Consider the following 121,896-nt stretch of genomic DNA (forward strand, 5'->3'; position numbering starts at 1 on the left):
GACCAGGGCACTTCGTATCGAAGAGTTGTCGTAGATACTTTGGAAAGGGCTCAGTTGATTGAAAATTGGAATGGCTTGTGTCCTTTTTAATAGTTGAAAGTGATTGGAAGGCAATAAACACCCCTTCCACCCCCACTATTTCCCCAAACACATCCAATCAAAATTTTGAGATAGCCATTTCGTTCAGCGTAGTTGATTTCCAGATAGAAAATATGATTTTGAGGAGGAGACTCCTCGATACCCCTCAGGACAAGAGTTTTAAGTTATGCCCTGGGGGCATATAAAAACGATGTTAGCACAATGTATTATTTATAGAAATCGAAGGCACTTCGTATCAAAGAAGTTGTTGTAGAAACTTCAAAAAGGGCTCATTCAAATGGAAATTGGAGTTGCTTGTGCCCTTTTCAATAGAAGAAATTGATTGGAAGGCAACTAACACCCCTTTCACGCCCACCTTTCCCGAAACACATTCAATCAAAATTTTTAGATAGCCATTTTGTTCAGCGTAGTTGATTTCAAGATAGAAATTACGATTTGGAGGAGGACACTCCCCACAGCCATCAGGCCAAGGGTTGTAAGTTATGCCCTGGGGGCATATAAGGTTTTTATAGTACGCGTTGTCGTAGAACCTTCAAAAAAGGCCCATTCGATTGGAAATTCCATGGGCTAGTGCCCTTTTTGATAGTCGAAAGTGATTGGAGGGCAAATAACACACCTCTCACGCCCACTTTTTCCCCTAACACATCCAATCAAAATTTTGAGATAGCCATTTTGTTCAGCGTAGTTTTAAGTTCTGCAAATTAGGTCTTTGAGGATGACAACCCCCCCCCCCCCCAAGAGCCCTCAGGGCATATAAGGTTTATATAGAACGCGTTGTCGTAGAAACTTCAAAAAGGGCTCATTCAATTGGAAATTGAAATGGCTAGTGCCCTTTTTAACAGTCGAAAGCGATTAGAAGGGAACTAACACCCCTTCCACGTCCACCATCTCCCCGAATACATCCAACCAAAATTTTGAGATAGCCAATTTGTTCCACGCAGTTTAAAGCTGAGGAAATTACACCTTTGAGCAGGACACTCCCCCCGCAGTCTCCAGGACAAAGGTTATAAATTATGCCCTGGGGGCACGTAAGGTATTTATGGAAATCATTGTCTTAGAAACTTGAAAAAGGGCTCATTTGATTGAAAATTGAAAGGTCTTGCGCCTTTTTAAAAAGTCGAAAGTGATTTGAGGGCATATAACCCCCCACTCTCCCACACCATTTCCTCAAACACATCCAATCAAAATGTTTATATAACCATTTTATTCAACGTAGTTGAAAGTTTTGAAAATTAGTGCTTTAAGGATGACAACCCCCCCTAGCCCTCAGGGCAAGGGTTGTAAGTTGTGCCCTATGGGCATATAAGGTTTTTATAGAAAGCGATGATGTAGAAACTTCAAAAAGGGTTCATTCAATTGGAAATTGAAAGAACTAGTGTCCTTTTTATAGTCAAAAGTGATTGAAGGGCAACTAACTCCCCTCTTACGCCCACCGTTTTCCAAACAAATCCAATCAAAATTTTGAGATATCCATTTTGTTCAAAGTACTTGAAAGTTCTAGAAATTAGGTCTCCTAGGATGATAACCAACTCAGGGCCCTCAGTGCAAGGGTTGTAAGTTTTGCCCTGGGGACTTATAAGATGTACATAGAAAGTTGTTGTAGAAATTTTAAAAAGGGCTCATTTGATTTGAAATTGCCCTTTTTAATAGTCGAAAGTGAGTGGAGAGTAATTAACCCCCTTCTAACGCCTACCATTTCCCCAAGAACATTCAATTAAAGTTTATAGATAGCCATTTTGTTCAACGTAGTTGAAAGTTCTGGAAATTATGTAGTTAAGGATGACAAACCCCCAGAGCCTCCAGGGCAAAGGTTGTAAGTTATGCCCTGGGGGTATATAAGGTTTTTATAGACAGAGTTGTCGTAAAAACTTCAAAAGAGGCTCATTGAATTGGAAATTGAGAGGGCTAGTCCCCTTTTTAATAGTCGCAAGTGATTGGAGGGTAACTAACCCCCCTATCACGCCCACCATTCCCCAAACACATCCAATCAAAATTTTCAGTTAACCATTTTGTTCAATGTAGTAGAATGTTCTGGAAATTAGGTCTTTAAGGATTACAATCCCCTCCCAAGGGTTGTAAGTTATGCCAAGGGGGCATATAACGTATTTATTGAATGCGTTCTCGCAGAAACTTCAAAAGGGCTCATAACTTCAAGAGAGCGACTAACCCCCCTTCTCACGCCCACCTTTTCCCCAAACACATCTAATCCCAATTTTTAGATAGCCATTTTATTGAACGTAGTTGAAAGTTTTGAAAATTAGTGCTTTAAGGATGACAACCCCCCTAGCCCTCAGGGCAAGGGTTGTAAGTTGTGCCCTATGGGCATATAAGGTTTTTATAGAAAGCGATGATGTAGAAAATTCAAAAAGGGTTCATTCAATTGGAAATTGAAAGAGCTAGTGTCCTTTTCATAGTCAAAAGTGATTGAAGGGCAACTAACTCCCCTCTTACGCCCACCGTTTTCCAAACAAATCAAATCAAAATTTTGAGATATCTATTTTGTTCAAAGTACTTGAAAGTTCTGGAAATTAGGTCTCCTAGGATGATAACCAACTCAGGGCCCTCAGTGCAAGGGTTGTAAGTTTTGCCCTGGGGACTTATAAGATGTACATAGAAAGTTGTTGTAGAAATTTTAAAAAGGGTTCATTTGATTTGATATTGCCCTTTTTAATAGTCGAAAGTGAGTGGAGAGTAATTAACCCCCTTCTAACGCCCACCATTTCCCCAAAAACATTCAATAAAAGTTTAGAGATAGCCATTTTGTTCAACGTAGTTGAAAGTTCTTGAAATTATGTATTTGAGGATAACAAACCTCCAAAAGCCCCTAGGACAGGGGTTGTAAGTTATGCCCTGGGGGCATATAAGGTTTTTATCGATAGCTTTGTCATAGGAACTTCAAAAGGAGCTCATTCAATTGGAAGTTAAGAGGGCTGGTCCCCTTTTTAATAGCCGAAAGTGATTGGAGGGTAACTAACCCCCCTATCACGCCCACCATTCCCCCAAACACATCCAATCAAAATTTTCAGATAACCATTTTGTTCAATATAGTAGAATGTTCTGGAAATTAGGTTTTTAAGGATTACAATCCCCTCCCAAGGGTTGTAAGTTATGCCAAGGGGGCATATAAGGTATTTATTGAATTCGTTCTCGTAGGAACTTCAAAAGGGCTCATAACTTCAAGAGAGCGACTAACCCCCCTCTCACGCCCACCTTTTCCCCAAACACATCTAATCCCAATTTTTAGATAGCCATTTTATTGAACGTAGTTGAAAGTTTTGAAAATTAGTGCTTTAAGGATGACAACCCCCCTAGCCCTCAGGGCAAGGGTTGTAAGTTGTGCCCTATGGGCATATAAGGTTTTTATAGAAAGCGATGATGTAGAAACTTCAAAAAGGATTCATTCAATTGGAAATTGAAAGAGCTAGTGTCCTTTTTATAGTCAAAAGTGATTGAAGGGCAACTAACTCCCCTCTTACGTCCACCGTTTTCCAAACAAATCCAATCAAAATTTTGAGATATCCATTTTGTTCAAAGTACTTGAAAGTTCTGGAAATTAGGTCTCCTAGGATGATAACCAACTCAGGGCCCTCAGTGCTAGGGTTGTAAGTTTTGCCCTGGGGACTTATAAGATTTACATAGAAAGTTGTTGTAGAAATTTTAAAAAGGGCTTATTTGATTTGAAATTGCCCTTTTTAATTGTCGAAAGTGAGTGGAGAGTAATTAACCCCCTTCTAACGCCTACCATTTCCCCAAGAACATTCAATTAAAGTTTATAGATAGCCATTTTGTTCAACGTAGTTGAAAGTTCTGGAAATTATGTAGTTAAGGATGACAAACCCCCCAGAGCCTCCAGGGCAAAGGTTGTAAGTTATGCCCTGGGATTATATAAGGTTTCTATAGATAGAGTTGTCGTAAAAACTTCAAAAGAGGCTCATTGAATTGGAAATTGAGAGGGCTAGTCCCCTTTTTAATAGTCGCAAGTGATTGGAGGGTAACTAACCCCCCCCCCCCCCTATCACGCCCACCATTCCCCCAAACACATCCAATCAAAATTTTCAGTTAACCATTTTGTTCAATATAGTAGAATGTTCTGGAAATTAGGTTTTTAAGGATTACAATCCCCTCCCAAGGGTTGTAAGTTATGCCAAGGGGGCATATAAGGTATTTATTGAATGTGTTCTCGTAGAAACTTCAAAAGGGCTCATAACTTCAAGAGAGCGACTAACCCCCCTCTCACGCCCACCTTTTCCCCAAACACATCTAATCCCAATTTTTAGATAGCCATTTTATTGAACGTAGTTGAAAGTTTTGAAAATTAGTGCTTTAAGGATGACAACCCCCCCCCCTAGCCCTCAGGGCAAGGGGTGTAAGTTGTGCCCTCTGGGTATATAAGGTTTTTATAGAAAGCGATGATGTAGAAACTTCAAAAAGGGTTCATTCAATTGGAAATTGAAAGAGCTAGTGTCCTTTTCATAGTCAAAAGTGATTGAAGGGCAACTAACTCCCCTCTTACGCCCACCGTTTTCCAAACAAATCCAATCAAAATTTTGAGATATCCATTTTGCTCAAAGTACTTGAAAGTTCTGGAAATTAGGTCTCCTAGGATGATAACCAACTCAGGGCCCTCAGTGCTAGGGTTGTAAGTTTTGCCCTGGGGACTTATAAGATTTACATAGAAAGTTGTTGTAGAAATTTTAAAAAGGGCTCATTTGATTTGAAATTGCCCTTTTTAATAGTCGAAAGTGAGTGGAGAGTAATTAACCCCCTTCTAACGCCTACCATTTCCCCAAAAACATTCAATTAAAGTTCATAGATAGCCATATTTTGTTCAACGTAGTTGAAAGTTCTGGAAATTATGTAGTTAAGGATGACAAACCCCCAGAGCCTCCAGGGCAAAGGTTGTAAGTTATGCCCTGGGGGTATATAAGGTTTTTATAGACAGAGTTGTCGTAAAAACTTCAAAAGAGGCTCATTGAATTGGAAATTGAGAGGGCTAGTCCCCTTTTTAATAGTCGCAAGTGATTGGAGGGTAACTAACCCCCCTATCACGCCCACCATTCCCCCAAACACATCCAATCAAAATTTTCAGTTAACCATTTTGTTCAATATAGTAGAATGTTCTGGAAATTAGGTTTTTAAGGATTACAATCCCCTCCCAAGGGTTGTAAGTTATGCCAACTGGGCATATAAGGTATTTATTGAATGCGTTCTCGTAGAAACTTCAAAAGGGCTCATAACTTCAAGAGAGCGACTAACGCCCCTTTCACGCCCACCATTTCCCCAACCACATCCAATCACAATTTTCAGATAGCCATTTTGTTTAACGTAGTTGAAAGTTCTGGAAATTAGGTCTTAGAGGATGACAACCACCCTTACAGCCCTTAGGGTAAGGTTTGTAATTTATGCCCTGGGGGGCATATAAGGTGTTTTTAGAAAGCGTTGTCGTAGAAATTCAAAAAGGGCTCATTCGATTAGAAATCGAAAGGCCTAGTGCTCTTTTTAATAGTCGTAAGTGATTGAAAGGCTTGACATTTTTATAATAAAGATCGATGTGGGTATAATGTATTATAGTTTTTTTTTGTTTAGACCAGGGCAGTTTGTACCGAAGAAGTTGTCGTAGGAACTTCGAAAAGGGCTCATTCGATTAAAAAAAGAAAGGGCTGATGCCCTTTTTAATAGTCGAAAGTGATTGGAGGGCAACTAGTCCCCCTCCCACGCCCATCCTCCCTTTTTCCCATTACATTTAAAAACTAAATGTTGCCTTAAGATTAAATAAAAACGCACTGTGTTAATGCTAATTCCCAATAAGGCATCTCAGCAGTATCCCAAGAACGACTGAGAGCATTATGCTCAAACTTTTGGGGCTACATCTGCTCTTAAAATTTAACCAAATTTAAATAGCGTAAGTGTATCCAAGCTATCAAAGAAAGTAAACAGATTTTTTTCTGAATGATATCAAGTTTTCCATTTCAGGCCATCTAGAGGAGGTATAAAACTAAATTAAACACTACTATTTGTGTCCAGATTTTTAAAAGGGTGTATGTTGTTAAAAATTGCTGAAAATTTTTCTCAAGCATACAAATAGCAGGCCAAACTATAAAGTCATAAAAAAAGAAAAGATTTAAAGTATTGTTTCCTTTTTCCCTGAAAAGACTATGTCAATATAAAACGAAAAGAAATTAACTAGAAAACTTTTTCCACAAGATAAGTTTTTCAAAGAAAAGTAAAGAACTCCATTAAACAAAAAATGAGCAAAACTAAAATCAAATAATCTACCAATCGCGAAACTGCCACAAATCAGCATCGATAAATAAATGAAACCCAAAACGAACAGAAATTACAATAAATAACCGAGTTAAATTCAAAACGAGCAGAAATTAACATAAGTTGGGCTCAAAACCCCTATGCCTTCCCAAGGCCAGAACATAATTTGCACTTTACTGAAAAAACTGCAAATGTATGTGCATTGTCATTTTAATATACAAACACGGATATTTAGTAATCAAAATGTTAATATTATTTGATTTATTAAAGTTATAAAAGTAAAAACATTTATACTTTTTTCATTAAAGTGCAAATTGTGTTCTGACCTATGGAAGGCATAAGGGTTTGGAGCCCAACTTGTGTTAATTTCTGCTCGTTTTGAGTTTGACTCGGTTATTTATTGTAATTTCTGTTTGTTTTAGGTTTCATTTATTCATCGATGCTGGTTAGTGGTAGTTTCACTCTTGGTAAATTATTTGATTTTATTTTTGTTCATTTTTGTTTATTTGAGTTCTTTACTTTTCTTTGAAAAATTTACTTTGTGTAAAAAGTTTTTTTTAATTAATCCAAGTAAATGGTGTTCGAATTTTCACCGGTGCGTTGTCCAGTTGGGTTGGTTTCAAGGATACGATCCCCGTGGAAAACGTACCATCCCCTCTTGGATCTCTCTTCAAACAGGTGCTAAACCATGTCAGCGATCAGACCTATCTCTGCTTTACTAATTTTAAGAATTAAATTCATCACCCGATGAGGAGTGGAAAATAATACCCTAAATCCAAACAAAATTATTCATGAATTTTGTCTGTGTTTTCACAGACAATATCCAGCAATGTCAAAACAACACTTGCCAGGTACATTTACAATAATCCCACGCATTTTCACCCTCCCTTTGCCCAAACCCTCTTGGCGATTTCATAATCGGCAGTGGTGCATTGACAATTGCGAAATGAATCGGAAAACTCTGCTATGAGCGGTAATGTTTCCTCACTTAGCTTCGAGGCGGAGCTGTAGTACTTGTACGGGTATATGCCCTTACACGTTAATAAATCATACAGTTTTTCATCTGGAAAGTGCTGTTAGAAAGGGGGAAACTATTAAAATCGTCGCTTTTTTGTACTTGAATGAATTGACCTAGAGATTTGGGGAAGAAACTCAAGGAACCTAGGAAACGGATTCTATTCAAGTACACTTTACCATTATCAATTACTTACCATTTAAATTGTAAGACTAGCAACTTTTCAGATGATTTTAGTATGATTTTATAAGAAAAAGAACCATCTACCCATTTGCGCCAACGCAAATGGAACTTCATATTTCTGTAATCGTGCCAACGCTGGTAATATGAATTTCAAATCGTAGTTGGAATCGTGCATGTAAACCGAAAAAGTATTGCTGTCTAACATTTAAATTACGCGATTTATGCGCATCCCCCCGAAATTTACTCCCTCTTGATGATTTTTTTTGCCACAAATGGTCATGGTCTCGGGCTTTCGCATCCCCCTCATTAATTTTTTTCTTACAAAACCAACAAATGTCTAGATTTTTAATAGCCATCTCGTCATCTGGTGATAGATTCACTGGATAGTGTTAATGATGCATCTGTGAAATTTCCTTATTTGCTGTTTTAATAAGAGGAACCATATCTGTTCCAACACAATCCTCCCCTCCCAACGTATCAAAAATATCTACCAATTGCACCGTATTACTTGAATCTCTTCGTGCATGCGCAAAAGCGATCGCAATGGATTCATGTTTTTTCAAACTATTCAAATTTGACGGATCGGACACATCCGTGAGCGTATCTTCAGTGTCCAATGACACCTTGTTGCTCAGCAATAGCGTGTTCTGAAAGCTTTTGAACCGTAAGGTGGCATTGTCCCCTGAGACTGTTTCAACAGAAATGTACCGATGACGCTTGCAGTGTATCAAATGACTATTCAATTTTAGCTCACTATGGAAACTTTACAGACACAATGGGCAGTAACGACGTGAACTTTCCTTCCTACCCTCACTTAAAGCCCTGCTAATATGTGGAATTGGAAAGAAATGTCCAATTGAATCAGGATCTTTGTCAGGCTCGTAGAGAAGCCATACCCAGTGCTTCACTGAAATAGCGCTCACTTCTGCAGAAGAAATAAAGAAGAAGAGAAAAAAACAAGATTTATTGGAAAGCATAGTTTTTCGTTATAAGACCACCCCTCCAGCTTTTAAAAATGTTGTATTATTTGTATAGGGCTTGGATAAAATCTCGCCACAAAGGACCAATGGTATATCGTCAAAGCTAAGGGGCTAGAATTCAACTTATCAAATAATAGGCAATACCACTCGAACTTAAAACATTTTCGCTATTGTCTGCTTTATACACAGATATCTCAAGCCTTTAAAGACAAACAAGCATTATTCGTCTAAGGCCAAAAGGTGTATGAAATCCAGGAAAATAATTTAAAATCTAGATCTCAAAATAGCCAGCCCTCCTTTCCGGGAAAGCAAAACTAGATTTTTTTTTATTAATATAATTGTGAATATAATTGGAAGCAATAGTTGTATTATAAAACATCCACCACTGCCCAAAAACCCACTCTGGCTTTTAAAAAATATGCTCTATTATCTAGGGGTGGATAGAACCCCGCCGCCTAGGACCAATAGTATAAAATCCAGTAATAACTCGATTGCAATGAAAAAGGAGATATTTTATTCCTCCCATATTAGACAATAGTAAAGCTAAAAATGTTTTAAATGCACTAGAAAAAGAGTATATCCAACTTTAATAGCCCGAGAATAAACGCAAAAATAGGTCTCGGGAAAACGAGACCTAAACCATTTCAACATGACAAAAAGTACCTAAAGTATACGAATTTTTTATAAAAAAAATTGCGCGCTCAAACAGAAAATGCTAGACAATAATTAGTCTGTAGCCTAGTCTTATAGGCTAAAGACCAAATAATGCCCTTGTTTTTAACATATAGGAAAACCTTTTCGCCCCCCCAGCTCTGCATCGATTTTTAGTATAACACGATTTTTACATGACTATTTTACGCAGAGATTTAACTATAGCCAACATTTTACTTCATAGGCAAAGTATTTGGCTTCAACGCAAAAAAGACCTTTTTTGCTGAATTACACCTGGAAAGTAATACCCTCGTTCACAATTAGCTATCAACAGGCTGGTTTCGCTAATGCATGATAATTTGAGCGTTAAACTGCAATAGCGGGCTTAAGGGAATGTGGTATGATAAAGAATTGTCCTATGTCATCCATTATAAACGTTTTTAGTTTGTGTGGCCAAATTTTTTAGAATTGAGTTGGCGGCTTTAATATAACTTATAGAACTTAGATAATTGATTTGAATAAACTAGAGAAAACTAAAAGCCGACACCGAATTTCCTAGATATATTATAAAAACCATGTTTTTTCTGTCAATTTGTGCCATATAGAGATATTCACTTTTGATGAGACTTAAATCATCAGGAAGTATGAATTCTGTAATTTCTATTAATCGGACCAGAATTGTCAAATTTAAGTACAAGATAGGTCAGTCCCTAAAAATACTCTAGTCTACCTGCTGGAAAAATAATGAAAATCCTTTCAAAGGAATTATCATTTGACTGATCTTGCCGCTTTGGGAATTTCTGCGCTGTCACCCGCCTTGATTGACAGGCTAGCCGAGAAAAGGTAACTGCATTTCAGTTTCTAATTGAAGCAATTAGGTCAAAGTTATGTCATAGTTGGGCATTGTATATATATTTTCTTTTACATTTTTAATTTTTGCTTAGTCTTTAATAAACTTTGGCAAGTGAAAGACAAGTTACTGTGATAATGTTCACTCTGTATAGCCCCTGATCACCAAACCAGAGCTATGGAACACGGGCATATACATGAGCCTATGGCTCTGGCTGATTTTGAGCAAAAAACAAATTACAAAGTCCTTCCTGCTGGACTGCTTGTTCATAAAACTGAGGGGTTTCTTGCTGCCAGCCCAGATGACATGGTTGCTCTTCCTGGAGGAGGAAGAGCGATTCTCGAAGTAAAATGTCCCCTCACTGCTAAAGACGTTTCAATGGCAGACTGGCTTAAGAGAAATAAATTTGTTTTCCTTGACAATAAAAATAGCATCCATTTAAAGAGGAACCATAATTATTTTTCCCATGTTCAGAGACAGCTTGAATGTGGCGACCTTGATCTGGGATTTTTATTTGTGTACTTCTGAACCTGATAGAGACACATCTAAAAGATAAACAGAGAAAAATATTTTTTGCACCAGACAATGTATCCAAATATTCATAAATTTTATCTAGAAGCTTTGTTTCAAGACATTGTGGACGGACGAGGGGCACTCCCGATAGAAATCCACGAACCCTTGCTATGCCCGTCGACGGCCCTATAAAGCCCTCACAAATTCAAATGAGGATAGCGAGGTTAGTTTCTAGCTAAGTTTGTATATATATGCATGTAATTACCCGATACTGTACCCAAATAAACATTTCTTAGCGGTCCTTGTCATCAAAATTCAGCTTAGGATAAGAACCCGGTAGGGGTTTTTCAGGGGCGTAATTTCGTCCAAATACTGGGGGGGGCAAAGTTGGAGTCAATTTTCCCAAACCAAGTAGAAATGACAGTAAAAACTAAAAGATAAGCCGTTTGGTATCATAAAGGCACTATTTAGTAATTTAAAAGTACCATAAAGGTACCTGTACTATATAAAGGTAACTTATTGTACTGTAAAGGTAAATGTGTACTAAAAAACTGACTTGCTTCTGTTGATGCTTGAATTACGCAGATTTATCTTAGTTTTGACAAGATTTTGGAAGAAACTAAATTTCAGATGGGGGGGGAGGAACTTGGGTCTGGGGGAGGTAGACCAAGCTCTGGGAGGGGATGTTGTCTCCCCCTGCCTCATAGCAAACTACGCTCTTGGTTTCCTTCAAACTTACCAGCCATTTAACATTTTTATATATTTATATTATTTATGGTAATTAAAAATCTTAGAACGACTGTCACCGGTAAACCCAGAGAAAAAACATGGTTTTGAATTTGACATTCAACGAAAATCACTAAGTTGTTTATGTATTTATCGTGTCCAAATATTTCTCCGCTCCCCCACTCAAAGAAAACACTTTGAATTCAAATTTCAATGATTTTTCGTCAATGCTTATGCATTAACACTTTTCTGGCAAATGTCCCTCCCGGATGATTCCCTCCCTAGACGGTTACCACTAGAAAAATTATCCGTGCATATTAAATTTTGCTCATTTGATAAAAATCCCAGTTCAGTCAAAATTCCTTCTCTTGCACTTTTTTTTCCTTCAGTCGAGATGTGATGCGTCCGTAAAAACAAGCGTGCTTCCACACGTTCATTAGCAAATGTCAACTTTTGTCACTTGTCAACCCCCAAATTCTCGATTGATCTTGATAACTAAGCCCCCTGGAGAGGTTCTTTTGTCCTTTGGCAAACTTACCGACAAGAGAGTCTGAAAATTTAGCAGCATGGCCTTAAACACATCTGTCGGCGTGACAATAAAGTGACATTTTTAATGAAAGATTTTCATCCCATTTGTTAGAAATAAACGAAAAACCGTATTGAAATTGCAGACGGGGGGAAAAGTCACCTTTTTTCGAGTAAAAGAATGACTTCTATTGGAAAGGATACATTGTTCTCAGTTGAGGGGGAGGGCTTGGTTTTCACGCAGTAAAAAGAGGCTATTATAAGCTTTAAAACGAGCATAAACAATGTGTGTGTGGAAGGCTTTTTGGGGGGGAGTATAGGAAATACTAGAGAAAGTGACTTACTTCTTGATATGATCGAGGTATATTACTTTTTTTATTAGACGTGTAGCACGTTTGAAAATCAAATGAATAATGATGAGGAATTCTCTCTCCCAAGGGTATTTATACAATTCTTAGAACACACAGGGATTTTCTATTCTTGACGGAACACCTGGATTCTTGGAAATTCGTATGGACATCTATATGGGGAAAAAAACATGGCTTCTACCACCTGGAAACATGTTTAGACACGATTCCTTATAAAATAATCGTCTAGACACCTATAGTGGGGAAAACATCTGGGAATTTCACCTATAAATAGGGCATGCCCTCGGAATGTTGCCAGCTGACCACTCTGCACAGGTGCGAGGGACTCCCCTTATTATTTGAACTTGTCATATTATCCTGACCACATTCCAAGTAATTGAAACATCCAGGACTCTTGCCTAGAAACAGGGCATGTTGTAGAAACAGGACATGTTGTGACGTCAGAAGGCATGTTGTAGAAACACAATGTGAAAGGGAGGGCATGTCCTGGGAAAAAGGGAGGGCATGTCCTGGGATTAATAGAGGCCCCCCTACTCATCTCCTCTGTTTGGCTGTTTAGCAAATTATACGCAATAAATTCGCTATGCATCGACCATCAAGTCTGTCGAATAGCATTTTCATCAGAATTTGCCTTACTATGTTCAAAAGCTATAACACACTGGAATTTGATAGGAGTAGATAGGGTAGGCAGAGAGGGGAAAAAGGATAGATAGGGATTAAAAAATACTAGCACCACCGGTAATGCAGCGTTTAATGACTTCATTAAAAAAGTAGACAATTGCGAAGGGATAATTGATACAAATAATCTGTAACGTTATAGGAATTAAGCTACAACTTCTCGGTATATGATGATTGATCAGTTATTTTTTTCAATAATCCAGTTACTGGAGAAGTCAAGATCCAATCCATAAAAAGCAGGGCTGGGTTAGCTTAGTAAAATCTTGGCATATTAGGGTAATTCTCTTTAAATTGGATTGCCTGCTAGTCACATAATAGTGATTTATTTGTCCCGCAGTACATTTTAAAGTACCTGGTAAGATAAGTACACAGTGCCAAAAATAAATGAAAATGCCAAAAAATTAAAATATGCTAACCAATCCAATAGTGACGGTTAACAGTGTTGAACTATCTTCACCCTTTCTTGTAAGCACCCTTGAATTGATATAATGCTTTAAAGATAATTACTTGGCAAGAAAAAAAAAGAGTGTCATCCTAATCCAGCAATTGAGACAAATGTGCGCTTGAACGAGGTTTTGACCTTACTCATCTATCCAACTACCTAGAACCAAACAGTATAACCGAACCATCAACCAAATAGAAATGTCCAAATCCATGCAAAGTCGTCATCAATAAATGTAAGTCATTGTAAATTTACGAGCAAAAGCACCTTAAATCTAGCGAAATATTTCCAAGTAGTATCTTCCATTAAGGCTCATCAGAAGAAATACCACCTGCCTTAACGGGTTTCGAGGCTTTACTTTCTTTACCCGGCACAGTGGAGCCTCTACCATAAGATCTTTATGGTATCCCTATGTTAGGTAAAACTTCTGAAATACATACATACTAGTAAAGCTATTCAAAATTACATACAAAATGAGTTTCATTCTTAATCCACCATTTTATTCAAAAAATCCTTTTATATTGAATTTTATCCCAATTTTTTGCTTGTTTGAATTATACATGTCAAGCAAGTTTATTATAAGTATGTAGTTTTGAATTTTTCAACATCTTTCTAAATCTAGAGCATGAAAATTTTGGTAATTTTGGTATGGGTGTAACTCAGCCCTTGTTTAACACAACACCGTTCAACTCAACCCATTTAACTGAACCCTTGCTCAATTCAACCTCCATTCTGCTCAACCCCAATTCAACTGAACCCCCGATTAACTTAACTTCCGTTGAATTCAACCCATGTTTAAATCAATCCCCATTCAGCTAAACCCTATTAAACTCAGCCTCCGTGCAATTCAACGCCAGTAGAGGGGACCCTAAAGCCCCCACGACTCACCCCTGCTGCCACCTACAACTTTTTCGCACCCCAAATAAGGGCATAGCCTCCCTAGGGAGAAAGATTGCGTAATGGGGTCAATGACCTCTTTTTCCAAGGTCGATTTATTTGATGTTTCTATGTGTAATAACTCCGGGGCGAAGGTTGCACATGTGCATTGAATTCTAACGGGAACAATGTTATTGATCTAGGACTCGAAGGGGAAGTGGATTTCCGAGAACTTGATTGCGTAATCGAGGGGGAAGTGGATTTCCGAGAAATTGATTGCGTCATCGATTGGGAATTTTATTGATCCGATAACGGGAAACAGGATCACGTGTATCCTAACGAATCAGGATCAGTCTAGAGTCAGCAGTCGGAGTGAAAGGATTAAAAAATGAATAAATTTGAGAAAGAGAGAATTAGATCAAATCTAGTGTTTATGGAAAAACATTTGATTTTGGATGATGTTTTTCTCGAGTTATCTCTTAAACGCAGGATATTCTCTTGTCGGTGAACACTTGACAATAAAATGAAGAGTGATTCTCCTCCATTGGACTATTGTATGAAACTTTTAAAATGTGATTCAAATGCTTATAGTCAATTTATTGATATATTAATTGAAACAAAGCAGAATCATATTGTGGATATACTTTTGAAAACATTTACAATGGATTCAATGTATATGGCTCCTCATTCGAAAGAGGTAACGTCACAGAGCTACTCCTCTCTCCCCCCTTTCCCTCTCGTTGAATTTATCGAACGAAGAGGATCAGTTTCGTTTTAGCTGTGAGAGAGTTGACATCGGAAACCGAAAAATGTTCTATATATGTCCATTGTGCATGTACACTCTTGGCAGGTGGAATCAATATGAGGATTGTACAATCATTGATGACTATAGTGAAAAGTGTAAATTATGTAATCCTTGTAAATTACATAGAGGCTATGCAGTACAAATTAAAGGATGTAATTCATGGCTTGAGGAGGTGTGTGACTCTCATCCTAGAGGGCACCTGTGCTCCAATTGTCACTATGATAAATGTGATCAGTGGGAGAATACTTACCCCGCTATGATTGGAAAGAATCCCAAACGTGATTTCAGTTTATTTCTACGAGATTGGTATCGTCGCGGATTTAAATTATTCTGGGAAGAGGAATCTGGGCTACGATTCAACTGTTGGGATAACAAGACAATCTGGTTTCTACGACATCGCTGTGACGACACCACCTACTATGACTATAAACCAAGCGATTTTTATTTGGCAGTGACGGAATGTGATTCACCACTTGAAAAAACTCTTTGTGAAATCGCTTCAAATAGACAGATTGAAACTCTTGAATATCATAATATGAATGCAAATAGTATCATTGACTATACAAAGAGATATGACAAGAGTGAAGTTACATTGTACTGTAGAAAATGTGACCCTGACTTTGTAGTCAATCAAGATCAATATACAGTGAATCCAAACGATTTATCGGCATTAGTGGTTCACGACAGTTGCCTATACATCGAAGATGAAGAAATCTAAAGTGTAGATTGAAAGACATTGTTGTATATATACATGCATTTTATTAATAAACAAATTCACAAACATTTTTTAAGCACTTTACTCTTAGGGCACTGAAATCAATACTATATAGGTCTGAGAGGATATTTTCCACTAGAAAGTCGTTCAGACGAAGATTGTCACTATAAATGTGGAGAAACTGCTTGTAAGTATAGTCACGACATCGGAACACAAAATATAGTAGTGCATGGAAACCGCAGCTTTTAGTCGTTAGATCCTGCACCCTCTTCCGATTTTGAATAATAGTTTTCCCACTGCTCTCAATATAGATGCTGATGTGAGGTGGATAGAATGTAAATGTTAGACCAAGAGGATCAAAAAATTCAATCGTCTTTACTGTTTGAAAGATGCACAGCCAGTGACCCATCAGCACAGTCGACGGACTGCTAGTAATAGTAATTAAGACATTTTTGACTGGTTGAATTTTTTCCAGAAAGTTCGAGGGTAGACACTAGGATTTGTATTAGGACATGTAGGGGTCCATATTAAATACATTGATTATTTGACTGGTGTTCATGGCGCTAGGTCTAGTAGAACACTACCTTCGGGAGTGATTTCCAAATAGGTTTCATATTGGTTGAGTGAGATTAGGGCAATTCTCTCAGCCAATGGGTCGGTAAATGTACACTCTACACGCATAATCACTATACGTACTATACTCATATCCCGTGTACCCAAAACATCCAAAACAGTGATACCATTTGTTTTAGCAAACATATCTTCGGTTATACCATTTTCAAATAGTTGAGAGTCATGATCTAGGGTTTGCATGGTCAACTCGTACAATGTTCTATAGAATCTTTCAAAAGATAGATTGTAGAGTGGGATGCCGTTTACTTTGCATACAAGAGATGAAAGTCCAAACATCTCGAATTTATGTGGGCATTCAGTCCATGATCCTATTGCACTGGCACTTTTTACAAATGCCAAAGCCAATTTCGAGGGAATTTCGCCATTGATAAAGGATGAATCGGTGAAGGTGCGTGACCCCACGGCAATATGACGCTGATTGGTGATTGTATGAGGAACAAGTAGTTTAATATTGTTGCCATTGGCTCTCAGTTTTTCCACAGCCAAAGCAACAGAGCTCATGACCTGTTGTTTGTGTACATGTAGTATTGCCGAGGTGAGGGAGAGACTTGCATCGGGATTACCAGCAGGTTCCTTTCTCAATATGAAATTGGAAGGTGCAAGCGTCAATTCTATATCCACTTTAACATTAGGCGGCAGCCATTGGGATATATTAAATATTTCATGATATATTTTTCCAACTATATGTAATTCACTAGTTGTAGCATTTTTAAGTGCATCTGTACTATCAGCATTAGTAATGTATTCATATCCATTGGAGGCACCTCTCAATTCCTTGTATGACTTGGGTGTCATCAGCATGAATTGCATATAGCTTGTATAATTTGAGAGGGTGGTGCTTGTGCTCACCAGCGTGCCATTGATGTAGACACTAATTTGACGAAATAAATTATGTAATATACAATTTTCATAGGATATTCCATCGGCCCGAATCGGCATTGCATTATCGGATTTCCGGACTTTCATTTGCAAATCTATAAATGTTGAAGACAAGTCCATAAAGTAGTCTTCATTGGAATAAATTTGAAAGTGGATATTGTCGGAGAGGGGTTGTTGTGGATAAAATTGTTCATAGTATCCATGCTTGACACTCACATCAACATTTTCAGCATTGAATAGATTCAATGAGGCGGTGTTTGAAGGTTGAGAATCCTTATGCGGTAGGTAGGACATTTTAGGAGAAGAAATCTAGTTTCGATCTAACAATTTTCTTCCTGGGACTTCTTCTTCTACTGTTTACAGCACGTGTCGGCTTTTTCCTTCTTTTCTTTGACAAGAGGGATGATGTCTTTCGTTTCCGACCTGAGTGGAGACTGATGAGTGATGGATTGCTTCTTGACCTTTTTAAACCTTTACCATTCTGTTTTAATTTTTCGCCAAGTGTTCATGCACTGGACCTAAGATTTTCCGTAGCACTTTTTTAAAATCCTTGCCAGAGCCCCAATCGTATAGTGTAGAGGATGCAAAATCTGTCGCAGCCGGTACAAGATATTTTCTAGCCAGTGGTAGTGAAGAGCGAAACAGCTTACCAAACCAACTGCCAAGACCATAGCCAGATATTGACGAGCGACCGGTGTAGTAGTCCATTCCATTTCCCTGTTGTCTCGGACCAAGAGTATTAACATAGCAGTCAATATCAGGACAAGTGAATGCCACTTTTTTATTAGACATCTTGCTGTTGAACGATGGGTCGAAAATGGCATGTAATCACAGCCAAACCCTTTGAAATTGCTATGGGATCACCCAATTCGGTTCTTAGCGTTAACTGACAGAGTTCCAAATAGGAAGTGTTTACGGGAATATACTGAAGATGCTTTATATTGTAGTGATGAATATGTTCTTGATTGGTTTTTCGTTCAAGAACTCGTAGGAGGAGAACATTTGAATTACCAACTCAAGATTTTTCCACAAATGAAGCGTAGAGAAATATACAAGTGTCCGTGGAGAAGGCAGGTGGATAGTCAGCGAAAATGAAATTAGTGTTTCCGGCACTTTTACCATTGATTATATTGAGCTTAAAGCCAAGACAATCCTTTAGATTATCATTGAAAATAAACTTTTAATTGGCAATGGGCAAACTAATATAGATCTTGCCCTCCTCCATTGAATAGTTGAAATAAAAAGCTCCTTTTTTACGATCGAAAATTCTTTTATTGATAGAGCGACGTAAATCTTTCATACAGGTGAGTTCCTCGTAGGGTAATTCAATATATGGATAATCCATCCAATTGATTTTTGGAATTTGTTCTTGATCACCTTGTGGAGGTGGCCAATCATATGGTCTGATTTTTATTTCATATTTACGATCCTTTCTCGGGATGTCATAGGTATTTTTGAGAATACAGTCGACAAGAGCCACTTCATACTTTCCCTCGTCGAATTTGATGGTGGGGAAGAGTTTAGTTCAAAAATCACTTGTTCTATTCCGATCATTGTATAGAGGATCAGATACATTGGACATGAAAGCCACATAGAAATCATTGGGCATTGTTAATATCTTCAGCACTGACCCAAGAATCAAAATCTGAGTTGTATCCTAGCCAGCGAACAAGCAACTGTTTCTTACCATGGCGTGTACGACTCTTTAATATCTTTTCAATTTGATAAATTTCACTAGTGTTTCTAACTTTTTGCAGTTCATAGTCATAAAAACTGACGAGAATCTCATCATCTTTGATATCTCATAGCCGATAGGTTTTGAGTTTAGTGTCCATAATTTTTGAGACTTTGAAAATTTCAATGGTCCAAAGGTACGTCCTTTTTACATAAACATTGGTTGTTCTAATGAATCTATCAGTATCACCAACATTAACTTTCTTCTTCTTCTTTTTCTCTTTTTCAGTCTTGGAATATTTACTTAGAAGTATATCAAATACAATCTCATTGTATTGAACATCAGTTGGTGTAGAGTTGGACAATGATCGATGAGATCGTTGATTATAAATCAACATGATTGTATCTAAATCATGAATAAAAGCCGATGTATTTTTCAATGTGCAATATCTTGAAATTAATAGACGAATCGTTCTTATTAATCGTTCAGCCAATGCAGCCTTTATCAGACTTTGACTATGATAAAGTATTGTATTATATTTCAAAAAAACCTTTTGCACATGGGGATTAACAAATTCACTGCCACGATCCGATTGAATTTTTCTATATGAATCCTGTTCTAGAATACTTTCAGTGCCCCGTGCAACTTCAAAACCTCTCTTCCACCGCAGTGGACTGGCATATGCATAGCGACTAAAGATACTGAGTGCCACCTGAATATATTTGTAGGGGGCATTGTGACGTTGTTGAAGTGTGTCCAAAGTTAAAAGATCCATTTGTGTTATATGCAGAGGGAAAAAGGCTTTAGTTTGTCGATATTGTTTACTGCGAAGCCTGTGATTCCGATGCAGTGTGTAACTCGATTCATTTTCTAGATACTCTTTTGCATTTTTCAATGTGGTGGTGGTGCCGGAGACAGCTTTGGAAAGCGTTTTGGGGTAACTTAAACTTCCCACTTAACCAATATTCTCATAGACATCTTTCAGAACTTCATCCATTTCGAGCATAGACATGTAGTGTAATGTCCACTCTCCTTTTGCCTGCTGGAGGGCAAATCAAATCGTCTTCACTGTTGAATCGCAGCCACAGGTGTTGTAAAATCAGTGACGCTGCTGATAGTATCTTCAAATATTGAATCTTCTTCTTTTTTAAATGATGGTATTGTTGTTGGTGGACTATATTCTCTTAGTTTCTTTAGAATTTGCTTATTGCCAATAAGACTTTTGGGAAAGTTTATTGCACACAGAAAGGTGTATAGATTATTTTCAAAGGATAAGAGTCCTTTACGATTCGTCACCATATCACAAATTAAATCAACTAGATTATAACTTTTTTCCTGAATTATAATTCGTTTCCCTGTGCTCTCGACTTGAACTTGATCACCGCCAGTTTCCAACATGAGATAAGATAATACTCTTTTACTCTGTTCTCGATAGGTGAATGGCAAAAGGTTTCCAATTTTCAATACAATTGAATTCAATTCCTTCTCCTTTGATGCTGCTGCAGAATCTTGAGGAGATGTTTCCTGTTTAGAGGGATCTGTGGTGACGGTGGAAGGTCTCTCACGATAAGGTTTATTTTTTTCCACACGTCGCAAAGCATCATGAAGTAAATTCAGTTTTTGTCATCGGCAATATTCTCATCGTTAATGAATTTGCTTAGATTGTCTTCAAAATGTTTGACGGCTGAGAGGACAAGTTCAAATGGTGTCAATTTATAGGGTTTTGCCATCTAGAGAAAACTGTTTACAAGTCCTGCAATTATTGGCAGAAAAAGTGTGAAAAAGCTACCGCCCGCTTGAAGGAGTCGTTTTCTTTTAAAATGTTTTCCCTTGTTTTTACAAGCCAAGGCGCGTACAGTGGAACGATTTTGCTTTGTCTGTTGTCTAACACCTTCTGGCAGTTGAACATTGCCCTCGGTTAAATTTAAACAAAAGTTCAGATATTAGATTAATGAAATCATTGTCAACCCCATGTTTGAGTATAGCCTTCCTAAGCAACGGTTTTGAAGTGCTTAAAACGGAAAACAGATGCCGTTGTTCGTGTAGTTTCTTCAGTGTCATAATGGCGACTATTAGTCTTTTCTACTGTTCACCGGAAGATATACTGTAATTTCATTGTTGAAAATGTCGGTGACTACACGTAGATCCTCGGGCGTGCTCTGATTAAGATCCAACAAAATGTAACCGTTGGGCTTGATTGTCGCGTGTGTGTACGCTGACAATAGACTGTTAGGGGCGCGGGGGTATATGTGATTTTTGTGTTTTATGCGCGCGATAGAATCCCGAACGACTCGATAGATAATATAGACAGTGCAATTCAAAGCAAGGGTTCGCATGCATTTGCTCTGATGAAAGAGATTGTGTAGAACTAGGGTAACGGAAATTTGTTCATGATGGGAGCGACCGGTGAACAGTTGTAGCATTTCCTTTGAGAACTGTTCAATGGATTAAGCCAAATCATCAATAATCAACCACGAGTTCGATTCAATACTATTAAAAACATCAAGTCCTCGTATGAATTGTATTGGTATGGTTGTGGCAATAGCTTTTATTTTATCATAGGACTCCTGCCAAATACTATAGCAATAGTAGATTTTTTTCGGCTTTTCCAAAAACATTTTATCGCAATTTTGAGTTATTCTAGTTAAACGTGTTGTTTTCCCCGACATTGACGGTCCAGACAGAAACGATCTGAAGGGTGTTTTAAATTGATACAAGCTGTTGGGGACAACAGTCTGACTACAACTAACTGTAAATCGTTTGTGCTGAATGAATAAGTAGTAGCAATAATTTTCCCCATGGATCTATCTATTCAAGAACAACAAAAACAATATTTCATGGCAGCATTTATTTCGATATTGCATTAAAACAAATATTTGCAGCCAACATGAACAATGATAAAAATAATAACACAATAACAGTTGACAAAATTTCATGGTGGTCCAAATGAAAACTCTATTTTTTCAACATGAACACAGGGCAACGATAACACTATATAAATAACTTCTTATTGTCTTTAAAAACACTTTTCTGTACAACAACAACAACACTTTTTGTCCAGCATCAACAACACTTATCTGTACATCACTTTTTGTCAACTTAAACACTTTTCTATACAATAACACTGGTTGTACAATAGAAAATACACACACACTTGGAAATTGCTAGTAGCACAGTTGAACATTATGAATTTAAAGGTGGGTCCCCCCCCAGGGCCGCGGGGCCGAAGGCCGGCCCGCCGCGGGCGGGACCCCCCCCCCCCCTGGGCGGCCGCGGGAAGGGACCCCCCTCCCCCCCCCGGGGGCCGCGGGGCGAAAAACAATAGTTGCCGTCACTGCTACAGGTTAGTTGAGGTTGGTGTAGTTAGTTGGGTCAGCTTAGTTAATTTATGAAAGGTTGGGGTGGTGGTTAGTCAGATTAGGTTAATTTATCCAGACCAAGTTGATTGCGATAGTCAATGCATTCAACTCGATCTGAAATACGGTAGTGGCCGTGGGGTAGGACAGTCACACCATTCTCGAGCACATAGACCTTGTCGGATATACACGACATTGCATTCTTTTCCACTCTCACAGTATAATTTCTATACTGTAGAGAGCGAATTGCAAGCACTTGTGCTCTCGGCACTAGGCTACTTTGTACACAATCTCTGTAAACACTCATGTTGAAATTGCTCTTTACAAAATGTGTAGGCACCCTTTGACACGCCTTTTGGTCTTCCCCACTCTGTGTTTCCACGCAAGAAACTATGGGACCTGGGACCACCCCCTGGGATATCAAATCGCTCCCCGTCTCTGATTTTAATTTTAACAGTTGGTTGGGGGCTTGACGTTCCACCAGCTCTGGGTAGAGCGATGGATTCCATTTGGTGAAATCCATCCGTGAGCTGATGTGCACCCCATTTTTCAAATCACCCAATAAATCCAATTCAGTCCCATTTACCTTTAACAGCAGAGAATCTGTATCACCATAGTAAACTTGAACCTCCCCCTCCCGGGGCCATTGCACCTTGCACACATTGTAAAAGAACGACAACATGAGCTTTTTTGAAATTTCCAGTACTGAACTACCTCCTGCGATATTGTTGTTAAGTACTACATTTCGCTTTCACCTGTGTAGAAGAACCATGCCGCCCTCTATGCTCTTGAATGATGTAAAATTGGGGTCGGCAATAATTCGTGCACACTCTAGAGGGTCAGTCACGACGTTACAGCGAGATCTGTTCCGTACGCTCTCACACATTTTGCCAAACGCTAAATTAAGAATGAGATTATACAGTTCCTTCTCCACTTTTGAGTTTGCCTTAGAGCGTTTATCGACAAAAGTGTCGATAAACGTTTTCAAATAGGGTTGCTTATTGAAATGCAGGACCCTATGTATTTTAGTGATTTTGAAGACATTTCACACCTTCAATTGCAAAAGCACATGGTGACCAACAATAGTTTCCATAGGGTCCAAATCAGAAATCAGTTTCTGTTTGGAGAGGGTACAATGCATCCCTATATCCTTAACCAATGATTAATTGTAGGGGCTCAGCGAGCCCCTGCTCACCGGCCGATTGATACAGGGAAAAACAAAATCTTTGACTGAGTCGTGAAGCGCCAGTGGAATGTGACCGTCAACTTCAAAGAACCATCCTTGTGGCCCATTGACCTTGACGGTGGTAATGTCAGGGAACTCACAAGGATTCTCAAGCCATTGATAGTTCCCACACGGCAAAGAGTAGTGTGACATTGCCGAGGGGTACAACGAGTTCATGTCCAAGAACACTGCATTTGACTTTGCACCGGTGCTTTGTCTGCTCGAATCGGTTGATATAATACGGTCCAAATGAAAAACAGACCCTCCCCTCATTTCTAGCTCTAAAAACCGAGTCAGCTCAACGGCTGTTATTATGCCTATGTATTACCTGCAAAATTTTAAAACTAAAAAACATCAAACATTTGAGTGAGAAAAATGGTAAACAACATATATACTAAACACTGAATAGATCTGGTCTTTATTCTTACAGACTATATCCAACAGAGTTAGAACGTCACTGGCCAAGTACAGTCTACAATAATCACACCCATTTTTACAATCCCCCTTGGACCACACCTTCTTGGCAAACTCATACTCCTCGGCTGTGCATTCACTGTTGGTGAGTGAATTGTAAAAAGCTTCAATTGGAGGTAGTTTCTCCTCACTTAAGCGTGTGCCAGAGCAGTAATAATCGTATGCATATATACCTTTGCAGGTCAACAGATCATACATTTCACTGTCTGGAAAGTGCTGTTTAAGCAAGGGAAAGCTATCAAAATTGTCGCTTTTTTGCACTTGAATCAATTGACTCAATGCCTTGGGGAAAAAACTAAAGGAATCTGAAAACCTGATTTTATTCCAGCCCATATGCCCATTATCCACTGCTTGCCATTTCAGCTCGAGAAGCAATAACTTCTCAGCTGATTTGGGAATTATCTTGTAGGTAAAAGAGCTATTTACCCATGGACACTCTCCTCCCCCTCCCTCCCTGTGCATACCAGTGCCGGTAAAATAAATTTTAAATCATAATTGGAATTATGAATAAAAACAGGGATAAAAAACTGCTGGCTAACATTTAAATTACACGATTGATGCGCAACCCCTCTAAAATTACGAGGCCCCGACGAGATTTCCTGGCCCCCTGGGTGCTGTGCTCTCACTGTCCCCCGCCCCCCTCGTTTCCCTTTAGCCCCCTTATCCCCCTCTGCAAACTCTCCCTTACAAACCCAACATATTTTTTGATTTTGAATCGCGAGACGATCCTCTGCAGACAGCACCAATGGATAATGGGTATTTCTTAAACGAGAAATAGCACCATTAGCCGTGCCAATCAGTTTAGTCAATGCCTTGTCCATGCACTCCCGCTCATCCAATGTTTCAACTATTTCTAACAACCGCCTGGTGTTAGAACTGTCTCTTTGCGTGTGGGCGTAGGACACTGCAACGGCCTGATGTTCTTTGACTCGGTTTGGATATTGGGGGTCATTTACCTCCACCAGCTTAGCATCAGAGACCAAAGATATTTTGTTGCACTGGAGGAGAGCCTTTTGAAAATTTTTAAAGCGTAGAATAGCCCTATCCCCTGAAACCGTTTCCACTGTCTGGTAGCCGTGGCGGCTACAATGCCTCATATGATTTTGTAACTTTAGTTCAGTCCAAAATCTAGAGAGGCATGTTGGACAGTATAAACGAGTCCCCCTTTTCATACCCTCTCCCATAACTCTACTAAGTACAGTGAGCTGATTATAATGAAAAAGTGCATTCGGTTGACTTTGCTGCGTGCAAAGCAACCAAACCCGGTGTCTAACAAAATAAACTATCGGGCTCCTTCCGGGGACGTCAACGCCTTACTTTTTAGTATGAGCCCCATCTTCAAATTCAGTGTCGTACTGTACCACAGTAACGCCGATATTCAAGTGGGCATTAGCCCTTTAAAACATGTCAATGGATCTTAGCGTCACTGGGTATTTTCCCTCTAGGCAAGAAAAATCTACAATTGGAAAACTGGAACCTTCCTTCCCATGTACAGCCCAAATGTCTAAATTCTTCTTGGTAGCGTCATCTGCTAGAGGCTGAAAGGTTGAGATGATGAAAGCATATCTGAAACACTTTTGACCTGTTTCAAAACAGATCTTCTGGACACCACGACAACCTACTAGATCTTGATTATACTTTAAAACTGTATCACTTTCATGTCCACCTGCCCCCCCTCTTAAAATAAAATCTTTCTTAAATTTATAAATATTTACGCTTAAATTTTCAATAAATAAAACTACAGAGACACTCCCATTTTCATTATAGTTCTCTAGATGCGTTATAATTTGATTCACCCAATCCGTGAAATTACACTCAAAATTGTCTAAATTTGAATAAACCAAACGCATCTCTGAATGTACAAAATGATAGTACACTTCACTTTTCCCCTCATTTAAATAGAACACTTTTAGAACAATGGAGACCTTAATTGAATCCCTACCCCCCCACAATTGAATCTGGTTCTCCAGACGTGCCCGACTTTTATCTACATATGCGTGCACAATTTCTACAGGGTCATAAACAAAATTCCCCCCCATTAGTGAATTAAAGGGATCCCCAAACATTGCAGTGAAAACAACTATATTATTTAAAATTCTGGTGGACAGCTAAAACTCTGGGAGAGTTTGACCCCCCGCTTCCGAGGGGATCTGATCCCCTCCCCCAAGTGTGGCAATTCTATTTCTCTTTAACGCCCCGTATTTAGCTGTAAGGGTTTAAATGTGAATTTTCAAGTTGGTTTGCTGGGTTCCCCCACCTCCCTCACAGAACAAAACTACAGGCATCCGTGGCTTGGGGCTTAGAACAGATCAGTCTTAATCCTCCATATATACAGTACACTGCTCAGCTGCGCTATTATCAACTTTAAAAAAATAAGCAAAAAACTCATAAATATGAACAGGAATTGGATGTAAATCATCCCATCGTGAATTGTTGGGGAGCTCCACATGTGCATCCTCCTCTCCTTCTCCAACTGACAAGCAGGGGGGAGACGGGGAGTACTGAACCCGGACAACCTGTAAGTGAAAAAATAGCTTATTTTCAAAGTGTTCAAATTATCCCTACTGTTTTAAAAATTTGTAATATTATTTAATAGTAGCATCTGTTTAATACAACTTAAGATAATCTAAGATATGAAGTGGAAGGCGAAAATTTTTTTGTTAATTTTCAAAGTGTTAAAAAAAATTTTTTTTTTGGCGCGGCCCCCAGCGCCCCCCCTAACCTTGTCCCACAGTGCTTCCCGGACCAACCGTGGCGCTTTTCGGAGCCACAGCGCATCCCGGGGGCGCTTCCCTGACCTGTGGTGCTTTTCGGAGCCACAGCGCACCCCTATGTCGCTTCTCGGGGCCCGCAGCGCGACCCGCGGTGCTTCTCGAGTCCGTGGCGCTTCCCTGACCCATGGCACTTCCCCCAACGCGTCCCTGACCCGTGGCGCATCCCTGTGGCCCTCCCCTAACCCGTCGAGCTTTTCGGAGCCACAGCGCACCCCTGTGGTGCTTCTTGGTGCCTTCAGCGCTTCCCTCGAAGCTTCTCGAGCCCGTGGCGCTTCCCTGACCCTTGGGACTTCCCCCAACGCTTCCCTGACTCGTGGCGCAGTCCTGTCGCCCTCCCCTGACCCGTGGGGCTTTTCGGAGCCACAGCGCACCCCTGTGGTGCTTCTCGGGGCCCGCATCGCTTCCCGCGATGCTTCTCGAGCCCGTGGCGCTTCCCTGACCCGTGGTACTTCTCCCAACGCTTCCCTGACTCGTGGCGCACCCCGGTGGCGCTTCCCTGACCCGTGGCGCTTTTCGGAGTCACAGCGCACCCCTGTGGTGCTTCTCGGGGCCCGCATCGCTTCCCGCGATGCTTCTCGAGCCCGTGGCGCTTCCCTGACCCGTGGCACTTCCCCCAACGCTTCCCTGACTCGTGGCGCATTCCTGTCGCACTCCCCTGACCCGTGGCGCATCCCCCCGGCACTTCCCTAACCTTGCCCCCACAGCACTCCCCGGACCCATCGGCGCAGTCCAGGCTCCGCGGCTCCCAGCCGTTTACCTAATGCCCCAAAAAACCGTATTGTTATTCGGCATAAGTCCTTTCGCCTACTCCCTGTACAGGTTGTCTATGACTCCAAATGAGCCTAGATTATTTTTAATCTCATGTCTGCTCTGTTTCCAAGCGTATTCTCTGGGAAACAGTACAATTAAATTCGAGAACCGTTAACTCAATATATCGTCAACAATGTTTCCACATCACTAAAATATTGGCAAGGCTTTGTAAGATTGAAAGTTATTTTAAAATGTCCTTGCGCAAATTACGGGGTCCATATGTGACAAATAGATAAATGTGATTAATCTCACTCAGTTCCTTCTCTTGAAACTTTGTAGTAATCAATTGTGAAAAATAGGGGATTTTGAGTTTCAAATGGTGAGCATTAATTGAAATTACCCTTGAAAAATATTCGCTTATGAGATAACAGCGAAGAGATAGCAACAGAGAAAATATCAAAGATTAGAAAAAATAGCATTTTGAGTTTCAAAGGCAGTGATTATGAATAGAAATTACCTAAAAAGATTCGCTTATGAGATATCGAAGCGATAGCAAAGATTAGAAAAGAGCGGTTTCTTTGCAAAAAATTACATTTAGATATCTCCGAGGGAGGGGGGAGCAGAGAAAAGAGTGGTTTCATTGCAAAAAATTACATTTAGATGTCTCCGAGGGAGGGGGAGCAGAGAAAAGAGGGGTGTCATTGTAAAAAATTACAATGAGCTATCGCCGCGGGAGGGGGGAGCAGAGAAAAGAGTGGTTTAATTGTAAAAAATTACATTTGAATATCTCCGAGGGAGATAAATTTAAAACAATGGTTGGGGTGAGGGGTTAATATCTCACAGAGATAAGTTTATATTGGGATTGAAATGGACTGAAAAATGAATAAATAGAAAGGTAGGAAAAAATACTTACATTTGCATATCCCGGCTGCACTTGGGCACCCGAAGGACCAGGTAGTGCATGCTGGAGGGTGGACGGGGCGACGTCGCTATGTTCTTGTGCGACTGGGCCGGCTATTTCACGATCTTGCGCATCGGCAGGGTTGGTAGCCGTCCACTCTCTCTTTAACTTAAACCCAGGCTGCAATGGGGCTGGCACTGATGGGGCTGTCTTGTCATCTCTGGCTTTCTGAGTAGGCGGCGCCATAAATTCTTCATAATTGGCCTTAAAAAGAATAGAAAAAATTAGTTTAAAAATAATTTTCCCCTTTTTTTTTACAGAATAAAAATTAGTACTCCCCTAACTTAACCTAGCCATACTTTTGTCTAGAAAACAGTTGTCTCAAAGAAGCCTCTCCCCCCCCCATTTTAAGTAAAGCAAAAGTTAAAATTTACGAGAAATATACTAAACTCAGGAATCAAATGCTATTCAATTTACGCATAATAAAGTTATTTATTCTTTTTCTTAAAAATCCCGGGCCCTTTTCAGTAAAGCAAAAGTCAAATTTGCGATGAAGAACCTATGATGTTAATTTGATCAAAATTATCCTTTTTTCTGTGAGACCCTTTGGTTAAGCCGCTAACGTAAGGATTATGAGGCCGGATGTACTTTTAAAGGGGTGACAGTAATTATCACCTGTTTAAATCATAGCTGAAATGTTTAAGTCAAGCTAGCGGCGGCTTAAATAGAAACGGTTTATTAATAGCTTAGGGTTGTCACTTTAGATAGAATTATATCGATAAAAAGAGTATTATTTCTATTGCAAGAATTAAAGTCGTAAGGAGTGCGGGGTTTAGATGGTTAAACAGAGCATATTTTATAGTCTTCAAACGACTATAAAGATAGCATAGTGGAGTTTGTATTAGAGTGGGAGGCGGGGGGGGGATTTAGCTGGAAATATAGAGGGAAGGATAATTATTTCTTTTTGCGTGAATTTGGTTGTAAAACAATGGTGGAGGGAGGGGGGGGGGGATTTAGCTGGAAATATAGAGGGAAGGAATTTATCGAAATGGTATTTCGTTTTGCAAGAATTTGGTTGTAAAACAATGGTGGGGGGGGGATTTAGCTGGAAATATAGAGGGAAGGAATTTATCGAAATGGTATTTCTTTTTGCGAGAATTTGGGATTGTAAAACAATGGTGGAGGGAGGGGGATTTAGCTGGAAATATAGAGGGAAGGAATTTATCGAAATGCTATTTCTTTTTGCGAGAATTTGGGATTGTAAAACAATGGTGGAGGGAGGGGGGATTTAGCTGGAAATATAGAGGGAAGGAATTTATTGAAATGGTATTTCTTTTTGCGAGATTTTGGTTGTAAGCCAAGGGGGGCGGGAGGGGGGGGGATTTAGCTGGAAATAGAGAAGGACGCAAGTTATTGAAATGGTATATCTTTTTGTGAGAATATGATTGTAAAAAACTGTTGTAGGGAGGGGGGGATTTAGCTGGAAATATAGAGGGAAGGAATTTATTGAAATGGTATTTCTTTTTGCGAGAATTTGGTTGTAAAACACTAGTGGGGGGGGATTTAGCTGGAAATATAGAGGGAAGGAATTTATCGAAATGGTATTTCTTTTTGCGAGAATTTGGGATTGTAAAACAATGGTGGAGGGAGGGGGGGATTTAGCTGGAAATATAGAGGGAAGGAATTTATCGAAATGCTATGTATTTTTGCGAGAATTTGGTATTGTAAAACACGGGTGGAGGGAGGGGGGATTTAGCTGGAAATATATAGGGAAGGAATTTATAGAAATGCTATTTCTTTTTGCGAGAATTTTGGATTTTAAAACAATGGGGGCGGGCGGGGGTACTTAGCTGGAAATATAGAGGGAAGGATGTCCATGGAAATGCTATTTCTTTATGCGAGAATTTGGTTGTAAAACAATGGTAGAGGGAGGGGGGATTTAGATGGAAAACTAGAGGGACGGCTTTTCAGTGATAGGATTTGTATTTAAGCGATAATGTGGTTGTAAAACAATGGTCGAGGGAGGGGGGAGTTAGCTAGAAATATAGAGCTAAGGAGGTCCATGGTAAATTAGTTTGAAAATAAAAAATGTACTTACATGGTAAATTGAAGTTGCCAAGGCTTCAAGTTCATAATATTTATCCATTGTTGTTTACACAGCGTCAAAATACTTTCTGATAATTGAATCACATTGCACACCCGTTATATACGAAATCTCAAGGGTGAATTGTTATGTAACGGGGAAAATCATATGTAAGCAGGTCTCTGATTGGCTGAGAAGGAGGATGTATCCGACTCGCTGATTGGCTGAGAAGGAACCACGTGATCTAACTGTTTCCGGGAAACTCTTAACATTTTGGCTCGAGAGCAACAACAAATACTATTTCTGGACACCATGACATTCACAATCGATTACGCAATCAAGTTCTCGGAAATTCACGCTCTCTTCAATTACGCAATCAAGTTCTCGGAAAGTCACTTCCCCCTCGAGTCTCAAATCAATAAAATTGTTCCCGTTATAATTCAATGCACATTTGCAACCCTCGCCCTAGAGCTATTAAACATAGAAAAATCAAATAAATAGACTTTGGAAAAAGAGGTCAATGACCCCATTACGCAATCTTTCCCCCTAGGGAGGCTATGCCCATATTTGGAGTGCGAAAAAGTTGTAGGTGGCAGCAGGGGTGAGTCGTGGGGGCTTTAGGGTCCCCTCTACTAACGCCCATCGAACTCAACTTTTTTTTAATTAATCAACCACCATTCAGCTCAACCCTCATTCAACTCCACCCCTCGGGTTATCTCAAACCCGAGGGGTGGTTTTTACTCTTAGTTACCTAAAACCCCATTCAATTCAACCCCGTTTCACAGAACCCCCACTTAACTTAACCCCCTCTAACAAAATTCACATTTAACTCCAACCTTATTTAAATCAACCCCTTTTGACTCAAGTCAACCTCTGGCCTATGAATAAGTTCGTACTAGAGCTGATTGAAAGCTCGAAATTTGCTTGCCGCTTTGCTCGAGTTTCCAACTTATATTGTAATTAATTAAAAAAACCTTTTCCACAAAATAAGTTTTTAAAAGAAAAGTAAAGAACTTCATTAAACAAAAAATGCGCAAAAATAAAATCAAATAATCTACCAACCGTGAAACTACCATAAATCAGCATCGATAAATAAATAAAACCCAAAACGAACAGAAATTACACTAGATAACCCAGTGAAACTCAAAACGAGCAGAAATTAACATAAGTTAAGCTCAAAACCCCTATGCCTTCCCAAGGCCAGAACATAATTTGCACTTTACTGAAAAAAATACAAATGAATGTGCATTGTCAGTTTATTTATTTAATATACTGATATTTAGTAATCAAAATCTTAATATTATTTGATTTATTAAAGTTATAAAAGTAAAAACATTTATATTTTTTTCAGTAAAGTGCAAATTATGTTCTGGCCTTGGGAAGGCATGGGAGTTTTGAGCCCAACTTAAGTTAATTTCTGCTCGTTTTAGTTTGATTTGATTATTTATTGTAATTTCTGTTCGTTTTGGGTTTCATTTTGTTTATCGATACTGATCTGTGGTAGTTTCATGCTTGGTAGATTATTTGATTCTAGTTCTGTTAATTTTTTGTTTAATGAAGTTCTTTAATTTTACTTGATAAACTTGTTTTGTAAAACAAGTTGTTTTTAATTAATTTCTGTTCGTTTTATATTGACACAGTCTTTTCAGGGAAAAAGAAAATTATACTTTAAATCTTTTCGTTTTTTTACAGATTTATAGTATTTGTATGCTGGAGAAAAAATTCCAGCAATTTTTAACAATATAGGCTATACCTCCTTAAAAATCTGGACACAGATAAAAGTGTTTAATTTAGTATCATACCTCGTCTAGTTGACCTGAAATGGAAAACTTGATACCATTCGCAAAAAAATCTGTTTACTTTCTTTGATAGCTTGGATACACTTACGCTCTTTTGATTTGGTTAAATTTTGAAGAACAGAAGTAGCCCCAAAAGTTTGAACATATAACCCTCAGTCGTTCTTGGGATACTGCTGAGATGCCTTATTGGGAATTAGCATTAACACAGTGAATTTTTATTTAATCTTATGGCATCATTTATTTTTAAACATAAAGTCAAATGGTAGGGTGGGCGTGGGAGGGGGATTAATTTTCCTCCAATACCTTTCGATTATTAAAAGGGGCATTAGCCCTTTCTGTTTTCGATCGAATGAGCCTTTTTTGAAGTTCCTACAACAACTTCTTCGATACAAAGTGCCCTGGTCTAAACAACAACAACAACAAAAAAATAATACATTATACCCACATCGATCTTTACTATAAAACTGTCAAGCCTACCAATCACTTTTGACTATTAAAAAGGGCACTAGGCCTTTCGATTTCCAATTAAATGAGCCCTTTTTGAGTTTCTACGACAGCACTTCCTATAAACACCTTATATGCCCCCAGGGCATAAATTACAACTCTTACCTTAAGGGCTGTGAGGGTGGTTGTCATTTTCTAAGACCTAATTTCCAGAACTTACAACTACGTTAAACAAAATGGCTATCTCAAAATTTTGATTGGATGTGTCTGGGAAAATGGTGGGCGTGAGAGGGGCGTTAGTCTTTCTCCAATCACTTTCAACTATTAAAAAAGACCAACTATTCTGGCCCTTTCAATATCCAATCAAATGAGCCCTTATGAAGTTTCTACGACAACGTTTTCAATAAAAACCTTATATTCCCCCAGGCAATAACTTACAACCCTCCCCCTGAGGGCTGGGGGGGGTTGTCATCCTCAGAGACCTAATTTCCAGAACTTTCTACTACGTTGAACAAAATGGCCATCTGAAAATTTTGATTGGATGTGTTTCTGGGACTGGTGGGCGTGAGAGAGGGGCTAGTTACCCTTCAATCACTTTCAACCATTAAAAAGGGCACTAGCCCTCTCAATTTCCAATTGAATGAGCCCCTTTTGAATTTTTTATCATAGAGTCTCTATCATTAAAAACCTTATATACCCCCAGGGCATAACTTACAACCTTCGCCCTGGGGACTCTGGGGGGTTTGTCATCCTTAAATACATAATTTCCAGAACTTTCAACTACGTTGAACAAAATGGCTATCTCTAAACTTTGATTGAATGTGTTTGGGGAAATGAAGGGCGTAAGAGGGGGGGGGGTTAATGACTCTCCACTCACTTTTGACTATTAAAAAGGGCAATTTCGATTTCCAATCAAATGAGCCCCTTTTGAAATTTCTAAAACAACTTTCTATATAAACCTTATATGCCCCCAGGGCATAACTTACAACCCTTGCACTGAAAGCTCTGATGGGGTTATCATCCTAAAAGAACTAATTTCCAGAACTTTCGACTACGTTGAACAAAATAGATACCTCAAAACATTGATTGGATGTGTTTGGGGAAATGGTGGGCGTGAGAGGGGGGCTAGTTGCCCTTCAATCACTTTTGACTATTAAAAGGGCAATAGCCCTTTAAATTTTAATTGAATGAGCCCTTTTGTATTTTTTTACAACATCAATTTCAATAAAAACCTTACATGCCCCCAGGGCATAACTTAAAACCCTTTCCCTGAGGGCTGTGGGGCGATGGGTTGTCATCCTTAAAGACCTAATTTCCAAAAATTTCAACTGCTTGGAATGAAATGGCCATCTAAAAATTTTGATTGGATTTGTTTGGGGAAAATGTGGGCGTGAGAGGGGGGTTAGTTACCCTCAAATCGCTTTCGACTATTACAAAGTGCACTAGTCCTTTGAATTTCCAATTGAATGAGCCCTTTTTCGAGTTTCTAAGACAAACATTTCAATAAAAACCTTATGTTCCCCCAGGGCATAACTTATAACCTTTGCCCTGAAGACTGTGGGGGGAGTGTCTTGCTCAAAGTTATAATTCCTGGCGAACCAGGGGGCGAACCCCCTCATATACGTATATCAAACCGAACAGAAATTATTCCGTATATGAAGGGTTGCCTCGTCTTCAATACCTTGCTGTTTTTGTTATATTTCTACTGTTTGTCCCATTTTTTAAGAACGGCTACTGAAACACAAGGGCCGTATAATTAAAATAGGTAGCCTTATTAAAAGTCCTAACAGCTATAGCTTAGACCATTCGACATCAGATAGAGAGATTACTGGTTCAATCATGTCCACTGATGTTAGTCAGACAAAAGTTAACAGCTTCGACATTTTAACGGAAGGTAAAAATTTTTTAACATAAAATAATATTTTTTTTTAACACAAAATAACTTCTTTTTCTCTTGTTGGCTTTTTAAAGAAGAAAATCGTATGTGCAAAGCTCAGCACCTTTTTTTTCTTTTTTGTGTGTCTTCCATTTTGTCGCATTTCTTCTGCCCATAGTAAAAGTATTTGACCCAGTGGTCCTAGAATATCGTAAGAGGGCTCATTGGAACGGAAATTAAAAGTTCTAGTGCCCTTTTTAAGTGACCAAAAAATGGAGGGCAACTAGGCCCCCTCCCACGCTCATTTTTTTTCTCAAAGTCACCCAATTCAAATTTTGAGATAGCCATTTTGTTTAGCATAGTCGAAAATCTAATAAATATGTCTTTTACGATGACTTAATCCCCCACAGTTCCCAGGGGAAGGGCTGTAAGTTATGAACTTTGCCCATTGCTTACATATTGTATTGGTTATTGGGAAGTATACAGACATTTTCAGGAAGTTTTTTTTTCTGGTAGGGGGGAGGGGGGCTGGAGGAGGGGGTTACTCGGGAGAATCTTTCCGTGGAGGATGTTTCTTTGGGGTAAGGGATATTTCTATGAAGGGGGCGCCGGATTTCCAAGCATTATTTAAGAAACGATCAGAAATTAAATAAAAAAAACTAGTTTTTTCAACTGAAAGTAAGAAGCAACATTAGAACTTAAAATGAATAGAAATTATTACGTATATGAGGGGGTTCTCCCCCAAGCCAATACCTCGCTCTTTACGCTACAGTTTTTTTAGTGCTTTCAAAAGAGCTATCTATTCTAATTAAATGGCCTTTGTGATTCAGGGGTGTGTGAATTAAATTTTTTTTTAACTTTTAACGTAAAGAGCGTGGTGTTGACTAAGGGGAGAACCGCATAATATACTTAATAACAAATACTTAATAAAAAAAAAAAAAAAAAAAAAAACAAGCGATACGGCACAATCGTAAGCCAAACTTTTAAAAAGGGAACTTTGGTGTCAATAAATGTATAAAAAGGATGGGCTTATAATGCTGATTCTAAATATATGAATTTTATTAAATTTAGTATCACTCATCAAAGGCTACGAGCCTGAGAAAACTTACCTGATTTTTTAAAGAGGGGGGAAATAACTCCTAAAAGTAAAAAATTTTTAAGGAAATCACACCTTCAGATTCAGCGTATCAGAAAACCCTATAACATAGGTTTCAAACTCATATCTGCAAAAATCTGCAACTTTGTATTTTTTGCCAGAAGCAAAATATACGAATATAGAAGTTCGTTACGTAAGTTAATTTGTAAATTACGTCAGAACCAAATTTAGAGAAAGCCATTTAGCAAAAGAAAAGTAAAATTTTTATGCAAATTTTGTTTACTTATTCAATGACGGCGATTCAAAATAAAAGCTACATTAACTAAAAAACGATCAGAAATTAAATAAAAAAACAAGTTTTATAAACTGAAAGTAAAGAGCGACATTAAAACTTAAAACGAACAGAAATTATTCCCTATATGAAAGGAGCTGTCCCCTCCTCAACGCCGCGCTCTTTACGCTAAAGTTTGACTCTGTCTCACAACTTTATTTTTTTAAACAATAAAAAACTTTAGCGTAAAGAGCGAGGCGTTGAGGAGGGGACAGCCCCTTTCATATACGGAATAATTTCTGTTCGTTTTGAGTTTTAATTTCGCTCCTTACTTTCAGTTTAAAAAACTTGTTTTTTTAATTTAATTTTCGAAAAAAGCGAGAAGCGCCTCCTAACAGTATTAAATTCTTAATGAAAATCACACAGTCAAATTCAGCGTATCTGAAAACCTTACTGGAGTGGTTTCCTATCTGCGAAAATGTCGAATTTTGTATTTTTTGCTAGAAGAAAGATCACGGATGCATGTTTATTTTTTTCCCCCAGGGGTGATTGTATCAAACCAGTGGTCTTAGAATATCGTAAGAGGGATCATTCGAACGGAGACTAAAAGTTCTAGTGGCCTTGTTAAGTGGTTAAAAAGATTGGAGGGAAACCTGGCCCCTCCCCCACCTCTTGTTTTGCCAAAGTCGTCCGATCAAAATTTTAAGATAGCCATTTTGGTCATCATAGTTGAAAGGCCCAATAACTATGTCTTTGGATTTAACAAGACCCCCTTAAGCCCCAGGGAAAAGGTCTTTAAGTCATAAATTTTGCCTTTTTTACATATAGTATTTATTATTGTAAAGTATATATACATTTTCCGGTGGGGGGGGGGGGAATCTTTTGCTGTTTTTTTCCACGGGGGATTTTTTTTGTGGAGGAAAGTTTCCAGGGGTGAACGTGTCAGGGGAAATTATACACTGGAGGAATTTGCCAGAATTCCTATACAAAATTCTTTTTACATGTCTTGCTTTCTCTTCTGCCTCTCAATTTTACGCGCGGAGTTGTTAAGGGTAATTCTCGGGGGTAAATTTTCACCGGGACTGAACTGTCTAGAGGATATTTCCGTGAGAAGGGGAGTTTCTCCGTGGAGGTGGAGCCAGATTTCCTGGCATTACTTAAAAACGATCAAAAATTAGATTAAAAAAACAGGTTTTTTAACTGAAAGTAAGGAGCAACATTAAAATTTAAAACGAACAGATATTATTAAATGTATGAAGGGGATTGTCCCCTCCCCAACGCCTCACTCTTTACGCTAAAGTTTGAGTTTTGTCCCAATTCTTTAAGAAAGACTCCTGAAACACAAGGGTTGTTTAATTAGAACCATAGGAAGCTTTTTTCAAAATACTCACAAAACTTTAGTGTAAAGAGCGAGGTGTTGAGGATAAGGCAATCCCCTTCATACACGTAATAATTTCTGTTCTTTTTAAGTTTTAATCTTGCTCCTTGCTTTCAGTTGAAAAAAAAACTGGTTTTTTAGTCTAATCTTAAACTAAAGGTGATATCTGTATGTTCTAATAATTTTGCAGGATTTAAGGTTTAAGTGAAATTAAGCGTTTTAAAGTTTTGCTATGGGTATGCTATGGGTTTCGGCGTTAAGTTTGTCGAAGGTTCAATTAATCTGCAAGTTGAAAGATAAACATACCATTCGCTCTTTCCAAATATTAAATAAAAAACAGGTTTTTTTTAACTGAAAGTAAGCAGCGACATAAAAACTTTAAACTATCAGAAATTATTCCGTATATGAAAGGGGCTATCCCCTCCTCGACGCTCCGCTTTTTATGCTAAAGTTTTTTATTGTTTTAAAAAGTAAGGTGTGAGAAAGAGTCAAACTTTAACGTAAAGAGTGGGCGTTGAGGAGGGGACAGTCCCTTTCATATACAGAAAAATTTATGTTCGTTTTAAGTTTTAATGTCGCTCCTTACTTTCAGTTAAAAAACTTGTTTTTTTATTTAATTTCTGAACGTTTTTGAATTTGAATCCAGGTTTTGAAGATTGCTCATCGTACATGAATAATTAAAACGGAATTTACATAATAATTTTACTTTTTTTAACTAATAATAACCTTATAATAACGTAAGTTTGATTTTTGTTTCACTTATTTAAGAATGACCCTGAGTCACAAAGGCTGTTTAGTTAGAATAATAACCTCTTTTAAAAGTTAAAAAAAAGAATTAGCGTAAGAGCGAGCTATTGAGGAGAGCCAATCCCCTCATATACGTAATATTTTTTGTTCGTTTTAAATTTTAATGCTGCTCCTTACTTTTAGTGGAAAAATCTTGTTTTTTTAATTTAATTTCTGATTGCTTTTTAAGTAATGCTGGGAAATCCGACGCCCCCTTCATGGAAAACCCCTTCCCCCATTAAAATTCCTCCATGGAAAGATCCTCCTACGTAGCATTTTCCCCTGACCCCCACCTGAAAAAATTTCTCCTGAAAATGTCTGTATACTTCCCAATAACCAATACTATATGCATACAATGGACAAATTTTACAACTTGCAGCCCTTCCCCCGGGGACTATATCGAATTAAGTCATCCTCAAAGACATAGTTATTAGATTTTTTTACTATGCTGAGCAAAATGGCTATCTAGAAATTTTGATCGGGTGACTTTGGGGAAAAATGAGCCTTGGAGGGGGCCTAGTTACCCTCCAATACCTTTGGTCAATTAAAAAGGACACTAGAACTTTTAATTTGCATTCGAATAAGCCCTGTCGTGATTTTCTTGGACCACAGAGTTAATACGATCACCCCTGGAAAAAAACACGTATCCGTGACCTTTCTTCTGGCAAACAAATCCACATTTTTGCAGATAGGAGCTTGAAACCTCAACAGCAGGGTTCTCTGATACGCTGAATCCAATGGTGAGATTTTATTAAGATTCTATGACTCTTAGGGGGTGTTTCCTCGTTTTTCGAAAAAAGCCAAATATTCTCAGGCTCTTAACTTTTGATTGGTAAGACTAAACCTTATGAAACTTATATATATATATTATCAGCTAAAAAGTACTTTTTGGCTAAAAGGTTACTATTGAGCCAGGTCGCTCCTTACTTACAGCTCGTTACCACAAACTGTTTGGTAATAATTGCCACTGCATAATAGCGTCCTGTTCAGCATTTTGTAATGGCGTTGCCATGACAAAATTATAAATGTGAGCATTTGCTTTCAAATGACTTCTGAAGCATATGCAGCACCTGCGATGTTCCAGTTCCTTGTTAGTAGTGGACACAGAAGGAAGTTCCGTTGAATGGGTTGAGTTGAATGCGGCTGAGCTAAACGAGGGTTCAGGTGTGCATGAACTGGCATTTTTGATGAAAATACCAAAAGCAAAATGTTTTTTTTTCAAAATCTAGGTGACAAAAAAGCTATGATGGGAGGTTCGAATACCTCACCTCCTCATTGCTTCCACGAAATGTACGAGCTTTACGAGTGAATAATAATCAGTAATTACAAGTAACTTTATTCTTATTTGATTTAACCAAGTAGATAGTTTAATTTAACCTCTTCTCTTACCTGCTCTGATAGCTCAGCCCCTCCCCCAATGCACTAAAAAAAGAATTAAAAGAACATTAAAAATAAATACTATAAGATATTATACACAGTATTTTCTGCGTATATGTTGGGCACTGGTTGAACACTTCAAAATTCATTCTTTTCTTTGTTTTTTCTTTACCTTTACTTTGACTGCTCAATATTACATGTGTGGGAATTTTTTGTGAATAATTGGTACGTGAGGAAAGTTGCCGGGGGGGGGCGGAAGAAATCGTCAATACTGCGGGTGGGTGGGGGAGACTCCAGGGTGAAGTAGTAGGACACCCTAGTAGTAGGAGTGGTAACTTGCGCCTGGATTGTACTTCTCAGAATTCTAGCAACCAGGAGTTTCTTGGGAAATGCTGGATCAAATAAAGACAAAGAAGCCCACCAGGCTAAAATGAAAGCTTGTCAGGTGGACTTGGAAGCGTACAGAGAAGAGGCAGTGAAAGAACTTCAATGAAAAGCTTTTGAGATGGTTTATTAGTTATAGGCAGTCTATATACCAGAAAAATTAATAACAGTTATACAAACACAAACTCAATATGTTGACAGGGGTAGGGCGGGTGGGTGGGGGAGGTTCCAGGGTGAAGTAGTAGGACACCCTAGTAGTAGGAGTGGTAACTTGCGCCTGGATCGTACTTCTCAGAATTCTAGCAACCAGGAGTTTCTTGGGAAATGCTGGATCAAATAAAGACAATGAAGCCCACCAGGCTAAAATAAAAGCTTGTCAGGCGGACTTGGAAGCGTACAGAGAAGAGGCAGCGAAAGAACTTCAATGAAAAGCTTTTGAGATGGTTTATTAGTAATAGGCAGTCTATATACCAGAAAAATTAATAACAGTTATCCAAACACAAACTCAATATGATGATAAGGGTAGTGGGCCTTGAGATCGTTAGGATGATTTTCCTAGGGATCTAATCCGAGAGATTGAGAGTGATCAGACAATAAAATTTAAAAAAGGAATAACTTCTATGATAACAGAGGTGGTCGTGACAACCCATAGGAGATTTGGAGAGACGGGAAAGACAAAACTACCCCGTCTAAGGGCGATAACATCTGCAACTTCAGTGACAAGGGAGGTGGGCGTAGCAACTCGTGAGTGAGATGGAGAGACGAGGAAGGCTTGGCTACCCAGTCTGAAAGAGGAAAAACTAGTTATCAAACAGTTCGTGGTAACGAATTGTAAGTAAGGAGTGATGCGGCTCAATAGTAACCGAAACTTTAAGAAACAGAGTCTTGATAGCAGAAGATAGGCCTACATCAAAAGAATCGAATTTTTATGCTTACTCAAAATATGTCAAATTTATCAAATTTAATGTTACCCATCAAAAGTTACGAGCCTGAGAAAATTTGTCCAATTTTTGAAAATGGGGAGAAATACCGCCAAAACATCAAGTAATCTTAATGAAAATGACATCATCAGAATCAGCATACCAGGTAACCCTCCATGTCTTTGAGAATGACTTGACCCCCCACAGTCCATGGGGGAAGGGCTGCAAACTATAAACTTTACCCTTGTTTACATATAGTATTGGTTATTGGGAAGTATACAGATGTTTTTCAGAGGGAATTTTCTGGTGGAGTGGAGGGGGGGGTGAGCTATGTGGTAGAATCTTTCCATGGAAGAATTTTTTGTGGGGGAAGGGAATTTTCCATGGAGCGGGAGCTGGAATTCCAAGCATTATTTAAAAAACGATCAGAAATTAGATTAAAAAAACAAGTTTTCCAACTGAAAGTAAGGAGCAACATTAAAACTTCAAACGAACAGAAATTATTATGCTTATAAGGGGGGTTGTCTCTCCTCCATACCTCGCTCTTTACGCTAAAGTTTTTCTTAGAACTTTTAAAACAGCTTATTATTCTAATTATGCTGCCTTTGTGGTTCAGAATGCATTCTTAAAAAACTGGAACAAAAAATCAAACTTCAACGTACAGTACGAGATATTGAGGAGAGGCGACCTTCCTCATACACGTAATAATTTCTGTTCGTTTTATCTTTTAATGTTTCTTCTTACTTTCAGTTAAAACAACCTTTTTTTTTATTTAATTCTAGTTGGAGATGAAAATGAAAAGTTCTAAATTTTGTGGTTTCCCTTGCTACCTTATATCAGAAAGTGATAAGCTTGAAACCCTGTGGTGTCAAAATGAGGCAATAACATTGATGTACTTTGGGCTATATATTTGCATATTAGGGGGATGGTGTGGATGCAAGGCCGTACTCACGTTTTTTTTGGAGGGGGTTTTAATAAAAAAATATCGGGGGGGGGGGTTTACACAAAAAACCTCAAAAAATGCATACAAAATTTGATTATATCTATTTTTGTTAGTTTTCACGAGTTAGAAAAACATTTTAGGGGGGGGGGGGGGCAAACCCCCGGAACCCCTTTTCTGGGTACAGCCTTGAGTGGGTGGGGGAAAGTATTTAGACAGCGTGAAGTTAGAAAACAATTCTTACTTCATAATATACAGAATAATTGTAGCTAATCATTGTGCATGCAGACCCGCTATATTTTATCCCCCCCCCCCTTCCCCCCTAATGTGCCTGTATATAGCTCAATTTATATATTTCCTATCTCTTCTCTCACTTGTCACTTGTCTTTTTGGATATGAAACCGGTTTTCTCAGATCTAACCTAAGCGTAATTTGAGTGCTTTTCGTTTAATTAACAAGTACCCAAACTCCTATCTGTTTAACCGCTGTCAAATTACCAAAGATTCAATTTTTGAAAGTTAGGTAAAAAAAAGGTAAAGGATACGGTATCAGACTTTACAGCCCAAATCGGGGATGTCGATTTCTAGTTCTTTACCCCTTGAAAGTTTACCACATAGTTATAGAAATAAGAATAATGGAAGGTTTCTGCAAAACTTCATGGTAAAATTTCACCTTTATAAGTCAAAGCGGTACTTCTGTTTTATACCAAACACGCTCAAGAAGTGAAGTTAGGTTAATAATATTGAAATATACCACAACATGATGAAAATATAATGCTTTAGTTAATATAAAAATATAATTTGGGCTATATATTTGTACATAAGGGGGGCAGGGGTGGGGGTAAAGTAACCTAACCCAACCTTACATAATTTGGGCTATATATTTGCACATTGGGAGGGGGTAAATTAACCTAACATTACCCCCACCCCCTCTAATATGCAAATATATAGTCCAAATTATACAAATCCAATGCATTTTGCCACCCATCATTTGTCTTTGTGGCTATGAAACTGGTTTTCTGAGATCTTAAATTCAGCAAACTTCTAGATTGTGTTTGGTACTAATACATAAGTACCGTCAAACCTTATGTTTGAAATGGAATTTTCTAATGGACAAATGGAAGAAATGACCCCAACTGGAGAGAATCTGGCCTTTGGTATCTTTTTCCATGTTCATGGTTCTTCAATCGCTTTAGGAATATCTTCAAGATTGAAAAGCTAAAGTTGAATTAAAACCCAGGTGCATGATAGAGGCCCGGCAACTGGGTAATCAGTCATTACCTATAGCTAAAGTAGGGTAGTCGGACAGAGCTAAAATACATCTAACTTAACTTTAATGGATTTAGTTGTTGCATAGTGATACATCATGAAGGAAGATAAGCGAAGAGGAACGGAATTTCTGGTTGTTGGTCTTGTTTTGATACTCGCAGAGATATGTCAAGGTAAATATTTTTTTTTTTGCCTCCTGAACAACCCGCTGATGGGAATAGGTGCTACCCACGAAAATCAGCAACGTCTTGCATATAGCTTGGGGTTAAATGTGGACTCATTAGGGGGCTGGGGCGCAACTGTGATTGTAGGAATCATTATATTGTTTTGAGTTATATCACACTGAATGGTACTAACTTTTCTTATTATAGTGCTTAGTTCAGGAGAGGCCCGTATAAGACTGTTACTGATATTACTGTTATATTCTGGCGTGCCGCTTCATTAGGGGGCTGAGGCGCAAAGCCTTAGGGGTAAAGCATAGCATATATTAAATACATAACCTATGTACCTTTTTCCCCCCTAAACCCCCAAAAACAATAGTTTAAATATTGTAAACGGAATGACAAACCACGCTTTGCGATCCATTTATCTATTGCAAAGGCCCATTTGACTGGTTTCCTGTAGCATTTCCCTATGCAGTATATAGCGTTGTGTACCATATAATGCATAAGTACCGTCGAATCTTCTACAACTATTCATATCCTAAAAAATTACGAAGAAAATAGATAACTCAATTCTTAATTGAAAAAACTTTCATATGCCGTTTTTCGTTGGGGGGGGGGACACCAAATTTAAAAAAGCTTAAGTTTAACGGAAAACAGCTCAAGGTGTGACTTTCCTTTGAGAGTGTACATATTAAGTAATACCACTTGTGCTTGACACATTTTCAATAGCTATCGATTGTAAAGACATGGCTGTGGCTTTAGAAACACTGACTGGAGATATTCAATCTCCATTCAATCTACTTAATGACGCCACCCGCTGATGCATTGGATCCACAATTTTGATTTTCAAAGAGTGTTTTGAGAAATAAAATTAACCAATAGAATCATTTAACTTCACAATTTTGGTAATTAACTACGGTATTTTATTTAAAGTATTTCTACTGTTGGAAACAAAATTGAAACAATTATAACCGAATTACGTAAACAATTGTCAAAAAAGTACCAGGGGTGGTAATTGGGAGAGGGGGGGGGGAGAGCAATTACTACATTAATTTTTTTGCCCCATAGATTACCAAAAATTGTATCTTCATTAAAAGGAAATACAGTTTTTGTTTGAATTTTTACCCCTGAAAGAAGGATACCAAGAGAGAGGACTTAACATCTTGAGGAGTCGAAACTCAGCTATGTTTAGGAATCCCAACGAACTATGGTAATATATGTCCTTAATAATATACTTTTCAACTGATGGTAGGAGTGCTTAATTCCTTTTCCTCATTGACCCACCTGCATATCTTTTTAACGCTATTTCCCATAAATAAAGCATTCCATGCTTCTATTTTGATCAGGCCTGCAAAGCTTACCTGTTAGAGCTAACTCTTAAATTTGTTAAGTCTGATATCCTAATAGATTTTATGCATATTCACCTGTAAGTGACAAAAGTAAATATTAAAACACTCAATACTTCAAAAAGCTAAACTTCAAACGTGAATTATAGAAAAAAGATTAAAAAAACTATCTTGGTTGTTGGTAACCTCAACAATCGAAATTTTCCTCTCATCCCGTCAATATATCCGATTTACTTCCTTGAAAGTATGAATTGACAATTATCGGGCCAATTTTATAATTAGGACCAATTGTTTTCCCATCTGTGCCTTTTTTTTGTCTGAAGATTTACGTGTCATTTGATGCTGCTCTCCATATTTTTATGTGTCAAGCCGACACATACAGCTCCACTCTCCGTTGGCTAGAGTTGTCATTTCGCTGTGATTTTTAAGATCTTTCATTTCAGTTATTTCAATTTCTTTTCAATTATTTCATTTCAATTAATATCTCGTCCTTCCTGTCATATTCTGGTTGTACTAATAGGCAAACTTACTTTAATATTTCAAAAACAATTATAATTGATCGTGATGAATGAAAACTTCAGTCAGGAATTTTTGAAGTTTGGTGTAAACTGGAATAATCTCTGTAACGCCTTTTCAAGAACTATTTTATGTACTTGAAATAAATTTTGATTTACAAAAATAATTTATTTATAATTTTTGTTAGTGTCTGTCAATCACTCCGAACGGTGTTTTATTGCAACCTGAAATAACCTCTCTGTAGGGCTTTGTCAGGCACTGTTTCATATACCTCAATAAGTTTTGATTTTCAGAAGGAATTTGTTAATAAAATTTTGTTGGCAACTTTACTGATAATCATTTAAAATAGTTGTCTTATTCATAATTAATTTGAATTAGGTTGCAAGCTCTAATAAGTTCTGTAGTAGACATGTGCACAGGAACGTTTTTTGGGGAAGAGGAGGGGGAAATACTTAATCTTTTTTTGGAAAAGGTTTAATTGGAAATATTTAAACTCTTTTTTTTATTAAAAATTATAAACAAAGATAATTTGTTTATAATTTTTTTGGCAACTTAACTGTTGATCATGTAAAATAGTTGTCTTATCAGATCAAAATTAACCTGAACCAAGTTGCAACCTCTAATAACTTCTGTAGTATGAATTTGAGGAAGAACTTTTTAGGGGCAGTGTGGGGGGATAATTAAACTCTTTTTTTTTATCCCGAAGAGGGAATAATTAAACCCATGTTTTTTTTTTTGGGGGGGGGTGGATAAGTGATAATAATTAAGAACTGTATTTCCTAATTTTAATAATAATTACGAAAAAATCAAGAAAATTTAGGATTTCTCCACCCTCTCTAAGTGCGTCCTTGCTCCTTGGTGCTTTTTCAAGCACTGTCGCATGTACTTCAACACATTTTGATTTACCAAAAGAATTTGTTCAGACTGTTTGTTATTAACTGTTAATCAAATATAATACTTGTTAGTAATGGCTAATCAAGCATGTATCACGAACTGAAATTTATCAGTCTTGATCTTTTGATCGTAAAAACCTTCTTGCAAAAGTACTTGGAAAATAAAAGTTGCAGCACTAATTGAACGTGTCATTTGTCCAAAAAAAATCCTTTAAAATTAACTGAAGATAGAGAAAATATGTCTTCTGGCTACTTCAAATTTTAAGCTGCATTGTCCAAGAGTTTACGAGATTGTCTCTATTGTATTCTTATTTCTGAGTCAAGCTGTAAAGAACTTTCGCCTTCAAAAATTTTTAGTTAAAAGTGATCTTTGTGGTCGAAACAATATATTTGAGTTTCTGACCCAGATTTCAATGTACTAGCTCTAAATTCTCAGCTTGCTTCTGACGCAATTTTCAGGTTCAAGAAAAAGCGTGACACTTAGTAAGAGTGTCTAAGAAAAAGATCCGAATATGGTGAAAATTCAGAGTATTCAAGACGACAGTCAAGTATCTAGCTATATATGAAAAAAATGAAATAAAACGAACATCAGTTTTTATAATAACTACATGTTAAAATAAGATTTTCTTCGAGTTTCAAAATGGGAGCTTGAAACCCTTGGTTTAGTTTTTGGAACCATGGTGATTCCAATTTCACACTTTTCCTTTCCATCTAGCACCATATTTGAGAGGTTTCAAAATCTTTTTGAAAATCCCATAAATTCGTTTGCTCAATAAATTTTACTATTAAGATGAACCAAAATAATAGTTACTATTCCAAAATCTAGATTAAATCAGATGCGTAGGTAGGGTTTTTAGCAACCCCCAATGACAATTTCAGTGTTTGCATGCCCCCCTTCTGCTATCGCTGCCGCAGTATAAGAAAAAAAAACAGAATATAGTTTATTTTTAGGCTAAAAAAAACTTCATTTTGACGCACCCTCAGAGCTTTGCACCCTCGGAGCACCCCCTCCTTGTCATAACCGTCCCTCTTTGTCCTCCTAGCTACGCCACTGCATTAAATGACACATTTTCCTCACTAGAAAGTTTTTTGACTCCGTTTTTACATCTTTTGGTTACTGTGGGACGTGGTTCACTCTTTACTATAGGTTGCAGCTATTGCTGTAACCATGATGGTGCAGAAGCAGGACTGCCACTCGATGAAAAATATCACTAAATTTTTGAAAATTTTCGGTTGATTTGGTGATTTTCTTCAACAATCTAGTGATTCCGAGCCTTGGTAAACTATTTAAATTTCTTAAAATGTTTTATTTTAATCCTTATAGTCTTTGATAAATCTTGCAATTAAATTTCCCTTTTCATAGTAGCAAATCATACATCATACTGATGATTCTCATCTGTAAACCTTCATCCCAAAACCACGTCTACTTCTCCTAAAAACAATCAGTGCTATTGTTTTAAGTGTAAACAGGTATGTGATATTCCTTGTACGGTGTCAAGAGCCTTCTTTTCATTAGGGGGGGGGGCGAATTTCGTAGATTTTACCGAATAGCTACCTGGTTTCTGCCGAATTTTCAACAGAAATAAGAAATTTTACAAATTTCGGCAAATTTGCCTTCGGCGAAAATTTTACTGAATGACAAAACAGTTAGGGGGTGATGCGCCCCTCGCCCCCCCCCCGGGCCGTCCTTGATTCCTCGATCTTAACAGACAAAGTTGAAATGAATGATTTTATTTCATCTGAAATGATTTTATTTCTTCTAAAATGATCTCAGAATATGATCTGAGGCATCAGTTTACAAAATATAATAAGGAGGGGGGCAAAATGTATTTTTTTTCCGAATCTAGGGGTGACAAGTATGTCATTTTTTACAATGAAAATACCAAAAAAAAGATTTCCCGATCTAAATTTCTTTAAAAAGGTATTTTCGAAATCTAATGAGGGAAAGAAAATCTTCCCCCTCAAAATGCCGAACGTGATACGGCATAAGCTCACAGATAGAAAGAAGATTGATAACAAACTATGTAATCTATGTAACGTATGTAGTTTCTCCACAGATATGGGGTTATTACAGGCAAAGTTTTTTTCTTTTCTTTTTATGTTAACTTTTTTTTACATTTTCTTTTTTTTTACATATCAAATAATTTATTGTTACTTTTAGGTGTTTCGGCAGAGCATCCACTTTTACGAAACAAACGGTCACCGGACAAGAAAGTGAAATGCGTTGACAACGGAAAATTTTACAGAAACCCTGATAGGTAATTTTTTCTAATTTTTTTTTTTCGATAAAAGTACAATCATAATCTCTAAAGAAATGTATTTTTACACATACATTTACATAGCCGTAAAACTAAACAAAATTTCCTCGATTATTTTGATTACATATTTTTTTAAAGAATAAAACCAAATAAGGCACAATTTCCATTTAGGAAGGAATTCTGCTGTAAAAAATAGATATTCTTTCGTCTTATATTTTTAGAGGAAATTTTGTAGCCAAAACAACCAGGTATGGGTATATCCACTTTTTATTTGCACATTTTCTGGAACGCGGAAACATTTCTGGGATAAAAAGCAAAGTAAAACTCGAATAGAGTCCTCCACATATCCCTGTGAAATAAGCATAAATTCAAAGTACCAAGGACAGTGAAAATCAAATCATATCGATTGAATTGGCTAAGGGGCAACTTTCAAAATCACTTATAGCATAGAAAAAAGAAAAAAAATTGGGAATTCGAGTTTTATTAAAAAGTTCTCCATTTACGGGGGCACAGTTGTTAGTACTTAAGGGTGCCAAATCTAAAAGAGAACGTGGGTGAAAAATCGGCAAACGAAAAAAAAGCTAAAAACACAGGGTTCCTAACAGCTTAAGAATTTGTAGCTTTGCTTTTAAAGGGTTATCTTTGGGGATCAACAGCTTGTAAATGTTAAAGTTTTGCAGACAAAAAGTATTGTTTAGTTTGACTAAATAGTTTTGCTTCGCTATATTCCTATTTAAACATGGCAATGCTGATGAAAATATGATACCTCTCTAAAAACTACATAGTAACTAGAATAAAGTAACCAGAATAAAGAAATAAAATACTACTTTTCCTTTCAATAAGTTTACTTTAGTAGAAAACGCCCCTGATTAATTAGAAGGGAGGATATGCGATCACTTTTATCCAATCAGAGGCCATATAGCGATCCTTTGAAGTCAAATATAGGTCTTCTGTTATAGTTTCTGATAGCCGCCATGCATGCGTATGCGTATTAACACTGCGTAAGCGCACTGGTCCAAAACAGCGATACTGGGGACCAAAATTTTAAAATGGCCGTGATATGTATGGGCCACGTTCGTTGTCCGGGGGATTGCCTGCTTGTATGCTCATTACGTCCTCTTATGCAAGACAGAATTTATGAAAAGTTACCCAGTTTTCTTCGGCTCAATATATCTGATGTTTTGGTAGTAAAAGTAGTGTACCTACAATATATTTGAGGGGTACAAAACCTGTCAGACCGCTTTCTGGTCCAACCACACCGGTTTCTGGGTCAATGGGGTACTGAAGGGAAAAAACCTACCGAGCCGGTTATACCCGATGGGTACCAGTCTGTGAAAACGGTTAGCGTTGACAAGGCTATCTTGTAACTTGACCTATCTTTCGCTTCTCGACTGTGGTCTGTATAATACAAAAGTACCAATTAAGGAGTTTGGGCAATATAAAATATTTTTTAGCATTGGAATATGCTAAAAAGTTGAAATTAATAAAGTCATAGTTGCCAAGAAATGATCTCGGGACTTGACCTAGCTTTCACTTCTCGACTGTGGTCGCTATAATACACAAGTATATAAGGAGGAGTGTGGGCAATGTAAAAAATTCTTTAGCAATGGAGTATGCTAAAAAGTTGAAACTAATAAAGTTTTAAAATAGCCATGTTATGTATGCTAAAAAGTTGAAACTAATAAAGTCATAGTTGCCAAGAAAAAATCTCGTGACTTGACCTAGGTTTCACTTCTTGGCTGTCGTCGCTATAATACAAATGTATATAATGAGGAGTGTGAACAATGTAAAATATTCCTTAGCAACGGAGTAGCTAAAAAGATGAAACTAATAAAGATGCAGATGCCAAGAAATTAATTTTAAAATAGAAATTTAGAACAATCCTTAGAAATCAAGTAGTGAGATGGTTATGGATTTTAACCATCAAGGACCGCAACCACGAACGACCCTAATTATCAAGGACCTCAACCTCAAAGGGCCCCCTCTCCCCAACCTCCAAGGGGCCCCTCCCCCAAATTTTTCGCTGCTCTCCCCCCCCCCATTTTTTCTATTTTTTCAGTTTTCTTAAACTTTTGTTTTTGAACTTTTACTTTTATTATTGTTTTTTAGCCTAGAAATTTATTTCAACTTTTTATTACATGTTTTGGAGTGACTTGAAATATGCTTAAAACCAAAAAATCACATTTAATATTTTCAAAATACAATATGAGAATGATATAGATATATTAGTCGTGACTTTTACTATTCGAAAAATGATGTTTGCAGAAACATTTTCTTTTTTTTCTGACTTGAAATTTTTTGGACTGGTGAAATTTTTCAACTTTATTTCTTACATACCTTAAAATGACATGAAATATGCATGCGGCTGTACAAGTGGTACTACATGGCTGCTCATCGACACTACGTGGCTGTACCAGTGGTACTCTATGGCTAGTTATCGATACTACCTAGTTTATTGTATATATTAAATCAGTATTTTTTCTACATTGGATGGATACACGTGCATCCTATTTTTTTATGTGAAGATGAATTATTCGAAGAGAGTGTGTACACACGATGAAATCATCGCTGCGTTGAATGCTGACAAGGAGAAGTATTTGAACTATGAAACAAGCATTAATGGGGATCTAATTGGAAATGTATGCGTGCGTTGTCATGACAGCGAGGAGCTAAATTCCTTTGGACTATCCAAGAATTTCCATCGTACAAAAGGTGGATATGCCAGAGTATCATTTCCAGAGCAGTTAGTGCTCAAAGAGAATGCAAACATAAATATAATCGTGAATGATGGTGGTCAATTTCTTGCTGCTGTTAGTGGAAACACGTTAACTTTTGATACATCCTATCGTCGTCTTTCCAGTATTAGCATTCTAAAGAAGACAAGAAGAAGCCATGCATACTCCTGCGCTAATGTCATTAATCATATCTTGTCTACTTGCCAAAACTGTTATCTGTGTAAAAATAAAGTGACAATAGAAAGTGAAATCACAGGCAAAAAAGGGCATTGGCAGACAATATCATCAATGAATATAAAGATGAATTGATATAAAATCAAATGAGCGTTATTGCTACTACTACATCATCACGTTTTGATGATGACGTTTTGATGACATTTTTAATACTATTACATTATACTATTATAACGTTATTACATCATCAAATGAACGTCATTACTACTATTGATCATATTGTCAATGAACCCAATAACGCCAAAGACGAAATGCATATTGAATCTTTAGGTGACATCCCAGTAAAAATTGTGTATGACTCAAAATGGATTAATGATTATTCTACTGATTACGAGCTAAGAGAAGACAATAGCTATAGTATAAAGAGAGAAAATGATGAACTATTTAATGGAACAAATTCAAAATGTCCAAAGTTGTTCAAAGATATTAATAATGTATAATAATGTATGTAACATATTTTTTATATTAATATTCTACATACCATTTTTTTAGTAAAAATACTTAATACATCACTTTGTTATGTGATCATTAATTTTAGGGTGTGCTAGCCCATCAAACGTTTAGTATGTCTATTGAAAAGCTGGAGATGTACGAAAAGGAATTTTCAGAGACATAGATACTACTAGCAGACTCATAAGTCTACTAATTGATGACTGAGAATAAAAAATAAGATATTATTCTACCATTTCCCTCATAGGGCTATTCATATCATCGCTTAGAATAGATATTACTTTATTCTTTTCGACTTTATTCTTCCCCAAATTCTAAGCAAAAATTCTCAAAATATATTTCTTTTTAATTTGTTTCATAGGGTTGTCATATTATCATATAGAATAGATACAAGTTTATTAATTTGGTCTTTATGCATACCCAGATACTAAGCAGTACTTTTCAAAAGACATTATTCTATCATTTCCATCACAGGGCAGTGATACCATCACTTAAAATAGATATTACTATATTAATTTTGACTTTATGCATACCCCAATACTAAGCAATAATTTTCAAAAGACATTATTCTATCATTTCTTTCATAGGACTGTCATATCATCACTTAGAATAGATACAAGTTTATTAATTTGTTCTTTATGCATACCCTAAATACTAATAAATACCTTTCAAAAGACATTATTCTACAATCTACCTCATAGTACTGTGATACCATCATTTAAAATGGATATTACTTTATTAATTTTGACTTTACGCATACCTCAATACTAAACAATACTTTTCAAAAAGACATTATTCTATCATTTTCCTCATAGGGCTGTCATATCATCACTTAGATTAGATATTACGTTATTAATTTCGACTTTATGTATACCCCAATTCTAAGAAATATTTTTCAAAAGACATTATTCTATCATTTCCCTCATAGGGGCTGTCTTATCATCATTTATAAAAGATATTACTTTATTAATTTCGACTTTATCCATACCCCAATACTAAGCAACACTTTTCAAAAGACATTATTCCATAATTTCCCATCATAGGGCTGTCCTATCATTACTTAGAATTGACATTAATTTATTATTTTCAACTTTGTGACTACACAAAATACTAAGCAATACTTTTCAAAAGACCTAATTCAATCATTTCTAATCATAGGGCTCTCATATCATCACTTAGAATAGATATTACTTTATTAATTTTGACTTTGTGCATACCCCAATGCTAAGCAATACTTTTTAAAAGATGTACTTTTCTAAAGACATTATTCTATCATTTCCAGCATAGGGCAGTCATAGCAGTCATATACGGCAGTAATCTGAAGGCGTAATTTAATGGAGATTCTTTGACCTTTTTAGGTTAACTTACGCTAGGTAAAGTGGCGGGCCACTTAACCTAAAGTAAACCTAGAAAAAGTCAAAGAATCTCCCAAAAATTAAACCTTCAGATTTATCATGTCAGAGGACCCTATGGTTTTGATGTTTCAATGTAAGTCGCCCATGGTAACCTAACCTAAATGAATCGAACTTAAAAGCAGTTAACTTAATGTAACTTAACCTAGTGATGATATGACAGCCCTATGATTGAAATAATAGAATAATATCTTTTGAAAAGTATTGTTTAGTATTGGGTTATGCATAAAGTCAAAATTAATAAAATAACATCTATTCTAAGTAATGATATGACAGCCCTATGAGGGAAATGATAGAATAATGCCCTTTGAAAAGTATTGGGGTATGCATAAAGTCAAAATTAATATAGTAATATCTATTATAAGTGATGATATGACAGCCCTATGACGGAAATGACAGAATAATGTCTTTTCAAAAGTATTGCTTAGTATTGGGGGTATGCATAAAGTAAAAATTAATAAAGTAACATCTATTCTAAGTGATTTTATGACACCCCTGTGAGGGAAATAATAGAATAATGTCTTTTGAACAGTATATCTTAGTATTGGGGTATGCATAAAGGCGAAATAAATAAAGTATTGTCTATTCTAAGCGATGAGTTGATAGCCCTATAAGGGAATTGATTGAATAATGTCTTTTGAAAAGTATTACGTAGCATTGGGGTATGCATAAAGTCGAAACTAGGAACGTAATATCTGATCTAAGTGATGATATGACAGCCCAATGGGGTAAATGATAGAATAATGTATTTTTGATGATTAGTATTGGGGTATGCATAAAGTCGAAATTAAAAAAGTAAAATCTATTCTAATAAAGTAATATCTATTATAAGTGATGACATGACAGTTCTATGAGGGAAATGATTGAATAATGTCTTTTGAAAAGTATTGCTTAGTATTGGGGTATGCATAAAGTCGAAATTAATAACGTAATATCAATTATAAGTGATTATATGACAGGCCTATGAGGGAAATTACTGAATAATGTCTTTTCAAAAGTATTGCTTAGTATTGGGGTATGCATAAAGTCAAAATTAATAAAGTAACGTATATTCTAAGTGATGATATGACAGCCCTCTGACGGAATTGATAGAATAATGTCTTTTTGAAAAATATTGTTTAGTATTGGGGCATGCATAAAGTTGAAATTAAAAAGTAAAATCTATTCTCAGTGATTATTTGACTGCCCTATAATGGAAATGATAGAATAATGTCTTTTGAAAAGAATTGCATATTCTTGGGGTATACATAAAGTCAAAATAAATAAAGTAATATCCATTCTAAGTGATGATATGATATTCCTCTGAGGTAAATTGTATAATAATGTCTTTTGAAAAGTACTGCTTAGTATTGGGGTATGCATAAGGTCGGACTTAATTTAGTAATATCTATTCTAAGTGATGATATGACATCCCTACGAGGGAAATGACAGAATAATGTCTATTGAAAGGTATTGCTTAGTATTGGGGTATGCATAAAGTCGAAAATTAATAAATTAATATCTATTTTATATAAATATCATCACCGCCCTCATAGGGCGGTGATGATATGACCGCCCTATGAGGGAAATGATAAAATAATGACTTTTGAAAAGTATTCTTTAGTATTAGGGTATGCATAAGTAAAAATTAACAAAGTAATATCTATTATAAATGATGATATGACAGTCCTATGAGGGAAATGACTGAATAATGTTTTTTTAAAAGTATTATTTAGTATTGGGGTATGCACGAACTCGAAATTAATAAAGTAACATCTATTTTAAGTGATTGTATGACTGCCCTATAACGGAAATGATGGAATAATGTCTTTTGAAAAGTATTGCTTAGTATTGGGGTATGCATAAAGTTGAAATTAATACAGTAATGTCTATTCTAAGTGATGATATGACATTTCTATGAGGGAAAGGATAGAATAATGGCTTTTGAAAAGTATTGCTTAGTATTGGGGTAAGCATAAAGTCGAAATGAATATAGTAATATCTATTCTAAGTGATAGCAAACCCCATTCAGACACACATGCACAGTGAAAAAGAGAGATTAAAATACCTACAATCACACAGAATAAGACACGGAAACATGCAAACAACCACTCAGACACACAGACTAAGTGAGAGAGAGGGAGAGACAAAAACACCTAAAATCACACAGAGTCAGACACGGAAACATGCAAACACCTGCTCCAACACACAGGCATAGTGAGAGGGAGAGAGAGAAAAACACCAACCCCTAACACAGAGTCAGACACGAAAATCTGCAAACACCCGCTCAGACACACAAGCATAGTGAAAGAGAGAGAGACACAAAACCAACAATCACACAGAGTCCGACACGGTAACAAGCAAACATCACGCTCAGACACACAGGCATATGGAGAGAGGCAAAAGCACGTACATTCACACAGAGTCTGACACGGAAACATGCAAACACATTCTCGGACACAAAGGTATAGTGACAGAGAGAGAAAACATTTACAATCACACAGAGTCAGACACGGAAACATGCAAACACTCTGTTCAGACACACAGGCATAGTGAGAGAGAGAGAGAGAGAAAACAATTACAATCACAGAGTCCGACACGGAAACATGCAAACTTAGCGTGGCGCGCCACGCTAAGTAAACCTAGATGAACCTAACTTTTTGCTTGTCTCTGCGTCTGAGCGGGTATTTGCGTGTTTCTGTGTCTGACTCTCTGTGATGTAGGAGTTATGTTTTTCTCTTTCTCTCACTATGCCTGTGTACCCGAGTGGGTTTTTGCATATTTCCGTGTCTGACTCTGTGTAATTTTAGGTGTTTTTGTCTCTCTCTGTCTCTCTCTATACCTGTGTGTCTGAGCGGGTGTTTGCATCTGTCAGTGTCTGACTCTGTTTGAATGTAGGTATTTGTCTCTCCATCTCTCTCTCTCTCTCTCTCTCTTTCTTTCTATCTCTCTCTCTCTCTCTCTCTCTCTCTCTCTCTCTCTCTCTCTCTCTCTCTCTCTCACTATGTCTGTGTGTCTGAACGGGGTGTTTGCATGTTTTTTGTGTCTGACTCTGTGTGATTGTAGGTGTTTTTATGTCTCACTTTCACTAGGCCTGTGTGTCCAAGTAGGTGTTTGCATGTTTCCGTGTCTGAATCTGTGTTTCATATTTCTGTTTAATCTTTTCGGTTGATTATTTTATTGCCCTTGGTCAAATGGGCCTCTGAACAGTGTGTGCAAAATCAGATTTATTGAAGTCAACTTTACTGTGATCATATTAATGTTTTCCAAAAACCCAGGATTCTTTAAATTTCTCTTTAATGTTTCCGGTTTTTTGTTTCATTGGACTTTGTCAAATGGGCCTCTGAACAGTGTGTGCAAAATCAGACTTATTGAAATCAAATTTACTATGATCATACTACTACTTTCCAAAAACCCAGTAGAGTCTCCAAATTTCTTTTTAATCTTTTTGGTTGATTGTTTCATTGGACTTTGTCAAATGGGCCTCTGAACAGTGTATGCAAAATCAGATATATTGAAGTCAATGTTATTATGATTATACTAACATTTTCCAAAAACCCAGTAGATTCTGCAAATTTTTTTTTAATCTTTTTGGTTGATCATTTCATTAGACTTGGTTAAATGGGCCTCTGAACAGTTTATGTAAAATCAGATATATTGAAGTCAAGTTTACTATGATCATAATAACATTTTCCAAATAAACAGTAGATCCTCCAACTTTATTTGTAATCGTTTAGCTTGATTACTTCGTTTGACTCTCGAGATTGAAGCTGTGAATAGTGTAAGAGAAACAACATTGTTTGATTTCTACTTTACTATGATCGTGCTAACATTTCCTAAAAACCCAGTAAAATCTCCAAATTTCTTTTTAATCTCTTAGGTTGATTGTTTCGTTGGACTTGGTCAAATGGGCCTTATAACAGTGTATACAATATCAGATTTAATTAAGACAACTTTATAATGATCATCGTTGGGGTTGATAACGACCAATATTATACCGGTGGACCACGATGCCACCAGTGTTATAGTGGTGAGCTACAATGCTACCAGTATTGGCGTGGTAATGTACGGGTCTCACCACTTATTGGAGAGGAAAGCCCCGGCCCCAAATTATAGTGTGATGCCCACATCTACCACACCGGTTCTGCAGATGTCGGGTTTGGTACTACCCTATTTACAGTATACCCTGTCCCAGGGTATGATAACGTGATAGAGTGGTCGAATGGCCACTTTCTAACGTTAAGTGTACCCGCCCTGGGTTACCACTAAAAATCTCTAACTCTCTCCATGGAGGTAACAAACCCTATTCCTACCCTGCCTCGGTTCTGGGAAAATTGATACACAGTTTGTCAAATTGGGAAACCCTGAGATAATCAAATGCAGAATATGCGTTGATGCTAATTGAAAATGAAACTTAGATACATCTCCCACTGAATACAATTTGCCGGAAATAATTGTCGGTTCCCATGAAGAGTAAAAACTATGAATAGGGTTACCGGACAAAGGTTTGGGTGAAATTTGAAGTGACTTTGAGAGAGTATCCCCCAAGGAATCCAGATCAGAGAGACAAAATCTGGGTAAAGGGATCACAACTTGTCTGCTAGTTGTGCATTGAGGAAAAGTGCTATCTTTCGCGACTTCCCGCAGGAGATCTTCCCCAAGGGATTCCTTCCCCTCATAAAGGATCGATATATCTTTTGATTTGATAATACTAATCTCAGATTCCTTTCCAAGTTTTTCCGACTCGACATGCAATATCTCCCAACTTTCCCCCGAACCGTTTTAGGTCATTCATCTCTATTTTGTAATCATCTTTTTGACCTCTTTTCCCCCCTATTATTTATGTTGTCAAGGCACATCCCATCAAACAATTTATTTTTCTCCCAATTATTTATGTTATCAAGGCACAGCCCATCCAACATTTTCTATTTTTCGCCACTTCAGGCTGAATCTCCAAATTTTGTCTCTTTTTTTGCATTTATTTGTTCTTTTTCACTTTCCTTAATTTTGGCCTTGGCACTAAATAATAAATCAGCGTTAAATCTGATTTGGACTCCAGTGTCCACCATCTTTGACTGCATTACCTCATTGTAGCTCCGTTTAATATCTCTTTTCTCTCTTTTAGTTCTCTTTAATCTTACTGCAGAAACAAATATTTCGTCATCAAATGGGAACTGAATTCTGACATTTGGTTTTTCATTTTATACTAAAATTTTTCGAACTTTACGAGGAAAAGCGCGTAGGCTACAATAAATTTCGTCTCATTTTTCTTTGGTAAAATCAGTGTTTCATTTTGGCTGGTACTTGTTAGCGTCTCATATTCATTAAAAGTTTTCTCAAGTTTTCTATTTTCTGAAAATTTTCCTGAAAAATCAGTTTCGCGCGTCTTATTTTCAATATTATGTTGTCTTTTTACTTCTGCATCCCATTTTTGTGGATTATCAATATTTCAAACACGCATATCAAGTATTTCGCTTTTCCGACAGGGTGGCGCAATCTCCCAATTTGTTTTATGGGCCGGTCCACCTTCCCCCGTAGTCAATGAAGTTGTATATTTTCTCGTTACAGCATTTACTGTCTGATAATTTTCTGATAATCTCTCACTCATTGGCCTTCCCTTGCAGGCTTCACAAGCTTTAGTAAGGGTTTCCATACGAGCCTGATGATATCTTTCATTGGCTTGACTATCTTTTTCAATTTTGTCCATACGGGCCTGATGAAGTATTTTATTGGCTTGACTATCTTTTTCAATTTGATCTATATCATCCTGTAATTTTTTCATATATTCTAGGTGCTTTCTTTCACTACTTTTTCTATGGGCCTCTCTGGCTATCCTCTCTTTCTTCATGAAATTTAATATATGTTGTGTCATATCTATTTGAGTACTTTTTGCGAGCCTTTGCTGGATCTCGATTCAACACTGCTCCTTCTACTCGGACTACTTTGATTCCGTCTCTCATTATTTCTTCTTAATTCATTTTCTGAATCTGTTCGTTCTCTATACGGATTGTCTCTTTCTTTATAGGCTACTCTAGCCCTTTCGTCCTGTTTTCTATTCTTTCTAATTTCATGTTTCTCAGCCTGCATTTTTCCCTCATATTCTCGGTGCTCTCTCTCAAAGGCCTCCATATTAGCCTTTCTATTTTCCTACTTTTTCTATGGGCTTCACTCACCCTTCTCGGTCTTGAGTCAATCTCATCTCTGTCCGATATTATTTCAAAATTCCGTTAACTTCAAATTACCTCTTCACTCTAAGTGAAAATTCTTTTATCCATGTAACTTCCGGTTTCTCGCGAAAAATTGCTGCGTGTCAATTAACCTTATATTTTTGCACACTAATTAGTTGCGCGATATATTGATTCGTAAATGTTTCTATTATGATCTAACAAGGTAGAGCCCATAAGAGATCTTCATAATTCTATTAATTGATTCCGTATTCTTTTTTCTCTTTATATATGATCACAATAGGCTACTATGTAGGCTCAATTAACTTGTCTCTTCGAAAAAGCGGAATTCTTTTACTATCAGGTTTACTGATAGGACCTTTTCTTGCTGCAACCAATGTTCGGGTTTTTAGCCACCAATATTATACCGGTAGGCCACGATGCCACCAGTGTTATAGTGGTAAGCCACAATGCCACCAGTATTGGCGTGGTAATGTACGGGTATCACCACTTATTGGAGGGGAAAGCCCCGACCCCAAATTATAATGTGATGCCCGCGTCTACCACACTGGTTCTGCAAATATCGGGCTTGGTACTGCACTATTCACAATATACCCTGACCTAGAGTATGATAAACGAAACCGAGTGGTCAAATTATCACTTTATAAGGCCATTTGTACTCGCTTTTAGCTACGACTGATGATACCCAACCCTATCCTTGGAGGTAGAGAACCCCCCTGTCAATATAATAATGACGGCATCTCGTAACTGTGTTCATACCCTGCCTGGGTTTTGGGAAAATTTAGTACACAGTTTGTAGAAAATACCTTACTTGAATTCTTCCAAACGGTCACATATAACAACCAAAAACATATGCGTCCCCGAACGGGATCTAAATGCAGACAAACTCTAAAATAATATTCTGTACACAAACTTTGTATAGGGGTGGACCTTCGTTTGGCCCAGCCAATCCTCTCAATCCCCATTCAAAAACCATTCCACTTTTTCTTAGCTTTATCTTTCAATGACTCTAACCAGGAAGTCCAATATAGAATTTACTTCAAAGCTTACTTATTGCAAAACAACTATAGCTTATAAACGAGACTTCAAATTGCCATTGAAAATTATACTATAGGCAAATCTAAGAAAATGTAATTACGGAACGAAAACAGGTCATTTATCTGAAAAGAAAATAAACAGGAGTGGAACCCCAACAATCATACTTACATTTTCCAAAATCCCAGTAGATTCTCCAAAGTTCTTTTTAATCTTTTAGGTTGATTGTTTCATTGGAATTGGTCAAATGGAGCTCTGATCAGTGTTCCGACTTATCCGACAAATGACATTGATAAAGAATATTGATAAAGAATTTACCCACTCTGATACTTAGATTTTGTCAATTTTATACGTCGTATCTGACAAAAGATGTTGATAAAAAAATTTATACACTCTGATACTTAGATTTTGTGAATGCTATCCGATGTATCCAACAAAAGATGTTGATTTCTATGTTCAAAAAATTCCCCCAAAAATCAAAAAGTTAAAAACTTGTAAGTCCAAAAAATAAGAGTCCCAAAAACTCTGAGTCTAAGAGTTTCTAAGTCTAAAAAATTCAGAGCCCAAAAAATTCTGAGTCCAAAAATTGTAAGCCCAAGAAATCTTCTTTTGTAAGCCCAAGAAGAGTCCTAATAAATTCTAAGTCCAAAAAAATTTCAAGTCCAAAAATTCTTATTAAAAAAATTATAAGTAAAAAAAAGTTAAAACGGTTCATAAAAGAGGGGAGGGGGCAAAAAATTGGGGGGAGGGGCATTGGCGTCCTTGGGGGTTGGGGCATGGCTGACTACGTTCTGTCCTATCATTGCCTAAAATGTATATGACTTTATTAGTTCGTCAAATCTATAACCCCATGACTATTTGATTTTTCAGGACTGTTCTGGATTTCTATATTAAAATTCTATTCTTGGTTCCTTTTAATATAGTGCATTTAAACCTCCACTTTATAACCACTTAGTGTAGGATTCCTATAAAAATGTAAAATGGATGTCATCCAACCCAAATAAAAAATTTATTCATTTAACTCTCAATGGATTCATCTTGTCAATCGTACTCATTCAGATATTTGAAAATGATATGCTGCCCGTTACAGAAAAAGAAAAAAACAGTTTTTCGCAAGGCCAAAGAAATTAATTGTGTAAGAATTCATTGCACTACTAACTCTCAAGGCTAGAGAGTACAATGAGATTCAAGAGTGTATGGCCTTGATACAGTTCATTGACTCCAAGAGTACCTGGCCTTGATAGACTTCACCGATCCTCAAAAGTGCCTGGCCTTGATAGAGTTCACCGATCTTCAAAATTGCCTTGGAAAGGTGCCAGGGAACGTAAAGTACCTTAAGTATAATCTAGGACTCTACTATTAGTTGTTACCAAATTTCTATTTTTTTTTTTTTAGAGTTTCGGTTACTATTGCCCCGAGTCACTCCTTACCCGATTTTTGACAACTCTACGATAGGTTTCCCTGATATGATAATTCTAATGATGGGAATTTCATTAATATCGCTAGAATTTTTGGGGGTGTTTCTCCTCTTTTTCAAAAACCAGGCAAATTTTCTAAGGCTCGTAGCTTTTGATAAGTACTTTAAACTTAATGAATTTTATACATCTGAAATCAGCATAAAAAACTGATCTTTTGATGTATTAGTTGTTATCAAATTCCCTTTTTTAGAGTTTTGGCTACTATTGACTCAATCAAGTTTTATTTATAGTTCGTTTCAACGAACTGTTTGATATCCTTTCAAAACACTTTAACTGGAAGTTTAAGAGCAAATGAGCAAAGATCAGAAGAGCAAAGAGCTATTAAGAGCACATGTGAATAGATAGCCCTTTCCATTGTCGAGGCACTATGAAAAAAAAAATACAGTTTTAATCACATTTAAAAGATTAAAGTGAACAGAAATCACTTGATATAATATCTCAAACCCGAAAAGAGAAAAAATTAATATGAATGAAGAGATAGAAACCCAAATTTTCTGAAACCACAGCGACCTATGATGCCAAACTTAGACAAAGCATATGATTATAAACGGGGTCACTGGGAAACTCCTTTTAAATACTTTGCTGCAATATCGGAAGTATGCAGCTAGGACGGTGTTTAGGAGGGGCCCAACCGTTTCCACAAGCAGAAGGGGGTCAATAAAAAAAATCTTATTTTGCCAAGCCGTCCTATCCAAGTGGATTGATGTTCAGTATAAGGGTCCTTTGTTCGAGAGGACGAGGGTTCGAATCCTAGTGTACTCAATTATTTGGTTTGGGACGGGGGTCAGTGGCGTGGCTCTTTAGGCTCAAGCCGCGTCAACTCAGCCTTAAATGGGTAATTGGACAAATCTGGGGATGGTAAACAGGACAGGTGTGCGAAAGCACAGGATGGTTGACCCCCAACCCCCCATTGCACTTCCTGGCTGAAGGGCTAAGAAACAAAGATCAGTACCGCCGTAGGGACTGTAAAGTCCAATGCCGTATTATTTACCTTTTATTTTACCTTATTTTGCCACATAAAAAGCACACTTTTGCTCACTTGTACTGTTGCATTGTGTCGGGCCCATTCTTGTTGAGAAAAAAATATTACGCAGGCGACGAGACAAAGTTTTGAAAAATATCTGTCTTTGACCTCCAAAATTGAATGGTGTCTTCAAGGTCACAAATAAAACATAAGGTGATTTTGTGGCAGAGCATTAAAAGGGGTTCTCAATTTTCAATCTGATTTTGCGGTGTCAGTACCACAGTGCTACTAATTAACCTTAAAAACTGCTGGCAAACATACAAATTTGATGTTGTTTAGGATTTGGACTACCCAGTTAAATATTTTCCTGTGATTTATGTAGTAATGAAGCCCCGCAGGGGATATGCCAGAGGTTTTGGTGATCCCATAAAAAATTCAGCGAGCCATCCCGCTATGAAAACCACCTTAGTCAGAATATATGGGGCACTGAAAAGTGGGTGGCATTCTAGAATTTAGCATTCGCTACCACCCTTCTTCCCTGGTTTGATCGTGTTTCTCACAGCCCCGACGAATTTTGTGTCAGAGGCAATGCACTGCAAAAAATTCATGCGCTTCAAATATGCAAAAAATGCGCTGCAATTAAATTATGCCTTTTCAAAATCAAAACAATCCTAAAACCCAGTACAAGATTCCACTGTCATGCCCGACAATTTGACCCTTTGTAGATTTAAAATCTTCATCCTTATGGCCCCTCCAATAGATTAGGATTTCTCACCACAGCCTATCACCCGAGATAGCTACCACTCACCTTGTGTCCTGAATCAAAACCTTATAGTAAGTATGCCTTAGGGTTTTTGTCCCTCACCGAGTCTTTTAAGCTCAACAGCTCTAGAAATGGAGCCTATAGGAATTACTTTGGTCTTCACCCCTCCCATTGGGAATTCTTCAGCTCTTGCCCCCTTCCGAAGAAAAAATAAAATGAATGAGGTATCTGCTCTTCTGATATAAGTTAATGGGCTGGAAAAGACCTTCACAAAAATATAGGCAACACAAAAAGCTTGTGTGAGCATACGAACTGACCTTTTCTTGGGTAGAGGGGGGGATTTATCGAAACAGCAAAAAAGGTGCGTTTAAAAGAGAATATAAGGCTTTTCTTTTGATGCAAATGGAAATTAATGAGGAGTGGGACCACAGCCACGAAAGCCCGTGGCCAGGCTTAGTACGACCGTCTAAAATTAAAAAATATCAATCCCTTCAAGTTGCTAAATTTTTAGCAATTGCGAGTGACAGCACATTGACAAATTTTGTCGACTATAGTTGGGTAAGTACGATTAAGTATCAACCCAAATCATTGTTTCAATGATTTGAAACAATGCCAAGAAGTCAAATCGTTTTAATTATCTACTCTTCTCTTGTAATCATCGTTACGAAATACCCAATAATTACGTTTGACATAGTCACCTCTTATAGTACCCCAGAGACAGTTAAAATATAACCTGATTTTTTTTTATTGGGCACGTGAAAACCTACACAGTCATATATATTTTAAAAAATAAAGAAAAGACGTGATTTTTATTGAACAGTTTTATTGCAAGCAATTTGGGAGGTTTCGCTTCAAGCGGGCTTGTCATAAAAAAAAAAGTTGAACGTGATTAAAAAATACTCAAAAAACAAACTAAAATCATATGGCACGAATAGAATAAGAAATTGCTGCTGTTGATGTGGGTGCTGTGGTGTTGAGGCTGTGATTTTTAAAAGTCAACAGATGTATAGTGTTGGATGGAAAAAATTGTTGTCAAACTTAGGGAATCAGTTTCGCATATTTCTTGTCATGGCTCTGCGCGGAAACATGACAACACTGCTCTGTAACTTTAAGATTGCAAAAAATACAAAAAGAAAATCTTAGAAAATTATGGTTTTCAGGTATGAAAAGACGTAAGATGAGTGAAGAAGGGTAAACATTTTTAATTTCATGCCCTTGGTTTTTTAGCATTTATGGGAAATACCTGTGGACACAACAATGTATACCATTAGTATATCTTTATTTTGATCTATTTTATCGTAGATCTTTATTATCGAATGGTAGATCTTTAGTCTCTTATGTAGGAGATGTAAATAGGTTTTGAAGGAATGATAAATAGGAAAAACTACACATCTCGCAGACGTTACTAATCAATGCAGATTGACCTGAAGTCACTTTCTTTCGTTGCAAATGTGTTTGATTTTTGTATAATAGAAAAATAAACTGCTAGCTGACTTTGAGAGTATGATGTTGTTAAATACTTTTTTTCTTGCAGACCGAAAGCAAAAATGTGGTCAAACACTGAATGTGGACGATATTATCTTTGTATTGGTAAGTGTATTAATTTGGCTAGTTCCTCTAATGTTTTTTATTTCACGGTTAAACCCCATCTTTGTTCTTAAAACTCTGTTTTTCTTCATATAACGTATCAGAGCCAGAAGCAGTAATACCTGATAATCACTTCGGGTAAAACCTCAAAGTTAGCAGCTCTCTCTCTCTAGCTCTTTCTCTCTCTCTCTCTACATATGCGAACCGGCTCACTGAGAAAGTTGTTTCTTCAGGTTATCATATTACTACAGAATATGATTGAATGCGCTACTGCCTCTAAAATCAGTTTAGCTGCGCTATTCTGCTTTGTGGTATTCTGCTTCGCGCCATCTGCAACATTAATTCAATTCTATCTGCATCATAGATGCTATGCACAGCTTTAGAGACTTAGCTGCATTCATTGATTTAAACACAACTTTATTCCTGATAGAACCTTCTAAAGCTTATATTTGGAGCTTAATCTCAGCAACATCAACAGAAAACTACAAAATTGTAACCGTTTTCTTTTCTTCTTTTGTTTTTAGAAAAAGATGTCTTTTGAGGGAATTTAGGGCATTCAACGACCTTCCTCCTAATAGTTGATGGTGCAAAACCAATTGTATTTGAAAGGTTGAAACTCTATAAATTTCAATGTACAATACAAAAAAAAAATCAGTTCTGTCTGTTCTGAGAAGCAATATCTGTTTCTCATTTTTATCTTCTTAATTAATGCTTGTAACACCAATTCTTTTTTTTATTACCAATTCTTTATTATTATTTTTTTTTTGTTTGATCTTGGTCGCAGCGAAAGATGCAATCTAGTAAAGAATGAACCTTAGTCACAGTAACCAAAATATAAAAAAAACACTTTTGGAAAACAAATTGTCTTGTCAGAAAAACTGCCCTTTGTAGCTGATTAAATAAAGAAAAAACAAGTTTTTTTCAACTGAAAGAAAGGAGCAACATCAAAACTTAAAACGAATGGAAATTGTTACGTATAGGCTATGTGGGGGGTTTTGCCTTTTTCAACTCCTCGCTTTTCACGCTCAAGTTTTTTAGTACTTTTAAAAAAGCTCATTATTGTTCTAATTAAACGACCCTTGTGTTTTAGGCGTTGTTCTTAAAGAATGGAGACAGTCTGCCCTTTGTAGCTGATTAAATAAAGAAAAAACAAGTTTTTTTCAACTGAAAGAAAGGAGCAACATCAAAACTTAAAACGAATGGAAATTGTTACGTATAGGCTATGAGGGGGGTTTTGCCTTTTTCAACTCCTCGCTTTTCACGCTCAAGTTTTTTAGTACTTTTAAAAAAGCTCCTTATTGTTCTAATTAAACGACCCGTGTGTTTTAGGCGTTGTTCTTAAAGAATGGAGACAGTCTGCCCTTTGTAGCTGATTAAATAAAGAAAAAACAAGTTTTTTTCAACTGAAAGAAAGGAGCAACATCAAAACTTAAAACGAATGGAAATTGTTACGTATAGGCTATGAGGGGGGTTTTGCCTTTTTCAACTCCTCGCTTTTCACGCTCAAGTTTTTTATTACTTTTAAAAAAGCTCCTTATTGTTCTAATTAAACGACCCTTGTGTTTTAGGCGTTGTTCTTAAAGAATGGAGACAGTCTGCCCTTTGTAGCTGATTAAATAAAGAAAAAACAAGTTTTTTTCAACTGAAAGAAAGGAGCAACATCAAAACTTAAAACGAATGGAAATTGTTACGTATAGGCTATGAGGGGGTTTTGCCTTTTTCAACTCCTCGCTTTTCACGCTCAAGTTTTTTAGTACTTTTAAAAAAGCTCCTTATTGTTCTAATTAAACGACCCTTGTGTTTTAGGCGTTGTTCTTAAAGAATGGAGACAGTCTGCCCTTTGTAGCTGATTAAATAAAGAAAAAACAAGTTTTTTTCAACTGAAAGAAAGGAGCAACATCAAAACTTAAAACGAATGGAAATTGTTACGTATAGGCTATGAGGGGGGTTTTGCCTTTTTCAACTCCTCGCTTTTCACGCTCAAGTTTTTTAGTACTTTTAAAAAAGCTCCTTATTGTTCTAATTAAACGACCCTTGTGTTTTAGGCGTTGTTCTTAAAGAATGGAGACAGTCTGCCCTTTGTAGCTGATTAAATAAAGAAAAAACAAGTTTTTTTCAACTGAAAGAAAGGAGCAACATCAAAACTTAAAACGAATGGAAATTGTTACGTATAGGCTATGAGGGGGGTTTTGCCTTTTTCAACTCCTCGCTTTTCACGCTCAAGTTTTTTAGTACTTTTAAAAAAGCTCCTTATTGTTCTAATTAAACGACCCTTGTGTTTTAGGCGTTGTTCTTAAAGAATGGAGACAAAATTCAAATATTTAGCGTAAGGAATGAGGTCTTGAGAAGGGGGCAATCCCCCTTGTATACGTAATTATTTCTGTTCCTTTTTAGTTTTAATGTTGCTCCTTAGTTCCAGTTGAAAAAAATTTGTTCGTTTAATTTCCGATCCTTTTTAAATAATGCCAGGATATCTGGCTCCACCTCAACGGAAATACTCCTCTCCCCGTGGAAATATCCTCTAGACAGTTCAATCCCACTTAAAATTTGCCCAAGACAATTACCCTTAACATCTCCAGTCTGATACAACTCAACCTCTGGCCTATGAATAAGTTTGTACTAGCGCTGACTGGAAGCTCAAAATATGCTTCTCGCTTCGCTGATAGTTTCCATCTTGTACTGTAATATCAAACAGTTCGTGGTAACAAACTGTAAGTAAGGAGCGACCCGGCTCAATAGTAACCGAAACTCTAAAAAACGGAATTTAGATACCAATAGATACATCAGACGAATCAGATATTTTATGCTGATTTCAAATATATAAGTTTCATCAAGTTTAGTCTTACCCATCAAAAGTTACACGACTGATAAAATTTGTAGTATTTTCCAAAAAAAGGGAAAACAACCCCTAAAGTCATAGAACTTTAATGAAAACCACACCATCAGATTCAGCGTATCAGATAACCCTACTGTAGAGGTTCCAAGCTCCGATCTGTAAAAATGTGGAATTTTGCATTTTTTGCCAGAAGAAAGATCACGGATGCGTGTTTATTTGTTTTTTTTTTGTTTTTTTTTTGTTTTTCTTTTCCCAGGGGTGATCGTATCGATCCAGTAGTCCTAGGATATCGTGAGAGGGCTCATTTAAACGAAAATTAAAACTTCTAGTGCCCTTTTGAAGTGACCCAAAAAATTGGAGGGCAACTTAGCCCCCTCCCATGCTCATTTTTTCCCGAAGTCCCCCAATCAAAATTTTGAGATAGCCATTTTGTTCAGCATAATCAAAAATCTAATTAATATGTCTTTAAGGATGACGTAATCCCCCACAGTTCCCGGGGGAAGGGCTGCAACTTATAAACTTTGCCCATTGTTTACATATAGCATTGGTTATTGGGAAGTATACAGGTGTTTTCAGGAGGAATTTTTTTCTAGTGGGGGGTCGGAGTAGGGGTTCCGGGGGAGGATCTTTCCATGAGGATATTTCTTTGGGGGAAGGAACATTTCAATGAAGGGGGCGCCAGATTTCCCAGCAATATTTAAAAAACGATCAGAAATTAAATAAGAAAACAAGTTTTTGTCAACTGAAAATAAGGAGCGACATTAAAACTTAAAACGAACAGAAATTATTACGTATCGGCTATGAGAGGGTTCGCCCCCTAGTCAATACCTCGCTCTTCACGCTAAAGTTTTTTAGTACTTCCAAAAGACCTATCTATTCTAATTAACCGGCCTTTGTGATTCAGGGGTTTGTGATTCGAACTAAATTCGAACTTTAGCGTAAAGAGCGAGGTATTGACTAGGGAGCGTACTCTCTAATATACGTAATAAAAACATAGGAATATAGAAATTCGTTACGTTAGTTAATTCGTAAGTTACGTCAGAACAAAATTTCGAGCAAGCCAATAAGCCAAAAAAAGGAAAATTAATATGCGAATTTTGTTTTAATTATTTATGTACGGTGAGCCAAAATCAAAGCTGCATTAATTCAAAAACGTTCAGAAATTAACTGAAAAAAAAAGTTTTTTTCAACTAAAAGTAAGGAACGACATTAAAACTTAAAACAATTAGAAATTATTCCGTATATGAAAGGGCTGTCCCCTCCTCAACGCCTCGCTCTTTACGCTAAAGTTCGACTCTGTCTCACAACTTTGTTTTTTAAACCAATAAAAAACTTTAGCGTAAAGAGCGAGGCGTTGAGGAGGGGACAGCCCCTTTCATATACGTAATATTTTCTGTTCGTTTTAAGTTTTAATGTCGCTCCTTACTTTCAGTTAAAAAAAACTTGTTTTTTTAGTTAATCCTAAACTAAAGGTGATATCTGTATGTTCTAATAATTTTACAGGATTTAAGTTTTAAGTGAAATTAAACTTTTTAAAGTTTTTGTGGTCTCGGTTTTCGGCGTTAAGTTTGTCGAAGGTTCAATTAATTTGTAAGTATAAAAACCACTCAAATGAGTGGCTTTCAAATGACTTCTTAAGCATATACCTGCGACTTTCCAATGCATTATTAGTGCTGGACACAATGCAAATATCTAGACATCTGTACTGTGGTACTGGAGAAAAAAAGTAGACTTATCAGGGTTTCCAGCTTTTTTTCAAAATTCCCATAACTTTTTCAAAATTCCCATAAATTTGTTTCCAATATACATTTTTGCAATTTAATATGAAACGAAATAATAGCTCTCATTCCTGAATCTGCTTTAACGGCAAGTTTCATGAAAGATATTTTTTTTTTACAAGTTATTAAGCTTTTTGGCTACTATGGACCGTGATTTTCTCTGTACTAGATTGCAGTTATTACTGCAGCCATGAGATTCAAGTGTCTTGGGGCCCTGGGCATGAAAAGTTTTGCTAATTTCAAATACATAAGACAGGGGTTGAGTTAAATGGGGGTTGAATCATAAGTAATTTTGTCCTTATATTATTTAAGAGTCATCAAAAGTTATCGGAGGGCACCCCCCCCCACACACACACACTCATAAGGTCTTTTTCTCAAATGCATTCGATCAAAATTTTTAGATATTTTGCCTGAAATAGTCCAACGATCAGTTCACAAAAACTTTGGGGTTAACATAACCCCACTAGAGCTGGGGGGGGAAGGGTTATAACTTATTCCCCGGGGATATCGAAGATTTTTGTGGAAGAACTGGTCTTATAACTTCGGAGGGGACTCAAATTATTAGGAATTGAAAGTTCTAATTCTTTTTTAAGAGTCAAACGTGAAAAGCTAGTAACTAGACTCCCTCCTCCAATCCAAGGCTATAAGGCTCCAATGTTTATTATTTTCCCCCTAGAGGCAACTCATATGGAAGGGATGGTCGTTTAAACTTTGGAGGGGGCTCATCCGATTGATAATTGGAAGTTATAGTTACCTTTTTAAGAGTCAAAAGTGATCAGAGGACCTCTAACCCCCCCCCCAAACAAACACACACACAAACGCCGTATTTCCAGTCACTATTAAATTTTGAGGCTCGTTTTCTGGACCAAAACTTGTTTTTTTTTTTAACGTCCAATCAAACTGAATACAACAAACACTGAACCAAATGTTACTGCCAAAAAGTTCAACTAAGTCCAGCCAAGATTTTTACAACTATAACTCAACAAATTTTTTGTAGAAATACTCAAAATTCAAATAGATTTGGCCAATTTTTTTCCAATTTGACTAAAAGCTTTCTACTGTCGTCCATTTGCTGGCGAACAGTATTAGCTAATAGTTTCTGTTAGTACGGCAGAAACAGAAATATTAGCTAATAAAAATTGTTAAAAAACAATTCGTAGAAACGCAATAATTGGGCGGGCTTTCAAAAAAAAAGAATTCAAGCTGGAAAATAAAAATTATATGTTTCAGGGATTGTGTGTGGGTTAAAGAAGACCTCAAGGCAGCAAAAAAAAAAGAATAAAACAAAATAAAAACTTGTGAAATTGTTTAAGTCAAAATAGCCGAACAGTTTTTGTCTCTGATTAGTACGAGAATCTAATATCTCCAATGTGTTACTGCCAAAAAGTTCAACTAAGTTCAGCCAAGAAATTTTTCAGAAAAACTGAGCCAATCAATTAAGCGTACTTGTTTTATAGATTGAAGGTATAAATTTCATTCTTTTAGCCCGATTTGACTATTTTATACCCCGCCATAACATGTATTTGAAGAAAGCAGCCCGATTTGATCTAGACACACAAGGTCGGATCAAAATTAATATTTAGAGGAGGTGCATTAAGGAAACTAGAACTGATTCATTGTCCCCCCCCCACCTTGTAATTATTGAAACTTTCAGAACTCTGAGAAGGGTATACCTGTAAAACTACCCTCTCGGGCCGAATCTGATAGATACATTTAACCATTTAATCATTTGAACAAATTTCAATGAACTAGGTATTGTCATTTAAATCGAAAGACTTTACTATAATTTGCGAACCTCCTGTATGTCTCCGAAGGAAGAATAATCGCCAAAAAATCACCTAGAAGGCTTATCCTTCGTAATTTGAAAATCTAGTTTTCAAGTAGGCTAAATCTTTCTTATTTGTGTTTGTTTCGAAATAATGTGTAAATAAATTAAATTATCAGCGGAGAAATAAGATGTTTATGTCCGAAGTGTGGGGAAGAAAATGGTGATTTAATTTATTTTTTATGTTTATGTAAGTAGTTAAGAGGTTTCAGAGAGGATTTATGGTTCGAAAGAGAAGAATGGGTGGGTAATATATTAAGAGATAGAAATTTTCTGGGGATAAAGAATTTGGGACAGTTTATTGGACTGGGCATTGAGCATAGAGATAATTTTCTTTAGATTTTATTTTATTTTATTTTTGTTATAATAAGGGTGTTTTCATTTATTATTTTTCAAGTGTATTGTGTATCCCAGTATCATATCATATCATATGTTCTTCACGCAATTTGGAAACGCTTCGTTTGTCTGTAATTTAGTCTGATGGGAAGATTGAGGGGAACTGTACATCACGCTTATCAGTAAAATTGCTTTAGTTCTATTTCCTTTTCAGACGGCGAAGTTTTCGCATTTAAGTGTTCTACTGGCCTACTTTTTGACATTAAACGACAGATTTGTGACCGCAAATCTGAAGTTGACAACTGTGACGTCAATTCAGGTAAGTCCAAATTAATGTTAAATTGTCAAATTTGCCACCGAAAAAGTATTTATGAGGATGGGATTCCAATAGAGTCAGAATATTCAACCACTGGTTTTGCAAGTGAAAGTATTTTAAATCTTTTACTTTTTTTTATAAACAACGTATTTTAATAATGATGAAGGCCGCACTGCCTTTTCATCAAAATCTTTATTGTCGTCTTTTATTGAAAAACATTTTCTTTGCCATTATAAGAAAAATGGCGAGTTTACTGGACTCATCATACATTTTTCAGTCATTCATTTTTCAGTCAGTCATACATTTTTAGTGCCCCATTCTTTCGTAGCTTTTTGTTATATAGAACTTAGTGGATTATGTGTAGTGCTCCAGGAGAATAGGTAATGTTTTTAGAAACTGCAACAACTTAGTGTAGAGTGAATCACGCCCCACAGTAACCAAAAGCTTGAAAACATATTTTGGGGAAAAAATGAGAAAATTTTCGTTTGTTTCATTGTGACTCGGGACTTTGGCATAAGCTTATCTGGATAGTAAGACTTTATTGCGAAAATATTTTTTTTTTTACCAATTTTTTTTTTTTTTGAAACCCATGAAAGTGTTGGTGAAACATGCATCAATAGAATCACCATGGTAAAAAAAACTCTTGACTGGTGGCTTTGAGCCCCCCCCCCCATGTTAAAGAATAAGGAAGCGCGCTTTTTTGCATGATTAGCGGTAATTATATTTTGGCGAAGGCTAGGAAGATACTACAAGGTCGTGAGAGATTTTTAATTTCCCTATTGGAAGCTACTACTCATATCTTATTACTATGCATAAATTTATATATATAAAAAACACTGAATGATTACACTCGCTGAAGCATTAATATGTGGTCTGTTTGGGTTACAACCACACGAATTGTAAAAGAAAAAAAAATAGAATAAGAAAAAAATTCGTAATTAATAATAATAATAATAACGCAAGAATAAATTGTGTAAGCTTTTTATAGAAGACTTTGTCGTAGAAACTTCAAAAAGGGCTCATTTGATTGGAAATTTAAATGGTTAGTGCCCCTTTTAATAGTTGAAAGTGATTGGAAGGCAACTAACACCCCTTCCACGTCCACCATTTCCCTAAACACATCCAATCAAAATTTTGAGATAGCCATTTTGTTCAACGTAGTTGAAAGTTCTGGTAATTATATCTTTGAACATGACACTCCCCCCCAAGTTCTTCAGGGCAAGGGTTATAAAATATGCCCTGGGGCCATATATGGTTCTTATGGAAGGAATGCTCGTATAAACTTCAGAGAGGACTCATTTGATTGGAAATTGAAAGTTCTAGTCCACTTTTTAAGCGGCAAAAGGTATTGGAGGGTAACCAACCCCCTCCCCACCCTTTTTTCCCAAATGCATCTGATAAAAATTTTGAGATATCTATTTTGTTAAAAATAGTTCAAAGATCATATAAAAAAAACTCCGGGGTCGACACAACCCCCCAGGGCCTGGGGGCAGGTGTTGTAAGTTATGCCCTAGGGGCATATATGGTTCTTATGGAAGGGATGCTCGTATAACTTCAAAGAGGGCTCATTTAATTGGAAATTGAAAGTTCTAGTTCACTTTTTAAGAGTCAAAAGAGATTGGAGGGCATCTAGACCCCCCCCCTCCACGCCCTTTCTTCTCAAACTCATCTGATAACAACTTTTAGATAACCATTTAAAAGAAAAATAGTTCAAAGACCATATAAAGAAAACTCCGGGGTCGACAGAGCCCCCCCCCCCCGGGCCCGCAGGCAGGCATAGTAAGTTATGCCCTGGGGAAATATATGGTTCTTATGGAAGGGATGCTTGTAAAAACTTCAGATAGTGCTAATTTGATTGTAAATTGAAAGTTCTAGTTCATTTTTTAAGAGTCAAAAGAGATTGGAGGGCAACTAGCCCCCCCCCACGCCCTCTTTTTCCCGAATGCTTCTGATAAAAATTTTTAGATATGTATTAAGTTAAAAATTGTTTAAAAGGCAGATAACAAAAACTCTGGTGTCGACACAGCCCCCCAGGGCCCGGGGGCAGGTGTTATAAGCTATGCCCTGGCGTATATCTGGTCCTCATGAAAGTGATGCTCGTTTAAACTTCAGGAGAGCCTAATTTGATTGGAAATTGAAAGGTTGAGCTCACTTTTTAATCATCAAAAGAGATCCCAGGGCAACTAGCCCCCCCCATGCCTTCTTTTTCCAAACCCATCTGATGAAAATCCTGAGATAGACATTTTGTTAAAAAAAAAAGTTTAAAGGTCGGATAAGAAAAACTCCGGTGTTAATACAGCCCCCCAGGGCCCAGGAGAAGGCGTTCTAGGTTATGCCCTAAGGGCATGAAGGGTTCTTATGAAAGGGATGCTCGTATAAACCTCATAGAGGGCTCATTTGATTGGACGTTGAAAGTTCTATTTAACTTTTTAAGAGTTAAGAGATTTAAGGGCAACTAGCCCCCCCCATGCCCTTTTTTCGACAAACCCATCCGCTACAAATTTTGAGATAGCCAGTTTTTTTAATTTGTTCAAAAATAGATAACAAAAACTCCAGTTTCAACACAGCCCCTCAAGACCCGGGGGGTAGGCGTTGTAAGTGTTTTCCTGGGGGTGTATATGGTTCTTATGACAGGGATGCTCGTATAAACTTCAGAGATGGCTCATTTTATTAGAAATTGAAAGTTCTAGTTCACTTTCTAAGAGTCAAAGGATATCCGAGGGCAACTAGCCCCCCCCACACTCTTTTTTCCCCAAGCCTATCCGATAATTTTTTTTAAATAGCCATTTCATTAAAAATAGATCAAAGTTCAGATAACAAAAGGTTCGGTGTTGACACGACCCCCCATGGACTAGAAGCAGGCATTGTAAGTAATGCTATGAGGGCAAATATCGTCGTTATCGATGGAATTCTGGTATAAACTTCGGAGAGAGTTCATTTGATTGGAAATTGGAAGTTCTTGTTCACTTTTTAAGAGTCAAAAGAGATTGGAGGGCAACTAGCCCCCCCCCCCCTCCACACTCTATATGTATCAGAGAAAAATTTTGAGATAGACATTTGTTAAAAATAGTTCAAAGTTCAGATAACAAAAACTCCGGTGTCGACACAGCCCCCCAAGGCCCGAGGGTAGGCTTTGTAAGTTATGCCCTGGGGGCATATATGGTTGTTATGGAGGGGATGCTCGTATAAACGTCATAGAGGGCTCATTTGATTGGAAATTGAAAGTTATAATTCACTTTTTAAGAGTAAAGAGTGGTCGGAGTGCAGCTAGCCTCCCCCCGCACTCCATTTGTTTTATTCCCAGGCGTACTTCATATAGAAGGGGTCGTCGTATAAACTTCAAAGGGGGCTCATTTCAAAGGAGGCAGACTTTTTTCACTATGATATTGTTACTTTGATACCAGTTTTGACACTTTGATGAAGATTTTATTTAAGTTTAATTTTGAAATAAGGAATTTTTAAAAACTTAAAACGTTTTTTAATCAAAAACGAACAAAAATTAATTAAAGAAAACTTTCCCAAAAATTAGTTTTTCAAAGAAAAGTAAAGGTCATGTTAAACTTAAGCTCAGCAGATACAAATACCTGTTAAAATTCAAACTCAAATCGACCAGAAATTACTATTAAAGAATAAATGAAACCCAAACGATCAGAAATTAAAAAAACAATCACAGGAAAAAACATACAACAATTAATAATATAAATGAATGAATAGATCTTAAAGCGAGTAATGCTTAGATTGAATATGAAAATCAAGCTTAAAACGAAAAAAATTATTTTGCTATTGAAGCGTAAATGAAACTTTAAACGAACCGAAATTAAATAAACAATCAATGCAAACAAACATACAATTGATATTAATGTAAATGAATAAATAAGAAATCTTAAAACGAGTGAAACTTAAACTGAATATACAAATCAAGCTTAAAACGACCAAAAATCACTACAAGCAAGAGATTGGGTATCGCCTCCTTCTCTCACTGTAAAAGTATAAAACCTACTGCGTCATTGGCGCTTTACTGAGGACTATGTGCGTCTTGAACAGTCTTGGAAAGTATAAACAGCATCAAATTGAATATTTGATACGGATTATTAATTGTTGTATGTTTTTTCCTGTGATTGTTTTTTTAATTTCTGTTCGTTTGGGTTTCGTTTATTCTTTAATAGTAATTTCTGGTCGATTTGAGTTTGAATTTTAACAGGTATTTGTATCTGCTGAGCCTAAGTCTAAAACATTTATACACACACACACACACACACATATATATATATATATATATATATATATATATATATATATATATATATATATATATATATATATATATATATATATATATATATATATATATATATAATATAAATATATATATATATATATATATATATATATATATATATATATATATATATATATATATATGTATATGTATATTATATATTTATATAATATACATATATATATATATATATATATATATATATATATATATATATATATATATATATATATGTATATGTATATTATATATTTATATAATATACATATATATATATATATATATATATATATATATATATATATATATATATATATATATATATATATATATATATATATATATATATATATATATATATATATATATATATATATATATATATATCTATATATATATATATATATATATATATATACATATATATATATATATATATATATATATATATATATACATATATATATATACATGTATATATACATATATATATATATATATTATATATTTACATATATAATATGTCCAAAATGGTGAAGGTCGACTTTCACCGGTGAATGTCAACAAACACCAAATACATTAGTGAAAGATAAAATATTTCATTGCATTCTTGTGCATTCGGACCATCACTGATGTATGTCGACAATCACAGATGTGCTCTGGTGAAAGTTCAAAAGAGACGAAAAAACCATAATCCAATGAATGTCCAAAAAAGAGCAAAAACCCCAATTCTTAAAATCCAATCCTTATCTCTTATTGAGAGATTAATTAAAAAAAACTTTTTCCACAAAATAAATTTTTCAAAAAAAAGGAAAGAACTCCATTAAACCAAAAATTAACAAAAACAGAATCAAATAATCTACCAGGTGTACAACTACCACGAATCAGTATCAATAAATAAATGAAACCCAAAACGAACAGAAATTGAAATAAATAACAGAGTCATACTCAAAACGAGCAGAAATTAATGAGTAGGGTTTCAACCCCATTCTTTCTAAAACCCAGAATTTAATTTGTACTTTACTGAAAAAAAATCAAATGAATTTACTGAAAAAAATGTGCACTGTCAGTTTAATATATATATGCTGATATTTATTCCTTAAAATCTTAGTTAATTTTTTATTTCTTAAAGTTATAAAAGTGAACACATTTAAAAGAATTTTTTAGTAAAGTACAAATTATATTCTGACTTTTAGAAAGCATAGGGGTTACTCATATTAGTTTCTTCTCATTTTGAGTTTGACTCTGTTATTTATTTTAATTTCTGTTCGTTTTCGGTTTCATTTATTTATTGATACTGATTTGTGGTAGTTGTCTGCTTGGTAGATTATTTGGTTCTATTTTTGTTCATTTTTGGTTTAATGGAGTTTTTGCTTTTCTTTAATAGCTTATTTTTTGGAATAGTTTTTTTAATTAATTTCTGTTCGTTTTATATTGACATAGTCTTTTTCAAAGAAAAAGAAAATTTGAATCTTTCCGGTTTTCCTTTAAGAATTTATAGTTTGGCCTTTAAAGCAACATTTAGTTTTTAGGCATTATGGGCAAAATACATAACTGTGGGGGTTGACCTACCCAATAACCCTAAAGATTTACTTACTAGACCATTCAGCTATGCTGAACCAAATGGTTGTCTTAAAATTTTGATAGGAAGTGTCTGGAAAATTGTGAGCTAAAGAGGAGGGCTGATTGCCCTCCAATCACTTTTGACTCTTAAGAGGGCACTATAACTTTTGATTTTCATTCAAATTAGCTCCTTTAAAATATCATAATATTACTGGCTATTATAGAGCATCTCTGCCTATGTTCTTATATGCCCTATAGTGCTTATATGCCCTTTTAATACCTGCATGCATATAGGTTTTTCGTCACCGGCGGATCTAGAGGAAAATCTTGGGGGGGGGCCGTGCCGGACACAGGGCGCCAAAAACTGATTATACAGGACTAATTTGACAGCTCTTTATTTATATGAAAACACTGCCAAATATGCTCATAAAGGTAAAACGTAGCAAAAGAAAATAAAAACAGTACCACACTACACAACTAAACCCAATCGGCGAGCTTTTCTGAGAGCGAACATATCGATAGCATCGTCTGTTTTCGGCAGTTCGTCTCTGTAAGTCTGCATGAGTAGTAGAGCCTCCAACCTCTCTTCAGTCATCGTGCTTCGTATTGATGAACATGTCCTGTCAACCTTTGAAAACATTCGTTCTGCTTCACAGGTTGACACAGGAAGCGTCGCGAGAATTGTCAACAATGCGAAGATGTTGGGAAATACATTGTCCTGACAACTGTTCAGCGCTGAAATAGCTGTTTTCGGTTTTTGCACGGTTTCCTTAGACCAATACTTGTTCCAAATCTCGAAATCGGTTTTAACGTCTATCTCCGTACCCACGAGCAGCTCCTTGTACTTTTCGTACCCTGGCTGAACGTCCTCCCAGCGTTTGCCATTAACCACAGCCGGGATCAAAGCTGAAAGTTTTGCAGCATTCGTAAAATGGCAGCTGAACCGCTCCGTAAAATCAAGGAGCATGGCGTCCAGGGCTGGAATAAATGCCACCATCCTATAATGACTTTCTGGATCCATCTTGGGTACCCCTGCCCGGTATGTAGAACGTGAAGCTATGCGTGGCTGCGTTACCTTGATGGTAACATCAATCTTATCGGCCATTTTCAGAAGATCTTCGTAAAGCAGTCTGAATTTGGTTTCGGCATGTGACCGCATATCTTCCAGCATTGCCTTCACGCTGCTAATGAGGGACAAGGCTCTCACGAGGTGACCATCCTTCTGTTGTAGTGACTCGGCCAAAGGTTTCATGATCGACGAAAACGAATTCAAGCAAACCAGTCCTACGAGTGTATCTGATTTTTCAATGCAGGATCGTAATGCATAAGCTCTGCTACTTGCCTCTCGATCGTGCCATCCTTCCATCTCCTGCAGAGCAGAAACGATCGACGGAAGGGAGTCCCAAAACCTGCTGATTGCTTCGTGTCTCTCTACAAATCTCGTGGTACAAACACTGACGAGTGTCTCTGTTTTAGCTTTGTTCGCGATAAGATGCTTTTTTAGAAGTCTTGTTCTCTTGGCACTTGAGCTGAAGTGAGAAAGTGTGTCTCGAAGAACGTCTTGGGCATTGCGCAGAATGGGAACTGAAACTATCTTTGAACATGAGAGATTTGTGGCATGGCTCACACAGTGGAAGTAATCTGCCAGTTCACACTGGCGTTTAACTTCAGCAGCAGCACCATTTGTCAAGCTTGCCATGCTAGCAGCTTTGTCGTATCCTTGACCAACGCACTTTGACAAATCCAGATTTGACTTCCTGACCTCACTCAACAGCAGCTTCTCGAGGCTCTTGCCGTCTAGCTTCTCTTCGATGCTTCTACCATCGTCACTTTCCTCATCTCCAGCGAGTCTTGACAGGGTTTGAAAGGCATCGACAACTGCAAAGGGATCTTCTCGAATCACGTATCCCTGCTCGGTTTTACACACATAACGACAAACAATGACCATCAGCTCCCTGGTCTGCCTGTCTGTTGACTCGTCCGCAAGAAGACACCAAACCGTTGCTTTGTTTGCTTTTCTCACTACTTCGGTTTTTATCATTTCCCCAATTGTTCCAATCAGTTCATTCTGGATCTGTTTACTCGTATATTTGGCGTTGCTCGGTGCATTTTCAAGTAAATTTTTAAGTTGCGAGTCTCCACTCTGAATCCGATACCGAAGGAGGTGGCGGAAATTCCCGTCGTTTACTGCTGTAATGACATCAGAGTCTTGGATATCAAGTTTGCCATCATCACGGTGGCCACGAAGGGGGATATTCTGTGCCCCGCAAAGCTTGACAGTTTCAACAACGCTTCTCAAGAGTGCACGGTTCTGCTGTATTTGCTTGACCCTTTCACAGTCCAGAGTATTCCTGATATCTTGATCTTGACTACCGCGCTGAAACGTTGTTAGCAGCGCGGCAGCTTTTTCCTGGCAGTGTTTGTGAAACTGTGCTTCAGCATGGTTTGTCAGCGCACCATCTTTCCCGGTAAGTTTCGAATAGTCTTTTAGCGGTTTCAAGACCAACTTTTTCCCATTTTTTGCCCTCCGCCACCTCCAGATAAAGCCGACCATCCTCCTCCGCTTTTGTTGGTCCTCATCAAAACACAAACACTGCACCAAAGGCCTTTGTGGTCTGGATGACGACTCACTGCAAGCCAAGGATACCGGGCAAGATGTTCGGTATTCAAGCGACGCTTGACTTCGCCACCTTTTCTCTTTTGTGTCAAGACTGGAAGATCAGATTGGTTCTTCGGCTTCCACCTTTCGTTCATAAAAAACATAATTTCGCCAGAAGACAACTGATTTCGCTCTTTCAGCAATACTGCAATACCAAAGTCATTCGACGGCATGAAGTCAGTTTCAGGCGAAAAAATAGCGCTTTGATTCTGCTGCGGGTGCGGGGACTGTGAAATCAGTGTTGGGCTATGTACCACCAAGGTTTGAGTACTGCTTCTTGATCCTTCAGTCAGCTGATCAGTGTGTGTCGTTTCACCGAAGTTTGTTATGAAGGCCGTCTGTGAAGTGGACGTAGTTGTTGGTGACAGTTCGTTCTCCTGGCTGAATGCGTTTTTGTGCATTCCGAACGTCGACTCAGAGTGGGCATCAGAAGTTGCCGTCGTCTCAACATCTAACAAAAAAAGTTTCTCTTTTAAAGTTTGCACAAGACATTTATTGTAAACGTATATACACTTTGTATAATGGCTTGCTTTAGTAGATTTAACTCTGAACATGGTGAAGGCAGAATTGGAACTAAATTTGAAAATAAACTGAATCAGCAACATTAACTTTAAACTCCCCCAACAATCTTGAACTTTCATACCCCATAACTATTTCTAGGAAACCCGGACTTTAAAATAAAATACCACCCTAAACATCACTAATTTAATTTGCAACCCCAAGAACCGATCCCCGACATATGCTAACAAATATTTTTCAAGAGCTGAAACCCAAAACAATTATCACCGAAGTTTACAAGGCTAAAGAGAGAGCTTTAACTGCAAGAATTTGAAAGATAATTTCAGAGCTGACACAGTGTGTCGGTAAAAATACTGCTTTAAGCCAATATCATAACCGTCAGGCGAGACGAGTGGGCTGGTAAAAATCAGGTCAAACGCTTCGGACAAATTGCATACGAAGAACACTGTACAAGAGGGACCTTATGAAATATATAACACCAAAAGCAGCTGGTACGCGATGAAGCTTGACGAATGAGCCTTATCAGGAAAGCTATCCGACAATGGGCTAAAGCTAGAAATTAGAAGTGTTGATACCCACTTTAAACGACACTCCTTCCTTATTGTTCTATCTTTAAAAGCTTACCTTTAATCTGATCTTTCTTGGCAAAATAATCAGAGATGTCCCTCGATCCTTTACGGCTTTCCGCCATCATTCTTTGTTTCTTCTCTGTTCTATATTCATGCCCTGATTTTTTTTCCGATCCATTTTAAATGCGTTTCCGTCTAACTGGTCTAACACACGGAGCAAAAATACTCCGAAGGCAGTGGCAGTGTCGCTCGCGCCTAGCCTCCCGCCGGTTGGATCTAACCACCCACGCAACTCCCCAAAGACATGCGTTTCTCGTAAGCATTCACAAAATGTTTTGCTCGTTTAGCACGTCCCAAAAATAAACCCAAAAATCATGCTTCGTGCAGTGTCGTATTTTAAATTTAGATACTGTTATAAAAATAAGGTAAAAAATGACGACGTATCCGATTTTTTTTTTTTTGGCGTCGGTCTTAGTTGAATAATTAACAAAAAAAGGTCGTTTGCACGATGGATGAGAGGGCGCCAGAAAAACGTGGGGGGGCCCCCGGCCCCCCCTGGATCCGCCGCTGTTTTTCATATAGGTTTTGCAACTCCTCCTAAACGTTCCCTATAAGTTTCAACTTAATGCAATTAGCGTCGTTAGTTACAGTGACCGTAGAAGCAGCATTAAATGAAATCACAGTGTCTTCTGGCTAGCTCAAAATCCACAACCTATGAAGGTATGAAGGTGAAAATTTCAGAGAATATTTCTTTTGTACGGATGACAGCCTGCCATCCGTATGCAGGTTGTCAAAAGGGCATATCAGCAGTATATTAGGAACAGTTTTGTGTGTGAAATTAAAACTTACAACGCTTGTTGTGGGGGAACTTGAACTAACCAAAAGACAATATTTGCATCATAATACTAATGCTTCTACTCCTACAAATACTGCTACTATTACTATTACTGCTACTAAAGCTAAGACTACTACTATTAACTGTAATGCTATTACTATATTTGCTGGTGCTACTGCTACAATTAATAAATCTAAGGATATTAAGGATAGCCATTTTGTAGAACGTAGTTGAAAATTCTGGAAATTAGGTCTTTGAGGATGACAACTCCCCCACGGCCCTCAGGGTTAAGGTTTTAAGTTATGCCCTGGAGGCATATAATGCTTTTATAGAAAGCGCTGTCGTAAAAATTTCAAAAAGGGCCCATTTGATTGGAAATTGAAAGGGCTATTGTCTTTTCAATTTTTTTATGGAAGGGATTGTTGTTTAATTTCAGAAGAGGCTCAGTCTTTCTCCCTGAAAAAGACTATGTCAGTATAAAACGAACAGAAATTAATCAAAAAAACTTTTTGCACAAAATAAATTTTTCTAAAAAAAAGTAAAGAACTCCGTTAAACCAAAAATGAACAAAAATAGAATCAAATAATTTACCAAGCATACAGCTACCACAAATCAGTATCAATAAATGAATGAAAGTCAAAACAAACAGAAATTAAAATAAATCAAACTCAAAACGAGCAGAAATTAATCTGACTGTATTTGCGTGTCAGCTATAGTGAAGGGGGGGGGGGGGGCGGAGGTGAGTCATTGTTTTGGTAATGGTAGGGTAGATTCATAAAAAAGTACTATTTAATTGACAAACTGCTTACTCTTTATGAGCCTTCAGACAAATGTCGAAAAAGGTAGGGGGGAGTAGGAATTAACTAAACTGTTTCTTTATTCTCCCGCAAAAGAGACCAAATCTCCCTTTGAGTTGATCTCAGATTCCTTTCTCAGATTCTCAGATTCCTTTCTCAGGACTAATCTCAGATTTCTTTCCAAGTTTTTCCAATCCAACCCGACAATCAACATTTCCCAACTTTTTCCCAACCCGTTGTAGGTCGTTCAACTCTATTTTGTGATAATTTTGTTTTATTCCCCATCGGTCTTGGACCTCTTTGCCCCCACTAAAATTCATTTTATTTATGTTAGCTAGGCACAGCCCATCTAATTTTTTATTTTTTGCCACTGCAGGCTGAATCCAAATTTTGTCTCTTTTTTGTATTTATTTGTTCTTTTTCACTTTTCTCCACTTTTTCCATCGTGCAAAATAAATCAGCATTAAATTCGAATTGAACTCCCGTGTCCACTATCTTTGACTGCATTTCTTCATTTTAGCTCCGTTTAATATTTCTTTTCTCTTTTTTAGTTTTATTATCTTTTGTAGTAACATTAACTAAATTGTCGTTAAATAAAAATTGAATTTTTGAATGGTAGTTCCACTTTGCATTTTTTTCCATCTCTGTTTGTTTTCTTTACTTTTGCTGCAGAGGCGAACAATTCGTCGTAAGATGGGAATTGAATTCCGGCATTTGGATTTTTATATTGTACTCTAATTGCTCGTACCTCACAAGGAAAAGCGTGTATAATAAAATTTGTATTATTGTTCTTGTGCAAAATCAGTGCTTCTTTATGGCATATACTTGTTCTTATCTCATATTTGATAAGCGTTCTGAAGTTTTATATTTTCAGGAAAATTTTACTAAATATCATTTTCGTGCGTCTTATTTTCAATATTACGTGGCTCTGCCCCTTCTGCATCCCATTTTCGCGAATTATAAACATTTCGAACTGGTGTATTAAGCATTTCGTTTTTTTGACAGAGTGGCTTAGCCTCCCATTTTATTTTTTGGGCCAGTCAACCTCCCCGCCTTGTTAACGTTTTCCCAGATTTTTCCGTTGTAGCATTTAATGTCTGGTAATTTTCATTTCCTCGCGATTGATCCTTAGACAAATTATTATGCCTATCCGACGGACTATAAGTGACTTGTGATAAAACGTCACTTTGCGAGTTTCCCCAACGAGTTTTCATTAGTCTGTCCATTGTTTTTGCAACATACTGGTAATATTTTTTATCGGCCTCCCTACGGGCCTGTTTTTCCTCCTCTACATTTTCCTCAATTATTTTGTATAATTTAGAGGTGTATTCTTTTCGCAGTCTATAATTTTTCTTAATTAATAGAAGAACCCTGCCAATAATTTCCACCTGAAATTTGTCAACCCTCTTATTTAACTCTTCTTAGGGTTGACAATTTTCTCTGAGTGCTGTTGTGCAAGCCTCGTAAGCAATGTTTTCGATTTCACCTGAGGGACGAACCTTATCCAATTCATTATATAGATCCTCAAGGATCTGTTGACGTTTAAGAACAATCTTTCCATCCTCTTGATATTTTCTTAAAATTTAAATATGACTCTGAATCATTTCAACAATTGCCGACCGTTCTTTTTCGTTTTGCTTAATAATTTCTTCGTATATTTGTAATTTCTTTTTATCGGCCTCCGTAAGGATTCTGAAAGCAATATCTTCTGCCTATATCAAACCAATTGTCAGTTATGTCTTCTATTTATATATATATATATATATATATATATATATATATATATATATATATATATATATATATATATATATATATATATATATATATATATATATATATATATATATATATATATATATATATATATATATATATATATATATATATATATATATATATATATATATATATATATATTTACCCTCTTCACGTTGCCCCACCCCCAAGATGTTGCTCTAGATCCGGCCCTGAGCAATGTAGCCCCTAAAAAGACTGATAGAGAAAGAAAAGCAATAGAAGAGGCGTAAGAAAAGAAAGATGATAAGAAGCTACCAGGAAAAGGAAGGGGGAGCCAAAAAGAAGATGAAGAGGAGTGGGAACGTGCGAAGGCCCACGGCCTGAGTGAGTGTAAGAAGGTGAAACAAACAGCAAGTAAAGTTGGGTCTTCAACAACTATATATATCTTAGTTGGCATGAATGGGTACCTATTGATTTTTTCAAAATATTCAATTTTGAAACTTATTTCTTTTGGCAGTATTAGCTTGAGATTTTTAAATTAAGCGAAACTAATCTTTCTAGAATTAGCGATTCCAAAACCATTATTGGCAACAGACGAGCCAATCTGTCCAAGAAATGAATACGCATGCTCAGATGGCACTTGTCTCCCAAGTGAGCTGTTCTGCGATGGCCACCCCGACTGTTTTGACAGCTCTGATGAAGGATGGTGCGGTAAGTAATTTTTCAAAAATTTAAATTTCCTATTAGTATTTGGTGCAAATAAAATATGTCGTCTGACTGGAAAAGCCGTTCAGACGACAAGCATAAAAAAAATAGTCCAATACAAAATTTATTTCTGAAAATTTAAAAATAAAAAAGACAACAATAGACTATCAAGCTCAAGCACAAAGGGCTAAAGATACAAACAGTTTACATCTTTCCCCAACACAAAAATCTAAGTCCTCTTACCCCCGCCTCCTTGCCCCAAACAATTCCACCTTATTATAAATTAGTCAAACTAATGCCAAAACCATACTATAGTCACAATTATTGATAAAAAAGCCAAATATTTTTAACAACATATGCTTTTTAGATTTTAGCGTTATGTATTTCAGAATTAAAACATAACAGCCGTTTTCTTCAGTTATAGAATTACCGTTTTCTTCAGTTACTAGCATTGCTTACAACTCAGTAAACTGGGCGATGAACTACTTTAACAGCGCACACTCAGGCTTTTCTAGAAGATTAAGATAAAGAAAAAAACAACCTAAGATTGTTGTTTATATTCGAATGTAAAATGAATCTTCAAATGCCGGCTGCCTCTCAAAGATTCTAGGAGGTTTTAATTACAGATTAAGATTTTATAGAAATATGTATTAACTAATTGAACTCTTGTTTCAGATGCCGATAATGATCCTAACGCAGCACCTCGATGTGACTACCGTAACTGCACTCTACCAAACTGCTTTTGCTCTGTAGATGGCACCCTAATACCCGGAAACATGGAGCCAAATCAAGTGCCTCAAATGGTTATTATTACTTTTGATGATGCTGTTAACTCTGAAAACTGGGATCTCTACTCCAAGAAACTTTTCAATAAGGAAAAACAAAACCCAAATGGTTGTCCACTTCACGCCACGTTTTACATATCACATGAATATAATAACTATCAATATGTCCAAAAGCTGTGGAACGAGGGCCATGAAATATCAGTTCATTCTATAACGTAAGCATTTTTTTAAATGTTTTATGGCAGTAAAATTGGGAATCCACCAAACCAACTGAAATCAATTTATTCAAAATCAACCGAAAATAATTTCTGAGACTCTTTGTTTTATTTTTCTTAATGTTCATATTTCCGTGGAGTTTTGCAAAAAGGGCCTACGTCCACTTTTCCTAATTTTAAAGGAAAGCAAAATGAAAATGGAAACGCACAATGAAAAAAAACTTTCTTACAAATTAAAAAAAACTTGAAACTTTATTGACTGATTCCAATTTACCTTTTCGATTGGAATTTGCTGGAAATGTCCAAACTGCTGAATTGTTCGTTACTTAGAAGATGAGGGACTTGCGTTTCCCGCCCTTTTGGAACAATTTGTAACTCGGTTTGCCAGATTTGCCTTTCAATTACTCGGACTATCTGTCTTGGCTTTTTCTACAGTTAGCCATGTCTTGATGCTTACTGCAAAATACTTGATTATGATTCAAAATCAACGCGACAACCCCAAATCAATCGCATCTTTGATCCCTTAACTCTATGACTATCTACCTTAGCTCTGCCTTAGGAATGACCCTATGGATGGATGATAAATAGACTTATCTATCAACAAATGAAATGAAATCATTTTTATATAATCCTAAAAAGGGCTTATCCCAGATTTGCCTTTCAATTACTCGGACTATCTGTCTTGGATTTTTCTATAATTAGCCTTGTCTTGATGCCTACTGCAAAATACTTGATTTTAATTCAAGTCCGAGTAATTGAGAGGCAAATCTGGGATAAGCCCTTTTTAGGATAGTATAAAAATGATTTCATTTCATTTGTTGATAGATAAGTCTATCTATCATCCATCCATAGGTTATTCCTGGCTATGAGATATCAGTTCCTTGCACAACATGAGCTATTTTTTAGCATAAGTTTAAAGATACACCAAATTTGATTATTCAAATTAATTCAATAAATTTTTTAGCTATTGTTCGAATCAAAATTGAGCTATTTTTTAGCCTTTTGTTCGAATCAACTGAGGTTTAGTTTAAGTTAAGTTAATTAAATGATTTTTTTCTAAAAAGACGTTTTTCCGGAAAAGTAAATAGCCATATGAAGCTCTAAGACGAATAGAAATGAAGCCATATCATCATTTGTACTAAAAACTAACAGAAATACTTAATCGAACACAGAGAAAACAGTTACTCTCCCCTGGATACTGCCTTAGTCTGAGATGGTTTTAGTTTAATATAATTAAGTTGATTACTATAACCAGATATACTCGATCTTGACGAGTCGATATATTCTATAATACAGAAACATTTTGCTGAAAAGGGGATGTTCAAATCGGGAAAAGTATGTTTCTAGGACAAATTTTTTCGTTTTATTCTTCTCTTGAAGAGGGAGTCCTCCAGACGAATCTCAGGAAGGAGGAAGTCTAAGAATGAATATTGCAAGAGTCATACCTAGGGAGACTCTATCAAAGTACACTTTAGGATAAACTTGGTCGAATCGATTTTGCGACAAAAAGATAATTTGTCAGAAGTACGTACTGATTCTCATTTTCGTAATTCATTTGTCGTCAGTGTTGCTATCCCCCAATGATTTATCACTATTTCTAGTGATTTTTTTGCCTAATTATTTTATATGGACTAGTGATTTCCTGAAAATTTGTTAATTTCTATACACTGTCTATTAATAAGGATTTTATCCCTATTTTGAACTTTTTTTTATCGTCATGGAAAGGCAGTGTGGCCTCCGAAATTATCTATTAGTATTTTATTTTAGAATAGCAAGAATTTGGTGCCAGTTCAATGCTAAAGGCCCAAAAAACTTCATATAGTTCATAAAAAAATTAGTGTGTAAACCCTCCCCCTCCCCCCCCCCTGAAAAAAATCCTGGATCCGCCCTTGATTGCTATTCAAAGTTTAAGTAAGTTGTCTGAAGAAAGTTATTCATTATAAAACCATTCGATGAAAATGATCAGAAAATTAGTATAATTTACTTTCTCCAGCCCCCCCCCCCCCAAAAAAAAATTATTTTGGCTAGTAACCTGCATGGAGCTGACATATCATCAACATATTTCCTACTATGGGGAATGATTTTCTTCCGTTTCTTTGTCCCCCAGTCAGATGACAATGCTCTTTCCCCGTGACAAAATCAACATCATCAACAAGCACGTATTCTTTGTGTTTTGACAAAACAAAATGAATAGTCTAAACAAAAAGATGTAATAACGTAAGCTATTGTCGTAAGCCTTTTAGTAATCAACTTAAAGTTTCATTGAAATTTGACTTCTTTCTAAGCTTTTTTACTCTTTTGACCACACCTCAAAAATGTGTTACTTTTGTATCATATCGTAGCAACTAAACATTTAATGAAAAAAAAAAATACAAAGAAAAAGAAAACACTTTGTATAAGAAAAAAAATGGTATTTTGCTCTTTTAGAAAAATTGAATATCTATTCATTAAAACAAACTATATTCCAGACCAAACTTTGAAATTTTCAAATCTGAAAATACACCAGCTACAGGAAGTTACAAAGAAACCAACATAATTTTGTTTAAGTGCCGTACCACTACTGGAGGCTTATAACACTTTGATTTTTTTATATTACCCCAAATAGATACTATAAGTAAACTACGTACAAAGAAGGCACCCCAAAAGAGTACACAGAAGACACCTCAAATGGATACTAAAACTAAACTCTGCACCAAGAAGCCACCCCAAAAGGAGTACCCAGAAGACACCCCAAATAGATACTATGAGTAAACTGCGTACCAAGAAGACACCCCAAAAGCGTACCCAAAAGACACCCCAAATAGATACTATGAGTAAACTACGTACCAAGAAGACATCCCCAAAGAATACCCAGAAGACTCCCCAATAGATACTATGAGTATAATACGTACCAAGAAGACACCCCAAAAGCGTACCCAGAAGAAATCCCAAATAGATACTATGAATAAAATACGTACCAAGAAGACACCCCAAACGAATACCCAGAAAACACCCCAATATATACTATAAGTAAACTACGTACCAAGAAAACACTTCATAAGCGTACCCAGAAGACACCCAAAATAGATACTATGAGTAAACTACGTACCAAGAAGACACCCCAAAAGCGTACCCAGAAGACATCCCAAATAGATACTATGAGTAAACTACGTACCAAGAAGACACTCCAAAATTGTACCCAGCAGACACCCCAAATAGATGCTATGAGTAAACTACATACCAAGAAGACATCCCAAAAGAATACCCAGAACACACCCCAACAGATACTATGAGTAAACTACGTACCAAGAAGACATCCCATAAGTGTACCCAGAAGACACCCCTAATAGATACTATGAGTAAACTACGTACTAAGAAGACACCACAAAAGCATCAGAGGCAACGCTGTAGCGTTGCCTATAGTAAATGCCATACGGCTCCAATGTTTTATTATTTATTTATTTATTTTTTCCCTGAGGCATTTCATATGGATAGGGTCGTCGTAGAAGCTTCAAAGGGGGCTCATTCAATTGGAAATTGAGAGTCCTAGTGCCCTATTAATAGTCGAAAGTGATTGGAGGGCAAATAGCCCCCCCCCCACGCCCCCCATTCCCCCCAATATATCCAATCAAAATTTTGAGATAGCCATTTTTGTTCAGCGGAGTTGATTTCCGAATAGAAAATATCTTTTTGAGGTGGGCACACCCCCCCAGCCCTCGGGGAAAGGGTTTTATGTTATGCCCAGGGGGCATATAAGGTTTTTAAAGAAGGCGTTGTCGTAGAATCTTCAAAACAGGCTCATTCGATTGGAAATAAAAGGGGTAGTGCCTTTTTTAATAGTCGAAAGTGGTTGGAGTGTAACTAGCCCCCTCCCCCCCCCCCACGCCCATCATTTCCCCAAACACATCCAATCAAAATTTTCAGATAGCCATTTTGTTCAGCGTAGTTGATTTCCAGATAGAAAATATATTTTTGAGGAGGACACCCCCCACAACCCTCAGGGCAAGGGTTTTAAGTTATGCCCTGGGGCATTTAAGGTTTTTATAGAAGGCGTTGTCATAGAGACTTCAAAACAGGCTCATTCGATTGGAAATTAAAGGGCTAGTGCCCTTTTCAATAGTCGAAAATGATTGGAGGGCAACTAGCACCCCCCCTCACGCCCATCATTCCCCCAAACACATCCAATCAAAATTTTGAGATAGCCATTTTGTTCAGCGTAGTTGATTTCCAGATAGAAAATATATTTTTTAGGAGGATACTCCCCCACAACCCTCAGGGCAAGGGTTTTATTTTATACCCTGTGGGTACATACGTTTTTTTTTTAATGAGTTGTCGTATAAACTTCAAAATATGCTCCTTCGTTTGGAAATTAAAGGGATAGTGCCCTTTTTAATAGTGGAAATTGATTGGAGTGTAACTAGCCCTCCCCCACGCCCATCATTTCCCCAAACACATCCAATCAAAATTTTGAGATAGCCATTTTGTTCAGCGTAGTTGATTTCCAGATATAAAATATATTTTTGAGCAGGACACTCCCCCACAACACTCAAGGCAAGGGTTTTAAGTTATGCCCTGGGGGCATATAAGGTTTTTATAGAAGCCGTTGTCGTAGAAACTTCAAAACAGACTCATTCGATTGGAAATTAAAGGGCTAGTGCTCTTTTTAATAGTCGAAAGTTATTGGAGTGCAACTAGCCCCCCTCCCACGACCATCATTTCCCCAAACACATCCAATCAAAATTTTGAGATAGCCATTTTGTTCAGCGTAGTTGATTTCCAGATAGAAAATATGTTTTTGAGGAGGACACTTTCCCAGAACCTTCAGGGCAAGGGTTTTAAGATATGCCCTGGGGGCATATAAGGTTTTTATAGAAGGTGTTGTCGTAGAAACTTCAAAAAAAGGCTCATTCGATTGGAAATTCAAAGGGATAGTGCCCTTTTTAATAGTCGAAAGTGATTTGAGGGCAACTAGACCCCCCCCCCCCCACGCTCATCTTTCCCCCAAACACATCCAATCAAAATTTTGAGATAGCCATTTTGTTCAGCGTAGTTGATTTTTCGATAGAAAACATGTTTTTGAGGAGGACAATCCCGCACAACCCTCAGGGCAGGGGTTTTAAGTTATGCCCTGGGGGCATATAAGGTTTTTATAGAAGGCGTTGTCGTAGAAACTTCAAAAAATGCTCATTTGTTTGTAAATTCAAAGGTCTAGTGCCCTTTTTAATATTCAAAAGTGATGGGAGGGCCCATACCGCACCCCTACGCCCATCATTCCCCCAAACACATCAAATCAAAATTTTGAGATAGCCATTTTATTCAGCGTAGTTGATATCCAGATGGAAAATATATTTTTGAGCAGGACACTCCCCCACTACCCTCAGAGCAAGGGTTTTAAGTTATGCCCTGTGGGTATATAAGGTTTTTATAGAAGGCGTTGTCGTAGAAACTTCAAAACAGGCTCATTCGATTGGAAATCAAAGGGCTAGTGCCCTTTTTAATAGTCGAAAGTGACTGGAGGGTAGCCCATCATTTACAAAAACACATTGAATAAAAATTGTTAGAGGGCTTGTTTTTCAACGCAATTGATTTACAAAGATTAAATAAGTTTTGAAGTGAATACTCCCCAATTGTCCTCAGAACACGGGTTATATTATGAGCCCTTGGGGCACATCAGGTTTTTAGAGAAGGCGATGTCTTAGATACTTCAAAACAGGCTCATTCGATTGGAAATTCAAAGGGCCAGTGCACTTTTTAATAGTCGAAAGTGATTGGAGGGAAACTCTCCCCCCCCACGCCCATCATTACCTCCAACACATCCAAGCAAATTTTGAGATAGCCAATTTGTTCAGGGTTGGTGATTTCAACATAGAAAATATGTTTTTGAGGAGGACAATCCCCCACAACCGTCAGGGCAAGGGTTTTAAGTTATGCCCTGGGGGCATATAAGATTTTATAGAAGGCGGTGTCGTAGAAACTTCGTAGGTTTTAGGCTTCTGCAGTGAGACGATACCCAAACTCTGGTTTGTAGTTATTTTTATTCGATTCAATCTTGATTTATATATTCAATTTAAGTTTCACTCGTTTTAAGATTTATTCATTGATTTACATAAATATATATTGTACGTTTATTCTTATTGAGAGTTTATTTAATTTCTGTTCGTTTTACGTTTAACTTAAAATTCAATAGTAAAATATGTGTTTTATTTTTAAGCTTGATTTTCATGTTCAATCTAAGAATTACTCGCTTTAATATCTATTTATTCATCTATATTATTACTTGTTGTATGTTTTTTGCTATGTCTGTTCGTTTTGGGTTTCATTTAGTGTTTAATAGTAATCTTTGGTCGTTTTGAGTTTGAATTTTAACAGGTATTTGTATCTCCTGAGCTTAAGTTTAAAATGGCCTTTACTTTTCTTTGAAAAACTTATTTTTCGGAAAGTTTTTTTTTAATTAATTCATAAAACAGCCGGGCTGGCTTGACCATTTGAATCGAAGACATATCTTGTGAGTTATTCACCACTTTGGCAATTTGCGTGTAGCTGATTATTCCTATTGAATTTTTACTTATGGCATATTGGGCCCAGACTAAAAAAGACTTTGAAAAAGTGCATGTAAGCGTGCATATGTAAGTTAGTATGTTTATGTGTATGCAATATAACTTAAACTTCAGTGGAAATGAGGTCTCATAAACTGATTATGAGATTTCACCTAAAATTTTTCCCTCCAAATGTCATCTCCGTTCCTCCCAATAAAAAAACCTTTAAAATCTCAGAAATTTTACTCACAAACTCTAAAAAATTTATATTCTGGGGTTAGGTTGCTCGTTGGGACTAGGACTGGTAAAAAAATTAGTGACACTTTATATATTCCCATATAGAAATTTTAAGGTCAAATTTCCTATTTAAAATTCTTAGACCTATGGCTCTTAATCAGGGGGTATCAGGATGTTTTTTTTTGTTAAGGTTTACAAAAGATTTTTTTCCGGGGGGATACAAAAATAACTTTAGAAAACGCATCAAAATTTGTTTATGTTCATTTTTGTTAAGTTTACTTGTTGTATGTTTTTTGCTATGATTGTTAATTTAATTTCTGTTCGTTTTGGGTTTCATTTATTTTTTAATAATAATTTCTGGTCGTTTTTAGTTGGAATTTTAAAATGTATTTTTATCTACTGAGCTTAAGTTTAAAATGGCCTTTACTTTTCTTTGAAAAACTTATTTTTTGGAAAGTTTTTTTTTAATTAATTCATAAAACAGCCGGGCTGGCTTGACAGTTTGAATCGAAGACATATCTTGTGAGTTATTCACCACTTTGGCAATTTGCGTGTAGCTGATTATTCCTATTGAATTTTTACTTATGGCATATTGGGCCCAGACTAAAAAAGATTTTGGAAAAGTGCATGTAAGCGTGCATATGTAAGTTAATATGTTTATGTGTATGCAATATAACTTAAACTTCAGTGGAAATGAGGTCTCATAAACTGATTATGAGATTTCACTTAAAAATTTTCCTCCAAATGTCATCCCCATTCCTCCCAATAAAAACCCATAAAATCTCAGAAATTTTACTCACAAACTCTAAAAAATTTATATTCTGGGGTTAGGTTGCTTGTTGGGACTAGGACTGGTACAAAATTAGTGACACTTTATATATTCCCATATAGAAATTTTAAGGTCAAATTTCCTATTTAAAATTCTTAGATCTATGGCTCTTAATCAGGGGGTATCAGGATGTTTTTTTTGTTAAGGTTTACAAAAGATTTTTTTCCGGGGTGATACAAAAATAACTTTAGAAAACGCATCAAAATTTGTTTATGTTCATTTTTGTTAAGTTTTTATGAGTCAGAAAAAAAATTCGGGGAGATGGGTTCAAACCTCCTACCCCCCTTCCCCCCTCCACACATACGGTCTTTCTCTTAATGTGTTGGTTTTTATATATTTATTAAATACGGTTATGGGTACAAAAGACAGCTTATTTTTTTCCTGGATAGAAAATAAAAGACAAAAACGTTATTTTTAATGATGTATAAAAAATGCTCTTAGAAGAATAATTTAACTGAAATAACTTTAAACAAACTGTGAAAATAACAAAGTTTATATCTCCAATCAAATATTTCTGCTTAAACTTGAAAACGTTGTGACAACCACAGTGATTAACAAACAGTTTACAAATTCATCTAAAAAATATCCAAGCATTTTCAAAAACAAAAGAAATGTTTTATTGAAAGACGTAATTAGTTGACTAAATACTATTGTCATAAAATATATATGTTACCGTGAATGTCCGAAACCTGGTTAATGTCGACATTCACCAGTGAATGTCCAAAATTCCTTTTTGTCTGCTTGGATTCAATTAACTTTGCGAGTCAGCTTTTTCAGTCTTATTCAAGCTATGATGGTAAAAGCTTAAGCTAGGTTGAGTAAGATTATGTTAGTTTAAGTTAGGTTAGGTTAAGTTTGGTTATAAATCCCATAAATGGGTTAAAAACCTAACTTAACCTAACCGAACCTGTCGTTATCAAACCTTACATTAAAGTGAAAAAGTTGACTGGCAACCCTGACTAAATTCTAGGAGAAAAAAAAAAAGGTATTTCAGACATTAACGGTAACATATACGCTAATTGTTTACTATTAAAAGGGCTCTTGGAAAATGCAGTAACTCAGGCTTGAAACCATATCTCCAAGAAAATTTAATAATAAAAGGGGTGTATTCTGCTACGCTTTTTTAGCCTTTCCTTCAGGTCGCTTATATCCCATTGATTTTTATTCGTTAGCTGATCATGATTCTATTGAGTGATTTATAATCAGCTCATAATTACAATTATAAATTAGCGGTAAGATAAATCAACATGACTGATTATACTTCTTAATATTGATAATTGATTATGGTAAATTTTACTCCCAAATACCAAAGGTGGATCTAGAGCAAAATCTTGAGAGGGGGGGGGGCACTGTGACAAGGTTGCCAATAATTGAGCAAATGACCAAGAGTGGAAAACAGAAAAAACACAGAGTGAGGGTGCCAGATAAATCATGGGGGGGGGGGGGGGTCCAAGGCTTCATTGGATCTGCTGGTGCCAAATGCAAGAAAAGCCCTGCCTCTCATTGACGTTGTTTCCAGAAATGAATTCTAGGTACAAATACGTACGCAAGCTGGGTGAAGAAAGGTGTCCCAGGGTCCATGCCATCCCCTAAAAATGTCAATGTATCTAGGAAAAAAAATCTGATTAATAATTATTCAGTTTCTAATTAATGCAGTATATTTTTCGACTTTTTTTTTATAATTTGCCCAATTCTTATCTTTTTTTTTCATTTACGTTCAATAAAATTAAATATAAATATTATTAATTTAATGAAGATTAGTAATTTTATACATTGTATAGCTGGATTTTCGGACAAATCTTGAATTATTATTAATAATATCTCAAGTTTTTAATATTTGGTCTTATATTAATTACATTTAGTTATTATTAAAATTTCTCTAATTGCCATTAATTTAATTTTGTTAATTTTAGGCATCGTAGCCCTGAATCCTGGTGGACAAATAACGCAACAATTGAAGATTGGTTCGATGAAATGGTTGGAGAGGCTAATATAATTAATCGATTCGGAGGCGTGCATATGGAAGACATTCGAGGTCAGATTTTTTTCGGTCATAAATTCTATTTTGCTTTTATCTTTAACCTTTATCTTTTTTCTGTCGTAAATTCTACATTATTTTGGTCTTTAGCCTTTACCTTTTATCTTTATGTTTTATCTTTAACCTTTCGCCTTACAAATATAGAGATGACGGGTAAAAAGCGTTGAGGTATTTTTCTTACTGAAACTATCAACCAAAAAAGAAGTAACTAGGTTTTGAAAAGGTGAAGCCTTGGTCTCATCAGAAATTTGTCTCTCCTTTTTCGGTCTAGATTTATTACTCAGCCATGGCAGTATCCAGGACTTTTTTCGGGGGTGTTTTATAATATAATTTTCTCCAGGGGGGGGGGAGGGGTACAATTTTTTTCCAACACATCAAAAATTTGTTTATATTCATTTTTGTTATGTTTTTACGAGTCGTACAAACATTCCAGGGGCAGGGGGTAAACTAAAACCCCCTAACCTTCCCCCCTGGATACGACCTTGTACTCAGAATTAGCATTTTTAAAAACGTGCATCAAAATATAGAGTGTTTTGGCTTCCTTTTCTGACATGCGCATACTAATAAGAAAATATGTCACACAAATTGACCAGCGGAATTAAAGCACACTTTTGGTAGTAAGTTCTCTTTTCCTCTTCACCTTATATCTGCTCAAGCTTTTTGGTTTCTTCAGGATTCAACATCTTTGTTAAATATAATTCATGCCGGCTTGACAACCGGTTACCGACAAAATACAAATATGCTTGAAAAATGCAACCAGTACACAATTACTAAATTATACATCTAACCAAGGGCGGATCCAGGATTTTTTTTCGGGGGAGGGGGGGGGGTATACTATTTTTTTACTCAGTTTTCGACTAATTTTACTGATTTTTACCTAGGTTTTACTTATTTTCGACTCGGTCAAAAATTTCGAGGGGGGGGGGTTCAAACCGAGTACCCCCCCCCCTGGATACGGCCTTGCATCTAACCAAATCATCACTGAAATAAACACAAATAAAGAACAAAAATTGAGATGTTAATAATAATTACAGAACAATAAATTTTACCGCTTCCCGAATTGAGCCTGCAAAGGTATTCCAGACCACCAGACCCGTGTGCTTTGCCACATGGCTAGAACGAACAGTACTCCTTGGCTCACTTGCCTGGTCTTCAGCATTTCTCATAGCAAGGCCGTATCCTGGGGGTTGGGGGGGGGGCTTGGGCCCCCCCCCCGCTCGAAATGTTTTTTTGACTTTTAAAAACGTAAAAAAAAAAAATCCTGGGTACGGCCTTGTCTCGTAGAATATCCGTGATAAAATGAATTAAAACGAAAAAAAAATATTTAAAACATCAGGCGCAAAACCATTCAAACTCTGAAACACAAAAATACCAATTTGAAAATCTCTAATTTGAACAACCTTCAAAATCCTGAGCTTCCTAAAAATCGACTCTGTGCTTAAAACTCATGTATCATACTTACCAAATAACCTCACTGCTTTATTTTGCTGAATCTGCATTCGTTTAAAATTGCATGTAAAATTACTAGCCCAAATCATACATTCCTAATTTATATACGGCGCAATCAAAGTGTAGTAATTTGAATAGTAGGAAATTGCTGTTAAGCATTAAATACTGACTGATTGTAAACTACTTAAAAATTCGCTGTTTAAATTCGACCTAGTTTCTGTTATAATTATGTTAGTCATAGGCAGCGGAATCGCGCTGCCTAACCAAAGAACGATGTTGGCACAATGTATTATTTATTTTTGCTTTCCATACCAGGGCACTTCGTATCGAAGGAGTTGTCATAGAAACTTCGAAAAGGGCTCATTCGATTTGAAATTAAAATGGCTAATGGCTTTTTCAATAGTCGAAAGTGATTGGAAGGCAACTAACAAGTCTTCCACGCCCACCATTTCCCCAATCACATCCAATCAAAATTCTGAGATAGCAATTTTGTTCAGCGTAGTTTATTTCAAGATAGAAATTATGTTTTTGAGGAGGACACTCCCCCACAGCCCTCAGGGCAAGGGTTGTAAGTTATGCCCTGGGAGCATATAAGATTTTTATACAAACCATTGTCGTAGAAACTTAAAAAAAGGCTCATTCGATTGGAAATTCAAAGAGCTAGTGCCCTTTCTAATAGTCGAAAGTGATTGGAGGAAAACTAACCCCCCTCTCACGCCCAGCTTTTCCCCAAACACATCCAATCAAAATTTTGAGATAGCCATTTTGTTCACGTCATTAAAAGCTCTGGAAACTAGGTCTTTGAGGATGACAATCCCCCTAAAGCCCTCAGGGCAAAGGTTGTAAGTTAAGCCCTGGGGGCGTATAAGGTTTTTATGGAAAATGTTGTCGTAGAAACTTCAAAAAGGGCTCATTTGGCTGGAAATTGAAATGGCTAGTGTCCTTCTTAATATTCGAAAGTGATTGGAGGGCAACTAATACCGCTTCCACGGCCACCATTTCCCCAAACACATCCAGTCAAAAATTTGAGATAGCCATTTTGTTCAACGCAGTTGAATGGTCCGGAAAACATATGTTTGAGCTGGATACTCCCCACATAGTCTTCAGGGCAACGGTTGTAAGTTATGCCCTGGTGGCATAGAAGGTATTCTTGAAAAAGGGCTCACTCGATTGGCAATTCAAAGGGCTAGTGCCCTATTTAATAGCAGAAAGTAATTGGAAGGCAACTAAACCCCTCTCACGCCCACGATTCCCCCAATTATTTTGGGGAGACTTCGTATCGAATTATTTTTTTTTCCATAATAGGGCACTTCGTATCGAAGGAGCTGTCGTAGAAACTTCGAAAAGGGCTCATTCGATTGGAAATTGGAATGGCTAGTGCCCTTTTTAACAGTCGAAAGTGATTGGAAGGCAACTAACACCCCTCAACGCCCACCATTTTCCCAAACACCCAATCAAAATTTTGAGATAGCCATTTTGTTCAGCGTAGTTGAAAGTTCTGAAAATTAGGACTTTGAGGACGACACCCCCCCCCCCCAGCCAATCAAAATTTTGAGATATCCATTTTGTTCACCGTAGTTGAATGGTCCGAAAATTATGCCTTTGGGGATGACACTCCCCCCATAGCCCTCAGGGCAAGGGTTGTAAGTTTTCTCCTGGGTGCATATAAGGTTTCTATAGAAAGTGCTGTCGTAGATACTTCAAAAAGGGCTTATTCAGTTGGAAATTGAAAGGGCTATCGCCCTTTTTAGTAATCAAAAGTGATTAGAGGACAACTAACCCCCCTCTCACGCCCAACATTTCCCCAAACACATCCAATCAAAATTTTCAGATAGCCATTTTGTTCAACGTAGTTGAAAGTTCTGGAAATTCTGTCTTTGAGGATGACAACCCCTCACAGCCCCCTCACACTTGAAAAAGGGCTCACTCGATTGGCAATTCAAAGGGCTAGTGCCCTTTTTAATAGCAGAAAGTAATTGGAAGGCAACTAAACCCCTCTCACGCCCACGATTCCCCCAATTATTTTGGGGAGACTTCGTATCGAATTATTTTTTTTTCCATAATAGGGCACTTCGTATCGAAGGAGTTGTCGTAGAAACTTTGAAAAAGGGCCCATTCGATTGGAAATTGGAATGGCTAATGCCCTTTTTAACAGTCGAAAGTGATTGGAAGGCAGCTAACACCCCTCAACGCCCACCATTTCCCCAAACACCCAATCAAAATTTTGAGATAGCCATTTTGTTCAGCGTAGTTGAAAGTTCTGAAAATTAGGACTTTGAGGACGACACCCCCCCCCAGCCAATCAAAATTTTGAGATATCCATTTTGTTCACCGTAGTTGAATGGTCCGAAAATTATGCCTTTGGGGATGACACTCCCCCCATAGCCCTCAGGGCAAGGGTTGTAAGTTTTCTCCTGGGTGCATATAAGGTTTCTATAGAAAGTGCTGTCGTAGATACTTCAAAAAGGGCTTATTCAGTTGGAAATTGAAAGGGCTATCGCCCTTTTTAGTCGTCGAAACTGATTGGAGGGCAACTAACCCCCCTCTTACGCCTACCATTCTCCCAAACAAGAACAGTAAAAATCCTCATATACCCGTTTTTTTCAAAGTAGTTGAAAGGTCGGGAAATTTTATATTCGAGCAAGACAACCCCTCACAGCCCTCAGGCAAGGGTTGTAAGTTATGGCCTGGGGGCATATAAGGTTTTTATAGAAAGTGTTGTCTAGAAACTTCAAAAAGGGCTCGTTCGATTGGAAATTGAAAGAGCTAGTGGCCTTTTTAATAGTCGGAAGTGATTTGAGGGCAACTAACCCCACTCTCACGCACATCATTTCCCCAGACACATCCAATAAAAATTTTAGAGAGCAATTTTGTTCAGCGTAGTTGAAAGTTCTGAAAATTAGGACTTTGAGGATGACAACCCCCCCCAGCCCTCTGAGTAAGGGTTGTAAGTTATACCCTGGTTGCATATAAGGTTTTTATAGAAAGCGTTGTCGTAGAAACTTCAAAAGAGCTCATTCGATTGGAAACTGAAAGAGCTAGTGCCTTTTTTAATAATTGAAAGGGATTGGAGAGCAACTAACGCCCCTCTCACGTTCACCATTTCTTCAAGTACATCCAATCAAAACTTTGAGATAACCATTTTGTTCAACGTAGTTGAAAGCTCTTGAAATTATACCTTTGAGGATGACAACCTCCTCACAGCCCTCAAGGCAAGGGTTGTAATTTATGCCCTGCGGGAATATAAGGTGTTTACAGAAAGCGTTGACGTAGAAACTCAAAAAGGGCTCATTCGATTGGAAATTGTAAGGGCTAGTGCCCTTTTTAATAGTCTAAAGTGATTGGAAGGCTTGACAAACTCCGAAAAGGGCTCATTCGACTGAAAATAGAAAGGGATATTGCCCTTTTTAATAGTTGAAAGTGATTGGAGGGCAACTAATCCCGCTCCCATGCCCACCCTCTGATTTTCCCATTATGTTTAAAAACTAAATGTTGCCTTAGGATTAAATCAAAATTCACTGTGTTAATGCTAATTCTTAATAAGGCATCTCAGCAGTATCCCGAGAACGATTGAGGGTATTATGTTCAAACTTTCGGGGCTATTTCTGCTCTTAAAATTCTACTAAACGAAAATCGCGCAAGTCTATCATAGCAGTAAAAGAAAGTAAACAGATTTTTTTTGCGAATGATGTCAAATTTACTATTTCAGGTCAACTAGAAGAGGTATGAAACTAAATTAAACACTACTATTTGTGTCCAGATTTTTAAAAGGGTGTATGTTGTTGAAAATAGCTAAAAAATTCTCCAGCATACAAACAGCAGGCCAAACTATAAAGTCTTAAAAAAACGAAAAGATTTAAACTACCATTTTCTTTTTCCCTGAAAAGATCATATCAATGTAAAACGAACAGAAATAATAAAAAAAAAAACGTTTCCCACAAAATATGTTTTTCAAAGAAAAGTCAAGAACTCCATTAAACAAAAATGAGCAAAAATAAAATCAAATAATCTACCAAGCGTGAAACTATCAGAAATGAGCATCGATAAATAGATGAAACCCAAAACGAACAGAAATTACAATAAATAACAGAGTCAAACTCAAAACGAGCAGAAATTAACATGAGTAGGGCTCAAAACCCCTATACCTTCCCAAGGCCAGAACATAATTTGTACTTTACTGAAAAAAATACAAACGAATGTGCATTGTCTGTGTCAGTTTAATATACATGTACTGATATTTATTAATCAAAATGTTAATATTATTTGATTTATTAAAGTTATAAAAGCAAAAACATTTATATTTTTTTCAGTAAAGTGCAAATTTTGTTCTGGCCTTAAGCAACTTAAGGCCAGGTTTTGAGCCCAACTTATGTTAATTTCTCCTCGTTTTGAGTTTGAATCGGCTATTTATTATAATTTCTCTTCGTTTTGTGTTTCATCTATTTATCGATGCTGATTTGTGGTAGTTTCACGCTTGGTAGATTATTTCATTTTATTTATGCTCATTTTTGGTTTAATGGAGTTCTTTACTTTCTTTGAAAAACTCATTTTGTGGAAAATTTCTTTTAAATTAATTATAAAAAAAGACAGAGGCAAATTCGCAATTATAAGGAATGTATTACCCAGAAGCGTCAATAGGAGGAGAGCATCCACCAGAGTTTTTCCCCCTTAGTTTTTGAAAAATTACGTTTTTGTTGAGTATTTTCATTGAAAATTCCACTTTGGAATAGTCGGTAAAAAAAAGCCCCACTCTGTACATTATGTCCTCCCCTACATTGCCATAGATTGACGCTACTTGTATTGGCCTATTGCCCTGTCAACGAAATTGGAAACCAGTCTCTTTAGGTACTGCATTTTTTTCTGAAAGCTGTTACAGCCACTTTCATTTGCATATTTTTCTTGGATATTTGTCAACACAATATCAAATATAACAAATTTGGTTACTTCAGCTTTTATACGGAGCTAAGAGAGATGTAGTTTAAATGGAATAAAGTTTTTTTTTTGTAGAAATAGACTAGAAACATAAAAAAGTTCAACGCTCAAATAAGCCAAGATATTGACATTAAATTAGTTTTTCGTGCGTCTTATCCAGAAGAAAATATGAAAAATTTTTGCAGGAAAGTGAGAATAATAGTCTATTAAAATGGCAAAAAAATTATAAGGAACTAAGAATTTAATGGAAGAAAAAATCCAAAAAGTAGAGAGCTAATTAATTGTTTCCAGACACCACAAACATTAACTTCAATGAGGGCAAAAATTTCAGGGCACCCTTGGATCTGTCTCTGAGGACTGGCCAATATGAAAGAAAACCACCCAAAAATGAAATAAAATAACTTCCAATACAATATACTATTTTTCTTATAAACTATAAAAATAAACAATTTATTTGTACAGACGATAGACTTGTACAAAAAGGGCGTAATTTGCTTTGGTGTAGAGGGGGCAGCCGCCCCCTCCCGGTCCCAGTTCCCCCCCCCCCCTCCGGCTGAACTTTACTTTCTTAAAAAATCTTGTCGAAACTAAGATAAGCATGCATAATTCAAGCGTCCACAGAAACGGGTCAGTATTCTGTAGCATATCTTTGCCTTAATAGTACTATATGGCTCATTTTTTATTTTTCACTGTAATTTTCACTCGATTTGGGAAAATTGCCTCCAATATTGCTCCCACCCCAAGGATTTTGACGAAATTACGCCAATATTGTACATAGATTGTGTATATATTTGACCAGAGATTGTACAGACGATAAGTAAAAAAAAAACAAACAAACAAATATATCGAATGGCCCAATATTTTCAATCAGGGCTCACGAAAGTATTGTCACCCTAACCTATATTGTTAAGGGGCTAACCAACTCAGAAGAATTTATTGAACATCGATTAATGATTGACATTATTAATGGAGCCAATTGGCTCCAGTATTTTTTGAGCCAACTGATAGCCTGTGACCTTCAAAAATAAATTTTATGTCGGAAGAAAATTTGACCTCACTGGAGGTTACAGACGGAAGTGACAAAGGAAAACAATTTTTATTTTCTATAGCTGTAATTTCTTCTGGAAGCTAAAATCTTATTTTGAAACATTTTGAGAATTGGTAATTCTAACAAATTTGCTGGATTCTTTAACTGAATATTTCACGTCACCCTTATGACGACACTGCGAATCTCCAGGGAGCCCTAGCTCACAACTTGAGAACCATCATTTAGGTTAGCCGGATAGAGCATTAACCATAAAGGATAAATATAACGTATTTTATTTTTTTCTAAAACAGGGTATTCCATGCATAATTCCATTGTTTTGTCTATAGCTGAAATCATCGATAAATCTAATCAACACACGAATAATAAAAGATCATTCAATATTTCACTAATCTAATTTTTTCCTAATTATAGGTCTTCGAGTGCCGTTTTTAAGGGTTGGTTGGAATCGACAGTTCTTAATGATGAAAGAATTCGGTTTTGTTTACGATGCCAGCATGGCTGCTCCATTCTCGGATCCGCCATTATGGCCCTATACTCTAGATTATAAAATGCCTCATCGCTGTGTCGGAACTGGACAGAGATGTCCATCTAGATCTTTTCCTGGAATTTGGGAGATGGTTATGAATCAGCTTGAAGTTGAGGTAAGTTTTTTTTTAATATTGTAGTATAAGGTAAAAAGAAAAGAAGAAATGAAAAACAATTTTTTGCAACTTTGTGTACTTTCTTAATTTACGTAAATACGCATTTGTTGTAAACAATGTTATTTATTATAAATTTCCCACAATTTTATTTACGCTTGAAATTGGCATTTTTCGAAAAAAAAGCAGATAAAGCTTGAATTTTTAAAAATTAGTCTTGCCTTGTTGATGCGTCAGTTTTCTTTTTGTATTGTATTGTATCGGTTTAACGATGCTTTTCACTACTAAGGTTCTTGCGTCGGTTCTGCAGTGTGTTGCTACAGTTGGGTTCAAACTAAGGCCGTATCCATGATTTTGTTTTGGGGGAGGGGCTATGCAAAAAAAAACTTTAAAAAACACATCAAAAATATGTTTTACGCATTTTCATTACGTTTTTACGTGTCGAACAAACACTTCAGAAGTAGGGGTTCGAACCCCCCTAACACCTCCCCTGAATACAGTCTTAGTTCAAACTCTTTGTCCTGTTTACCAAGCAGAGATCAAACCCACTGCACCCCCAACAGGACAGTTTTTTTTTTTTGCAAAGAGGCATATTCACATACGACCATCTTATCATTATATTCTTATCTTAATTTCTGAAAGTTGATAAAAATGAGAAATTGTAGAAAACACTATTGCATTTGTATTAACTGTTTTAACTAACACTAACACTAACTAAATTGTTTCACACAAACTACTACAAGTAAAATGCTGTTTTTTCCCTTCTTGGAACATCATGCCTCAGGCACGTACGCAGGAATTTGTTTCGGGGGGGGGGGGCCCAAATCCTTCAAATCCATTATTATGTGAGAAAAATCAGAAAATTATGGGAAAATGAAAAAAATCCTGAGATCTCGGGGGGGGGGGGGCAGGCCCGGAGGCCCCCTCCCCTGCGTACGTCCCTGTCATGCCTCCTTAACAAATGCATCCGCTTTCTGTTTGTCAATCCCTGACTGAAGCTGCTTCAGCTGCTGATAAATTTTTTACTATTGTTTGTGTTGTCTCAAATACCTGTTTTTAATGACGTACCAGGGCGGGGAAATATAAAAAAGGGTGGGGAAATATCTCAGATAGTCCGCTCTTACTGGCTTACACGACATACATCAGGCCAATCCTTGAAAATTGTTGACCTGTCTGGGGTCCCAAAGCACAAAACACTGCCTACATGTTAGAGGAACTAGAAGACGTTCAAAAACGTGCTACTAAAAAAATCTTGGACCCAGTTATGAGAGTTACGAGCATGCCCTTGTGGTTATGAGCTTGCCCACTGTGCTTGCCCGAAGACACGATTTGATAATGAGATTCGGGAAATCACTCACGTCAAACGAGAAACATCTTTCAATTCTTCCTCCAACCGCGCCAACCCCCAAACTCACCAGGCATCAGAACAGACTACAACCCGTCAAGTGCCGAACGAACAGATTTGCAAATTCCTTCGTACCATATTTTGTTAATGTATTAAATAAGTGATTTTTTTCTTAAATGACTGTAAAAATAGCATAATTTAGCGTTCAGTTTTGTTTGTTACGAAATCTATTTGATTAAACGAATACGAAAAAATACGAATACGAAAAAAGTAAGACAATATGGTTTGGCTCTCTATCGGTCAGTAGACCCGAAAACTTGCAGATTAAATTTGTTATTTGTTCTACTTATTTCAACAAGATTATTCTACAATAATGAAGGAATAAACGATTAAAAAAAAATCTGTCAAGATATAAAAGAAAAAAGAGGAAATAGAGCACAAAACAACATAAGCCTTACGTCAACTTCATAAAAAAATACTACATAAACAGCTCTAGAAAAATAAGGTAGAACTCACATTAAGGACCATTAGTTATATGAAAGATAAATATAAAAAAAAGTAATTCAACTGAAAGTCGGAAGCAACACTAAAACCTGAAACGAACAGAAATTACACCGTATATGTGGGACACAGCCCCTTCTTCAACCATCGCCCTTTGCGCTAAAGTCTTAGGGTTCTTTAAAAGCGTATACAATTCAGATTCAACGACCTCTATGTTTAAGCAGTCTTTCTTAAAGAGTTGTTTTGAAAAGTCAAACTTCAGCGTAAAGAGTGGGGGTTGAGGAAGGGACAGTTCCCCTCATATACGTTATAATTTCTATAATGTATACTGCTTAGCTATTTCGATCACATATACAGCGATCGTCATCAGTAGAAATACTAAAGAATTAAAATTAAAACTAACATATTTATAAGAAACGAAATAATTAACTTTCGGTTCATTCACCATATTTTCGAACACCAGATTTTTCTGAGAGAGTTCAATAACACAGTTTATTCAAAGTCTTGAGATGTAAATTTACTTCTTTAATACTGCCTAAATGTAAAATGAATTTTCAATGAAAAGGCCAAAATCTTCTCTGTTTTCTAATTGTAAAAAAAAAGTTGAATTTAGGGTTGTATACTTGATTGGTCTCATCTCCCCATATATACGACACGTTTTCGACGTACTACCTCAAATTAGATATCCTTTCTCCAGACCACACTGCCTTTCTATGGCGAACAAATAAACATTCAAATGATGATAGGTCGATTTATTTAGACATTGAAAACAGGTACAAAAGTCTAGATATTTCGATGACACAAACAGCGATCGTCATCACTAGAAAAACTAAAGTATTAAAATTAAAACTAACGTACTTCTACAAAACAAAATAATTAAATTCCGGTTCATTCACTAGATTTTTCTGAGAGAGTTCAATAACATAGTTCATTCAAAGTCTTGAGATGTAAATTTCCTTTTTAGTACTGCCTAAATGGAAAATAGATTTTCAATGAAGGTGGATACTTAAGTGGGTGTACACTTGATTTGTCTCATCTCCCCATATATACGACGTATTTCGACGCAATACCTTAAATTAGGTATCCTTTTTCTAGACCACTCTGCCTTTCTATGACGAATAAATAAACGTTCAAACGGACATAAGTCCATTTATTTAGACAGTGAAAATGGGTACAAAAGTCTAGATATTTCGAACACACATACTGCGGTCGTCATCAGTAGAAATACTTACAAAAGTCTAGATATTTCGATCAAACATACAGCGATCGTCATCATTAGAAATACTAAAGTATTAAAATTAAAACTAACTTACTTCTACAAAACAAAATAATTAGATTCCGGTTCATTCACTAGATTTTTCTGAGAGAGTTCAATAACATAGTTCATTCAAAGTCTTGAGATGTAAAGTTCCTTTTTAGTACTGCCTAAAGGGAAAATGGATTTCCAATGAAGGTGGATACTTAATTGGGTGTACACTTGATTGGTCTCAGCTCCCCATATATACGGCGAATTTTTGACGCAATACCTTAAATTAGGTATCCTTTTTCCAGACCACACTGCTTTTCTATGACGAATAAATAAACGTTCAAACGGAGATAAGTCCATTTATTTAGACAGTGAAAATGGGTACAAAAGTCTAGATATTTCGATCACACATACTGCGATCGTCATCAGTAGAAATACTTACAAAAGTCTAGATATTTCGATCAAACATACAGCGATCGTTATCAGTAGAAATATTAAAGTATTAAAATTGAAAATAACTTACTTCTACAAAACAAAATAATTAAATTCCGGTTCATTCACTAGATTTTTCTGAGAGAGTTCAATAACATAGTTCATTCAAAGTCTTGAGATGTAAAGTTCCTTTTTAGTACTGCCTAAAGGGAAAATGGATTTCCAATGAAGGTGGATACTTAATTGGGTGTACACTTGATTGGTCTCATCTCCCCATATATACGACGTATTTCGACGCAATACCTTAAATTAGGTATCCTTTTTCCAGACCACACTGCTTTTCTATGACGAATAAATAAACGTTCAAACGGAGATAAGTCCATTTATTTAGACAGTGAAAATGGGTACAAAAGTCTAGATATTTCGATCACACATACTGCGATCGTCATCAGTAGAAATACTTACAAAAGTCTAGATATTTCGATCAAACATACAGCGATCGTCATCAGTAGAAATACTAAAGTATTAAAATTAAAACTAACTTACTTCTACAAAACAAAATAATTAAATTGCGGTTCATTCACTAGATTTTTCTGAGAGACTTATATAACATAGTTCATTCAAAGTCTTGAGATGTAAAGTTCCTTTTTAGTACTGCCTAAATGGAAAATGGATTTCCAATGAAGGTGGATACGTAATTGGGTGTACACTTGATTCGTCTCATCTGCCCATATATACGACGTATTTCGACGCAATACCTTTAATTAGGTATCCTTTTTCCAGACCACACTGCCATTCTATGACGAATAAATAAACGTTCAAATGGGGATAAGTTCGTTTATTTAGACGGCGAAGACAGGTACAAAAGTCTAGATTTCGATCAAACATACAGCGATCGTCATCAGTAGAAATACTAAAGTATTAAAATTAAAACTAACTTATTTCTGCAAAACGAAATAATTAAATTCCCGGTTCATTCACTAGATTTTTCTGAGAGAGTTCAAGAACATAGTTCATTCAAAGTCTTGAGATGTAAAGTTCCTTTTTAGTACTGCCTAAAGGGAAAATGGATTTCCAATGAAGGTGGATACTTAATTGGGTGTACACTTGATTGGTCTCATCTCCCCATATATACGACGTATTTCGACGCAATACCTTAAATTAGGTATCCTTTTTCCAGACCACACTGCTTTTCTATGACGAATAAATAAACGTTCAAATGGGGATAAGTCCATTTATGTAGACAGTGAAAATGGGCACAAAAGTCTAGATATTTCGATTACATATACAACGATCGTCATCAGTAGACATACTAAAGTATTAAAGTTAAAACGAAGATGTTTATAAAAAACAAAATAATTAACTTCTGGTTCATTTACTAGATTTTAGAAAGTCAGTGTGGTCTGGAAAAATGATCCCTAATTTAAAGTTTTACGTCAAAAATGGCTCGTAGCTTTTGGGAGGTACCATTAAACTTAATGAACTTCATATATTTGGAATCAGCATAAAAAATCCTTTTAATGTATCTACTGTCTATTAAAATTCAGTTTCTTAGATTTCGGTTACTCTTTAGCCGAGTCACTTCGTTACTACGAGCTGTTTGAAAGCCCATGTACTAGCACTTTTGTTCAAATTCAAGGTAGCCTAAAATTGGTAAAAGTTTTTTTTTCAGTGTAATGAAGTGTTTTTACAGACAGAGAAAACTATTTTCCAGTGATACATAATATACTTTCTCAATATTATTATTACCCCTAGCCTCTTCATTCTTCTTAACAAAATAATACTTCGGAATTTCCTCATGACTCACCAGAACAGCGGATTTTTTACCTTCTTTTTTTTTTTAGAAATGTTACTTACAAAAGGCACTAAATACAGTGATTTCCTTTCAAACGAGTATCACTGTCTATAACATATCTATAGATGTTTCAGCGCTTAAACATATCTATAGATGTTTCAGTGCCCCACTAGTGGTGACGGAAAAAAAGATTATTGGAGTGGGTATTCTTTCCGCAATGTTTTATAATAAGCTTGTAGGACATTTAGTAATTAGAATTAGAGTATGGTAGAGTTTCTCGTCAGCAAATGTGAGATCTTCAAATATGTTGCCAAAGTGGTAATCTAGGGAAGGGTAACGCAGTAAACGAAGATATAATAAGAAATACATGACAGGAATGTAATGTGTGGAGAATTCCATTTAAAGCAAACCTTAGAAATTTAGATATTTAATTAGAAATTAGAAATTTAGATATTTGAAATTAGAAATTTAGATATTTGATATTAGAAATTTAGAATGAGATTAGAAAATTAGAAATTTAGATATTTAATTTAAAACGACTTCAAAATTTCATTGAAAAAACTCCCTTTGCAAACAATTTTAAAACTAAAAAAATGTAAACGATATTATATAGATATTAGTTCGTATTCTTAATTGTTTCTCCTCACAGGAATATACTTGTGCAATGGTAGACAGCTGTCCACCGTATTTCACAGAAGAAGAAGTGTATGATATGCTTATGCACAATTTTAAGAGACATTTTAACACCAACAGAGCACCGTATGGGCTCTACTTCCACACAATATGGTTCAAAAAGAAGACAAATCTAAGAGCTTTCCAGGTAATTCCTTTCTTAAAATAAGTATATTTGGTCAATTTAGTAAATTTGTGTATATTTTGTCATCAAGTAAGCAAATTTGGTTAAAAACAGTAGTATTTAAATATTCTATACGGTATAGAATGAGAATCAATGGATACATAAACAGTGCTTTTATGGAAATATATCTTGGAGAACTCGTATCCCCCCCCCTCATTACAAACCGTATTCATATTGTGGTGGTAGAGAAGGAATGATCTCCGCCAGGTAATATGGGTACACAAAGGTTAAATCCCTAGGTAGAGGGAGGGGGAGCTTTTCAGGGTGGAATGGGTTAAAATATGAAGGGTCAGGATTGTCGGGGGTGTGGATTGGATGGGTAAAAATTACAAAATAGATCCCTCACTTATAGATTGTAAATGTATCTTATTTCTTGTATTTGTATTGAAAAATACCTTTTCGTGCTATTTCAATTGAAAAAATAGCGAAAACAACGAATTTCCCCCTCTAAGTTTTTTAAATAAGTTTTTCCTCCCCCCTATATTTCTGTAATTTGGTGCCCCTGAGTGTTGTTAAGTTTAAAACTAAAAGAAAATATCGCAAATTAGAATTGGGTTGTCACCTTCCTCAAGCCTGAAGACTGAAGTGGAAGCCTTGAACACTGAAGTGGAAGACAAAATCTTGACTTGAAAAATTCACAATTAAGTGGAAGACAAATTCACAATTAATCAAACATACAGACGATTCGAGTGCAAAAAATCAAATATTTCCAATAAACTAGGAAAGAAAACCCCACTAGTTCGACAACAAACTTTTCAATAAATTACGGTTTCGTAAATCAAATTGACCGGACAGTTATATAAGATTCAGAAGATGATGAATTACCTCATCATCCTGATGAACTTCTTCAGATGAATCTGATGAATTCTGGAGAATCTGATTCTTCTTCTTCCTCTTACTTCTTCATCACCAGATGATGAAATTTCAAATTACTGACATTTTATATAAAAAGGTAGGCTGTTCATATTTCAGAATATCTTCAAAGAAAGAGGCTACAAAATAATCTATCAAAATAAAGTCTACAGAAAGAGTATACATACATACAAATTAGTTAACTGAATATCAGATTTTGGTGTTAATCTATTGTTCTCTAAAAATAATTAGAAGCACAGAATTGGGCCTGTTGAAAAGCAAACATTTTAAGAAAACAATTCTTACTTCATAATATGCAGAATAATTGTAGTTAACATATTTTAACTACGGTTCCACTATGATTCCTCCCCCCCTAATGTGCAAATATATAGCCTAAATTATATATCCTCATACATTTTGCCATGCATCACTCATTTTTTCAACCCATATACCGGTAAATTGAACCAACGCAGACGAAATCAAGAAACAGAAAAACACACAAGAAGTATATAATCTGGGCTATATATTTGCACGTTAGGGGAGGGAAGGAGGGTAAAGTATAGTGGAATTGCAATGTTTTAACTACAATTATTTTACATATTACTAAGTAAGAATTATTTTGTTAGTATGTTTCCTTCTCAGTAGCCCAATTCTAGGCTTATACCCCCCCCCCCACACACGCATAAAAAACACCACCTACAATGAGAAATTGGGAAATGGAATATTTTTTATCTCTATTTTACCTTGAATCACAAATGGCTTTATTTTTCGATCACTTACATAATCTAATTTCTCGTGAACAATAATTTTTTCTTATTTTAGCGATTCCTTGATGATTTAACAAAAATGCCAGATGTATGGTTTGTTAACAACTGGGAAGCAATTCAATGGATGCAGAAACCGACTCCAATCAATCAGTTGAACCAATTTGAACCATGGAAGTGTAAGACACAGGTAAATAAAAAAAAGGCTGTAAAGGCTGTTGCATATTGTTGTGATCCTGTTGCTTTTAGTTTTTGTGTTTAATTGCACAAATCTAAAGCTGGGTACTTTTCTACAACTCCTATGTGAAAAACAAATTTTAAGCACAGCAGCAACTAAGGAACTTATAAAACAAAAAAAAAACATGAAAGAATAAGATAAAAAGGGAAAAATTATTATTTCTTCAAAAAAATATTATTCTTTCTTCAAAAAAATATGTATTATAGTGTACTTCATAAGAAAAGAGATATTTTGAATCATTTACAACTGTATTTTTGAACCGTTTCCTCCTCTCAAATTGGGATTTAGGGGTATTAGAGGGCTATTTAGGGCTATTATTATTAGGGCTATTAGGGCTAATATGTATCATAGTGTACTTCATAAGAAAACATATATTTTGAATCATTTCCAACTGTGTTTTTGAACCATTTTCTCCTCTCAAATTGGGTTTTTCCTCATAATACGGATTTCCTCATAATCATAATTGGGTTTTTACTCAAAACCATTTCCTCATAATATTTATAAGTTTTATAAAGCTCAAATTGGGCTTTAGGGCTATTAGAGGAACAATAAATGAAAAGCAGATATCTTGCTACTGAGACATACGTTTTTTGTAAGTCCCATAGTTTTCTTTGCTTTTAAGGGGGGTGTATAAAGGGCAATGGTTCATTCGGATTTATTGACTTTTTCGTCAAATCCCTTAAAGGCTCACTACAGGCATTCTGAGCCTCGATAATTTAAGAAACTATAAGTTGCGAATTCTATTCTAAGGTTCTTCCTCCACCCTCCCATAATTGAAAATTTTATCCAAGGTGTTTAGAGAAACCCATTGAACGCATTGGATTTATTTGCTAGTCTAAGTTTTTAACGTTTTATTTCTTCAACTAGAACAGTTTCAGTTTGAAATGACACACACATTTATGTTGTTCAAATATTAACGTCAATACTAATTACATCAGTGAAAATGGTCATTTTTAAAGCAGTGCTGTCATGGAAAGAAAAATTCACCAAAATTCTTGATTGTAGCGATAAAAGATTTGTGGAAATGTGGCTATAAAGAAAATGACTGGGCTTAATTGCGGTAATAAATATTGACCGCGTCAAATCTAATATCTTACTTTAAAGCTGCAATCTTACACCTTATAAGTTCTCCGATAGTGCCGCTTATAGCGCTAAAGACTGTGCCAACACGCCCTGCGCCACAGCAATGGGGAGTGAAGTAAGTTTATGACCGCGCCACCCTCAATTATTGAGAGAAAATAAGATGTGTAGAGATATAAATGTGACCTCTTTTTCTTGAGCTATCTGGAGATCAGATTCCCTGGGAACGTTTCCATGGAGATATGCGAACTAATTACCTGTTATTAGACTGGATACAGACATATAATGAAATAAACACAGGTAAAAAGCAATAGATTTATTGAGACTTACATATTTAGGTGAACAGCAGTAGGTCTCTTCAAATGACACAACGGTGACTGAGATACAACAATGAAAGGATTGCAAAGCTTGAACGTCGAAATAATTCTGTCTAAATGGTCCTGAATTTGATTTATGAATATTTCCAAAAAGCACTTTTACCCCACTATCAAATGTAATTTTTTCTGTCCAGTGCTGTGAGAACTGGCTCACAATTGGCTCGAGTGGCCCAAGGATGCAAACCCTTTGTCCAATAAATTGTTTTAAATATTTCTGATGATTCAAACGTTCACACGGCTCTTATCATTTAAACTTCCTTAGAAATATTGTGCGTAGCATCTTTTTTATTGCTCACTGTCTTAGCGAAATCCAAAGCTTGGATAGCGCCGTTCTTTGTCTGAGGCTAACTGCAATTTATCTCTCTGCTGATTAAGGACTTTTCTTTCTTTTTTGACACTAGATTTAAACTTAATTAGAGGAAGTCGGAATTATCTTTAGAAAGAAGGAACTTTATTTTGGTATTTTAAATATATCGCATTTTACTCACGGTACATGATGTCTTTGTTATATTTGGTTTTCCCAAAGTTTTATAAAGCTGTATCAAATATCATCTTGTTGTGATAAGACCAAAAATGTCCTTAGTGAGCACTTAAAATGTAAAAGGAAAGATATACACACCTTATTTATAAATCATGTTTTGTTGTTTTGGGTATAAATATGTGGTGTAATAAATATGTGTTTGATTGCATCAAAATTAAGGATAAATTCTGTAATTGTGACAGGATTCATTTTAAGTTTTACTTAAAGAGTGAACGGCTTTTTAAATGTTTTTTTTTTGTTTCTCCCTAATTTTGGATGAAAACGCTCCTCCTCCCTCCCAATCTATTTAAAACCTCCTTTTTTACACCATCCCAGGAAGTCTTATTTCATTTAAATCTTTCTTTATGACGTCCTCCCACCCCAGGCGAGGACGACCTGCATTCCGTTTAGCCTTAGACGGTTGGCCGAAAAAGACAATCTTCGGCAAAATTTCATCCTTCATCCGCACAACATGCTCTAGCCATCTTTACATTTCTCTCATTATAGCCCTAGGAAGCAGGATTGAACCACATTTTTCGTATAACTTGCTGTTTGAAATACGGTCAGTCAGCCGGGTACCTAGAACAATCCGTAGAAAATTGCTCTGGAAAACATATAGCAAATCTTCATCTGCTTTTCGAAGCACCCATGCTCCAGAGCCATATCTGACCACTGTCATCACTATAGCTTCTAATATTCTAATCTTGGTTTGCAGACTTATTTTCTTATTCTTCTAAAAAATTTTTAACTGTAAAAAAACACACCGAACCTTGGCTATTCTACTTTTAAAATCTTCACTGCTCGCGCCATCTTTACTAACAAATTATTAAAAAAACGTTCCGTAAAATAAGTTTTTCAAAGAAAAGTAAACGCCATTTTAAACTTAAGCTCAGCAGATACAAATACCTGCTAAAATTCAAACTCAAAACGACCAGAAATTACTATTAAAGAATAAATGAAACCCAAAACGAACAGAAATTAAATAAACAATCATAAGAAAATACATACAACAAGTACTAATATAAATGAATAAATAGATCTTAAAGCGAGTAATGCTAAGATTGAATATGAAAATCAAGCTTAAAACGAAAAAAAAATATTTTGCTATTGAATTATAAATGAAACTTGAAACGAACAGAAATTAAATAAACAATCAATCCAAACAAACATATAATAGATGTTAATATAAATGAATAAATAAATCTTAAAACGTATGAAACTTAAATTGAATATGCAGATCAAGCTTGAAACGAACAAAAATCACTACAAACAAGAGTTTGGGTATCGCCTCCTTCTCTCACTGTAAAAGTCTAAACCTACTGCGCAATTGGTGCTTTACTGAAAACCAATTTTATTACAAACATTTTCTTTTGTACTTAATATTGAAAATAAACATTAAAATTATAGTAAAATTTTGAACTGATGAGCTTTCAGTAATTAATATCATTATAAATCAAATTTTCAGTTTATAATTAGTTCTTTCTAACGTTGTTCAAGACGCATATACTTTCACTACAAACAAGAGTTTGGATACTGCCCGCTTCCTTAACTGTAAATAAAAACAAAAGCCCACTGCGTCATTGGCGCTTAACTTAAATTATATTACAAATACTTTCTTGTCCAGTTCTTACAGCATTGATAATAAAAATAAAATTACAGTGAAATTTATTCTTGAACTGATGGATCTTTCAACAATTAATATCATTATATATCAAATATTCAATTTGATGTTGTTTATACTTTCCAAGACTGTTTAAGACGCATATAGTTTTCAGTAAAGCGCCAATGACGCAGTAGGTTTTAGAATTAAACAGTGAGAGAAGGAGGCGATACTCAAACTCTTGTTTGTAGCGATTTTTGTTCGTTTCAAGCTTGATTTGAATATTCAATTTAGTTTCACACCTTTTAAGATTTATTTATTCATTTATATTAGTATCCATTGCATGTTTGTTTGCATTGATTTTTTATTTAATTTCTGTTCGTTTTAAGTTTCATTTATACTTCAATAGAATTTTTTTTTTGTTTTAAGATTGATTTTAATATTCAATCTAAGCATTACTCGCTTTAAGATTTATTTATTCATTTATATTATTGCTTGTTGTATGCTTTTGCTATGATTGTTTGTTTAATTTCTGTTTGTTTTGGGTTTCATTTATTCTTTATTAGTAATTTCTGGTCGTTTTTAGTTTGAATTTTTACAGGTATTTGTATATGCTGATCTTAAGTTTAAAATGGCCTTTACTTTTGTTTGAAAAACTTTTTTTCAGAAAGTTTTTTTAATGAATTTTTGTTCGTTTCTGATTGCAAAAAGTTTCAAGTTTTTAAAAATTCTTTACTTCAAAATCAAAACTTTTTTTTTTTAATAAAACGTTCATCAAAGTATCAAAACTGATATCAAAGTAACAATATATAAGTAAACAAATGGGTCTGTATCAACCCCGGAGTTTTTGTCATCAGAAGTTTGAACTTATTTTGAACAAAATGGCTATCTCAAAATTTTTATCGGATGGATTTGGGGAAAAAGGACGGGGGGGGGGGATAATTGCCCTTCATTCTCTTTTGAATCTTTAAAAGTGAACTAGAACTTTCTATTTTCAATCAAATGAGCCCTTTCTAAAGTTTGTACGAGCATTCCTTCTATAAGAACCATATAGACCCCCAGAGTATAACTTACAAGGAGAGCATAACTGTTCCTGGGCCCAGGGGGGTTGTGTCGGCCCCGGAGTCTTAATATCTGATGTTAACTATTTTTAACTAATGCTTACCTCAAATTTTTATCGGATGGGTTTATCCATCCGATAAACCCGAAGGTGTGGAAGGCGGGAAGGGCTAGTTGCCCTCCGGTCTTTTTTACTCTGAGAAAATGAACTAGAACTTTTATTTCCCATTCAAATGAGCCCTCTCTGAAGTTTATACGAGCATACCTTTCATAAGGACCATATACGGCCCCAGAGCATAGCTTACACTGCCTGCAGCCGGGCCCTGGGGGATTGTGTCGAAACCGGAGTTTTTGTTATCTGACCATTGAACTATTTTTAAAAAATGCCTGCCTCACAATTTGTATCAGATGGGTTTTGGGAAAAAAGGGCGTGGGGGGGGGGGGCTAGTTGATCTCGGATATCTTTTTGACTATTAAAAAGTGAACTGGAACTTTCAATTTCCGATCAAATGAGCCCTCTCTGTAGTTTATACGAGCATCCCTTTCATAAGAACCATATACGACCCCAGGACAACACTTACAACGCCTATCCCCCGGGCCCCGGGGGGTTGTGTTGACACCGGAGTTTTCGTTATCTAATTTTTGACCAATTTTTAAAAAACTGGTTATCTCAAAAAATGTTTAGCCGAAGGGTTTGGAAAAAGAAAGCGTGGGGGGGGCTAGGTACTCTCAGATCTCTTTTAACTTTTAAAAAGTGAGCTCGAAGTTTCAGTTTCCAATCAAATGAGCCCTCTCTGAAGTTTATACGAGTATCCCTTTCAAGGGATACTCGTATAAACTAATACCATAGAACCATATATGCCCCCGGGCATAAATTACAACGCCTGCCCCCGGGTCCTTGGGGTTTGTGTCGACACCTGAGTTTTTGTTATTTGACTTTTGAACAATTATTAACTTAATTATTATTAATATTATTTATTTATAACCCATCATACAGACAAAAAAAAGACGGAGTACAGCAAAGACAAAAGAAAGAAAAATACACTTGAATAAAGGTAAATGCACCAACTGCATAACAGCAATAACTTCTACTAAAACAGTGCGTAGCATGAACTATTGCTGGAGAATCACATGCCACTGGTGACTAATAATTTTCCTGTTAAACTGTTGTGTTTGTTTTCCTATTGTAAGCATGGGATCAGCTATTTTGTATTTTCTGATCAGGTAAGTTTTGCGTGTCCAGGGTGGAATCCTTAGTAGGTAAATTGCGTATTTAAAGAATATCGACCGTAATTTGTGCTTCGTAGTTTGCGGGAAAGTTCACCAGAAGGGGCTAAGGTAAAAAAAGTGAGGGAGGACCAGTGCGATGTAGAGCCGTGCTAGGATCATTCGGTTAAAGCTGAATTTCTTTACTACCATTTTGCTATATGCAAAGCTCATTTGTTTCTCGAGATGCTTAATGAGTAGTGCTCTTCTCTACTCATTGTCAGTGGTCAGCTGGTGCTATATTAGTGTTTCCGAGCGTGATGGATTCGGGCTTCAGCGTTTCAGGCCAGTTGAACAATAGCACTTTCGACTTCGAAGCGTTGAATTCAAGACCAATAGCTGCATACTCTCTTTCAAAAATTTTACAATTTCCTTCAATTCTTCCAAGTTCAAGGGCAATGTTTAATAAGTCATCAGCAAAGCAAACTAGGGAAAGATCTGTACTTTTAGAAATGCAAAATGTTAGACAATTTTCTTGTGCCGGAATCACGCTATTATTGGAAGCTGGAGCAGAAGTAGGTGCGCCTTGACGAGCACCCTTCTTTACTGGGATTCTAACAGAATCTGTTTGCTTCTCATACTTGATCTTGATTTCAGCGTCAAGGTTTTCATACATATCTCTCAGGGGTAGGAGTGTGCCATAATGGAAGCCGCGCTTTGCCATTTCAAGTACTATCTGTTCGTGTATTAATGAGTCAAAAGCTCGTCGTCTATCATGTATGCCAAGAGCGACAGATTCGGCAGAATTTTTGCCATCCAATAGTAATGCAACTACCGCACTTAAAGCATGTCTACAGCCAAGCCCAGGCTGGAAACCAAACTGGAAAGGCGGTGTGTAGCACATCGTATTAATTTCCTCAATAATCAAAAGTTCGAATATCTTGCAAAAAGTGGTAGGTACTGTTATAGGTCGAAATGATGGACATTCCCCAGGAGGCTTTCCCTTTTTTGGTACCGGTGTAAGATTTCTGACACAGAACGTACTAGGAACAGTACCTACCGCAAAAATCATCTGGAATAAGAGGGTTAAATGTTCAATAAGCAGAAACGACGGGTTTTGTACGTGGACTGCAGAAATTGTGTGAATACCTTGCGATCTCTTTTTTTTAAGATGACGGAGAGCGTTCTCACATAGTCGACGGAGGGCGAATTTTTTATCACATAGGCGGGATGTTTCTCATCTATGGATTCTACAGACCTTAAACTCCTTTCTAAGATTTTCTAAGATTTGTAGTGAAGCTAAGCGAAACTGGTGTCAAAGTGCTGGTGTGCAAGTAGAAAGATTTGCTTTGACTTCTCTAAAAAGATATCCATTTGCGGTGTAGCAACAAACACTTTAATTCCATAGCTGAAATATATTAAATAAGAAAATTTGTCATTATTTATCATAGCCGAATGAGCTAAAAAGCCTGTCCGACAACAGACAAAAAATCAGGTATTATCTTTTATAACGATCGATTGAAAATCGCACAGAACCCTCTCCCCCAACAGCACTTAAGCTAAAATTGAATAGCATTTTCATCCCTCCGTCCAAAAAACTTTAACTTTTGTAATACTGAATTAAGAAGAGAAAAGATCCCCCTCATCACCTTTCATCGAATTCTGTATCCATCTGAATGCATAAAATAATGTAAAATTAATTTTTCTCCAAAAATAAAATTTTAAGCAAAAGGGGGAGTATATTCGCAATATTTTACTTCCCCGGTCCTCCCCTTTAATTAACTTCTGTGTCCATCTATCTAAAACTCCTTGGCCAAGGAATTGGCAAGGGAAACCCCCCTCCCTTACGCTTTTCTTGTACACGGCCCTTCTTAACACCCAATAATATCAAATCAAAACTTTGAGAAGGTCTTCTTGTTAAAAGTAGTTGAAAGGCTAAACAAGTATTCCTGCGAAAATGATATCTCCTAGTGTTCCTTGGTCTAGGACCGATAAATAGAAAGAATGCCAACTATTTATAAGGTTTCAAACGGTTCGTGGTAACGAACTGTAAGTAAGGAGCGACCCGGCTCAATAGTAACCGAAACTCTAAAAAACTGAATTTTGATATTAATAGATATATCAAAAGAAGTGCATTTGTATACTAATTTTAAATACATAAATTTCGTTAAGTTTAGTCTTAGCCATCAAAGGTTACGAGTCTGAGAAGATTTTCCTTATTTTCAAAAAAAAGGGGGAACACCCCCTAAAATTCAAGTGATATTAATGTAAATCACACCATCAGTTTTAATTTTGTACCAATTCTGTAAGAATTACTCCTGAAACACAAGGGCCATTTACTTAGAACAATAAGACGCTTTTTCAAAAGTACTAAAAGCACTTTAGCGTAAAGTGTGAGGTGTTACTAAGGGGCCAACCCTCTTTTTGTATGTAATAATTTCTGTTCTTTTTAAGTTTTAATGTCGCTCCTTACTTTCAGTTGAAAAAACTTGTTTTTTTATTTAATTATAGATAGAAGCTAAAGAAACCCATTGCCAAACAAGTATTCCTACGAGAATTACAGGACTCCAGAATTTCTTGGGCAATGATTGTGAATTAGACAAATATCCAAATATTTACAAATAGATTTTATAGTAATAGGCCCCCCCATCAGCCCACACACTAAATTTGAAGTAGGTTTCGACTCCCCCCCCCCCAAAAAAAAAAATAACGTTTCTGGACCCGGTCGTATTGTGGTAAAACAAAATAAAATACTCTTACTAAAACTTTGACTTTGGAAATATTGAATTAAGAAAAAAAGACTCCCTCAAAAGTTTAACTTTGGAAATACTGAATTAAGAAAAATAACACCCCCCTCCTCCCGTTTAATCGAAAGCTGTATAAATCTGAATGCATAAGTCATCTAAAATCGATTTTTCTCCACTAATAAACATTTCACCCAAGCGAGAAAATATTCTCACTAATTTTTATTAATTTTAAAATGGCTAGATGGTGACAAGGATTTCTGATGGGAACCGGCTTATATTTCTTACTTCTTACATCTTTCATATACCTTGCTTCTTGTGTGTAATAACCACAGTCATTGCAAATTAAATTTTCATTTTAGGTACCCCCTGAGGACAAGGCCTGTAACATAGCAAAAGCCTGTAAGTTACAAAGCCGAGACCTGAGAGGAAGTCGGTACCTTCACACTTGCACAGAATGCCCTGAAGTATATCCTTGGATTAAAAACGAATTTGGACTTGATATCTAATATATGTTTTTGGTTTTGTTCCTAGTCTATTTATTTATTAAACGAATTCTATTTATTTATAGTCAAGCTCTCTGTAGGGGCTACTTAGTGTATGAAAGCATATAGTTGTAGAAAACCTTTGGGTTTTATTCTAGTGGACAACATACAGCAATATCGAACAAAATTTTCATAATTCTTTTTCATATTGATAACAAGTTCATATTAATAATAAGGTTGGAGATTAGAAGTCAATCGATTATTTTCAAATAGAGGAATCGCCGAAATATTAAGAAAAGAAAGAGGCTATATTACCAACCAGAGACTACTTCTACTCCTACTCCCAGTAACTTATTTCAGTGCTAGGCGCTTGCA

The 121,896-nt window shown here is 36.4% G+C and overlaps 1 protein-coding gene across 1 annotated transcript; it reads left to right on the forward strand.

Moving 5' to 3' along the window:
• Positions 1-42,996: 42,996 nt before the first annotated feature.
• ChLD3 (Chitin and LDLR binding deacetylase 3) lies at positions 42,997-121,600 on the forward strand. Its single transcript, XM_089089944.1, has 11 exons — positions 42,997-43,152; positions 48,060-48,156; positions 64,926-64,981; positions 71,968-72,072; positions 85,592-85,741; positions 86,411-86,735; positions 96,230-96,351; positions 104,195-104,424; positions 110,390-110,560; positions 112,271-112,402; positions 121,399-121,600. Exons 1-11 carry the CDS (start codon positions 43,077-43,079, stop codon positions 121,543-121,545), a joined length of 1,611 nt encoding a protein of 536 aa, XP_088946070.1. The 5' UTR covers positions 42,997-43,076; the 3' UTR covers positions 121,546-121,600.
• Positions 121,601-121,896: the final 296 nt, after the last annotated feature.

Source organism: Artemia sp. Qi Xiang Cuo, chromosome 5 (genome assembly GCF_049724085.1).
Source record: "Artemia sp. Qi Xiang Cuo chromosome 5, ASM4972408v1, whole genome shotgun sequence".
Taxonomy (NCBI): Eukaryota; Metazoa; Arthropoda; class Branchiopoda; order Anostraca; family Artemiidae; genus Artemia; species Artemia sp. Qi Xiang Cuo.

Coding starts and splice junctions, on each gene's coding strand:
- ChLD3 (XM_089089944.1), top strand. CDS start 43,077: ATGAAGGAAGATAAGCGAAGAGGAACGGAATTTCTGGTTGTTGGTCTT. Junction 43,153..48,059: donor ACTCGCAGAGATATGTCAAG/GTAAATATTTTT, acceptor TGTTACTTTTAG/GTGTTTCGGCAGAGCATCCA. Junction 48,157..64,925: donor TTTTACAGAAACCCTGATAG/GTAATTTTTTCT, acceptor TTTTTCTTGCAG/ACCGAAAGCAAAAATGTGGT.